At 38.6% G+C, this 139,630-nt stretch overlaps 2 protein-coding genes across 3 annotated transcripts; one reads left to right on the top strand and one right to left on the bottom strand.

Moving 5' to 3' along the window:
* Nucleotides 1-14,663: 14,663 nt before the first annotated feature.
* GJB7 (gap junction protein beta 7) lies at nt 14,664-15,334 on the top strand (the record flags this gene model as incomplete). The annotated part of the gene is given in 2 exon segments (XM_082669123.1): nt 14,664-15,312; nt 15,315-15,334. Coding segments are annotated over 2 exon segments (669 nt in total).
* Nucleotides 15,335-33,615: 18,281 nt separating this feature from the next.
* Nucleotides 33,616-121,300, bottom strand: ZNF292 (zinc finger protein 292). 2 transcript variants are annotated; one of them, XM_082668617.1, is made up of 8 exons: nt 121,118-121,300; nt 76,779-76,933; nt 76,506-76,584; nt 74,088-74,223; nt 58,981-59,183; nt 52,400-52,536; nt 50,003-50,144; nt 33,616-43,054 (listed from the first exon to the last, which is right to left on the bottom strand). In XM_082668617.1, the coding sequence occupies exons 1-8, from the start codon at nt 121,283-121,285 to the stop codon at nt 35,909-35,911; spliced, it is 8,166 nt and encodes a 2,721-aa protein (XP_082524743.1). In that variant the 5' UTR covers nt 121,286-121,300; the 3' UTR covers nt 33,616-35,908. The 2 variants fall into 2 exon arrangements, with proteins under 2 accessions (XP_082524743.1, XP_082524742.1); XM_082668616.1 differs by lacking the exons at nt 74,088-74,223; nt 76,779-76,933; nt 121,118-121,300.
* Nucleotides 121,301-139,630: the final 18,330 nt, after the last annotated feature.

The raw sequence follows: 139,630 nt of genomic DNA, 5'->3' as shown, positions 1-139,630 counted from the left end.
GATTTTGTTGCCTATATTTGTGTCTCCAATCTAGAATTTAACTATTAAAATAATATTATTTTTTGGAAGGGTGGGGAGGCATGCAAGTGATTAAATTAGGAACTATTTGGCAAAAATTGATGGAGAAGATACACATTTGTTGTTTATTCTCCAACATCTGCATTAACGATTACATGCACACAAAGCCATTCATATTATTGCTTTTCTTAAAGAAAATTCAAATAATAAGGGAAGAGAGATGAAAACCTAGGCTTATCTGGCATACAAGTGTAATATTTGTTTAGAGGACATGGCTTGATTAACTTAGAGCCCCCTCAAACCCTGAAAGCTTTGAAAACCTGGTGGCTAGACTGATGCTAGGGAATATGTGACTTTCTTTTTCTGAGGAAAAACAAGCTCTCAAACATTTCCTGGACGTGGAAAATGCTTAGAAAATATTTGATGATTTAAGTGCAAATATTGAAAATGCGAGTGCTTTCAGTGACCTGGCGGGAGATGCGGTGCCTAGATGGGGCCGGGAGCTGTGTCTCTGCTGACGGCCGCCTGGTGTGGGACAAGCCCATCGTGCAACTGGGTCCAGAAAGGGCTGATTTAGGAGTGGTTACAATCAGGAAATGATGCTCACATTTTCCTTTGAAAAATGTTGAAAACTCATTTTAGGTATAGAAATGGGACCTTTCTGACGCCTCGGCTATTCTGTACCCACGAAGCATTTTTCCTCAATCCTTCCCTACATCAGTCAGAAGTTAAGATGAAGCACCAGGGTAAGAGGCAGCCACAGAACCCTTCAGCTTATTCTCACCAGAATGTGAAACCTCAGAAGCACTTGATATTGCTCCCATCAACCATTACCGAGAAATATTTAGGGAGGGGACAGATAAATTAGGAGTATGGGATTAACATATACACACTACTATATGTAAAACAGATAAGCAACAAGGACCTACTGTATAGCACAGGGAGCTATACTCAATATTTTGTAGTAACCTATAAGGGAAAAGAATCTGAAAAAATACGTATGTATAGCTGAATCAGTGTGCTGTACACCTGAAACTAACACAATATTGTAAATCAACTATACTCCAATAAATAAATACATAAGAAATATTTATTGTGTTCCTGGAGTTGCTCTAGATGCTAAAAACTCCCATGAGCTCCTGGTATAACTGAGAATTGCCATGTTAGAAAGAGATGAGTAGGGACTTCCCTGGTGGTCCAGTGGTTAAGACTCTGCGCTTCCACTGCAGGGGGCGCAGGTTCAATCCCTGGTCAGGGAACTAACATCCCACATTATAAGAATGAAATTAGAGGTGACTCTCTCCCTGAGTCGGCCCGTGTGTCTCTGTACATGTACTCCTTTTCCTCCTAATAAGCACTTGATTTAAAAAAAGAAAAAAAAAAAAAGAACCAAATTAGAACACTCCCTAACACCATACACAAAAATAAACTCAAAGTGGATTAAAGACCTAAATGTAAGGCCAGATACTATAAAACTCTTAGAGGAAAACATAAGCAGAACACTCTCTGACATAAATCGCAGCAGTATCTTTTTTGACCCACCTCCTAAAGTAATGAAAATAGAAACAAAAATAAACAAATGGGACCTACTTAAACTCAAATGCTTTTACCCAGCAAAGGAAACCATAAACAAAATGAAAAGACAACCGACAGAATGGGAGAAAATATTTACAAACAAAGTGACTGACAAGGGATTAATTTCCAAACTGTACAAACAGCTCATGCAGCTCAACAACAAAAAAACAAACAACCCAATCAAAAAATGGGCAGAAGATCTAAATAAACATTTCTCCAAAGAAGAAATACAAATGGCCAAAAAGCACATGAAAAGATGCTCAATATTACTAATTATTAGAGAAATGCAAATCAAAACTACCATGAGGTATCACCTCACACCAGTCAGAATGGCCATCATCAAAAAATCTACAAACAATAAATGCTGGAGAGGGTGTGGAGAAAAGGGAACCCTCTTGCATTGTTGGTGGGAATGTAAATTGATACAGTCTGGAGAACAGTATGGAAGTTCCTTAAAAAACTAAAAATAGAACTACCATATGACCCAGCAATCTCACTACTGGGCAAATACCCTGAGAAAACCATAATTCAGAAAGACATATGTACCAGTGTTCATTGCAGCATTATTTACCATAGCCAGGACATGGAAGCAACCCAAATGTCTATCGACAGAGGAATGAATAAAGAAGATGTGGTACCTATATACAATGGGATATTAGCCGTGAAAAAGAACGAAATAATGCCATTTGCAGCAACATGGATGGACCTAGATATTGTCATACTGAGTGAAGTAAGTCAGAGAAGGACAAATATCGTATTATATTGCTTACATGTGGAATCTAAAAAAATGGTACAAATGAACTTATTTACAAAACAGAAATAGAGTTACAGATGTAGAAAACAATCTTATGGTTACCAGTGGGGGAAGAGGGGAGGGATAAATTGGGAATTGGGACTGACATGTACCCACCATTATATATAAAATAGATAACTAATAAGGACCTACTGTATAGCACAAGGAACTCTACTCATTACTTCGTAATGACCTATATGGGAAAAGAATCTAAAAAAGGCTGGATATACGTATGTGTATAACTGATTCACTTTGCTGTACAGCAGAAACTAACACAACATTGTAAGTCAACTATACTCCAATAAAAATTTTAAAAAATAAAAAAAAAGGGATGGGTACTACTTCTTCATGTAAGTGTCTTGTGTTCACAAATTGTACTGGAAAGCAATTGTTCGGAGATGCAGAGGCAGTTCTCCCCATATGTGCTTTGCTGCCCAGTGCAAAAGGTAATTTTTTTGTTTTTCGAGTCTATGCATACTTCTCTCATTTCTGGTCCCATTTTGTTTTTACAGGAGATCTCACAACCCAAAGTCAGCATTGCTTTCAGTGGACACAGATAACAACAACTACTATTTATTGAGCAGTTATTATTTCATTTAAGCATTATAAGGAAACCAATAAAGGGAATGCCTTTCCCATTTTGCAGACAAGGAAATTGAGGCTTAGAAAACGCAAGCACCTTGAGCAAGTTCATGAAGTTAAGTAAAAAACAGGTCCGGATTCCAACCCTGGTTTGTCTGAACTCCGGTCTGTGGGATCTGTACTGTTGCAAAAAAACATTTTAATAGAGAATTGACACAAATTCTGATAAGTAACTCCCTTGAACCTTGCCTCTCCAGGCTAAATACCTCCAATCCATATTTTCAAGACTTATTTAGAGACACCCTCTCCACTCTGGTCACTGTCTTCTAGACCTACTTGAGCTTGTCAAAGGTCTTACGGAGGCCAGAAAAAACGCGGTGCTCCAGCTCTGTCTAAAGTGAGGAGAAAAGACTCCTGACCTCCCTCGGAAGAGACATTATGGTAAGAAACAATAAAAGTCAAGTTCAGAGCACAGTACTCTGTGCGTGAGGGTTCCCAATGCACAGGAGTGCTTACACGTCCATCACTGCCGCCAGCTGTGATGTTAACGCTTAGACCTTGGTCGTGTTCTTCTCATATGGCTCTGCATTCGACACACCTCTGTTGTCTTTATTAACACAGCGATCCTCAAGCAGGTTTTCCTGCAGCGTCCACCCCTGTGTGGTTCATCCAGGGGGCCACGCTGGACATTTGAAGGCTCTGACTTATACTCCCTCCATGTTCTGGGCTCTGCTCACGCTGACGTCCTGCAGGGACACATTCTCACAGTGAAGAGAAAGCAGAGGAGAACAAGGTGAACAAACAGCATTCATTCCATTCTCTTTCCAGCTCTGGCTTCTCTTACCTCTCCCCACCCTTAGCGTTCTGACTTCAAGATGGTGTTATTTCTACTACAACACGTCACTCCTTTTGCAGTCCTTATTATGTTTGCTTCTTCCAAACAAAAAATGGAGCGGGGAGAATGAAATCTCTTTGTCAAAAACACTGAAAGCATCGTGAGCATAACTGAGAAGGTGTCAGGTTCATCGGAGGCACTGTGTCCAGGACACACCCATGTAAGAACAAGCCTCTTGCTCCACAAAGATACAGCCCATATCCTCTTCTTCTATAGAACCTCTCCTGATAGCCCCCTCAGCCCAGCAATTTCTCCCTCCACTAGCTGGTGTGCAAGATGCTACATGATCCTTGAGGACAGGGACCTTCGTCTAGAAAACTACACCTCTGCCATACTGGGTCATCGTATGCTACCTTTGTTTGGGTTAGTGCTAATGTTACTGGAAGGCTGGGATCTTCTGAATCATTAGTGCTTGGGGATTCAGTAAGGCCACCCTGAAGGTTGCCCTAACAACAAACCACCTCAGACCAATTATTCCTGGCAGAAGTTGTCTCAGTACAATCAGGTAACGTTTTTAAGGTCATGGATGAAGTTTGATAAGTGCTAAACAAAGGAATGGGAACTAAAAGGGATGATCAATTCCAGAGATAAGGCTTTGGGATCTTATCGTGATATCAACTCTTTGGAAACTGGGTCAGTATTCTAGGATCCTGGGATCTCTCTGTTAAAACAAAACCAAATCAAACAAGATTTGCTTTATTGGGTATGGAAGAGGTTTATCCAGTAATTATCCAGTAATATAATTAATAATGTAGATCAATGTTTTTTCAAAATAAACTGTAGTCCTCTTTGAATTTTGGATTAAATATATGAATATATGGAATAATTATAAAGGTCACGAATGTTAAGAGCAGTAAGAGAGAACCGAAATCCACCTGGTCTGTGGAGGTGGCTATGACAGTGCAAAAGTCTGGGACTTGGGTTTCCTGCCCAGCTCTTTTCTACACTTCATATACTGGCTCTGGGATCTGCAACAGGCTGCTCTCAGTGGTTCTGTTTTCTCATCTCTAAAATGAAGGCATTCAATTTCATGACATCTAATATCATTTCCAACTGTAAAATTCTGTTTCTAAGCTATTCTTATTCCAAGAGGAAAAGGATTTCATTTTCATTTCTGCACGTCTTTAATTTTAGCTAAACTCATGCCTAGAAATGGCTCCATAAAAAGATAAAAGTACTTTTTCTTTCTCTCTGTTTGTTATATACATAGAAAATGTCTGTTATCAATGCTTCCTGGGTTTAGAAAAGTGATTCTTACTATGCCTTTTACTTTCTGGATTTCTAAGATTATGACCCATGAAGTGAAGCTAAAATAAGCTCATCAAAGATAGATTGACTTAAATTGTTCTTTTGCCTATTTTTTCCCCGTAGATGGCTTTTGATAAATAACCTTGGGAAATCATTTAAAGAGATGAAACATCCTCCCTCATTGTCCCAGCTTCTTTGTTTAGATGATGACAAAGTTTTATAAAAAGGCATGTTCAATGAACTGCGTGTACGTCAGTGGCTTTGAATTGGTTTTTCAGTTTCACTTCTCTTTTAACATATATTTTAAACAGCAGAGACATAAGAATTCACATCAAAGTTATGAGCCAAAACAAATGATCAGGTTACACCTGTTCTGCTTACACTACCTTGGAAACCACTGGACTCCATTTTCCTCAGCTTAAAACACCAGTTCCTTCTCAGGGAAATGACATAATCAACTCATGTTTTTTTAAATGGAATGAGCAGCGGACTGGATTTCTTTTTAATCTTCACATCTGTGTCAAGAGGTAAGTTAAGCTTATTTCTCTTATGATAGGATTTGTTCATTTAATGGGAAAATGCCATTTCTTGTAATTGGGTAGTTATTACCTCTTTCCCAAAAGTTTCCCTCAGGGAAGGAATCCTAATTATGACAGACTTAGACATACTGCTTTTCAGTTTTGTGCCGCATCACAGATGCCCTTTCTGGATGAGCTGCCGCTAAGTAAAGTTGCCCATTTGGAACGTGTGGATGACAAGGGCTTCGGGAGCCTGTGACCAGGACAGAAGCTTGGCCTGAGCACAGGGTGTGGACTGATTTAAGTGAGGTGATGGGAGCACAGAGGCACAGCCTAGGACGCTTCAGTGGCCTTTTCTGTGTGGCCTGAGGACAACCTTTGCACTGTTCCTAAGAGGGGGTCCTCTGAAAATGGCAATGCCTTTATTCACACAGGAAAATGAAATACCAGGCACGTGGTACATATGGACACGTGTCAGCCTGGGTGGGTACTGTTCTACTCAGCACTGCTTATGGACCCTCAGTATCGACAATTCAAGTTTTAGTATAGTTATTGATATGTACAAAACATAAAATTAGGCGTAAAATAATTTTACATCTACAGGCTAATCTTTAGACTTATGGCTTTTATGGGGCTATATTTACAAAAGAAAAACCAAACGTTGCGAAACCAATAAATTAAATTTAAACTAATTAAAGTTTAGCAGACAAAAGATGTCGTTTTGCTGAAATGAAATCGCTACTCATGGCGAGAATGAGATTCTGACTGCGGAGCCCTCGTGATGGGCCAGCTTGACGTGCCGGGCTGGTCCTGGCTGCTTCATCCACCACCCGTCCCCGTTCCAGCCACCAGCACCTTGGCTCCCGCGGCTCTCCCTGTGGCTTCATGTGGCTTTTTCCTGAGCACAACCCATCCTGTGCTGCTGCTCACAGGCCTAGGTGATTAAAGTTCTGCAACTTGGTTGCAAGATGCTTTTAAACATGATTTATGTATCAGAGGCCAATAAACATTTTCTGCAGAAGGCCTGATAGTTAATATTTTAGGCTTTGAGAGCAGCTTTATCTCTATTGCAACTACTCAACTCTGCTGTTTGGGCATAAAAGCCGCCCAAAGACAATCGTAAATGAATGGGCATGGCTGTGTCCCAAAAAACTTTATTTACAAAACAGGTGGTGGGCTGGATTTGGCCTGAAGGCTGTGTAGTTTGCCAAACACGTAAATAGGAGTGCTGAAATCCTGAGGCTGCCCTTGTTATGAGCTGGTCATTCAGCGGTGCTTCTGTTGGCTTGTTTGAAGATCCTAGACCAAAAGCACACACACGTACTCTTCTCATAGACCCTTGAGAATCTAACAACAGCCCTTCAGGAGCCACAGGTCCTGGGTTGAGAAAATTTCTGCTTTGGGCATTTCCCAAATAGGCCATCTCTAAAAATGAAAATGCCTTAAAATCGAACAAGGGGTTAAAGTGTTCACACGTGTCAGAATGTTCTATGGGCCTCAGAGATGGAAAGAGGTCCCCGAGAGGAAACTGTTTACTTTGGGGGTTAAATGATTTGTGTGCAAGGTTGGACAGAAATTAGCTCCAGGGGGAGCTGGAGACCCATCCTGCAGGACCTGGCTTCTGCTGCTGGATTTTCTACTGATTACTGCGTGTTGTGGACAAGCCACGTCCCTGAGTTTTGGTTTCTTCGTCAGTGCATTAAGGGTCCTACCGCTCACTGCCTACTACAGAAGATGGGGTGGGGGTCAGATGAGAGGCTGTGAGATGTTTTGAAAACGGTCAAGCACTATCCAGGGATAATAATATCCAAGGTATTATTATTACTGAGAAGCAAAAGAAGCTGGGTATGGAGGCTGATGGCTTTTTCAGGGCTTGTCACCAGTGGTGTGTGTGGCATTCGATATCTGGTGCCCCTCTAATGCAAGCTTCAAAACAGCACTCCTTGGTCACAACAGAGCAGGTCCCCTGCTCCTGGCAGTGCCAGGGTTTCTTGGACAGTGTTTGTGCCCATTCAGAGCCCAGAGAGGGCACTTGCTTCCTGATGCCTGAACCACACAAGAAGTGCAGCCTCCTGTGTGGCGAGAAGTTGCTGGCATGGCAAAGGCTCATCCTGCAATAAGAAAAGAATGGGCGGGCTGGTGCTCAGGTCCAAAGGCTCAGAAGCTCAGGTTTATAGTTAGTACACCCTGAGTGGAGTCATCCCTAAGGGACCCATCCACATGAGCCAAGCCCCAGGAAGCCTGATTTATAAAGCACCTCTCCAGGGACTGGAAGTCTTGCATCTAATCTCAAGAGGATTTCATTGCACAGCTTAAGGAATCTCAGCAAGAAAACAATTCCTCAGAAGGTTGCTTGGTCACTTGGAGTCATGAGAATCAAATGATTGTAATGGACATTTAATCCAGGATGTATAGGAGCCAGATGCATTAGCTATCCTTGTCCTACCAGATGGTTACCGGGACTCAATTTTTTAAACCTAAGACTTGCGCATATTCTCACTAGCTCTGACAATAGCTCAGCATGTTTGCAATAGGGGTTGTCCCAGAAAACCCAGGATCCTCAGTTGCAGAAGAGAGAGTGGTGTCTGCACATTACTGTGTTCTCCCTACCCGGAGAACTGTGTAGACTCTTAGCAGGTCCATGCCATTTTAGGTCGTTTCTGTTCACCTATCTTTCACGCAGACCTCTACTTTTTTGTGAACCTTTGCTGCCACGTCTTGATGCCGCTCACAGGACCACATGGTTGGTTGTCTTCTCTCTGTTTCTTCATTTACTACCCACTTTACTCAGGTACCTTCTGGTTGCTATGATTGGAAAAACCTTTCCAATTCTCTTCCTTTTTTTAAAAAAAAATTTATTTATTTATTTTTGGCTGCATTAGGTCTTCGATGCTGCGCACAGGCTTTCTCTAGTTGCAGCAAGCAGGAGCTACTCTTCATTGCAGCTCGCAGGCTTCTCATTGCGGTGGCTTGTCTTTGTTGTGGAGCACAGGCTCTAGGACCATGGGCTTCAGTAGTTGTGACATGTGGGCTCAGTAGTTGTGGCTCACAGGCTCTAGAGCACAGGCTCAGTAGTTGTGGCGCACGGGCTTAGTTGCTCTGCGGCATGTGGGATCTTCCCGGACCAGGCCTCGAACCCGTGTCCCCTGCATTGGCAGGTGGATTCTTAACCGCTGTGCCACCAGGGAAGCCCTCCAATTCTCTTCTTGATGTTCGAAGTCTTGCATAATCTTACACCCTTAAATCTACATACCTACCAACTTTCTAGTATTTTCCCAGGTTATCCCAGGAATACAGGACAGATGATCTCTCTGGAGTGGGTTTCTTCTATAAATAACATCCCATGATGTTTTTTACTCATTTCACACTCAAAGGAGGTATTTGTCTCCAAATTCTGAGTTACTTAATTTAGCCTGACAGTGCTCTCACTCCAGGACGTCATGTTTTAGGGAGGCCTGTGATACTATTCTTAATTTCTCTTAATCAGTTAGTAGAACCTTAGAATAGCTGGTGGAGGATTTTGAGTTTTAAGGGTTTTGCTCTTATATTTTTGTCATTGATCCATTTTGAGTTAAATTTTTTTAATGGCGTGAGGAAGGGATCCAACTTCATTCTTTTGCATGTGGAAATCTGATCGTCCCGGCACCTTCTTCTCACTCCCATTTTTTTTTCACAGAACAAAGAATAAACTTCTTTAAGATGTGTTCAACGTCACCAATCATTAGAGAAATGCAAATCAGGGCTACAATGAGGTATCACCTCACACCAGTCAGAATGGCCATCATCAAAAAATCTACAAAAAAAAAAAAATCTACAAACAATAAAGGGCTGGAGAGGGTGTGGAGAAAAGGGAACCCTCTTGCACTGTTGGTAGGAATGTAATTTGAAGCAGCCACTATGGAGAACACTATGGAGGTTCCTTAAAAAGCTAAAAATAGAACTACCATACGACCCAGCAATCCCGCTACTGGGCATATACCCTGAGAAAACTATAATTCAAAAAGTGTCATGTACCACAATGATCATTGTAGCGCTATTTACAATAGTCAGGTCATGGAAGCAACCTAAGTGTCCATCAACAGGTGAATGGATAAAGAAGATGTGGCACATATATACAATGGAACATTACTCAGCCATAAAAAGAAACGAAATTGAGTTATTTGTAGTGAGGTGGATGGACCTAGAGTCTGTCATACAGAGTGAAGTAAGTCAGAAAGAGCAAAACAAATACCGTATGCTAACACATATATATGGAACCTAAAAAAAAAAAAAAAGTGGTTCTGAAGAACCTAGGGGCAGGATAGGAATAAAGATGCAGATGTAGAGAATGGACTTGAGGACACAGGGAGGGAGAAGGGTAAGCTGGGGCAAAGTGAGAGAGTGGCATGGACATACACGCACTACCAAATGTAAAATAGATAGCTAGTGGGAAGCAGCCACATAGCACAGGAAGATCAGCTCCATGCTTTGTGACCACCTAGAGGGGTGGGATAGGGAGGGAGGGAGGGAGACGCAAGAGGGAGGAGATATGGGGAGATATGTACATGTATAGCTGATTCACTTTGTTACAAAGCAGAAACTAACACCCCATTGTAAAGCAATTATACTCCAATAAAGATGTTAAAAAAAAAATGTGTTCAAAGCCCTCCAGAATATAAGTTCCAACCTTTCTCCCCAACCTCTTTAAATCCACTCCCCCTAGAGAAATGTACACATGCACATTATTTCCCAATACACATTTCACTTATATTCCACAGAACTCTGTTCAACTTATTTTGTCTGTAATCCATAACAGACAAAATTAATTTAGATCAAATGTTTGGGGGAAATTTCCAATTTCCAAAATTATTCCTCATATTGGAATATTGAATATTTTACTTTCTGAAAATATTTGTTTTCCAAACTAAATTCCTATGCAGTTAACTGCTGCTTTTTAAGAGAAAATAGAGAGTCATAGGATAATTTGTACATTAGAAATAGTAAACGGAAACTCTAAAAATTGGGAGTAATCCTTAGTAATTTAATAAAAGGGATAAATTAAAGACCCTTTTTTAAAATAAGGAGACAATCTACATTATTAAGAGATAAAAATGTTGAGCTGATGACTTCACCGCTTTCAAATGCTTAAAGGGCTATTACTGGGAGATTCCTAACTATTATCCTTCATAGGAACAGAGCTAGAGAAAAAAGAAAAAGAAAAAAAAACATATATACTTACCTTGCAATTGGAAAGACTTCACTTTGACACCAAGAAAAGGTTTTTAATGGAAAAACTAAAAATTATAATGATAATGCTTACTGAGCACCTACCGTGTGTCAGTCTCTGTTTTGAGCCCCATGAGGTAGGTACTATTATTATCACAGATGAACTTGGACTTGAACCCAAGGAGTCCAACACTGTGTTCAGGCTCTTATCCGCTATGGTAAACCACCCCTGTTAAAAGTGGACTCATATTAGAACACCCCTCCCTCCTGAGGAAAGCCATTGCCTTTCCATCAGCAGAGAACTTCAAAATAGGATGGACATTAGTCAGGTGAAATTCATAGTCCTGACACATTTGATGGCGTCTTCTGATCCTATTCAAACACCAGTCACTTTCTTACTACTTTTCTTTTTGAAAAAAAGAAAATCTCTTACCTTTATCCATTCTCTGAAATGTCCAACAGGGTACTTTTAAATATTTTGCAACATTACATAAATATCCTCCTGAATAATACAGACAAATGCCCAATGACACATGTCATAGGGAAACATAAGACCCTTTTGTCCCCTTTTTAATCTTTGGGGCTTTGTTTTAATAATTCATGGAGATGTTAACCTTTCAGGTGGATTTGAGAATCCTTTTTATTTAATACAATTTTGTTTGTGTTCTGAAAACCAAGGACATTGAAGTATTTATTCCCTGCTGAATAGGGCATTGTGTACGTGTGTCTTTGTTGTCTCTGAAAATACCTCTTAACCTTCATACATGTCAGGGTTCTAGCATGTGAGCTTGTTACATAATGTTCCCTCTGGAGGAGATCATGTGACGAGCTCTGGCAGGAACGCTACTATCACAATATCCCCATTTTCTTTACCTTCTGGTTCCCCTCACATCATCATTTCCATGATGCTCCTCTGGCGGAGTCTATAGAGAAGGCAAGATGTAATCCATCTTTGTAATAGGAGATAGGACCTGAAATGGCAAGGTTTTCACCTGAGAAATCATGAAGTATCTTAGGGGCAGACCTGGAGCTCCAGTCCACATCTTCTGATTGTACTAGAGACGCAATGGTTTCAACTGGAGAGATTTTGCTACATCTCCCCAGTGTACATTTGGAATTGTCCGGAGACATTTCTGGTTGTCACAAATAGGGTGGGAGGTGGTGCTACTGACATCTAGCTGGGAGAAGCCAGGGACGCTGCTAAACAGCCTACAATGCACAGGACAGCTGCTGGAACAAAGAATTATCCAGCCCAAAATGTCAATGGTGCCACTGTTGAGAAACTCTGTTTTAGAGTAACGAAAATTGGATTTGAACCCTGCTTTGCCTCTTATTTTGTGACCCTGGGAAGTGGCTTTATTTTTCAGAGTCTGCTTTCTCATCTGAAAGAACAACACAACCGCCACCATAAACAAACCAACAAAAACCCCACTTTCCAGGCTGGTTGTGAGAGACCAACTCAAAAGAGCACTAAACAGAGAAGGCTGAGCACACTGTAGGCTCAAGAAACAAAAATCAGGGGCTTCCCTGGTGGCGCAGTGGTTGAGAGTCCGCCTGCCGATGTAGGGGATACGGGTTCGTGCCCCGGTCCGGGAAGATCCCACATGCCGTGGAGCGGCTGGGCCCGTGAGCCATGGCCGCTGAGCCTGCGCGTCCGGAGCTTGTGCTCCACAACGGGAGAGGCCACGGCAGTGAGAGGCCCGCGTACCGCAAAAAAAAAAAAAAAGAAAGAAAAAGAAAAATCACTGCCCAGCCCATGGAGTTCAGTTACATGACAAGATGGAAGCCAAGAGTGCAAGAAAGACAGTGTCGCTGAGTTGGAAAAGAAGGCTCTCTAGCTTCCTATCCACTTTTGTAGGGTAACGAGCAAAAGAGACGGAGAGGGGCGCAAGAGAACTGAGCAGCATTGAGGGTGTACTAGGAGGGGAACAGAGGAGATGCTGAGACCGGACGTAGAAAGCAGTGGCAGGGCTGTATGGGTGAGAGAGAGCTCAGCAGTGACTTGGAAGTGAATTTGAGAGATATTTAGGAGGAATCAGAAGAACTTGGTGAGCAATTTTAAAAGGGTCGTGAGAGAGGCATCTAGGATGAATATGAGATTTCTGACCTGGGTGCTTGGGCGTTAGTGATGCTGTTTAACCACATAAGGAAATCAAAGAGCAGAGCAGATAATACATTGAACTACAGACATATCAAGTTTGAGATGCCTGTAGGATATTTAGATAATAGCCAGGAGGCAGTGAGATCTGGAAGTCTGGGGAGGAGCCTAAGATTTGAGAAACGAGAACCTGAAAGCAGTAGTTGAATCTGTAGGAATGCATGAGGTTTTGCAGGGAGGGCATATGGAGGGAGAAAAGAGCAGAGGACAGAGCTGTTCAGGGCTGGGCAGAGACAACTACAATCAAGAGGATCAGAATAACAGAAAGAGCGGGGAGAGTGGTATGGAAATCAAGGCTGAAAGAGTTTCAAAAACACAAGTGCAGGCAACAGTATCAAACACCACAGGAAAATTAAAGGAGATTTGAAGTGTCCAGAACACTTGGTAATTGAGAGGTAGTTGAAGTTAAGTGCAATGCTGAGAAGAAAAACTAGACTCAGTGAGTTGATGAGTAAATAACAGTTGAGGAAGTAGAAATAAGGGATAAAGATAGAGGTTGTCAGAAAGAGAAGCCGTGAAGATTCCCCCACTGAAAATGGACAACACTTCAGCGCGTTTATACACTGCGAGGGGAGCAGTGGGGGGTGAAGACACAGAACTCAGAGCAGGGGAAATGGGTAGATCAAGAATGGGATTAGAGCTGGAATGATCATGATCATTTTGAGGTGAGAAGAGACCAACCCTCTCCCTCCAAACTGGGTAAAGAAGGTAAGTTGGGCACCGATGTAAGTAGATCTGGAGGGATGAGGGAGCATGAGTTTGAGGGAGTTCATAGTGGAGAGCCTCACTTCTCACTATCAAATTGTAGGCAAGCAGCTGGGATGAGATACGGGACACAGGAGGCAGTAGGGACAGGGAATAACCTTTAGGGATTAGGGACGGGCACTGACAAATTAGAGAAAGTGAGTAGAGACTACAACTTCAGTGTGTGGAATCCAAAAATTAATACACAGAAATAGACTCACAGACATAGAAAACAAACGTATGGTTACCAAAAAGGAAAAAGGTGGGAAGGGATAAATTAAGGGTTTGAGATTAACAGACACACACGACCATATATAAAATAGATTAGCAACAAGGATTTACTGTAGAACACAGGGAACTATAGTCAGTATCTTATAATAACCTATAATGGAAAATAACCTGAAATAAACATATATAGGAATCACTTTGCTGTACACCTGAAACTAACACAATATTGTAAATCTACTATACTTCAATAAAAAAAGAACATTAAAAAAAAAGAGAAGCTGGCATGTGAGGGATATCTCAAGGTACCAAGGTCACCTTGGGATTCATATCTAATTCTTTCTAGATCAGCCATAGAACCCAACCATCCTTAGAGAGAAGCCAAAAAGTAGAAGGATTTGTCTGGGAATGGGCTAGTGTGTGTGGGATGACAAACCAAATTCCAAGTTAAACTGGGCATGGGCTCATTTACGTCCTGTGGACCAGCTGTGTCACCTCCTTGTATGAAAGCAAGCATATCCTATGGGATTCTTAGAGAGCCCTGAACATCCAGGGTTGTAATAATGCAAAAAGTCAAGTTTATCTTCCATAATTCCATAATCTACAAGTAAGACAGTAGAAATGATCAATGGAATAGAAGTAAATGAATCATGATGAAACTGTTTTCTTTTGCAGAATATTGCCTTCTTTGGAATCTAAGTCATGAGTTGGACGTTCCTCAGAGACCTCCTGAGTGGAGTAAATAAATACTCCACTGGGATCGGGCGGATCTGGCTGGCGGTCACATTCATCTTCCGTTTGCTGGTCTACATGGTGGCGGCAGAGCATGTATGGAAAGATGAGCAGAAAGAGTTTGAGTGCAACGTTAGACAGCCTGGTTGTGAAAATGTGTGTTTTGACTACTTCTTCCCCATCTCCCAGGTCAGACTTTGGGCCTTACAACTGATCGTGGTCTCCACGCCTTCACTTCTGGTGGTTCTACATGTAGCCTATCGTGAGGGTAGAGAGAAAAGGCACAGGAAGAAACTCTATGTCAGCCCAGGCACCATGGATGGGGGCCTGTGGTACACTTACCTGATCAGCCTCATTGTTAAAACTGGTTTTGAAATTGGCTTCCTGGTTTTATTTTACAAGCTCTATGGTGGCTTTAGTGTTCCCTACTTTATGAAGTGTGATTTGAAGCCTTGTCCCAACACTGTGGACTGCTTCGTCTCCAAACCCACGGAGAAAACCATCTTCATCCTCTTCTTGGTCATTACCTCATGCCTGTGCGTTGTGTTGAATTTCACTGAACTGAGTTTTTTGGTCCTCAAGTGTTTTATTAAGTGCTGTCTCCAAAAATACTCTAAAAAACTCAAGTCCTCAGTGTGTGAGTGCCACAACCTCAGATATGTTAAATATGGTGAGATGGGGGCCCCTCCCTTGCTCCAGAAGCACCATTTAGACTCAGCCATGAGCACAGCCCAGGGAGGGGAAACAAAGGTACTCTGTGGCACACAAGAGGCTTAAAGCAAACCTGCATCCCTCTGAAGTAGACATAGGCTTCCTTGGAAAACGAAGGGTGTCAGCCTTAATGTCAATTGAGAGGAATTTTTAAATTTTTCAATATGTGCTAGACAGAGGTCTCATTGTTTGGTGGTAGCGTTCATCCACGTGAACCCTACATGAGTTGTGTTTGAATGGTTAATTGCAACTTAGTCTGAAGAAAGCCAACTAACAGCATTCTTCTAAGTGCTTAGATCTATCAACTGGAAAATATAAAAAGTGACACTTCTTTCGAATGTGATGGCGTCCAAACAACAATTGAGGCACTGGCAATCGTTCCAAGTGGCAGCCAACACTCCACTCACTCAGCCCTACTCAAACTTTGTAGAGAAAGCCTGTGATGAGGGTGGGGTAGCAGCTAACCAGGGGCACACAGAAGCACATTCAGTGAGGGGGTTCAGCCTGGGGAAAACTCCACAGAGCCCAGGACGCTTTGCAGTTTAGGTGTCCCTGGATATAAGTGGACTAGGGGAAAGGGAAGAAAGCCATCATTTACTGGCCTCCAGCTTAAATACAAATGTTACTGGGAGATAATTCCACTTAAGCCTGAACTAGCAGACATTTGCAAGGGTCATTCTAGAGTCATGAGGGAAGGCAGGTCCCACAGAGAGAAGCACATTGGTAGGGAGCAAGGGGAAGACCCAGATAAAGAATATGCCTACCTGATAGTTACTGAACACTTATCTTTAACCACAGAACAATGAAATACTTTGTAAATTTCCATATGTTGGACATTTATACAATCAGGAATTCACAATGTACTATACAATATGTCATAGTTTGCCTACGATTTGCTAGTACATCTCCTTCTAGAATAGATAGTAAAATGTGTACTATGCTGTTACATTGGTTCAAAAAATGTAAAAAGAAGAAAAAGATATGTTTATTATCACTTGATTTGAAAACTATGGCTTTCTTTTACTTTCCTATTTAAAAAAAAATCACAGATACATTCTCCTTGGATTTAATACTCTAACATATGTGCATTTCTCCAGAATAAAAATGAAGTGTTTTTGCGGTGTTACTCGACTGTCATCGATATCGTTACTTGGCTGCCCTGGGCATGATTGTTCTGTGAAATAAAACTTGTTCTGACAATTTTAGAATAGGATTTGCAACCCTGCCTGGTAAAGATAGCTCAGAAATCATTCTTCTCCGCTGGGATTTTTTAAACAAAATGTAAGTTCATAAAAATGTAATTTTAACTAAAATTATGTCATGTCTTCCACAGCCTGCCCTCTTTAACATAAAATGTCTCACTACAGTTCGTGCATAACAAAGGTTATTTGTGTCATCATGTAGCCTCCAGACCATGCCGCCAACAGTGGTCATAATCTGTTTTAAAGACTGTCTGGACAGCAGAGAGGATGTGAACTCTGTGGTCCCCCTCCTCCAGTTTACACCACATGTCACTGCTGGACTCAGGTACTTGTATCCATTGTACTTCACCTTGTGACATGAAAACATGTTTGTGTTTTCACAAAAGCTAGCCTTCACAAATTCAGGTAACCAGGAAGGACTTAAAGGAACATATATTTTTTTCTACAGTAATAGGTGGTTAGAGAGGTTTAAGGTTTTGGAGGCCCTGATCATGGCATGGAATCTAGAACATAGGGTTTTAGTGCACAGAACTGGAATGGACATCAGGGAATTTTTCAGTCTGAGGATGAATTTGCTGCCGAAACGCCTTAGGGGACCTCAGCCTCTTCACCTCAGTTATGACAACAAGCCCTGCTCAAGCTAAGAGGATTGGATGCATATGTACATTCTTGCCTTTCCACTTTGCGTACAGAGGAGACTTAAAGGTAATGGAGGTAAAGGCCATGCATGAAGTTGTTTAGATAGGAAGGGGAATAATTTTTTTCTTTTTAAAGCTTAATTAATTTACAAAATGAGTTTCCTATATGAACATTCTGGAGGTTGTCTTGGTGTCAGTGAAGACCCAAAGCATTTGATTGAGAGAAACTGGCAGTTAAATTTTGCCATCTTTATTCTTTCTCTTATCAATAAATATTCATGGAGTAATGATTAATAGAAGCAAGACACTGTGTTGTGGATCTTTAGATATAATTCCCACCTCCAGAAAATTTCCACTTCCATTAAGGAGCATGGAGGTGAAGATGGGGTTGGGTATCTCACACCTGTATCCTGTATTTACATCACCTCACTTGACCCCCCTACAAGCTTCTGGTGCTCAGACAGTAACCTTAGAGATGAAGAAAGTGAGACCCGCAAAGGCAGTTACTTCTTTCAGGGACACACAGCTAGTAAAAGCAGAGTTAACAATCACCATAGGTCTGCCTTAAACTACCTGCTCACCACATCAGGCTTCCCAGATCACTAAACAGATGTCTTTCTAATTTCATTCAAGCCATTCCTGACTTGCAATTCTTTTGTTTCCCTTGCCCTCTTCCCCAGAATCTTTCTGGTTACAACTTTGCCCCTGGCCACAGGGTTTTCTCTAATTGGAGCTGGAGGGAATTTTTTTTTCAAGTACTTGGATAGAAGAATGCCAAGCATGCAAGTGGCTATGGTTCCAGTCTTCCCAAGGAAATTAAGCCAACTTTCTTCAGAGAGACAAACTGCAAAGACTAGAGGGGAGGGGAAAAAAGGCAAAGACCTGAGGATGTTTGAATTCTTTGATCCTGCTATCTCTGACACTGGCTCCATCCCTACCCTTTCTGCAGTTTAGTCACATCGAAGATAAATTCCCCATTTTTGTTTAAACTGGTTTAAATTGGGTTTCTGGGCCTTGCAACTAAAAGAGTCCTAATAAAATCATGTTCTTCATTAATTTCTTTCCTGTATAATAGAAAAAAGAGGTATGACTCTTCTCCTGTATTAGCCTTTCCTTTTTAGGCTTCAAGCATCCTAACTTTTACATGTGTGTATGTGTAGAATGCTTGTGTCAATAGGAGGAAAGACGGGAAAGGATGTCAACACTGGTTACAATAAGAGAAGGAGAGATGAACTTTTTCTTTATAAATCTTTTCATTGTTTCACATGTACTTTTGTTTTTAATTACAAAAAAAAATCTCTATATTTCCCAAAGATGCCTTAAACATTTTTTATTTTTTGGCTGCATGGCATGCGGGTTCTTCCCCGGCCACGGATCGAACCCGCGACCCCTGCAGTGGAAGCGCAGAGTCTTAACCACTGGACCGCCAGGGAAGTCCTTAAATTTTTAATAAATAAAATAAAGCAATTGAAAACCCCAGAGTGCCCCATCTCTTTCTAGCTCGCATCTCATCACATGCATGTAACACTTGCCTTAAACATTGATGCCAGTGTATTCCTAGTTTACATTTTATTTAGTCTGTATATTTAGTATGACACAGCACAAACGAGAGGGCATTTTGCAGCTCTGTGAAAAACTGGTGAGGAAGGAAAGCAGTGATGGGGCACGTGGAGGTAAAAAATGTCAGCGTTCAATTGAATTTTAATGACAAAAGCCCAAGGGAGAGACCTGCCAGCAGCTCTTTCTTTAATATAAAATTGGGTCTTTTCTCACAAAGCAAATCTTCTTTCAGCTGTAAAAGACATCGGTGATTGTGGCGAGTTCTGAGAATTTTCCAGAGACCTATCTTGTTTCCACTGTGCCAGAGAGTTTAACAAACAGCCTTCCTATTCTGAGAAGATGTAGATGATCTTTTAAAATTCTATAATTGTACCCATAAATTCTGTCCGAAAGCAATGGGAAATGAGCTCTGGATGTTACCCAAATAAGCCACCATCCCGTCTACTTACAGGTGAAGTATCGGATCCTTCGCCAGCTACGGAGATTTAATTTTCTATTAAAAGAAAAAAGAAAAAATGTTGTCCAGACAAAAGTGATATATGTAGTTTTTTAAATCTTGTTTTAGCTTTTTTATCTTTAATTTATTTTTATCTTAAAGTTTCTCTCAGACATTAATGTCTCCTGTCAGAGTGGAGATAGGCAGAATCGTTGTGGTATAGAACTGCGGCAGGCTCTGCTTGTCTGTGCAGAGCAACAGGAAGGTGAAGAAGTGGACTCCAGAGTCCTAGCCCTCAGGGAAAGGACTGGGGCAGAGGAGACAAATATTAAGCAGTACAATTTCCACATTCTTGTTATAAAAATGTCATTAACTAAATTGATGATCATCAATCCCCTGTTACTAAAAGTATGACTCACTAGGTTAGCCAAGTGCCTTCAATTAAAAAGCACTGATCTCAAAGGAGAGTAAGTACAGTAACTTGAGACCTTTCTGTAGAAGATTAGCAAACCTGATAAGCCAATCTTCTTAGAGAAGATTGCTCCTAATCACATTAATTTCATGATGATATTAAATCTACTGACTGTGACCAAGGTCGAGAATCTTGTCTCATTCATCTCTTCACATCCTTGTATTGCCACAGTTTAGGTCCCTGGTACCGAGGAGTACGGTGTTTCTGGGGGAAAAAATCTTTGTGTTCCTCTTGCCTCTTCCATCTTTCATCTACCCAATATTTATTCCTCTCCACCTAAAAGAATTCTGATTTTGTTGGGGGTGGCAATGTGCCCAGCTTTAAAAAAAAAAAAAAGCACATTTCCAAGTCTCCTCTGCATGTAGTTAGCAGTGTGTGACAACCTTCTTGTCAAAACAAGATTTTGTGACTGATGCTTTGGGGAGAGTTAAAAAGTGGAGCCGATCTACCTTGCACGCTTTTTGCTCCCCCCGTCTCTTCCTGACTGAGACATCATAGCTGGAGCTGCAGTGAACATCTTCTACCATGAGGTGACTCTGAGGATGGAAGCAAGACCTTATGGATGAAGGAGCAGAAAGAAAGCTCCTGGGACATTGACACCATTATGGAATTTCCATTAGCTCCGCACCGCCTGTCTCCATGCTTTTGTTTTTGTTGTTATGTGAAAGAGAACTTAACTCCCACCTGATGTAAGTCATTGATTTGTTAGTCTCTTTCAGTTATAGACAAAAACAGTTCCTGACTACATTCATATTACTAATTAGGATGAAGACACAGAAGGCACGCTTCTATCTACTGAAGACAAGAGAAATGACCAGGATATTGAAAGGCAGAAATGAGACGTGTTTAAAGATCTCAATAGACTTTTGTTCAGAACAAGTCAGGTGAGGAACTTCCCTGGTGCTCCAGTGGGTAAGACTCCGCACTCCCAATGCAGATGGCCCAGGTTTGATCCCTGGTCAGGGATCTAGCTCCCACATGCATGCCGAAACTAGGAAGCCCGCATGCTGCAACGAAGAGCCCGCTGCGGCGCAGCCAAAATAAATAAATAAATAAAATACATAAAAAAAGAACAAGTCAGGTGAAATGCAACAAGTAATCATTCTGCATCAAGATTTAAATTTTAATATGAGACCAGGATTGATATTGGTTCATGAGGTAAAGTCCGTGGAGCTTTAGCTATCCATCACCTTAACATGAACACAGTGTAATATGACGCTAATGAAAGAAAGTTCACTTAATTCTGTTGTACTAGAAGTTCGTGTTCAGACTACAGGGAATGACTTTCCCAATGCTTGGAAAACAAATAACTTATTTCATGTTCCAAGATTTGAGAACCAGGACCAATGGGTGAACATCAAAGAAATAAAGATTTTTACCTAATATAGAAATGTTCTATTAATTTGAACTGCATCACAATTAAATGATTGCCTGATAAAACAGTGAGACTTTATATTGGCTGTATCACTATATAAACCTGATACCACAGAAAGATCTCTGATTAATAGAGAATTGCCTTAAAAAAAAACAAATTTCATGTATTATACAATAACAAGACTCCTCATTACAACAAACAAGTTAGGCAGTTCCATAGAAATGGTTATAAGATTTACCTTCTTTAAGATCATGGCATTATAGTGACATGTAAGATAATCAATGTTTTGTATGTTTTCATTCATCTTTTCTTCAGCTTGAGAAATTCTAATTTCATTTCAAAGTCTGGATCAAATATTTCTATCAGAGAGCAAATTTTTGATATAAAATGGGGATAAATAATACCTATCTTATAGGGTTGTTGAGTGAATTAAATGAGATGATCCACGCAAAGCACTGGCACATAGAGGTTATTTTTTTTAATGTTAGATATTAATACATGGCTGTATTATATCACTTCTCCCTCCATTATTTGCTTGGTTTTTTTTAATCCCCCTCTAAATATGAGCCTATTGAATGCAGGCAGAGCCAAGGCCTTCATCATCATACCTTAAGGGCTTAACCCACACTAGTTGCTGACAGTAATTAATGTATTCATGAAATTTACAGCATAACTATGTTGTATAAGCTAAAAAATCATAGTATTCTGGAATGGGAAGAAACCTTAAAAATACTTCCAAATGAGAAGACTACAACTCAGAATGATAAAGTGACTTTGCCTAACGTTAGAGGAAATGACAGAGCAAGAATTCGGTTATTTAAAACTCCAAATCTAGCCTTCCAGAAGCTTCCTGTACAAATAGCTTCAAAGATCTCTGGAATATTGGTATTCCATGTAATGGCCGACTGTGTTGCATCCAGTTTTTGTTTGTTTGTTTGTTTGACTTTATTAGGCAACTAATTCTGCTTTAGCTGACTCTGATTTTGTTGGGAGTGGCAACGTGCCCAGCTTAAAAGGCACATTTCCAAGCCTCCTTTGCATGTGGAGGTGGCACTGACTACCTTCTAATCAGAACAAGATTTTTCGACTGGTGCTTTGGGAAAAGTTAAAAATATGTATAATCCATGCAAGGTGACTCTAGTCTGTTTCCATTGTAAACGGTGGCCTATTTTTCCTAAAATGAATCAACAGCTAATATATCATAGTCATCTCCCAATTTTTAAAACTGTTCCAATATCTATTCAAACTATCATAAGTAGTCAAAAATATAAATGACCACCACATATTAGCCCATGCCCTTTATAAAGATAATTTATAAAACAATGAAAACGTAATTCCTGGTTCAGTTTCTGGACCTTAGCTACACACACACTTCCCAGTCTTAGCTTGCCACCTTGTGGGCTCTTACTCCTGTGCAGCTCAGCGTTTGACCAGCACATACAGCAAAGCCTCTGGAACTGAGGAGTTTACACACACATATCCACTTTAAACTTATTTTATACGCAGGTAAATGAGCTGCACCTCAAATTTCACTTCCAGACCAACTTCATTCCAGCAAAGGCTTACAAACCTTAAGTCAGAGAGACAGATGCTGCCAGCTACAAGTGAAGTGAATTAAAGAACGTGCACTGAGAGACAAGTGCACAAAAACCATCTAAATATTTATGGAATAGGACGTGCATACACGACTGCTGAAAAGGAGTGTATGTAACTTTTCCTGTGAAGCCAATATGAACATCGCCTCTAATAGAGATGGGAAAGCAAGGTAATAACAGGATTTAAATATAGATTTTATCAAATCCAAATGGTGGCAGGGTCTCTCTTCCCACTCTGACAGGGTTATAAAATCTACTACAATGTCTGCTTTCTCTGCTGAAGGCATACGTACATATGTGTGTGTACATGTACATATATACGATTATAACTATTATATAAATTTCCCTTCAAAGCAGTATTCTAGGATTGGTAACCTCAGTAAGAACACATGGGTCTCCTGGAATAGATGAGTCCGGTGGTGACAGCCAGCTACCTCCTATGGTTGTGATTAAATCAGTGGACATATCAGGAGCAGTGTCTGACACAATTATTAAATATTACCCATTGTCCTACTAGATAGAGCCAGACTTCAGTCTTGGGTTCCCAAGCCTCCCTTCCAGGATCTTTGAGCTCAGTGCTCAAACTGCAGCTCCACTGAGTGCCTGATTCAATGGATCAGACTTGAAAGCTCTGCTGGAACATGTCTGCCCTTTGCTTCCCTGTTGTACTTCTGAAAAAAGCTGCCTACACGTTATAGTTTGGTTAGTGAAAAGGAAACAAAACATAGCCAGGCTGTAGGAAGGCTGGGTTCCAGCCTATAGTTTTAAAATCGAAATGTAGATTTTCTCTCATTGTCAGGGTTGTAAGCTTAGAAACAGAGAGAGAGAGTGCGAGCGAGCACAGGAGCACAATAATACAAGTTAAAAGCTCAATGATTACACACAACCAATCACTATTTTGTGTTGGAAAGTGCACACCACTATCACACAGAACATTCTGGATGTTTCTGGTTGCTTCACTTCTAGCAGAGGTGCTGTTGCCTTTCATACTTCTGGCTCATCTACTTCGGCTGGGGAACTGGTGTGGGATCAAGGTTTTGTTGGAAGAAACTAGAGTTGCTTCAGTTTCTCGTTTTATATTGGTAACATGTAGACTGCATTTTTTTTTAGAAAAACTATTTTTAAAGTGTAAGACACCAACATATGCCATGACATGTGACAACTTATAATTTTGCCTTATTACTAAAATAAGTATATGGCACTGCTTCCCATATTTCCAATGAGAACTTTCCCTGTATAACCTTGCCACTCTCCACCTTCATCCTCCTGCTTTGAAATGGCAACACCTTCAACCAGCAGGACAGAGAGAACGCGTTCTGAACCAGGGGTCAAGAGACCTGTTTTGTAGGTTTACTGTCACAAGTCATTTAATTTCCCCGTATGTCACTGTCTTTATAAAACAGGGTTGCTAAGTTTCCTATTCTTCTCATGGAGCAGGGGTTGAGAATTACACTTCAAGCTGTATAAATCAGGTTAGAACACCACCCAACTGCCACCATGGATTAGAAAATTTCCTTTGAGGACAGATATACTTGAGAAAAAAACTTTGTAATGCTCCAGTTTTAAGTAGCTGTAAGCAGGTTTAGCAAATACATTAAGGATGCTTTTGAAATTTTCAAATAAGTAAATGTAATGAGTTTACCAGCTAACTAAGTGGTTTTGTAGGGTTGGAGGTAACAAGCAAGAATTACCAAAAGGTTCCAGTTGTTTGAACATCTGGGTTGTACTGATTGCAGAAGTGTTGTAGAAATATGTAAGAGATTGATGCTCTGTATAATCCCATCCCCCTTCCCATCCCTACGTGTCTAGGTGTTGCTTTACACTGTGAAGCCTCCGTATAAAAGGGCGGACTTTGACTTGGCAAGGGCGGGGGCAGTCTCCTGGTGAGGATGACTCCTAGGTACCTGATTTCTAAGAATTTCCTGGTGTGATCTGCTCCTGAATAGTTTGAAACCCACCGTGTCCTCAAAAGCCCTGTGACTTCAACACCTCACTGCTTGGCAGGGACCTTGGCACATGAGGGCTACTATTACCACCCCGGTGCCCCGTTCCTCTTCTCCAACCTCCCCTGTGGGATAGCGGCACTTAGGGGGTCCAGGACTGGTAGCACTAAAGTCTGTGCAAGTGCAGCTTGCAGAATGAACATTCTTTTGCCACACCCATAGCTATTCTGGGGAACACGAGAACCTGGTGGCTAAGTGGGCAGCAAACAAAACCCGTATTATTAGTCTCAGTTATAGGGCTCCCCATACACACTGACTAGAGTGAGTAGAGAGCTAGGCAGAATCCACTCTAGCCCTCCACAGCGGCTTCTCATTTCCTTCTGTCTCTCAGCTCCTTTGCTTTCTGAGTGAACATCGCCAGTAGGGGCCCTTTGCTCCTCTATGTTCCCTACCTTCACGGCTCTAGATTGGCTTCCAGAAGTGGTTTTCCCTCCTTTGGAATCAATATTAAACTATAGACGAAAAAATTTCATAAATGTGGGTCTTAAAAAAGGAGTATCATTTACAAATCATCTCCTAATACTGTTTCCTAATCACTTGGGGAAAATGCCCTCCAGCTACCAGGACAATCTTCACAACATCATTCCAGCTAAAGACACTGAGCAACCTCTTAGCTCATGTGGCTGCCTGTGTTCTCCATACCAAGGGATGTACAAACTCTGGAGTCAGTCTGCCTGGTTTCAGCTCTCAGCTCCGCCACATACTAGCTGTGCAATCTTCAGGCAAGACACCTACACTGTCCTCATCTTAAAATGAGGATGAGCACCGAACTCTTAGAGTTGGTGAAAGAAGAAATGGAAGTACAAGGAAAGCTCCTAGCACGGTGCCTGGCACGTAGTAAAAGTCAAATAATATTAACTGTTTTACTATTACTAGCAGATCTGACACACGGGACTTAGGCCTGGGAAAGCTAGATAGAGCAGGTTCCTGCTAGACTGTACACTTGGTCTTGAAGAAAGAATTCAAAGCTCATCTTTATATTCTGCAACTTTATCTTAACTTAACCTGGATCTCCCAAGACTTTTGGGCCAAGAGGATACCATGAAGAAGCTACTTTCCAAAACTCCTTACATGTACCATGTAGTCTGGAAGCACGCTCTCCACTGAATCTCTTAATTTAGGACTTCAGCACTGGACTCAGTCTTCTTACACCACTTCCTACTAACGGCATCTTCGTTGTACAGTCCATCCAATAAATTAGACCAAAAGCTGTTTCAATTTCTCAACTCTATCAGCCTTCATCTACATTCTAATTCAGAAATATAGTTCTCTGGCCATTTCCAGACACTGTGTTACATTACTCCTAAAATCTTAAATTGCAATGCTCCAGTCTTTCATACCTAATTCTTGGCCTTATGCCTACTATACCCTCTCTTTGGCACCATTAAGACCTCCTGTGGAATCTGAAAAAAAATGATACAAATGAACTTATTTACAAAACAAAAACAGACTCACAGACTTAGAGAATTTATGGTTACCAGGGGGAAGGGTCGGGGGGAGGGATAGATTGGGAGTTTGGGATTGACATGTACACTCTGCTACATTTAAAGTAGATAACAAGGACCTACTGTACAGCACAGGGAACTCTGCTCAATATCTGTAATAATTGGGAGATGAATTTGAAAAATAGATACATGTATAACTGAATCACTTTGCTGTACACCTGAAACTGGTAATCAACTATACACCAAAATTTAAAAATTGTATAAAAATAAATAATACTGAATCTCCTAACCCCCCTCAAAAAAAAAAAAAAAAAAAAAAAAGACCTCCAGTCCCTTGACCACTCCATTTTCCTTTTTTCTTTTTTCAAAAATTTATTCTTATTTTTGGCTGCGTTGAGTCTTTGTTGCTGTGCATGGACTTTTCTCTAGTTGTGGCGAGCGGAGGCTACTCTTTATTGTGGTGGGTGGGTTTCTCACTGGGTGGCTTCTCTTGTTGTGAAGCACGGGCTCTAGGCGCACGGGCTCAGTAGTTGTGGCTCGCGGGCTCTACCGCGCAGGCTCAGTAGCTGTGGCGCACGGACTTAGTTGCTCTGTGGCATGTGGGATCTCCCCGGGCCAGGGCTCGAACCCTTGTCCCCTGCAATGGCAGGCGGATTCTTAACCACTGCGCCACCAGGGAAGCCAGACCACTCCATTTTCTTCTGTCCTCTTGGCTTTGATTCCTACCCTAATCAGGCTCAATTCATTGATGTAATAATACTCCTCCTGGGACTATGCAACCTCTTCCTTCTTCCTCCACTGTTCAAGCTGAGGAACACTACTGGAAATATTACATAACCATGCAGACAGTGCTACTACAAGATTATGCTCTCCTAACTCAGCTGGGCCTTGAACGCTGATCAATAATCCTTTTATACTTGGCCCCTTCTCTCATTCTTCACTTCAAACTTTAACATTTAAATGTTGATTTCCTACTTTTCCAAGGCTTCCTCTGGAGCAGGAATGTTCTGTTTCCTAGGAACTCAACACTCCTACTTAACAGACAGTCTAAGAGATGTCCTTTCTATTTGGTAATGCTAATACCTCCACCTGTTCTTGAGACCAAGTTCCATCTACTACTCTATGTCAGCTTCTGCTTCTTTAATGGGTACCTCCGCAGAATTCATAAATAGTCGACTTTACCTTAAAGGCCTTTCAATAAGGTCAGCTCCTGACTAGTTTCCTTCCCCATTTTCTCTCTTCTGGCTTCCATAATTCTCCATACCCTACCTCCTTTCCTGGCTGTCACCTAACACTTCCTTCCCAAGTCTTCTCTGCTACTTTTTCTTCTGTCCACTGAGTGTCCACTAAGTACTGGTGTTCCTCAGGGTTCTCTCTGTGGTGACGTATTTTTTCCCCTACGTGCTTGCTGCTTCTTTCAATTCCAGCAAAATGTATCAGGTGCTTGCTATACCTCAGATTATGGGCTAAATGCTCAGGAGATACAAGACAAAGACAGGATGCTTGTCCTCAAGGGACAGAGCTGTTTCAGACCCCTATAAAGAAGTGATCACTATACCTCTCTGCCTTAATGACCTACAAGAACCTCAAACTCAATATTAGCCTTTCCTTCAATGCTATGTTCCTTCTACAGACATACCTGTTTTATTGTTCTTTGCTTCACTGAACTTCACAAATACTGTATTTTTTACAAACTGAAGGTTTGTCGCAACCCTGTGTCAAGCAAGTCTATCGGGGCCATTTTTCCAATAGCATTTGCTCACTTCACGTCTTTGCCACATTTGTAATTCTTGCAGTATCTCAAACTTATTATTATTCTATTTGTTATGGTGGTCTGTGATCAGTGATCTTTGATGTTATTCCTGCCAAAAGATTACAACTAGCTGAAGGCTCAGATGATGGTTAGCGTTTTTTAACAATAAAGCATCTTTTTAAATTAATTTTTTTGAGTATAGCTGTTTTTGAGTAATGTGTTAATTTCTGCTGTGTAGAGCAAAGTGAATCAGTTATACGCATACACATATCCCCTTTTTTGGATTCCCTTCCCGTTTAGGTCACCACAGAGCACCGAGTTCCCTGTGCTCTACGGCAGGTTCTCACTGGCTGTCTGTTTTATACACAGCAGTGTATGTTTGTCAGTCATTCCCCCAATTCATCCCACTGCCCCCGCAACAAAGCATTTTTAAAGTGTGCACATTGTTTTTCAGATGTGATGCTACTGCATACTTAACGGATTACAGTAGAGTGTAGACATAACTTTTATACACACTGGGAAACCAAAAAGTTTGTGTGACTCAATTTATTGCGATATTTGCTTTATTGCGGTGGTCTGGAACTTAACCCATAGTATCTGAGGTACGCCTGTATGTTGTCTTGGTAAACAGCATCATCATTCACAATTACCCAAGCCAGAAAGTAAAGAATTTTATGATAATCTATTTCTCACATCTGAACCCCTCTCTACCAAATCCTCCTCACTGGCACTTAAAATATGCTCCATTTGTAAAAACTAGTTGGAATCCATAACACTCTCCAGCTACCATTCTATCTTCTCTTTCACAACCATCTTTCCAAAAATAGGTGTGTACACTTGCTCTCTACATCCCTCAAAACTGGCTTCCATTCAAACTACGTAATTGCCAAGGTCACTAATTACTTTCTTACGACTAAAGCCAGAGGATGCTTTCCATCCTATGTCCCATGATTTTTCCTATCACTTAATCTACTTTTATTTTAATTTTTATTTTTTTGCAGTATGCAGGCCTCTCACTGTTGTGGCCTCTCCCGTTGTGGAGCACAGGCACCGGACGCACAGCCTCAGTGGCCATGGCTCACGGACCCAGCCGCTCCGCGGCATGTGGGATCCTCCCGGACCAGGGCACGAACCCGTGTCCCCTGCATCGGCAGGCGGACTCTCAACCACTGCGCCACCAGGGAAGCCCCCGAATCTACTTTTAAATACTGAGTCCCTCAGAGTTCAGCCCTGAGCCCTTTCTATGCACTTTTTCCTATAGCCATTCACCCATTCACAAAACGGCTCCTCTTCCCATCTCACCTACCTGAACATATGGTATTTCTTCAACTACTTATTCAAGGCAAAACCCTGGAAATCTTCTCTACTTCTCCCCTCCTCTTCCTTTCCCATAACTCATAATGATCAAGTCCTCTCAAATATTTTTGGTCTCTCCAGTCCATCCACCTTTCTCCTTCAGCCATCACCACTCCACACCGACAGTATCCTCTCTCCCCTGGATGACTTGGACAGCCTTCTTAACTGGTCTACTTGAATTCCCCACTGGAATGCTCTCACCAGAGTGAACTTTTAAAACTGAAAATGTGGGGCTTCCCTGGTGGCACAGTGGTTAAGAACCCGCCTGCCAATGCAGGGGACATGGGTTCGATCCCTGGTCCGGGAGGATCCCACGTGCCGCGGAGCAACTAAGCCCGTGCACCACAACTACTGAGCCTGTGCTCTGGAGACCGCACGCCACAACTACTGAGCTCGTATGCCACAGCTACTGAAGCCCGCACGCCCTAGAGCCCACACACAACTACTAATGCCTGCGTGCCTAGAACCTATGCTCTGCAACGAGAAGTCACCACAATGAGAAGCCCACACACCACAACGAAGAGTAGCCTCTGCCCAAAAATAGATTTTAAAAAACACACAAAACTGCAGATGTAAGAATCTTATTCTTTTGCTTGAAACCCAAATGTGAACCCAGGATAAAGTCCAATACAATTAGGTCTAAGACACAGTGTGATGTGGTCCTTGCTTACTTCAAACGCTATCAGTTTTTTTTTTTTTTTTTTTAACCATTTCCTTAAAAGTTATTCCTACCAGTTTTTCAGTTTCCCTTTAGCCTGGAGCTTCCTCCGCCTTGCTTCCTCCAATACCTCCTTCTTTAGTGAAGTCTTCATTAACTGCTTCCCCTCACTACAGACCATGCAGTATCATATTCTCACGCTATTATATATTCTTACAGTACCCCTAGAACTAGTAATGATAGTAATTGTGTACTTCTGAGCTCCATGAGAGTTTGAGTCAAGTTTTCTTCAACTTCCATTTAAGCATTCAATAAAATTTTACTACTGCTAAGTACATATTATGTTTAAGGTACTGGACTAGGTGCTTGGCATAAAGCAGTAGGCGATCTAACTAGAAAGATTTCTGCCCTTGTGCAACCTATAGGTTGGTTTTGCGGCAGTGGTGGTGGCGGCATGAGATTTAAGCACGGCAGAAAAAAAGCCATTACAACTCAAGATGAATGCTATCAAGAAGTTGAGTGCTGTAATGGAGTAAGTAACTGGCCATGGGGCTAGAAAACCTAACTTGAGAAACCTAGGTAGTGACTTCAGACAGAGTACTGAGAAAGGAACAGGTTGAAGGCGGGGTGGGGAAAATGACTTTGATATGACGTGATATGCCTAACTATGAGGTAGGCAGCTGAACATGAAAGCCTGGAACTATAAACAGTTTGGTCCTAGGGTTATGTGTTTACGTGTGACAGGTACACTGATAATACTAAGCTCCACAGAATGGACACCATCCAAAGAGAGTGTAGAGTCACACAAGGAGCCAAAGGTCCAGGTCCTGGAAGAGGAACTAGGATTGGAGTCAGTGATGGAGCAGCCAGAAACCGCTGCTGTAAGGATAAGGAGAAAGCGAAGAGAAGATGCCAAGAAAACCAAGGGAGAATACTTCAAAGGGGAAGTCCTCAACCCTACTGAATGCTCCTGAGGCAGTAAATGAGGGCAGAAAAAGAACCTACAGGTATGACAGCATGGAAGAGACTGGTGATCCTGATGAAAGCACTTTCAGCAAAGCTGTAGGGACACACAAAGTGGTAGTAAATGAAAAATGGAGGCAACTCAGATTAGTTATGATGGGAACTAAATAAAAGGGGTTATAGTTGGATGGGATCAAATGACCACTCTCCCCCTTTTCTTTCAAGAACAGTAGCTATTAGGGACTAATATGAGCTGTTGGAAAGGATCTAGGAAAAGAAAGATTGATGAAACAAGAGTAGTTAATTCAAGGTTTCTGAGAAGGTGAGGAGGGCTTTTGACAAGTAGAAGAGAGTGCAGATATAGATGGGTTTGTAAACTTAGTGATGGAATTTGAGAAAGTTCCTGTCAAATTTTTGTATTTTCTCAGCAGAAAAAAGAAAAAAAAAAAAGAGTACATAAATCATTTAAGTTTGTGGAAACAAGTTGTTACAATAAAACTGCAGAAAAATTGCCAGTTTTGAGCCTATTTAAGTTTTGAGATTATAAACCTGCCTGTTGTAACAATTTTCTCCTATTTAACTGCTCAAGAGTAGACAGAAAACTGCGATTTTTCCAGATCACGACATAAAGGGAGGTGCAGGGGTATGGTCTGAGGATATTTGCAAAGTGGGATCTAGTCTCTAAGCCAGACAAGTTGAGGGCAGGGAGTGAACTGATGAATAGTGAGCAAGTGGTAGCATTAACTGTTATTCGTGATGAGGTAGAAATATTTTTTAATGGAGATATCTCGAGCAGATGAGTTGGAGAAAGATTGTGGTTGGAGCAAGGGAATCTGAATTCCAGATTTGGAAGTGATACAGGTTTCGATTATGTCAAAGCGTAGGGCCCCCATTTATGGAGCGATCACTGAAATGAGAGGCACATCTAATGAGCAAGTTCATCAGGAAATAAAACAAATTTTGTTCACTGAGTGGTAGTGTTGGGCGGCATAGACAGTAAGTGACAAATATAAAAATTAAAAACACTGGTATGGAGAATGAACATGTGACACTTCATTACAGAGTGACCCGGGTGGCTCTCTGATGAGGTGACATTTAAGCTTTACTATACAAACAGAGGAATAAGCATTCCAGACACAGGAGTAAATATGTGTAAAGCCCTTGAAGTGGTGGTGGTTTGGGGGAAGCTTAGTATGTGCTCCAGGAGATGGAAGCATCTGGAAAAGGGACGTAGCATAAGAATGTCTGGAGAGGTTGGCAGGGACTTTGAGTAAAGAGACTTTGAGTAAAGATTTTAATCAAAGTGTACTTAATGTTCAATAAATATTATTTGGATGTAGGGTGATGAAACATTAACCACCAATACAGCAAGGGAATCAATCCAATTGGAATGGATAAACTGACCAATCAGAATAATCACCACGTGTAAACAGCTGGTACAGGTGCACTGGTGCACACCTGCTGATTACGAGCCCTGGCTGAATGAATGACATCTTAGATGGCTGTTTCCCAAAACATGTTCCTTAAATCACTAACTTAGTGGGATATACCTAAGTATTAACATTAAAAAATTTTTTTTTAATGTTCACGGTCATTTAAGTCTGAAAAATTCCCATTTTAACAGTTAACATCTTTTCTGTACAGCAGAACCTCTCAGTCTTCAATACGCGGATGTACACTGGATTCGTTAAGGGAAGCTACAGCACGCAGTTTAGAAAACGGCTTTCATCACTGCCATCACCTTCCCACTCACTGCTAGCACACTACACTAAACATCTTGAAAAAGGCTGCCTTACCGCTCCACTTCTTGACACCTCTCACATTCATCAGTCTCTTTCTCAACTCCAGTAACATTCTTTTTTCTGGCGCCCATCAATTTTTTCACGGACTACTTCAAGTCTCCCTGCTCTTAACCTCCAACTTATCCAACCAATCCTCTATACAGTGCCAATTATCTTTCTAAAATCGGTACCTGATCAAACGGTTCAACTGAAATGCATTCAGTAACCACTTGAAGAACAAAACACGATAAAGACTAAATGTGGCAAATAAGAACCTTCACGACCTGGCCCATCAGCCTCCTCAGCTTCAGCTTCTCCAACTCCCTATCTTTCCACACAGACCACCTGCAATACTGCAAACGCACTATGCCACTTCTTATCTCCTGCCTAGAATTCCCCTTTCCCCTCTGAGCAGCCGCCGACCACTCATTGATCTTTCAAGACCCATCTTTCTAGAAACACTCATAACCACCTACCTCTTTTTCCCTGAAAAACAGAGCATTCTCTCGATGTCTCTAGCTTTCATGTACTTTTATCTTAATAACTATAGCAACTGTTTGCTTACCTGATGATCAAAATTTGCCTTTGTAAAACTCTGTCCAGCCATTTAAAATAATTAATTATGCTGAATTTAACATTGCTGAAAATTTCTCAAACTGTTACATTTCACTTAATGATGTATTCTGAATAACATGTTCTGATCTGTAAGATTCAAATTCTCTGAATTTAGAAGAGAGAAAAAAATCCATTTTTCAAATGATGAAAACTTAGGCAACTTTACACTGTTGGAAGAAAATATCTCAAAGACAAGAGATTGAGGAAAATTATACCATGAAAAATATATACTTTTTGATACTTTTTTAATACTTAGGCATTACATTCTGTATCAAATTTTACCAACATGCTGTTGTTCTATAAATTCATTATTTTATACCATAATTTGATTTTTCTGTTCCATGCTAAAAAGCCCACTATTCCATAATTACTTTTAGCATACAGTACCTGGAATATAAAAAAAATTAACTCAATGTTGGCAAACTGCCCGCCCCACCCCACCCCCAACATGTAGGAGAACAATTACAGAAGTTCTAGTGGTTAATTTTCTTAAGCTAATGAGCAAAAGAAAAGCCCCAGTACACTGGCATTTTCCCTTAACAGGCTCATCACTACATTCATCAGAAATAAACCTACTTACTGCTGTACTATACAGGGCAGTTTGCCAAATGCCTACCTTTTAAGATCTAGGTCAACTTCTAAGAAAACTGTACGGAAACATTCAGTTGTTAACAAAAATTTAATATTAAAACGACTCAAAGTTATTATTAATTTAGAAAAAAACATGTATTAATCACCCATAAGAACAACTTTTATTTTAATAAATAACAGTGGGCTTACCAAAGGATAGGGATTTTAATGTGTCAAGTTTTATGCATATTGGTAATAAACCTTAAGGAGGTGAAACCAACTATTCAATATAACCCATTCGGCCCTAAAAATAAAACTATAATACTTTAATAATAAAACTTAAAAAAATATTTTCCAAAAGAAAATAATTCACTCCTTGACCATGCTTATTTATTCAGAGAACCAGCAATTTCAGTTAATGTTAAGTGCTTCATTTTTCCTGCAAGTCTGATGTTGCACAGGGAATATACACAATTTCATATCACAATATCATCAATATCTCAGGCTAATAATATTGTGAACGCAACTGGTTTATAACAAAGTCAAAAATCAATGCTACTATTTATGGCAAACAGAAACAAAAGTAAATTTGAAAGGATGTTTTCTTTTGTTTCCAGTACTGATTTTAATTGGAATTCAAAGGAAGGTAATAAACTCTCCTGAAATAACCTCTATCTCTGGCCGTAAATCCACAGTATAAATATGGTGAATAAAGCTAATCTATAAGAGCTAACTATATACTGAATAACCAAAATAATCAATTGTAACAACTAATACTGCTCTGGAAGACCAACCTAATGAAAAAAGTATCATTAGATATGGTGGGAAAATACAGACAAATCTGTACAATCTAACATCTATAAACAGTAAAATCAAAACATCCAACTTCCTTATAGAAAGTGTTTCATCTATGTAATTATAAATGTTTAAGGACTCTTGCATTTTATAAACACAAGATGGGCTCACTTTGATGATACCAATTTTTAGATTTATAAAAATGTTTAAAAAAATCTTTCCACAAAAGTTTATACAGTTTAAAGCTATACACCAATCTATAAATCTCAGAAAATGGGGGAAAAAAACCGAACAAATAAAACCCAAAAACCTTTATAAGATCACATGTATAAAACAAGAAATGAAATGTGATTTTATTTAAGGCAATACTGGGCTACTTCACAAATCACCACCTCAAATATTTACACTGCTCCACACTACTAGTTTCTATCACATTCACAAAGGATTTTTTTTTTAAATACCAAATGTTTAAAATCTTTGATGTAGTAAATTCTTTATTCACATTTCCATTATATTTCATGGAATCATAGTAACTATATCCAATTAGAAGCACTGAAAAGAAAACTGCAGCTATAGGAAATTGCTAAAGAATCTGCTTTAATTTCACATGAGTACCACCCAAAAAATCCTGGAGGGTAAATTTACAAAGCAGAGCAAGGTGTTGATATAACGTGCCTACTTTGTGAAAAGTAATTTTTTGAGATAGTCTTGTAAATAAATGTTTTATGTAAAAATCAATGAACTATGGCAGAGTTTCTAGTTTTAGTTAAAAAAATTCTTAATTTAAAACAATAAAAGAACAGTTTTAAAAACTTGATCACTTAGTTAAAAATTAAAATTCCAAATATAAATGTGTCATTTAATAGTTTAGACTTACACACTGCTGGTGGCAGCAAATGATTTACAATAATAAATATATACAAAAAAGGTATCTACAGAGTACTGTTACACATGAGCAGTGACCCGGTGAAACATATCAATCACACAGATAATTCAGTTTAGTTCATGGAAAGGGCAACTGGCTGATAGAAATTTGAGGTTTAGCTCGACTATTTACAGTAACTGAAATATTGATTCTGTTCCTCAAGTCCCATAGGGATAAAAAAAAGTTTTACATGACAAATGTCATGTTCATTTTTTTTCCTTTTCTTTTTTTTCTCTTTTGGCCAGGTTAATTCATGTCAGCAACAACAAAAGAAAAAGAAAAAGGTTACACAATTCTAGCATGCTTGATGGCTTCCTATTTAAAATAAAACTGTAAATAATGTATTAATAGCACATGAGTTATCAGTTCTGCCCTCTCCCCGTGGCTTTGCCCATACTGATTTCTTTCATAACAGACACATCTGGATCATTTGAATGCACTTCAAGTTTTTTCAGACTGACGGTAGGTTTCATTTCCTGAAGTTGCTTTAAGACAAGCTCAGTGCAATTTTTAAGAGTCTTGTCTAAAACAATTTTTACATTATCACTGCACTGAAGCTGTGATGGATTGGCAAACTGTACAAAGGTTTCACTTTCTTTACAAGAACATATATGATTTCCACTAGTCACAGCAGTCTTGTCAACATTTTTTCTTGCATTTGAATGGGATCCTTTTTTATTCCCACTATTTGGATGGTCTTTGTCAGTATTTTTCTTCTGCTTCACTGCAGACTCCTCAAGAAACTTCAGAAATGATACTTCGAATCCCATTGGTTTAAATGAGCTCCAGTCAAAAGAGGCAGGATGCTCCTCAGTGGTTTGTATTGCAACAGCGGTTTCTTCTTCCTTGTGCATACTACTGAACTCAACTGCCGGTGCTGGTTCGGCTTTTTCAACTTTCCTCTTTTTATTTTGGGAGACATTTTTTTCTTTATTAACTCTCTTCAAATTACTTGCTTTTTGTTTTTCTGACTGGCAGGGGTTATCTTCCTGAAAGTCTTTACTAACATTTGAAGAGGTCTGAGCTTGGGTCTCCACACTTGTGTTGTCTTCATTTATTAATTTGGTAATAAATAATTCTGTTAGCTCATCCACTTCATCTTTTTCATTTTTTTCAACTTCCTTCTGTGGAACTACAGTTGTTCTTGAGTTATCACTGCTCTCTGATATACCCGTGTCAGAATCTTTCACATCACTCTTTTCAACTTCTTGCTCAGAAGTTTCCTTCAATTGTGAGTTGCAACACCGTTTGAAGACAATGAGGAGATTGCGGTGTTGTGATGTAAATGCCTTAGATAATTTATGGCATTTATAATGTCTAATTATATTGCTTTCGCTTGTAACAACTGACGTACACCCCTTTATCATACATGGATACTGGGTGACAAATCTGCTCGTACACTCAGATAAGGCATCATTTCTAGCCTTTATAGAATATACATGCTTCCCACGTTTCAGAGAATAAGGCTTATTTTCTTCAATCTGCACAATCTTTGCAGTCTTGTTTTCCAAATTATTTTTTTTCTTTCGTTTGGTCTTAGGCATTTTGGTTCCTTCCCTTCCAGATCTGTATTTTGTCCCCCGGTGTTTAGACTTTGTCTTTTCTTGGTTTGCCTTGCTTGATATGTTTTCCTGACCAGGTGTTAATCTTCTTGGCCGAATCAGATGAGCTTTATGTTTGTCATTATGCTTATTAAAAATGTGTCGGAGGAGATTGGACCGGGTTGCATATATTCGGTCACAGCCTTCACAGTCACACTTGTATATGCCATCTTCCTCAGTTTTACTTCCCCTTGCCCCAATTCCATGATCTGCCTCAAGATGAACAACATAGTTCAAATATGTGGTAAATGAAGATTTACACTCTGACTGATCACATGGAAATTTCCCAACATCCACCGAAGCAGTCATACTTTCAATTTCCTCAGGAGACATCTCGTGAAGTTTCATGTAGTGTTGTATTAGGCCAGTAATTGCTTGGAAAATTCGAGAGCAGTCACTCACCTGACATCGAAATTCTTTCACAGTCTGTTTAGTTTCAATTTCTTCACTGTCTTTACCAGCTTCGCTTTCCTCTTCAACCTCTGCAGAAAATGCAGGTAGATCTGATTTGTGTACAGCCTGGTAATGCAGAATTAAGTTTTGCTGTATTGTAAAGGCAGCAAAGCAACCCTGATGAACACATCGATAAGGTCTGTAGGGACTGTATCTTGTGGGAAACTCAAGAGATTGAGAAACTGGCTTCTTGCGTTTTCTCTCCTCCTTTTCTTTTTTATGTCTCCTAACTTTCCGTCCTTTGGTTTGTACATTTGTGAGAGAATTTGTATTACATTGTTCTGAAGTAACGGTCATCACTTGTGAAGAACTTTCTGTTTTATCAGGACTTTTTTTTTCTAGAAGTTGTTTTTCTGGGATCACTGCTATATTACTGAGGGTATTTTCCTTCATTGTACCCAATTCTAAAGCAGGCTGGAATTCCCTTTTATTTTCCTCTGTCATAGCTAGCTGTCTTTTTACTTGTGTAATTCGTGGGGCTGACGAATTTTCACTCTGAGATTTTCTTCCATAAGGCCTTTTTATTTTTAACTTTACCATTTCTTCTGTTGTAAAATGATGTACCAACTGACAGTGTGCCCGGAGATTCGAATTTCTCGTAAATGTCTTTGTACATGTAGGTACTACACATTTAAATGGAGCAAATTTCAACTGATTCTTCTTAATTTCAAGAATCATCTCTGGAGTGTACTGATGAATTTTACCGTAGTGCTTAAACAGTGCATCTTTTGTCATAGCACTGTAATTACAGCCTTGGTTTTGACACACAAAGGGTTTATTAACTCTGTCATTAAACTGAATGTTGCTTATCATTTCAGAAACTGGCTGAACAAGTGTGACATTTGGAATTGGTTTAACAGGAGTGGGAGTCAGTGTCACTGACGTATTTATCAGTACACACTGGGGTGCTGGAGAGGACAGGTCGTTTTCTAATTTTAATTTCTGTAAGCCTTCTAAAATCTCCTGTACTTGATCCTCCTTATGTAATATTTCAGGCTGAGGAATGTTACTTTTTGTCGGCATGACACCTATGAAGGAAGAAAACTGAGAAGAATCGGATAATTTGTTATTTTGTACAGTGTTTACTGAAGGAAGCTGAATGTTATAATTTATTTGAGCATTCTGTGATGTTTCACCAATACCCTGAGATCCACTTTTTACCTCAAGTATTTGAGAATTCATAGCACTTTTAATAATTTCAAGAGTTTTTTCAAAGTTTTGTATAACATTGTCTTCAGAAATCTGCAAATCAGAATTTATTGAAGGTGCGCATGAATTCAAAGCCATCATTTGGGAATCACCATTTTCAGTTTTTAATGTTAAGGGAGCTAACACTGTATGGGACTCAAGACTGGTTTTAAAGTTTTCTTTCACATCAGTTATAAACAACTGATTGTCAACATTATTTAACTTCTGTGTTAGATTTTCCACCAAACCCTGAGGTTCACAATTAGGAATTACAGTTGAATGAAGGTTAGTAGTGGGTATCTCAATCCTCTTTGCTATAAGTCCCATTGCCGTTAGGTCACTTGTTACCAAGTTTTGGGGAGCATTAGGGGCAATTAGTGGAGGAGCAACTTTCTTTCTTCTCTTAGAAGCACTGTTTCCCTTTTTATTTAAATGACTAGACCTTGTGTTCTGAGGACCACTTATAACGGAAACTCGTGAACTGTTACTGATAAAATTTTGTGATGGCCCACTAGAATTAGGGAATGAACTAGAGCACAGACCATTTCCAACAGTCTTCAGTAGTAAGTCATTTGCTGGAAAAACAGGCAAACTGTTGCATTCCTCAATGGAGGAAGTTTTGGAGTTTGGTGTCCTAGTCTGGTCTGTCAGCAGGGGGTTTGCATGGCATACAGTCTGCAGCAGGGGTGGCACAGGTGGATTTGGCATCACTGTTGCATTTACTGGTGCTGGGTCTGAGACACAACCTGGGGGGACATGAGAGAGCACATCGGCACCCTCAAATGTACTGGGAATGCCGGCAGTTTCCAAAGCCTGTTTAATAATTTCGCTTCCCTCTTGACTAACACTTGTATTAAAGTTAGTCACACCACTCCGAGGAAATGTATTTGGTAAAAATGCTGAGGAGCGATTTTCAGCAGCAAGAAGTTGCAGGAATGATGGATCTTTAAAACATGCTCCTGGACTGAAGGTAGACTGCTGCGGCTGCTGCGAGTTTACTGCATTTGTGGAGAGAATCATGCTGGCAAGAAGAGAAGGCTGCCCGTTACTCTGCAGAAGTTCTTGAGCAATTTCTGCCCCATCCAGTGGTTTACAGTAAGATCGCTTAGACAAGTGTCCACCCAGAGATCTGGGGTTAGTGAAAGCCCTGTAACACCTGCTGCAGATAAATTTCCCGTCTCTGATAATTGCCGGCCACTTAGCCCTTTTGTTGTGCTTGGGTTTTCTTTCCTTCCCATTTGGGCCCTGCCCACGGTCTTTTTTCACTTTTTCCAGTGCAGACTGTTGGGCACTGGTGCCACTGAAGTCATTTCCAACATTGACTTGTGAAGGAAAAATTGCATTCTCACCATTACCTCCCTTTAGAAAAGAGGAATTAGTGTTCCCTTCGATCTGTGAGGAAAAATGGTTTGTATTATTTTCCAGCTGGGAAAAAACAGAATTAGTCCCACTATCTGCTGGTGAAGGGAAGAGAGACATTGAACTACTTTCTGCAGGTAACGGAAGGAAAGGATCTGAGCCACTGTCGATATTCAAAGGCAGAACTGTTTTGGTTAGATCTTCCATTTGTGCTGGCAAGGTAGTACTAGATAAATTTTCCATTTGGGAACATAACATACCACCACCTTGTTCATTTTTATCCTGAGAAGGTATATTTGGATTTATGACACTTTCCACTGAGGGCAAGAGTGGAGCTGACACATTTGCTAAATGAGCTGGGAAAATGGAAGGTGAGACATGCTGCAACTGATTAGAACAAGTAGGATTCCCATTGGCTTTGGTCTGTGGTGTAAAAAATGCATTATTAGAGCTGCTCACCTGTGATGGCAAAAAATAAACAAACTTTCCATTATTTGGTGTATTTAAGTTGTTAGCTTTCTGACCCCTTTTGCTTTTGCGTTGCATTTTGAATGCTGCATACTGGTCGGGGTGTGCTGTCTTCATGTGTTTCCCAATACTCTGTGAAGAGTTATAGGTTCGAGTACATCCCTCAACCTGGCAACTGAATTTCTGAACTGGTGCTTTTGGAGGCACTGATGGAGTTCCTAAAGAATTACTGAGGTTGGGCTGTGGTGGAACAAATGTGATACTTTCTAATGTCTTCAGAGGTAAATTATAAAGATTGGACGATGTTTTAACATTACCTCCACATTCAAACTTGGCAGTTGGTAAATTGTTTTGAAATCCTGCCTGATTTTGCACAGAAAAGGTCATCAGGTTGTTCACTTGTCTTTCTAAGTTTTGTGGAGTAAGGTCATCTATTTTGAGGGCTTCCGAATCTACTAAAGAATTCTGAGTAATCTGGGCTTCATTAAAACAAGCCTGTTCTTTTCTCTCTTGGAAACCTGTATGACACAAATCATTACAAGGGTCTTCAACTGGTGTATGTAAGTTTGTGACCAGTGATTCACCAGTGCCTTGCACAGCTGAGTTTTCTTGCTTTCCAAAGTTATCCTCGATCCCCTGATTGAGGGATACCTTAATAGACACAGCTACCTCACTGGCCTGAAGCAGAGGAACAGGGGCAGGGTTTTCCAAACCATTTGGCAATGGTCCATCAGCTTGCTTGAGCTCTGAAGCAGAAATCTGGTCTTGTTTGGTCACAGGTGATTCTGCCTTGCTTTTATCCCAAGCACCACTTCTATCTGCTGGGAAGGTGTTTTCCATGTTATTTTCTGAAGGAAGCACAGATCCTTCTTTCTTAGTGTTCCCTTCTGCGTTCTGATTCACTCTGGAAGGCTGAACAGAATCTCCACAAGAATTAAGTTGGTCTTCAGGAGGCAGCACTTTTTCAGGAGTACTGTGATCATCCAGATGCTTTTCTAGTTCACTCTGAGAACGATAAACTTTACCACAACCTGTGAACTTACAAGTATAGGTATTATAATGTTGTGCTTCATGATCATATAGTAAATAAGCTTCTGAAAAAATTCTGCCACATTTAGGAAACATGCACTTTGCTCTAAAGACTTGATGTTCCTTTCGGTGGGTTAAGAGCTCTGCGTAACTATTAAAACCGGCCTTACATTTCATTTGTATACAGATATATGGTTTACTGCCACAGTGCATTTGTAAGTGATCATTGAGATGAGTAACACTTACAAAATGCCGTCTACAGTACTGGCAAATAACTTTTTTGCTTTGCATTTCAAGAAAGCGCTTGGCATCTTCATTATCCTTATGTCCCTTTACATGAGCAATTAAATTTTTAAAGTACTTAAAGCCCTTTTTACAAAAAGTTACAGGGCAATTGAATTCATTAACAGGTACTGGTTTCTGGACTGGGATCACCTCTGGCTCATAAGATTTGTCTTTGTCATCAGTTTCATCATCTGAACCATCATTATCATTAAACACTATGAAGTCTGTTGAGTAGAGACTATTCTTCTTGATAGGCCGCTGTTCCTGCTTGGCCACAGCATTAGTCTTCTGATTCTCGTTGGTAGTTGTGATCTTAGGAGGCCTTCCCAACCTCCTTAATGGTTTCATAGCTGCTAGTCTCTCTTTACTAGATTGTTTAACATGCAATGTGACATGAGGGACGAAAGTTTCTTTAGAATTAAAGTTCTTTGCACATATGGGGCAACTGTAAATCCCATCTTTGTAATGTTTTTGAGCATGTCGTACTATTCGATGACCAAGGAATTCTTTGTCACATAGCACACAATACTGCATGTAGGCTTGCCAGTTCCTGAACCTAGCAGATATAAATCCCCTCTCTCTTAATTGTTTTATCTCTCTCTTTTTCTGCTTTTCATCACAAATGTCTCTAAGAAGGCCAGAATTAGCACCAATTCCACCATTCATGGAAGTTTCTTTACTCTCTTCCTGATAGTCTGCTACTTTCTCATAAACCTCACTGTCATTTAGTTCATCTATTGAAGACACAATGGATGCTTCTTCTCCCATTAATGCAAGACATTGTCGTTTTAAGGTTTTCCAATCCCAGAATTCTGGATCAAAGGGCCACTGAGTTTTCAATACAAGTAAGAGCTCACAGCGTAGAGAATTTGGTATTGGAAGATTCTCTTCATCATATTTCTGGTCTGGTTGGTTATACAACATTTCCACAGCATAATATGCATCTACCGTAGGCTCAATAAGAAATTCACTCAGTTGACAAGCACGTTTAACTTCCAGATCATCAGGCAACAAGCATGAAATGGTCTTGCAAATAGATATTTTCACTTCAGTATTTTCTGTAGGTTCCAGGCGAAGAGCTTTTACACATAGTTCTATACAAGTGGCAAGTCCAGCCCCTTCAGTCTGTGAAAAAGCAAGTAAGAAATGTTATCTTAATTTACACTCATCAACAGATTTGTGAATTTAGTAATTTTAAAACTGATGTTTGCTTTTCTCAAATTTTGCAATAGCCAATATATGCAGATACCCCCTTCCAAAGCATTGTAGCTGTGTGTGTGTGTCTATGTGTGTAATGAGCTGTAGAGAATAGCAGAAAAAGCATAAACGTTGGGAGCTAAGACATGAGTATAAAATCATCTAACGGCTAGGCAAACTTGGACATTATTTAACTTCTCTGACCTTTCATATCACAATATAAAAGAGAGATGAAAACAACACAAACTTCATGAAACTGCTGTGAGCATTAATAGATATTGTGTATCTGAAGTAGTTGGTATAGTTTAGTATTATGTCTGGCACACATTAAGTGATCAATAAATGTCATTAACTTTATCACAAATTTCATTTCCTAAGTTTATATTTACAATCCTTCTGAAACAAAACCCTTAGTCCAATTGCAAAACTGAGAATGTCCCCATAATTCCTAACTCGTTAGTAATGAAAGGAGATTTTCACATTTAAGAGAATAAAGTTATCTGTTCCTTAATATTGGGAATTCTAGTTCTATCATAAATTTGAATGCCAAATCAGCTACCTCATGGTTGGACCATCTTTTTTTTTTTTTTTTAAGATTATTTTTGATGTGGACCATTTTTAAAGTCTTTATTGAATTTGTTACAATATTTCTTCTGTTTTGTGTTTTGGTTTTTTGGCTGTGAGGCATGTGGGATCTTAGCTCCCTGACCAGGGATCGAACCCACGCCCCCTGCACTGGAAGGCGAAGTCTTAACCACTGGACCACCAGGGAAGTTCCTGGACCATCTTAAGAATTAGGAGTAGCAGGAGACACAATAAACTTTTTTCCTTTTGAATTAGCATCTTGAACTATTATTATAATATAGCAGTAATAAAGGTAAGACTCATGTGAAAGATACATGTAATGAAGAGATAAAAATGGGTTTTACAAGGCTAAAAGAGAACAAATATATGAAAAATAAGCCAGTCACAAGATGTGGTCACATTCATGGGAATGAAATATGTGTGACATAAGATCAAAGGGCAAGAAAGTCAAAAAAGGTCCAAGAAAGCTGAGAGGATCTGTATTTTTACAGGTTAAGAAGGAAATAAAATATTTTACTAAAACAGAAGCTTAGATTTGTGGGCCAAAAGGAAAGTGAGTGAAAGAGGCTGAGATGCTAACGGCCATCTTAATGTTATAAATACATTTGAAACCTTAAGAAACAAGGCTAACAAAACAAACTATGTCAAAATTTTTATTCTTCTGAGTTTTCATCTTTGTGTGTGTCTGATTGAAAATTAAGTTTATAGGTAATATTCAGATCATAAACTGGTTATGTAACAACTGTTTTTTTTAAGAGTTGAGTTTGAATTCACAATTTCCCATAAGTACAATGTGATTAAACAAGTAATTAGCCCATAAAAACCTACTTAATAGTATCAGTTAATAAAAGTACTGATAGCACCAGCTTGAATTTATGAGTCACAGGAGCAGAAACCTAAGTGAGATCCATTCAGAGAAGGAATAGAGACTCATCCCCCTCTCTAGCACTGGCACACAGCAGGCAATCTTCTGAAAAATGCAAGGTTTTATCTTTGGTGTCTCCCTTTTCTATTCCTTTCCTCTGGCTGCCCAGTATCCTTGACCCAAAGCTACCCAAGGCTTACATGCTGATATTCCTTCCCCATTAACATCCCATTCAGCCCTTCCCTATCCACCCACAGCATCATGGCTTACCCTGCTTTAAAATTCTTAAATGGTTATTACCCATGTCTTTCAGAATTAAATATAAACTGCTTAGCATGGAATGAATACAAAAGGGCCCTCACAGTCTGACCTATGCCTCATCTGGTCTAGCCTCATGTTTTATCTTTTCCCTATCCAAACAGCCTACACTCCAGGCAATGTGAACTGTAGTTCCCCAACTACGCCATTCTCTCATGTCTTGATACAACTTGTGATATTGTAATATACTGCTAAGAAATATATATTTTGGTCTTCCCCCCCCCCAGTTCCCACATGGCTCCTAAAACCTTTGTAATTTCCTAAGTAATAACAGCTATTGGGGCATCTTTTGTTCCCAGCTTTTGAAATAGGTGAAATGAGTGTTTTTTGGTTATTTATAATAAGGCTTTTTCGATCACACTGGAGTTTATTAATGAGATGATTTCTGAAAGCCCCTAGATAACCACAGGCTGGGGGCTGTCAGGGGAACCAACCTGTGATCAGAGGGTTGAAACTTTCAGTCCCCCTCCCCTCCCTCCAAGGAGGAGAGAGAGGATGGAGGCTGAATCTATTACCAATGGCCAAAGAAGCCTCCATAAAAGCCCATAAAGAAGTCGGTGCAGAGGCTACCCTGGTGGCGCAGTGGTTGAGAGTCCGCCTGCCGATGCAGGGGATGCGGGTTCGTGCCCCGGTCCGGGAAGATCCCACATGCCGCGGAGCAGCTGGGCCCGTGAGCCATGGCTGCTGAGCCTGCGCGTCTGGAGCCTGTGCTCCGCAACAGGAAAGGCCACAACAGTGACAGGCCCGCGTACCGCAAAAAACAAAACAACAAAACAAAAACAAACAAACAAAAAAGAACTCGGTTCAGGGAGCTTCTGGGTTTGTGAACAAGTAGAGGTGGGGGAGAGTAGCTCACTCTCTCCCCCATACCTTGCCCTGTACATCTCTACCATCTGGCTTTTCCTGAGTTGAATCCTTTCAAAATACACCAGTAATCTAGCTGGTAAACTGTCTTCCTGAGTTCTTGTGAGCCACTCTAGTAAATTAATGAAATCTGACCAGAAAGTTGTGGAAACCTCTGATTTATAGCCAGTTGGTCAGAAGCACAGGTGACACCCTGGATTCAAGACTGGTAGCCGATGTTGGGGGAGGAGGGCAGTCTTATAAGACTGAGCCCTTAACCTACGGATTCTATGCTATCTCTAGGTGAACAGTGTCAGAATTGAGTTAAATTGTACGACACCCAGCTGGGGTCTGGAGAATCAGAGGATTACCTGGTATGGAAAAAATCTCCACACACTTGGTCATCAGGAAGTATTCAGTGAGTAGTGAATAGAGGAGAAAACAGTATTTTCTTTACACTACCTTTCATTCTTTTTCTGTTACTAGGAACACTCTCCCTCTCCAGCTTTGTTTGGCCATCACTATCTGAGAGTCTAAACAGACCAGTGGGTTAGAGGGCCCTCTTCTTTTATTCAATCAGCACCTACTTTACACCAGGCACTATGCTCAGCAATGTGCTCTCCCTCTCAGGAGTCTTGATATCCCTCTATATTTGAAAGACCCATATTACACTGCAACTGTTAGTGTGTCTCCATCAACAGATATGAGATCCTTAAGGGCAGGGCTATATTTTTCAACACTCGGACTTCAGGGGTCTAGGAAAAAGCATAAATAAAATGATGAACCAAGCTATCTGCTCCATTTCCTTTGCAAATCTCAAATAGAGTTTAAGAAGGAAACAATTATTTTAGGTAATATGTGAGCAGCTGGGCAATAATTTTCAACAACTCCTGGAGTTTTGGGGAGAAAAGGGGGGGCACCAGTTAACCCAAATCATCAACCTTGAGGCTAAATTTCATCATGTAAAAAAATGAGGAGTTACACTAGAACGCAGTCACTACAACATAACTTTAAGGTCTCTTTCATAGTCCTAAAACAATAATCATCTATGATTCTACTTTTAAGATAAAACCTCTGTTTGGTCAGATTTCAGAAAATAAAAACAAAGGGAGACATTTTATGCAATGGGAAGCAAGATTTTGGGGCAGAGCAATTACCACACTGCACATTATCCTGCTCCCCTGGACAACTTTCCCAAGCTATTCACACTTTAAGTGCTTTTTTATGTGCTTTACTTCTGAGCCCAAAGTCTCTCTAGAAAAGCACTACTCAACAGAACTGTCTGCAGTGATGGACATGTTCTTTATCTGTGCTGTTCAGTATGGTAGCCACTAGTCACATGGAGCTACTGAGCACCTACAATGTGGCTACTGTAACTGAAGAACGGAATTTTATATTTTACTTAGATTAACTAGCCATAAGTGTCTGATGGCTACCATAATGGACAGTGTAGCTCTTGTCCAAGATTTTTCCTCCCTCTCCAACAAGGTGTCCTTGTGAGCAGGATGTAAGGTTGAGGGAGGAGAGTCCCTGTTACCTAATCTCCTCAATTCCACGGATTGAGAAATGAAATCCAAAGTGGTTAAGGTTACCAGGTGGTCAACAAGTCAAGATTTATACCCAGTTTGTCTGGCTTCTAGTTTCAAGTTCCATCTACTTTGCCATGCTGCTCTTTAAGTTAGATATAAAGTAGTGGCACAACCTATATTTTAAAATTACATAGAAACTTATTGTTAAGTTTATTTTTTAACTGCAGCGCTACGACATATAAAATGAAAAAGTAGGATGAGGTAAGGTTGATAAAAACTGGAAAGCAGAAGGACTCAGTCCTGTTCTTTACTCCTGAAAATGAAGAGAAATTATTTCAGGAGAAGAATAGTGAAGATACATATAAGATTTACTGACCAGCTATAGATCTTAAAAGATATTTTTTTAAAAAGAATAAGAATGTCTTTTGGTTTCTACTTTCAAAACCAAAATTATACATTAATTAAAAATACTTCTTATCATATTACATCCCGGTTTTCAAGGATTCCTAAGACCTGTCTGGCAAACCATTCCATGCAGTGCTAGCAACTTTGGAAAGCGACTTCCGTGTACATTTAAAGGGGAAACCAAATGCATCCTACAAGGGTTACTATAAGAAAAATTAATTTTGTAAAAGTTGGATTCTGATTTTTGCTAATAGATAAATGGAAACACTTACGCAATCTCTGCTCATCACTTCCCTTTTGAATTGTGTCTAATCTACTGTTTAATCCAACTATTAAGTGTTTTCATTTCTACGACTATGTTTTTGTATTTCTAAAAGTTCTTTTGACTCTTTTTAAAATCTGCTTGGTCATTTTTATAGGACCTCTCATACTTCAATCCCTTATTTTATATCTTTAAATATATGTATTTTATAATTTATCCGATAACTGTATTATTTAAAGTATTAGGCAAATAATTCTATCATTCTTTCTGTCTACTGAAATTCATTCATGTCAGACTGTTTCATATGTTTAATAGAGCTTGATGGTTAACTTATTTATGTCTTTAAATATATGTAATTTATCGTTTTTATCCTTGTATGTTTAACGCTATTGTTAGTTCTCTCTGCTAAAATTCCCTCATGGCAGACTGTTCTCTGTTTTGTAAATCTTGATGGTGAACCCATCTTAAGAAGGGTTTTATCTAAGAATCCTGTACTGAAGGTATGTCCCTCCAAAGCAGTTCTTCATTTGCTTCTGCCAGGGATCCCAGGCATTACCAGCCCAGGACTCCATCCTTACCTTCTTAAATACTACTTATGTAAGGGAGCAAAATCTGTCACCACCAAATGTGTCTCTTTGACCTGAGGATTATGTTAGGCTGATTACTTTTAAGAAACAGAAGACTAAGGAAGTTCTTCCTGTTACCCGCCACCCCTACTTGTTACTGCCTAAAAGAATTTAGACAGAGGGCCTGTTCTGGAATAGAGCTGTCACCAGAGATCTCTGCAAAGAATATGGGCTAGGGGTGGTGGGGAGAAACTCTGCAGGGCCTGGAGATCGGAGTCCACCGTGTCTGATAGTCTCTGCATGGCCCGGCACACCATTGGTTTACCAAACACTGCTTTTCCATCTTCATGTGAATTGCCTTCCTCCCCTCTGAAGCCCTAAACCACTACACCCAACATCCTCTTGTCTTTAGCTGAAGATGGTATTTAAGGTGAGAGTTTCGGCCATTTTGACGAGTTACTCAGTTTTCCTGGGTCTCTCCCATGTATACATGTTATTAAACTTCTGCCTGATCTTCTCTTGTTAATCTGTCCTCTGTCAGTTTAATTCTTAGACCAGCCAACATAACTAAGAAGAAAAGAGAGAGGAAAAGGTCTTCCTCCCTGACACTCACCTGGTGTGGGGATTCCTGGTTATACGGCAGGGTAAATGTGGACCCCAAATCGTGTGAGGGCAGACCTATGGTTACAATTTATTAGGGAAAACATTTCCCTCCTCTGACCCACAGTCCAGTCGGACATGCACATGGTTCCCTATCATCACCTGTGTTACACAGTATAATATTTTTCTAGTCCACTTTTCAATGAAATCATAGTATTTCAAAAGTTGGTGGAGGGAAGGAGGGGAACACAGAATTCAGTTCTAAATCCCCAACTTGAAAGGGCCCAAGCTCCCATCTCTTGTCTTATCCCTGTGTGGATATAAAAACTCAAACCCCTTAGTAACATACCCCAATCCTCACCAGGGTAGGAGAACCCTAGCATCAGCTCAAATTTCTACTCCAGTTTTTAGGTTTCTCTTCTTTTTGAGCCTAGGGATTTCCCCAATATTCTTGCAATCTCAGCTGCTATACATTAAGAACAATGTTTGTTTTATTTTATCAAGTATTTTTGGGTCTTTTGTAGAAGAAGGATTTTTAGATACCGTAATCTGCCAGACTGCTAGCAAAGGAAGCTATCTCTGTATTTCTCTTTACACTTTCTAAATTTCTATAGAGCCAATTATCAAAATAGTATAACACCTAGCAGTAAAAATTGTGGAATGATAAAATGCAAGTATTATGTATATTGCTTTTCTCCAGGCTAAGAGCAAGCCCCTGGCTCTCATTTGCATTTTTAAGTTTCTCTGTATCAAGTATCATCAAGGACTAATAAGAAAATCAATGTTCAAAGCACTAAATGAAATAAACAAAAATCACTGGAAGAGGTGCCAAAATAATAAAGTCTTTTATTAAAGGTAATTTATATATTTGAAATTAAGATAAGATACCTTGATCGTTCTTACCTCTGAATTAATAACTTTAATCAGGAAGAAAATGTGATATACCGTCTTGGTTAACAAAGAAAGTTGACGACATCTTTCTAGGTACACTTGTATAGATGGTTCTACTCTTTGCTGTAATTTACTCCAAAAGAGAGTGAGTTCCCTTAAAAAAAAAAAAAGTAAAAAAGTAAGCTGGAGCTATCACGTAAAATCATGAACATGTCAGGCTCGTAATTACATGTGAAATTAAAACTGGTTACAGATTCCAATTCTATATGTGGAATGAGGTTTAAAAGAAAAAAATCTCAATTTCTAAAGACTTATTATAAATAAAAATCAAGATATGACTTATTTTACTGATTAAGATTTCTGAATCTCAGAGAAGCACTCACTACCTTTTACTAGGAAAGCATCTGACATTTAAACAAGTTATACAAATGGTAACTTTGGGCCACATCTGAACTTTAAAGTAATAAAGTGCAAAATGTGTGTGTATATATAAAAAGCTTCAATGGCATAATGATTTTTAAAAAGCATTTAATTTTTATCTTCTAACTTAAATTTAAATTATTAGATAATGTTAAGAATCAAGGATGACACAGAACCCAGAAGAAAATAACTAATCTGTGCCACAGCAGCGAAAAAATAAAAGAAACTTCAAAAAATAAACTTTGAAATTTATTTCAAATGCAATTACACTGTATTTTCTTAGAAAGTAATCCTACTGAACTGATGAATTTTCCTCCCTTTTACCTATTGTCCTATTTCTCTTCTGTCCTCCATAGTTAACTTCCACAAAAATCTTCTTCCTGGCTTCAACTTCCCCTCTCAAGTATTCTCCTCCATACAGGCCTTTCCTATTAGTTCCTCAGATTCCACTCCTAGCAACTGTGCCCTTTTCACCATCCACCTGAATAACTTGCTCATTTACTGGATTTTAACCTTCATATTGAGGACTTCAAAAATCTGTCTCTCCAGTCTTGACCACTTTCACCTTTCTAGTTCTTTATAAGACCTCTCCACTTTGATCTCTTTTGAAACCTGAAACTCAATACATGAAAAAGATGATTAACATTCTTTCCAGTTCACCCTTCTTCTAATTTAATGCATCATTATCACTGATCCTATCTATCAGCCTCTGCTTTTTACTATCCTCAAGACTGTTATCTTCAACATTTCTCTCACCCCACCCCACATCCACAGGAACACGTCATAACTTCCCAGCTGGACTATTTACTGGCTTTCTAGTTGATTTTCCTATCTCAGCTCAATTCCCTGTATGGCCACTTCCTACCCCCAACTCGCCCTCATTGTTCAGGCTCCAATCCATTCTCAACTGTTAGTCTTAAACAGTGTTTCTTGAACATAAACTTCTATTTTGCCCCCTTCTACTAAGGGCTTTTAATAGACTGCTTTTGCTTTTCATATAAAACCCAGACTTTGATGCCTTTTGTAAACCAATATAACACATTAATTTCTTAGTCATCATTAATATTTGTTATATAGAAAACCTACTTGTCCTCAATAAATACATGTTATTTATTCTCCCTTCAGAATCCTTCTACCAGCCTTTTATATCAATCTTCTCTGTATTGCATATACAATTTTTCCTTCATAACTGAGCTCAACTGTTCAGAAAACCTTTACAATTATAAACTTTAGTCTTTTTCATTATACAACCATTTATTTAGCTTGCCTGTTCTATATTCACTTATATGACGTGTGTCACTTGGTAAATATCCTTAAATATCAGAACGTTGTAAACTAAATTTTCTTTTGTTTTTCCACAATACCAACACAACACTGAAGACTAATAATGCTGTCGACTGACCAGATAAATTGTCAGTTTTAGCTAACACTAACTTAAGACAGTTGATCTTAAGTTTTTTGAGTTAACTGAAGTCATCATCTCTGTTAGCTGTATCCTCCCAAAGGATTATATATAACAGGTTTGCCCACTAGGAAATGTACCATGAAGTTAGTGAAGTAGAATGATACCTCACAGAAATGAACTATATTTCTATACATAAATGACTAGCAGCTAGTTATGTAGTAAAAAAGTCTGCAATATGCAGAGCAAAAACATACACATTAAATCAGAGGTTGATTACATATCTGAAAAAATTTTTATTGTGGCATTAGACATAAGCCCTTCTTTCATCTTCCAACATTTAAAAATTAATCATAATTGATCATTGCTGGTATACTAAGGAGTTGTGTGGTCCTTAATATAAAGTTTTTAAAGTTATAATATGAACTACTTGATAATCAGTTTGCACAGCATATAATATCTGAAAATAAGCTTTTTGTCTTTGTAACACTAAAAAGATTTTAAAAAATATGTTCTTAAGCTATCTGCACAACCTATCCTGTAATCTTATTGAACAAACTTCTCCTTTCAAAATAAAATCAACTCACCAAGCACAGTACATATCTCCTTGTTGAAGCTGACGTGATAAAAATGCAGTACATAAGACAAGAGCATTTTTTTCATCACCCTCAGATTCTAAGTTACAGATCATTTCTAGGGCATCTTTGCAATCAACTTCTGAAATCTACAGGGAAAGGATATAGAAATATGCCATAAAATGGTTTTATGTTAGAATATACAGTAATATACTTTATAATTTTTATTAGATATTTACAGATCATTTTCATCAGTAAAACCTCATTAACTCATACACTATCAATTCACAGTTTGTCATGACTAGCCTGCTGTTTAAAGAAATAATCTTTCTTCAAGTCAGAGAACCAATGATTTTCAAGACCTTTATAAGCATTCATTTACATGTAAATAACTAATGCTAATTATAAGCAACCTCTACCCATTAAATCAGGTCTATAATACTGAAAAAGAAAAGCTGCTACTTGTATTTCTTCCCCTTTATCCAGTAATTTAAAAAGCATTAGAATCAGCAAAAAGAAATGTCTACTGGATATAGACTAGAAAAACAAAGTGTCTATTTATTGGAGGGAAACAAGTATAGTATGAAACATTTTATGTAGCTATACCACTTTTAAATGAAGCTCACCTCAGTTTTCTATAAATCTCCATTATTTTTCTTTTCACATAAATTCATTCCATCTCAAAGCTTGTCAACAGTCATGCATGCATAAGTATAACCTAGATGAAGGCAACTTGCTTCATTTAATTATGCACTTACATCTAATGCTTATTTTTTAAAAATTAAAATTTATAACCTCATTACAATGATTTACTACATAAAACAGAATTTACCTATGATCTCTACAAGTATTTGCTGTAAGATAAGGATTTGACAAACAGCATACAGTCACAAATCACTGGTGTTCCACAGAATTAGAAAGATTAATTCCAACATGGTACAACTGACAAATGGCAAAAATAATTGAAGATTAATACAGACCACTAGCACCCATGTACCACAGAGGTAACTATACACCTCCCTGTTGACCTTCTATGTCTCATTACTTTTTGAGTACGGGAAAAGTGTGTGTGTGTATGTGTAAAATGTAACATGTTTAGGATTAAACAAGTGTCTGAATGGGAATGAGGGTAATCTTGAGGTTGATCTTTGGTAATGAGGATAACGATTGCATGGGGATAGATTCAGAGGTTCCATTTTATACATTACACTGAGCTAGAAAACACTAAGATAAGAAAAGACCCAACTCCAAGTCTATGTGTTTAACAACAATGATTTCTTAAAGGAAGTATGAAGTTAGTGTCAGAGTTATGACTGAAACCTAAGTCCTGGAACTCCCTGGCACAGTACTCTTTCCACTACTCCTCTGTCTGCCTCTTTCTTACAAATCTTTATCTCTAAGTGACCCTATGTAAACAAACACAAAAAGGGCTGAACAATATATATTTATATAATTAATATTTTCAAATATCTACAATAAGTTAAATGCATTGTTAGACATTTTATATATGTATGTTATTATTTAATCATAACTTTTCTACTAGGTAGGTATCATTAACATTTTATACATAAGATGTCAATAAACACAGTGAACAGCAGCTACTATTATTATTCATTTATTTGTGCCAGCTTCTTCAGAAATAGCATTGTTAATCAACATGATAGCTTGCCTGGTAAATACTATTTCTTTATAGAGATAAGGCTCAGAGAGGTTAAGTTACTTGCTCAAAGTTACCTGCTTAATTAGCAGAGTCAAGATTTCACCCCAGGTCTCGCTTCAAAGTCTGTGCTCTTTCTAGAATTCTACATGCACAAGCATACTGAGGGTCTTTCTTACTAAATATTGATTCTACATGTTCAGGTTTAACAAAAATTCTTACATCTTGAAAGTCTGATTTATTTTGAATCAAATATTTTTTTGTTGTTCTTCTAAAACCTAAGCCATTCTTATTGAATTTTCATATAATGCAAAATGTGTACATTATATATAAGGAAAGAAATTAATTTTCCCAATGATATTACTTATATTAGCTTATACTTAATAATTAAAAATATAGGGCTTCTCTGGTGGCACAGTGGTTGAGAGTCCGCCTGCCGATGCAGGGGACACGGGTTCGTGCCCCGGTACGGGAGGATCCCACATGCTGCAGAGCGGCTGGGCCCGTGAGCCATGGCCGCTGAGCCTGCGCGTCTGGAGCCTGTGCTCCGCAACGGGAGAGGCCACAACAGTGAGAGGCCCGCATAACGCAAAAAAATAATAATAATAAAAAAAATATATATATATATATTTATATATATTTGTATCTATGTAAGGTAGCCTCTATAAATTTATCCACATATATACAACATACCAACTGAAACATCTGCTATATTCAATAATACAGAAAACCTCACTTTTTATAGGTATACTAAGGAAACAATTTTACTATGTGCTATTTGATAGCCTTCATTCCCGATTTGCCACTAGGTGGCCCACTTGAAAAAAATAGGACACTAAAGAGAAAATGAAACCTAAACTAATAAATGGCTTAATTAAAATTGTGCAAGTGAAATACAGGTCAAATTTAGCCATCAATGAGCAAGAATTATTTTTTATAATCCAAGGCAGCATAAAGTAAGGATTACCAATATAAGAACTATTTATACATTACAGATAGCTATTTTGTATTGCTCTGAAAAATGAGTAAAAATCTAATACCAGAAAATTTAGAAATATGAATAAAAATTTTAAAGCCAATTAAAATGATCTGTTTGTTAAAGATATACTATGCTAAATCCCTTTGTAAAGCATAAAAATCATTTCAAAAATGTGAATGACTTCCATGTTTTAATATAGCTCTTTCTATAAGATATTCAAAAAATATACAACACTTCATCAATATTTTACATACATTTACCAAGTATACTTTTAAAATGTATTAGCTTTAACATATTTTAGGAATAGTCTTTTGCTTATCAAAATGAAATTGCTTTCCATCTAGAAAGGGACTTAAATGGTAAACCTGTCACATTAAAATAATTAGCTACTGTTTGTTTTTGTTTTATACTCTCAGGGTAGCAAAATCTTAGGTTAGGGGCTTCTCTGGTGGCGCCGTGGTTGAGAGTCCGCCTGCTGATGCAGGGGACACGGGTTCGTGCCCTGGTCTGGGAAGATTGCACATGCCGCGGAGCGGCTGGGCCCGTGAGCCATGGCCGCTGAGCCTGTGTGTCCGGAGCCTGTGCTGTGCAACGGGAGAGGCCACAACAGTGAGAGGCCCGCGTACGGCAAAAAAAAAAAAATCTTAGGCTAGATTTAAAAGACGAATAATCTATAGTGTTAGGAAAGGAAAAAACTTCATATACTGTTTATGGGAGTATACACTGGCATAATCTTTTTTTGGATGGTAGTATGGCCCTATTTATTAATTTAAGATGTGTAGGTTCTTTGATCCAGCAATTCCACTTACAGAAATTTACCCTACCAGTATACCCCCAAGAAGAATGAAAGGATGTATGGACAAGGCAACAATTTAAATGTCCCCTAGTTTGGCTAAGATATTATAAATCTATACTATGGAATTATGCAGCCATGAGAAAGAATGAGGTTGATCTATAAGAAATAATATGGAGGGGCTTCCCTGGTGGCACAGTGGTTGAGAGTCCACCTCCCGATGCAGGGGACACGGGTTCGTGCCCCGGTCCGGGAGGATCCCACATGCCGCGGAGCGGCTGGGCCCGTGAGCCATGGCCGCTGAGTCTGCGCATCTGGAGCCTGTGCTCCGCAACGAGAGATGCCACAACAGTGAGAAGCCCGCGTACCGCAAAAAAAAAAAAAAAAAAAAAGAAATGATATGGAAAGATGTCCAAACTAAGAGGAGGAAAAGTGACCAGCAGCCAGGGTATGTTTAAGTATGTTTAAAGTGTGTGTGTGTGTGTGTATGTAAAAGTATCAGAAATATCAAATTTCACACTTAATGATTAGTCAGAGGAGTATTAAATGTGGAAATAATGGTTAGAGAGACACAAGGTAGATTTTACTTTTTTAACACTATGTTTATTTTGACGACAAAACCAATAAATACTGGATATAAAATAAACAACGCTAACTTCATTTTTACACCTACACCAAGAATTCAGGCCAAAATCCCTTCTAGAGAAGCCAGATAAACATTCATCTCAGTCCCATTCCTCTGCTACCTCTATCACACTGAAAGCGTCCTGAGAAATAGTCAATCCCTTGTCTACTGGCTCACTTGGACAAGGATTTCCTCAAAAGGACTATAGATCAGACCATGGCTGACTCTTTCCAATATCTATTCCTGCCTACTCTAAGGAATGGGTAAAGACCTCAAATGTTTACAAGAACCAGACAGGTAAAGTGAATGTTTGAAGCGGGTCATGTAGCATACCTCTTCTGAAGGGGGCAATGTCTGGGCAATTGTTCCAAAGTGATTACCTTTCCTTGGGGCAGAAATAATAACTTACTCCACTTGGAACAATGAAGAACCAGTTTCTATATGTTTGTAATAGAAACATAAAAGAGTAATCAAACAATCTCTAAGCAAAAAGGGATTTTTAACAAGGAATGTGTACACTTACACATATCCCATCCCGTTCTACACTATGTGATCTAGTTTTATTCCTGGGGTGGGAAAGAGACTTGAGCGAACTCTGCTTAAAGAACATGAAATATCTTAATTCCACCTGCTTAACAAGAGAAGGAAAAAATAATTTCGTATGACATCAGAGATACCCAGGGTCTTCAGAGAGAATTTTTCTGAGGCTCTCCCAGAGTAGGCTGGGCTGCTGGTACTTAACTCTGGATAATTAGACCAAAAGGGAATTTAAGTTCAGTATTGCAAGATTTTTTGATTATTCAAGACAGCTAGAAATAGAGATTTTTCCTGGAGATTACAAATTCATAGTCTTCAACTTCAAACAGGACTTTCAAAGTTAACCTAACCACCCTGTCTTTAGATAGATTCCTACTAGAAGTTATGCTTCTTTAGGGTAGGACCTATGCCTTACTTTTAAATTCCCTCAGTGTTTAGACAGCACACATCTCTTACTTAATAAAATCTGCTGAAGGAAGGATGGACGGATGGACAGATTGACTTAAGGGCTGGGACTGAACTGATAATGAAAACTTTAGTGGAGCTGAAAAATATCTAAAATGCAGCATCACAATAACTAATTTATTTAAAGACTAAAAAACAATGTTACACACATTTCAAAGGCTGTTATCCCAAGAAACTTGATACAGCTGCCAATGAACTTGTCTACAAAGTTATCCTGAACTAATAAGAAATTTTCTATCTTCTATTTAGCTCCTGTTATACAGCGATTAAAAAGCCATTACCTGAGACAAAAGAGAAATTATTGAAGAAAATAACAGCTAAGGTCTAAACTAATGATATCTCCCCTAACTAAGCTAGAGCCCTTGGCTCTACTCCACCCGGCCTAGAAATTACCTGGCATCACTCTCCCAGTATCCTCATTATCCTCAACATACACAACAGGCTTATTTCTAATCTCAGTCCAAGGCTATCATCTTCCTCTTTATTTTCTATTCTCAAGAAAAGTCAATCACCATTATAATTACAGCCTCTAACCTCATGTGGGCATTTAGCTTTCTGTCCGAGGTTATCCTTCTTCTGGACTCTGATTACAATCTCTCTCTGACTACTCAGGGGATCATGCATGCTCTGTTAACTGTCTTCTCTGTTGTTTATCTCAGCTTCTCTCTTTGTATATCCTAAAATCTGTCCCACAATCCCTTTGTTCTCCATTCTCTATCGCTCTGGAGTCGAAAGATATGTATATTAGAGATATAAGACACATATACATTAAATGTTCACACAACACTGTCCAATGTATTATAGTTTTATCTATACTCTTTATATACATATTCCCTGCTTTTTGATCAACAACTTTCAATTCTCCTACCCTGTCTCCAACTTCATTTTGGAATTATGAGTCCTCCAATTGCAAAATTCCCATTTGGATCATGATTCTACTTTTTGAATTCTGTAGTATAAAATACACAAATACATGAATACTATGCTTTATGCCAACTAGAAGTAAAAAAACACAAAACAGAATCACCTGTCTTACAAAGAAGAAGTTTTACATTAAATATGCAAATAAAGTATTCACATATATAGACAGATAAAGAGAGAAAGATATATAGGGAGAAAGAGAGAAAGAGAGAGAGAGAAAGTATTCCTAGCAGGAAGTCATATAAATTTTTTAAGTTACTTAAATTAGCCAGTTAGAAAAAAATCTGCAAGTATCTTGAAGTCAGGTAAAACTGAAATTAAGGCCCAAACACTAACTAATATAAACATCCTAACTAAATTAAGCTACCGCCATCTTTCCCATAATTTAGCCAAAGCAGTTAAAAGAGCCAAATTATTTAAAATAGAAGCCAGGTGAAATGTTTACGTATAACTCTGAAAGCTGCTTAGAATCACTATCTAAGAGCACACCCCAGATCTAAGACTGACAACAATGGCTCTTCACTAAGAGAAATGGAAGTCAAAGACATTCTAATCGAATTAAAAATTATTTTCTTCACTTTAAAAAATAATTACTAACAAAAGAAAACATACTCACCTCTTCGATTAACTTTTCATTTGGTGATGATGTACAAAGACAGACAAGGTAAGTTTGCTTAAAACTACCTTTTGTACCAATCTCTGGATGGTCAGAACACAGCTTTGCTAGAGCAGTTGCTTGACTTAACTGATCTGTTTTGATTAGATGTTTAATTCTCATATCCAACAAGATGGGACCCTCAAAAGCTAAAAATTCATTCACTTTAAAAAACAAGACATAATAGATTATTAACATTTGGTAATAGTTCATTTGCAATACAAATACTTACAAGGAATATTTTTTTAAAGCACAGAAACGAAAACTCTTTTTTGTTGTTGTTGCAGTTTCCTATTACTCTCAGGCTATCACAAAATACTCGATCTTATAAGCAGAAGGAGTTATGCTGCTAACTTTTTAGAGCTGCATTAAATATTTTTGCCCCTGAAAGTACCATTTACAATGAGGTGAGTTAAATTCCTGATTATAAAAATAATTTTACATTGAATTCTGAAACTCATTGTTTTTAAAAAAATACTAAATTCTTTTCCCCACAGCCTTTATTCTTGATTACCAGGCGTTACCATTTCTAGAAATTTGCAGTTAGGACATTACACACTTACATGGGAAACCACAAAAGGATGTTTGGATATTCAAGAAGATGAAATTCAGCTAATATTGTGTTCAATACTGTTAATGTATTTTTCATTTTACAAAGGTGAAGTCTACCTTGCCTTAATGAGTGTCGTAGAACAAATTTAAATATCTATGGAAAAATAAATAAGGGGGTGGGGGTAGTCTGCTGAAAGTTCTGTGGGTTTTTAAAATATCAATCAACAAACCTCAACACTTGCTTAAGACCCACTAATGCATAATAAATTTCTGTTCTGTTGAAATTTTAAATTTCCTAGTGCTTGTTTGATCAACTACAAATAAAAATTTAACTTTTTTTTTTTGGTGAAGGAGATTTTAAATTTTAACAAATGCAAATTTAAACTTTTCCCTAAGTTTTCTTTACCAGGATGAAAATCGTGTTTAAAAATTTACTTGGTGATGGCTAGCTGGAAACCTTTGGAAGGCTTTCAGTAATAAAATTTTAAATGCCCTATAAACACTATAAAATACACAATTTCTCACTTGTGAACAGACTGGAAGACATGTCTAGTGAGTAAGTTTGGGGTTAGAAGATGGAAAATAAGAGATGTTTTTCTCTTCTTTAAATATCCTTTCCTACCCTCTAGTACCTTTATTTTTTTAGATCTAACTGTACTCCACTATGAAAATACTCTTCTATAAAATAGTATGATTATGGCTCCTCAGTATTAAAACCATGAGCATGTAAGCAATTTAACATAGGATCACAAATTTCATCCTTTTCTTGAAGTCTAGACCTTTGTATCTGCGACTCTCTATTCTTTACATATTAAACTAAACCAAAAAGTATAAAGACTGAACACAGATAAATAACACTATCTGCATAACCCTCTGGTGCCTCTGATGATATGTCTGACATATACAGGGCATTACTTTTCTTTTTTTTAATATGACACGATCCTGGTTAAGACAGTTATATGGCAAATATCTTTTCACAGTTTAGTTCAATGGCCAAAGTAAAATCTGTAAAGATTTTCAATGACAAATTTAAGGAAAGAGAGTTAAAATAAAGTTATTCCAGCTATAAGTCACAGACTTTAAAATATAGCTTGAGTTTCCAGGAAACTAGCAATAAAAAGTCTGGGAATTATTTCAAATACTCCCACAAAAATTCATAATCAACAAACTCTGAAGATCATGGCAAAGACATTATTTAAAGGTGGCAAGTTTTTTAACAAAACTAATGACAATCTTAATAGAAGGAATTTTAAATAGTCCCTAAAATCTCAAAGAGCAGCATGTATAGTCAGAACGACAATTACACAAAATAATTTCTGTACTAACAAGTATAGCAGAATATATGCTATTATTATACATTCCAAAACATACTTGTGTGTGTGTGTGTGTGTGTGTTTTTAAACAATGGGAAACCTTTGCCACACTTAGGGCAAAATTGATTTCGAAGAAATACAGAATATTAGAGCAGAAGGAACTTTATAGATCATTTTGTCCAGCTCCATCATTTGGCAGATGAGTAAACTGAGGCTCACAGAAGGCAAGTGACTTTCTAGGGTCATAAAGCCAGTTAATGACAGAACCAGGACCAGAATAATGGGGTCTTGCAACTTCCACCTTAACACAGTGGTGTGATGAGAAAAAAATAAAAATTCTTATTTAACTAGTGTGTCTACTAGTTATCAGAACATCACTACATAGCAGTAAAGAGCTGTGAAGTAGCATTAGCTTTTAAAGGAAAATAATAATGTATCCTGAAGCTCATGTTTCAAACAGATCAAAATTAGATTACATTCAACAATACTCAATTCAGAACTTCCCCCTCAGGGGAGGGTAACTCACTCCCCTCACTTTTCTCCATTTTTCTTTTACGCTTTCCTTGTCCCAATTCCTCTGTACCTTTCTCTATTTCTCTCTACTCCAGGACATGTTTTCCTTACAGAGTTATAATAGCACATCAAAGACTACCAGACTTATGAAAAAAGTTTTGCTATCTTTATCCTTGACTACCTAGTCACATCAAATTTCACTCCCTAACCTGCTTTACCCATCCCCATCCCAGAAAATGAAAAAATACCTTGAATTTTACTTGTGTAGCCTTTTTATCTATTTTGTCTGTATTTATGTACTTGGGGAAAAATGCAGGTTTACTACATTCAAGCCTATTGAGAGCTGGATGACATAAAATGGCAATGTAAATGAATGATATTCAGCCAGTTCAATTAAAAAAGTAATAATGGCCTTCTTCCCATAAAATGCTACTTACATAATAGTAAAAAAGAAAAACATGGAAGATAATTTTAAATATATTACAATATATAAGTTGAATATTTGCGATAAATCTTTACCCAAATATTAACTGATCATGTACCATGCACCAAAACTTAGGACTAGGTCCTGGATTCCCCCGCAAAGTGGAGTCAACCTGTTTACTGGGTGTATATCTCCACACTTAGATTTGCTCACAATTCCCCTTACAGTATCTCTAGGCAGCTGTTTCACAAGCATCTCAAACTCTGCATACAAACATCTCTACACCACAGTATGTGGTACCTCAGCCCAGAACTAAGAGTTGGCATTAAAGTTCTTCTCTTCTGCCTCCTCCTCATCCTAACCTACAATCCACCATATAATCCTGTCACTTCTAACTCCTAAGTACTCAATTCTATTCATTTTTCTCAATCCCTACACCAACCACTTACTCACCCCCACCTCCCAGCCCAAATCATTTATCTATCAGACCACTTTGTTGCACTCTACTAGTCTTCTGCAGCCACTCTTACTCTTTCCATCACATCTCCACTAGGATGCAGGGCGCCTTTTCTTTTTCCTAAAGCACACGCTGGACTGTCTTCTAGTTAAAACCCCCAAGTGGTGTCCCTTTGACTTCAAAGGGTAAATTCCAAAATTACCATCATGGCCTACATGAATCTGCATCATCTATTCCTTTTTAAAAATACAATTTATATTTTCTCTTAAAATTTATTCAGCAAGATCGATTAGGCAAGAAATAAAAGGCATCCAAACTGGAAAGGAAGAAATAAAATCATCTGATTGCAGATGGCAAAATCTTATAGGTAGAAAACCCTAAAGATTCTACCCAAAAACCAAAAAACTATTAGAACTAATAAACGAATTTAGCAAAGTTGTAGGATATAAAAATCAAAACACAAAAATAAGTTGCATTTCTATTCACTAACAATGAACAATCTGAAAAGGAAATTCAGAAAACAATTCCCTTTATAATAGCAACAAAAAGAATAAAGTACTTAGGAATACACCTAACCAAGAGAGTGAAAGAGTCGTACACTAAAACCTACAAAACACTGCTGAAAGAAATTAAAGAAGACACAAGTAAATGGAAAGATCCCCATATTCATGGACTGGAAGACTTAATACTGTTAAGATGTCCAACTACCCAAAGCAATCTACAGATTCTGTGTAATCCCAACAAAACTGCAATGGCTATTTTGTAGAGATAGAAAAAGTTATCCTAAAATTCATATGGAATCTTAAGGGACCCCAAACAGCCAAAACAATTTTGAAAAAGAACAAAGTTGGAGGTCTCACACTTCCTCACTTCAAATATACTACAAAGCTAATCAAAACTGGCACATAGATAGGCATATAGGTGATGCAACAGAATAGAAAAAACTCAGAAATAAACCCTCACCGTATGGTCAAATAATCTTCAACGAGGTGCCAAGACCACTCAATAGGAAAATGATAGTCTTTTCAACAAATGGTGTTGGGAAAACTGGATATCCACATGCAGGAGAATGAAGCTGGACCCTTATCTTACACCATATAAAAAAACAAACCTGGCCTTCCCTGGTGGTCCAGTGGTTAAGACTCCGTGCTTCCACTGCAGGGGGTGCAAGTTCGATCCCTGGTTGGGGAACTAAGATCCCACATGCCACAAGGTGTGGCCAAAAAAGTAATAAAATTAAAAAACAAAAAACAAAAAAAACCTGAAATGAATTAAAGACCTAAATGTAAGACCCAAAACTATAAAATTCCTAGAAGAAAACAATAGGGAAAAGCATCAAGATACTGGATTTGACAATGACTTATTGGATGTGATAAGAAGGTATAAACAACAACAACAAAAAAAACAAATGAGACTACATCAAAGTTAACTTTTACATATCAAAGGACAGAAGCAACAGAGTGAAAAGGCAATCTACAGAATGGGAGAAAATATATGCAAATCATATCTGATAAGGGGTTAATGTCCAGAATATATAAAGAACTCCTACAACTCAACAACAAAAACCAAATAATCCAATTGAAAATGGGCAAAGGATCTGAACAGACATTTCTCTGAAGATGATATACAAATGGCCAACAAGCATATGAAAAAATGCTCAACGTCACTAATCACCAGAGAAATACAAACCAAAGCTACAATGAGGTATCACTTCACAGCCAAAAGAATGTCTATTATCAAAAACAAAACAAAACAAAAAAACAGAAAATAAGTGTTGGTGAGGATGTGGAGGAATTAGAACCTTTGTGCACTATTGACAGGACTATAAAATGATGCAACCTCTAAGGGAAACGGTCTATAAGTTCCTCAGAAAATTAGAAATAGAACTACCATGTGGTCCAGCTATCCCACTTATGGTTATGTACACAAAAGAATTGAAAGGAGGGTCTCAGAGAGATATCTGCACTCCCATGTTCATAGCAGCACTACTCACAAGGGCCAAGAGGCAGAAGCAATCCAATGTCCATCAATAGATAAATGGATAAACAAATGTGGTATATACATATGATGCAGTATTATTCACCTTTAAAAAAGAAGGAAATCCTGACACATGCTACAACACAGTTGAATCTTGAGGACATTATGCTAAGTGAAATAAGCCACTCATAAAAAGGTAAATACAGTATGATTCCACTTATATGACGTATCTAAAGTAGTCAAAGTCATAGAAACAAAAAGTAGAATGTTGATTAACCAGGGGCTGGAAGTGAAGGATGGGGAAAGGGGGGAGTTGTTGTTTAAAACAGGGCTTAATTTTGCAAGATGAAAAAGTTTTGGAGATCTGTTTCAAAACATTATGAACATACTTAACACTACTGAACTGTACACTTCGAAATGATTAAATGGTACATTTTATGTTGTTTTTTTACCACAAGAAAAAAATGCATTAAAAATCAATTCAGCATTGTTAGACAAAAAAATTCAAATTCAGAAATTTAATAAAAACTTAACACTTTAAGCTCTACATCAGTGATTCTTAACCCTGGCTGTACAATTATCTTGACTTCTAAAAAGTACTAATGCCTGGGGCTCAAACCCAGAGACTCTAATTTAATTGGTCTGTGGTAGGCCTCCAGCACTGGTATGTCTAAAAAACTCTCCAGGCGATTTAAGCACTGCCAGGATTAAGAACCACTGCTCTAAGGTAACTATATTTCAGTGTTCAAATTACCAGTTAGGGATAGTCTTAATCTTCACCTGACCTCTCACCTTTTCCTGGAAGAACAAGTTACATATACAATAAACAGAATTTTCACTTGAAGATTTCAGAATTTCTTAAATCATGTTGCTTGCTTTGTCATTAAGTCATTAAGTTATGATCATAACTGATTCTTTGACATGACTGATATAAATCAGAATTTTTAAATATTAAAAAAATGTTCCATGATATAGATGAACCTAGTAAATATGTAACCCTAAAATTTGTGTGAAATAAGATTTAATTATTACTATTATATTTAACTAAATTCTGACAACTTTATCCACGTAACATCATTATGAAATATACTCATCACAACAGAAATAATGAATTTTTCTAGGATGTTTAGAAAAGCCAATGAGTGTATGTTTTAAAATCATTTTTAGTAAAAATAAAATCTTGGTGGTCACCATATTATATCTCATTATGTCACAGTAGAATATTATTAAGGTTAACAAAATGCAAAATAAAGCATCAGCCTGAAATGGGAGATTGAACACTTTCACAATTTTACTGCAGTTAAGTTTTATCAGCTTAATTCTATCCAGAGTCACTGATCCTCAATGATCTAAGGGTTATACACAAGTAAAACCTGAACACAAGGCAATCTAATTTAGCAGTGATTTTTAAAAATAAAATCTAAAATGCTCCACTGATTTATTTTTTATAACAAGGTCAGTTAAGAGCAAAAGGGAGAGACAAAGCAAAAAAAACCCAAAAAAGACAACCAAATAGAAACAAGTTAAGAAAACTGTATTTCTAAGAGTACTAAATGTATATAGTCTATAAGGTGTTCTTTTTAGTGACTTTCTATAAGAAATGTCCTAACACACACAAAAAAACCGTCAACAGATATAAGTCTAGGTCTCAGAATCACCCCTTTTGGTATTCTCTACATAGACAGGTAAAGATATAAACACACACATGAAAAATATAGGAAAAGTATCAATGAGCAAAAGAACTGGAGATTTACTATTAGAAAACAAATTCAGCTGCATGTAATCAGATCTGGCCTCACACTATTTACCTGGAAATTATTAGTTACCATTTGTTCTCTCCTCCCATCTCCTCTCCCTTTAAAATATAATTACATTTTACATATGTTAATATCGGGTAAACCTAGCAGCACTTTTTCCCTGCTCATTTTAAAAGGCAAAGTTTATTACTGAAAAAAAGACTTATTTTCTCACAAAGCTCTGGAGGATTTATAAGTACTGTGGAAAAGCTGAAGCTTTAGAAATTTCCTTTGAAAACCAAGGGGTTCAAAAAAAAGAGAGAGAACCATAGGGCTTAGGATTCAAGAAAGAACAGGCAAGCTAATAAAAATACAATTTATGCCATTGCAAATTATTCCAAAATAGAAGTGGAAGGGAAAGGGCTGAAGGAATTCAGTGTGACTGTTAATAGGGAGCTCTTTCAGAGTTTAGATTTTACAATAATGACATATACAGAAGAAGGAAAAGCAGCAGGCTCAGGACCAAGGACTGTTATTAAAGCTAAAACTCAAGATGACCCCTAGCTCACCAAAAAAGCTGAATGTAATCAAAGTGGTGGAGATGGGTAACTTCTTCAGAAGGACCTGCTCCTTGGGTTTGATTATGTATTATTTATGATGACAGAGAAAAAGAGGATTCCTTTATTCTTATGGTGCTTCTGATAATAAGCTTTAAATTGAAAAGGCAGAACAAACAATGGAGAAAATGGAAATAGATGGGAAGATGTAATTTTCAAAATGGGGCTTAAGGTACATTTTGCAAACTGTAGACTAGAGGAATAGATATATTCCTAAGAGTCTCAAAATTAATATATTAAAAACACGGCTTGTGGGCCTCCCTGGTGGCGCAGTGGTTGAGAGTCTGCCTGCCGATGCAGGGGACACGGGTTCATGCCCCGGTCCGGGAAGATCCCACATGCCGCAGAGCGGCTAGGCCCGTGAGCCATGGCCGCTGAGCCTGCGCATCCGGAGCCTGTGCTCCGCAACGGGAGAGGCCACAACAGTGAGAGGCCCGCGTACCGCAAAAAAAAAAAAAAAAAAAAAACATGGCTTGTGAGTGGTCAGGAAAAAAAGCATGACTGTTACGAGCAAAGACAGATTCATCAAACATAAATTAGGTTACACTTTCATAAAAGTTAATTCAAAATGTATCACAGACCCAAATATAAAATGCAAAACTATAAAACTTCTAGGAGAAAACAGGAGAAAAATCTATATGACCTTGGGTTTGGTAATTATTTTTAGATAAAACACCAAAAGCACAATCCATGAAAGAAAAAAATGATAAGTTGGACTTCATTAAAATTTAAAACTTCTGCTCTCTGAAAGGCACTGTAGAGAAAAAGGACAAGACACAGAGTAAACCGACTATATCTGCAAAACTCCTATCTGCTAAAGGACTTGTATCAAAATATAACAAAGAACTGTGACTCAACAAAAAGAAAACAATGGATGGACCTAGAGATTATCATACTGAGTGAAGTAAGTCAGAGAAAGACAAATATCGAATGGATACACTTATATGTGGAATCTAAAAAAATGGTACAAATGAACCTATTTACAAAACAGAAACAGAGTGATACATGTAGAAAACAAACTTATGGTTACCAAGGGGGAAAGGGAGAGCAGGGATAAATTGGGAGATTGGGATTGACATGTACACACTACTATATATAAAACAGATAACTAATAAGAACCTACTGTATAGCACAGGGAACTGTATTCAATACTCTGTAATGACCTATATGGGAAAAGAATCTAAAAAAGAGTAGATATATGTATATGTATAACTGATTCACTTTGCTGTACAGCAGAAACTAACACAACATTGTAAATCAACTATACTCCAATAAAAATTAAAAAGAAAATACAACACAATTAAAAAGTAGGCAGAAGATATAAATGGATGCCTCTCCCAAGAAGATATACAGATGGCGAATATTCATGTGAAAAGATGTGCAGTATCACTTGTCAGTACAGAAACACAAATTAAAACAACAATGGGATATCACTACACACCCATTAAAATGGCTAAAATTCCCAAAATAGACAACACCAATTGCCAGTGAGAATGTAGAGCAACATGCAGAATAGTACAGTTTGGCAGTTTCTTACAAAGCAAAACATAGTCTTACCATATGACCTAGCAATCTTACTCCTAGGTATTTACCCAACTGATGTGAAAATTTATGTTCACACAAGAACTTGCATCCAATGTTTATAGCAGTTTTATTCATAAATGCCCCAAACTGGCAGCAAACAAAATGTCCTTCAATAGGTGAATGGATAAACAAACTACAGTACATTCACACAATGGAATACTATTCAGCAATAAAAAGGAATGACCTATTAAGCCACACAAAGACATAGATGAATGTTACATGTATACTGCTAAGTGAAAGAAGCTAGACTGAAAAGTCTATAATTATACGACAATCTCGAAAAGGCAATACTACAGAGATAGTAAGTGGATCAGTAGTTGTCAGGTGTTCTGGAGAGGGTTGAATCAGTGAAGCACAGTTAATTTTTTTTAGGGCAGTGAAACTATTCTGTATGATACTGTAATGGTGAATACATGATACTATGCATTGGTCAAAACCCACAGAACTTTACAGCATGAAGAAGGACTCAAGGTATGCAAATTAAAAAAAATATCTAGACGGTTGGGAAGTCCAGGATAGAACATAGAATATGGCAAAAGAATCTGTCTTACAAATGTAATGAAAGAACTTCACTGAAAGAGGTGGGAAAATGGGGTGCTCACCTAACTTTGGATGAGTGGAGTCAGCAAGAATGGAAAGAGGAACTGTACCCACAGGGGTAGAGGTTATCAATTTTGAAACCACTATACATGTATACTAGAATTGATTAAGTATATGGATGGCCAATGGTAAGAGAAGTAATTCTGAAAAGGCTACATACTGTATGATTCCAATTATATGACATTCTATTGAAGTGAGAGGTTACAGGTAAGCGAGAAGGCTAGAATAATCCATGTGATATAGATTAGAGTTGGAGACATCAGTATAAACTCTCACATTTAGTTTAATATAGATACAGCTGGTTACATACAGAAACATTTATAGATATGTGTACACACACAGATTAGTTATACTTACATATATTTTCTTACTTTGTCTGTTGAGAGGTCCTAGAGGCAATGACACCTCAGTAGCAATGAGCAGACCCAATTACCAGGTCTTGGTTTCTAATATCAATACTATTCTCCAATAAAAGGAACTAGGGTTCCTTGGAGAAATAGCTGATTCTAGGATTAGGGCAGGAAATATGCACGATAAGCCTGGAGCATCTTGTAGTGCCAGAAAACAAGGAAGTATTCAAATAAAAAACATAACTCACAATGATGGGGTATGTCAAAGGGACACAGAAGTTAACTCAAAGAGTTCTTGGGAGCCAAAGCTGAACTATTTGAGCAACAAAATAAAGTAGTACTGGATTATCACCAAAGTATAAAAAAAAAATTCATGAGTCCATATTGACTAAACAGATAGACAGATAAGGAAGAAAAGACAAATCTCCTGTGGAGAACTCCAAATAATCTGTGCAGATACTGCCTCCTCGAGGAGGTGGAGCTTAACTCTCCACCTCTTAAGTGTGGGCTGTACAAGGTAACTTCTTTCCCAAGAGTACAGCATGGAAAGGGGGGGGGGGGAGTAATTCCACAGTGGAGAAACCTGACAAACACACTGCCTCAGCCAGGTGACCAAGGTTAACACCAACAGTGAGAAATCATGTTGATTATATGTACCTTTGGTATGATGTGATGACAATGGCACTGTACCTCTGTGATCTTTCTCCCCCAGACCCATAAGCCCAGGTCTAATCATGAGAGCAACATCGGACAAATCCCAACTGAGGGGATACAAAATACCTGACCAGTACTCCTCAAAACTGCTAAGGTCATCAAAAACAAGGGAAGTCTGAAAAACTGTCACAGCCAAGAGGGGCCTAAGGAGATATGACAACTAAATGTAATATGGTATCTTGGGTGGGATCCTGGAACAGAAGGACATTAGGTAAAAACTAAGGAAATGTGAATAAGGTATGGACTTTACTCAGTAACAAAGTATCGATATTGATTTATTAATTGTAACAAATGTATCATGCTAATGTAAGATATTAACAGTTGGGAAAAATGGTTGTGGATTATTTGGAAACTCTTCACAATTTTTCTGTAAATCTAAAACTATTCTGAAATAAAAAGTTCATTTAAAAATTAATTAGATCAGACTAACCTCAATATTAAACAATCTTACTTAATACAACTCTAGCCAAGTACCTCTTGTGGTCTTTCATCAAATCCTGATAGACAAAAAGGAGAGCCATGGACCAGACATAAGGAAATAGGTGAATTTGATGAAACAACCATAATCAAACGGCATTGGCTAAAAGACTGAAGGGCAAGCAAGAAGATTTCTGTAAGTATCCCATAGGGTAGGTTTTTGGATATGACCTTTTTAATGGTTATTATCGAGAACCTGGATGCCGGGCTTCCCTGGTGGCGCACAGTCGTTAAGAATCCACCCACCAATGCAGGGGACACAGGTTTGAGCCCTGGCCCAGGAAGATCCCACATGCCATGGAGCAACTAAGCCCGTGAATCACAACTACTGAGCCTGCACTCTAGAGCCCACGTGCCACAACTACTGAAGCCCGCGCTCCACAATGAGAGAAGCCACTGCAACGAGAAGCCCGTGCACCGCAACGAAGAGACAACGCAGCCAAAAATAAAAATAAATAAAATAAATAAATTAAAAAAAAAAAAGAACGTGGATGCCAACAGAGTGTATCCTAATAAGATCTGCTTAAACAGGGAAGGACAAAAATCTTGAATTAACAAAATCAAGATTTTAAATGATACTGACAAGTTGCAGAGGCAGAATGGATCTAACACAGTGAAATTAAAAAGAAAAAAAAAGACTACTTTGTGTGCCAAAACACAACATATAAAAATGTAAATAATTTAAGAGTAGTTTTCTTTTTTCTTAATTTTTGTGATTTTAGTAACCTCGCTGAGTTGTGAGAATAAGGCCACCCAAAAAGGTAACGTCATCTTAAGTAACACTAAAATGAAGGGGATGAGAGTACCAATGACTTCAGAGCCTGCCAGATAGCATTTGGGGTACACGTAAGTTTTGAGAATTACACATGAATAAGAACAACAAACAAAATGCACTAAAAGGTCAGGAATCATGACTGTAGATTTAAAATAATGCCACACCAGGACGGCTTTTAGTCTTTAGAATAAAAGAAGACTAAGTGTGGACATGATGACGATCCTTAAGCATCTCAATTGCTATGGCACGAAAGAGGGATTTGTACTTTGTTAGGTATGGCTTTAGGGGTAGCACTAGATCCAAAGGATGGCAACTCTAAGAATGTAGTTTTTCACAATTTACACAATGAAGATTATCTAATAGCAGGCTATGAATGGACTGAATTACACAGTTACCATTCTCTAGAAGTCTTCAAGCAAAGGCCCATTTATTTATCAGTGATGTTTTAGAAGGGAGTTAAAATTGGGTAAAAAATAAATGGGCATTCAGTGCCTTTCCAATTCTGAGATGATAACTAAAGAAAAGCAAAAGTAATATGTAAGCCTAAAGATCCTGTGATATTCAATGGACATCTACTTGAATTATGCTGATTTAGTTATTAGAGTTATCTTATTCTAGGATACTAAAACCTTAAGGTGAAACCAGCATTTTTAATTTAGTCCCACACACCCTCAGTCCCTAAATCAAAGAGCATTTCTTGGTTTATCTGGGCTTTAGTAGTTCTAAAATTAGTCAATAAAAATTAATTATTTAAAACAAGATTAAGTAGATCATCTACTGTTCAAATAGTACATCAAACCTTCAAAGGCTTTGCTATAAACAAACTAATGAGCACAGCTTATTATGGTGTTCTGATTACTGTCTGAGCTCTAGCTCTTCTCATCAAACTTGCTATAGGCTAGTGTAGGTTAAACCAAGGGGCTGGATATATCATATAAAACGCTAAAAGTTCCACAGCTGTAGCAGCATCCAATTTGAAAATATAAATAAATTAGTATGTATGTGTAAAATGTTAATTCCTTCAAGTTTTTCAAAGGAGGAAATAAACATACACTTCTAGTCTATGTGATTACCCACAGAATAACTCCCACCAAAGAAGTATTCTAAATAATGGAGAACCAAGTAAAGATTACGGCTGCAGAGTCTCTCAGTCATGTAACATCTCTCTGGTTGCTTCACGAGTTGTAATGAAATCTGGCTACCTACAATCCATCTGTTATTGTAGAAACTCCTTTTGCCTGCACAGTCCAAATTATTCCAGTAGCTACGCCATGTGAAGACCATGGAATAAAGCAGCACAGAGATAGGCAAAGACATTTGTTAACAGAAACAATGTTAGGCACATTTAAACAAATAAGGAAACTGAGCACATATTCTTTTAAGGTAAATTTTAAATCTCTGCTAAGGTAAAGGTTCCATTTTCCTGCGTTAGCATAATGTGTGAGTTTGGCAAAGACAGTCTTCAGAAACCAACAACAGAAAAAAGGAGTTAATTATTTAAGCTAGGTGCAATTTTATTTTATTAGGCTGGGTGCAACATGGCATAATATAAAAAGGAGAGAAGCTGGGGACCTCACTTCAATTCCTGGCTCTGCCTCACATCACTGACAATGTGATGTAGAAAAGAACTAATCTTTCTGAGCCTCCATTTTCTCACCTGTAAAATAGGGACAATAAAGATCCCACTTTTTCCCCAGGATCATTGTGAAGGCTAAATGAAAGCAGGCACATAAAAGCACATTTCAAACTGTAAGGAACTATACAATGTAATCTGATATTATTATTAATATATCATATGTCCAATATTTCCAAAGCTGAGAAGACTAAAAAGTATAATTTGGTTACAGGAATAAAAACATGGTGGTGGTAATATATTGCGAATAAAAAACTAATATGACAAAGGCAAAAACAACTCCAAGATTCTCAACTTTTAAATGTTGTTGTTGTTCTTCCTATTTTAAATAATGAGGGTCTGAGAACAATGTAGCTAATCTGTGGATATACACAAAGGAAGGGAGGTAATAAAAATAAACTTTTGGTGAAAACTAAGAAACAGATAACACTGCTAAAACTATCCAGAAATGGGGAGAAATCTTAAGAGGGGAGTCAGGTAGGAACAACCAGCTTGAAGAGAAGTTTCCAGATTAGCTGAGAAGCCTTTTGATAAATATCTAAGTACCAGAAGAGTTAACAAATAATGAACTCCTTTCTCAGAGCCTTCAGAAATTGCTATCACATAGCAAAATACCTAGAGTTTGCCATCAGTTAACAAGAAAACATCAATAAACAATGGAAGAAGCTTATTTACTTCTCTAGTTAAATACCTTGGGAAAACTTGGGGTAGAATCTGGGCACTTTCCTAAATAATCTCAAGAAAAGTACCAATGACAATAATTGTGCTCTTCTTCGTAGCACATACAATTTTTGAATTCTGAACATTAAGTGTTATACATATTAGTGATTTAGCCATCTAATTCTGATAGGCTACCTGCCAGTTTGAGTTTGACTGGGATCTTTGTTGCCTAAGCTCATACAATAATAACAAGGCAGGATAAAGTAAGTCTGAGAAAAAAAGCTGTTTGAGAAAGAGTACTAATCTCAGAGACAGAAGATTTGAGAGTTCCTGCATTAATTTCTTATTCTGAGGAAAATCATTTCACTACCCTGTTTCTGCTTCTCCATCTGTCAAATAAGTTAGTTATCAAATATAAGCTAGATTGCCACCTGTCAGGATGTTACAGAGGGAATTCCTCTGATCAAATAATGTTGAGAAAAAAACTGTTACTCTAAGATTATATAATCCTATAAACACATCTTCCCCCAATTAAAAAAAGGTGAAGGGCCTCAAGCACCTCATATAAAATTTAATTAAATGGTCCTTCTTGGGATATCTTGAGATGAATTATATCAAAACAATTTTAAGTACTTATTTCTAGTCTAATGATTCTTTTTTTTCTCTCTGCTCTCTAGAAAATTTACCTTTATCCTTATCCAATGGTTCCTGGGAAAGAATAGTGCACAGTACCGGGTTTTTCCACACCCCAGTCTCTTGAGCTAGAGTAGCTAAAAAATGCAATTCACAGCTGCCATTCTCCATCAGCTTTTCATGAGCTACCTATAAATATTAAATAAACATCCAAAGAATTACAACAGATTTTCAAAAGCAAGCTTATCAGGCTTTAAATATAATACTAAACTTTTGAAAAATAAGACTTTTATCTTAAAATTTTCATGTCACATTACAAAGTGCTGAATCCTTTACTTCTGATTTTTAAAGATGAATCTCAAGGACAAGAATTATATTAATTATAAATTTTAAATAAATAAAATGTATTTCTAGAAATAAGTTCATATTATTTTTTCCCCAAAATCTAAACCGAGAGCAAAGTTATTTCTCAAGGAAGCTATTAGAGTATCCACAGCATGAAAGACCTTACACGTTTTATATCCTCTGTGTTAGTAAAAAAATTTCCAAAAAAACTTCTATCATTAATAAATGACAAATCTGCATCAAGGTCTAAGTCACAACTTGTATACACATATTTCAATAAAAGGGACTTATGAAAAGAAAACAACTAAATGTATGATTTTTCATTTATTCATGACATAGCCTTACAATATCCTATTAAAGCTGACACTGAACCTTGCTTACTTGTTGTTTGCAAGTGTTCATGCAATTAGCATATTCTTCAGGTCACAAAAGACCAATAGTTTTAACTCAATTCAGAAAATGTTTATTGAGAATTTCTATGGGCAAAGTACCAAGGAAGAGAGCAACTAGTCCCTGCGTTTATGGGGCGTATTATCCTCTAGTGGAGTAAAGAGATGCTTAAAAACAGTTAAAACACAGGCAAAATAAAACAAATGCTGTTAAGCAGGTATAAAATAAGCCCAAGGAAGCTCTGAAATGAAAGCAAAGTGTCATGGAAACTCTTAAAGCTGCACGCTGTGTTTGTATAAAAAGTTTATTCCTCAAAACCATAAAAATCTCACTGAACAAGTTCAAGTGCTTTAAGAAATTTTCTTTGAGCAACTGCTGAGAGCTCCATACCGGGATTTAAAGAGTTATTTCCTCCTCATTAAACCATAAGAAAAAGTATCAAGTAGCGCTATTGTTTCAAAAAAGGAAGTTGAAAAGGCTTACCTTATGTTGACAAACAAAATTAATATGAGGAATTCAGTATTATATTTGTATATAAACTACTTATATAATTAATTCTGTGGTAGAGTGTATCTGAGTGCCAAACAATCAAAAAAAGTTCTGAGATAATCATTTACCTAAAAATAACCACTTGCTGGGAAAAAAAACCTGAGACAAAAGTTACTGATATGCTGAAGTACAAATTGCATGATCAAAAAGTTAGCTGCAATGTGACAAACACGACAAGACACTTTCAACAGTTATTAAGTATCTACCTACTATGTGTAAAACTCTATGTTGAATCCTTTGGAATAAAGGTATGAATCCTATCTTCAAGAATTTTGCACTTGATGTAATTTTAATATTTAATATTAAAATAGGAAAGTTGATTTCTCTAACTATAGTTTATTTCACATGCTTCTAAAATTTGAGACTAACCCTCTTTTAATATCTCTTCTATGGAAAAACATAAGGCCAAAAGATATTTTAAGAACTCTGGCTACAGGAAGAGAGAGACAACTAAACTTTTTGAGACTAGCTGGCAGGAACATTCTTCTTAACTAACCAATTAATCAAACTTTACTTGAAGCTATAAAATATCCAGCACAATCTAGTGCTTAGCAAAATTTAACATTCTTGAAATACTGCAAAACAACTAAGTGCTAAACTATGTAGTACTTTTATAAGTAGAATAACAGCCCTAAGTAACAGAGATAAGCATGTATTTTCAGATATAGGAGAAAAAGTATGGACTACGGAGTAAAGAATCTTGGTTCAAATAACTACTCTGATATTAGCTATACAAGTTTGGGCAGATAAATATTTTAGAGTTGAGCCTCAGTTTCCTCACCTTTAAAATGGGAAAAATATACCTACCCCCACAAAGTTTTCATAAGGATTAAATGAGATATGTTAAATTCTTATAAAGCATATTGCAATTTTCAACAATTAGTTAAACTGTTTCTAAATACAAATGAGGGCATTTTCTTTTGTGTTCCCTTACTGCTCTGGCAAAGTTCTAATTATCTGATCTTAAAGAACAGTGCAATATTCAACCAATCTACTTAAATGTATATATTCATTTAGCAAACATCTACTGAGCACTGACTATATGCAAGACATTAATGTTAATAAGAACAGCAATTAATGTTTGTCATTACTTAAATCATTTAAAGTTTAACCAAGTAATTTATTAAGAATAAAGAAAATTGCCATAAAATATACCTATATTAAATCTAGTAGGTAAATATTCTCACCTGCACCAGTGTCTGAAATTGTTCCCACTGTTTATCAGATAACTCAACAGGCAGACACAGTAAAAGGTCAACACAGCTTCTAAAAAACAAAAGGTTGGTAAGGATACAAATAATTACTAAAATTCGAAGTAAAATAAGATGAATAATTCTAATATCATCAGTAGACTGTCCATAACTAATCTATTTAAAATTAAACTATCATAAAATTTGAGATACAGAGTTAAAAACAAAAAAGCTAAATCTAATTTTTTATTTACTCAAAGGTCTACTCACAATGCCAAGCGTTCCAGAACCAATGCTACATTTTCACATTCAGAGGTAAGATAAGGTCGGGCTTTAACATAACTTTGGATAGCCACTGTGTATACCTCCAATAAAGGTAAAGGATCTTCTGAAGTTTTCCATTTCTCTGCATATTCAAGGAGTGTCTGTTTGGAAGGGATAATAAAAAGTATTCAACGTAAATAAAAATACATATTGATTAATCAACTGTTTTTCCTTCCTAAGAAATTTTGAGAAATAACTTTTATTTATAAAAACAAAAAGCAGTTTACACTGATTAAAATATTGAAAGTAATAAAGCCGTAATCTTACTTCCAGCAGCTCTTTGTAGGAGACAAGATTAGTGTTAATTCATCCAACAATAGCATCTTTTCATGAAGTTTGGTTTTAAATAGTGAAAGCATTATCTCCTCTCTTTCCAAGTCAAAATCCACCCTTTCACCCACAAATTTCTAAGATTTAAAAGTTATTTTAAAAAGAAGACACCTGGGCAAGTAATACTTGGCCAGGCATGCAGTGAAGAATTTCAAATATTTATGTGTTCTATTTTTCATGCAAGGAACATAAAATTCAACACCTAACAAATAAATTAACCACATATGGTCAGAAAAGACATGAAATGTTTTCAGTTAATAAAAAATAGTACATAGTATATTACTGGTTTTTATGATGAGTTATCACTAAAAATATCTAAAGATGTTCAACACACATAAAATCACTATTAAAGATATTAAAGAATGATTATAAGAATGATTTTTGTAATAATCATTACAAAGAATGATTGATTATTTTTGTAATAAAGTGCTTGGTTTTTTGGGGGGTTTTTATTTTTGTAATAATCATTACAAAGAAAGAATGATTATTTTTGTAATAAAGTGCTTGGTTTTTTTGGGGTTTTTTATTTTATTTATTTTATTTATTTTCATTTTTGGCTGCGTTGGGTCTTTGTTGCTGCGCACGGACTTTCTATAGTTGCGGCGAGCAGGGGCTACTCTTTGTTGCTGTGTGCGGGCTTCCCACTGTGGTGGCTTCTCTTGTTGCCAAGCACAGGTTCTATGTGTGCGGGCTTCAGTAGCTGTGGAGTGCAGGCTTCAGTAGTTTTGGCTCGCGGGCTCAGTAGTTGTGGTTCGCGGGCTCTAGAGTGCAGGCTCAGTAGTTGTGGCGCATGGGCGTAGCTGCCCCGCGACACGTGGGATCTTCCCAGACCGGGCCTGGAAACTGTGTTCCCTGCACTGGCAGGCGGATTCTTAACCACTGCACCACCAGGGCAGTGAAGCCCCTAAAGTGCTTGTTTTTTTTTGCGGTACACAGGTCTCTCACTGTTGTGGCCTCTCCCGTTGCGGAGCACAGGCTCCGGACGTGCAGGCTCAGCGGCCATGGCTCACGGGCCCAGCCGCTCGGCAGCATGTGGGACCTTCCCGGACCAGGGCATAAACCCGTATCCCCTGCATCGGCAGGCAGACTCTCAACCACTGCATCACCAGGGAAGCCCAAGTGCTTGTGTTTTACAATAAAAAACTCTTCATCAGAAAAACAAAATGCTGTTTATCCTACAGAATGAAGAGATGGAAGAAACTGGCAACAGTAAACAGACACCTATGCGTTCTACAACTACTAACATTGTGAGTTACTGAAAACTATCTAAAAGGTTCTACTATTATGCTAAATGAAGTAGAACTTTAATTAAATGTTTTTAGAATATAGAAGACTGCCACAATTAGTCTTTCTCACACTTCAAGGTTTAAGACTCATCAACATGTGGCAAATTCAGGTGTTATTTCGTAGAAAAGAGGTATCTTGAAGGAAAACTCCATAAGGCCTTGCTTGTATCCTCTGGCATACAGAAGCAGCTTTCTACAAACGTGCAGGTAGGAAAGTAGGAAGGGAGGAAGGGAGGAAGGAAAGAATTATATTCTACTATCAGACACTCAAAAGAAAACACTTAATACCTTCTCCTCTCTACAACCCTCTAACTACTAGAAGTAGTAAGTGATCAAAGAGAATATGGAAGAAAAGAAGGATAGAAAAGGTAATCTGGTAAATTAAAGAGCAACATAATAACCACTTACTTTCTGAGTAGTCATATTATTCATAAACCCTGACTCTCTCCAAGTTGGACAGAAGTGCAGGTTACTTGAAGGCCCAGTACTTGCAACTGGCATCTGAAGTAAGGGCAGTCTTGCGGGACTGAGCCCTTTAACCTGTGGAGTCTGAGCTAACTGAACTGTGGGACACCTATTTGGTGTTGGAGAGCTTGAGAAGAGGTATTGGAAAAAACACCATGTGTTTGGTGTCAGCAGTGCAAATCTCTCTCAACAGGACTTAGAAAAATCGAAACAAAACCTACCAACTGAAGGGAAAAGTCTACATTCTGGAATTGTTTTGTGATGATCCCTCTACTTCTAGGAATAAAACTGGTGATATGATGGAGGATGACCTCACTCACATCGTCAAGGTTTTTGGAATTAACACCAACTATGCATACAATTCTTACTTTAGCTAGCACCTGTCTTTCTACATAAAGTCATTAAATATTATTTTCCTTTTTCTGGAAAAAGAAGTTTAGGCGTCTGGGGAATTTCATGCCTGGCCAATGTACCCAATCTCACATGGGTTCAACTGAAAGCTTAGGTTTCCCCTATTAGTCCTCTTGCAGTAATGAATCAATTTCCCATAATAGTTTTAATTTTTCCTGAAAAAGAAAATATACTGTACTGATTTCCAAAAAGCTTTGAAATTATAAGCTTCTTCCTTTCTTGTCTCCCAACACCCCCAAGAAAAACCCTAGGAAAAAAAATCACATATATCTACATGTATGTACATATATCTACATTTTACCCAAGCTCTACATTTCTTGATATGTCTAGCTCTGCAAAGGATACTTATACATTACTTCTTTCCTTTATATACTTGAGTTCTACTATCCTCAGGTGAAAAAGTTCTTTTGTTTTTTCTACTAAATTTATTTATTTATTTAATTTTGGCTGCATTGGGTCTTCGTTGCTGCACACAGGCTTTCTCTAGTTATGGTGAGCAGGGGCTACTCTTCGTTGTGGTGTGTGGCTTCTCTTCTTGTGGAGCATGGGCTTTAGGCATGCAGGCTTCAGTAGTTGTGGTGCGAGGGCTCAGTAGTTGTGGCTCACGAGCTCTAGAGTACAGGCTCAGTAGTTGTGGCACATGGGCTTAGTTGCTCCGCGGCATGTGGGGTCTTCCTGGACCAGGGCTCGAACCCGTATCCCCTGCATTGGCAGATGGATTCTTAACCACTGCGCCACCAGGGAAGTCCGAAAAAGTTTTTAAAGTTACCTTTAATTATAATCAAAGATGAGTTCTTTTGGGTATAACAGAGTCTGAATTGATGAGAAAAATAATTGACAAGTCACAGAATGTGAGAACCATAAAGCACCTTAAAAATGATATACTTTCACCTCATTTTATAGATGGGGAAAGAGGAAGAGAAAGCAGATTCTGGTGAAAAGTAGACCTTTTAGGTGGCTTTTTAACAATCTGGGAATAATGTAACTAGGGAAAGGGTAGAGGAAAAGGATCACAGCAGATTTAATAAGAGATGGTAGGAAAAAGAAAACTAATGGCATGCTCATACTGATTACATATAGGAGAATAAGTTTAAAAGTTGGGTTAAATATCTATTTTTATAAAGGTATGAGTTGATATTCATAACCAGTAAGTGTACTGATAGTAGAGCTTCCCTTGTTTCTCAAAACACTAAGATTAGTAGAACCATTGTGAAACTGGAAGCATTCCCAACATGACTAGTTCACAAATTATGCTTTCTTCAACTAAAAAAGTTACTTATTTATATCTACTACCTTAATCTATACAAAGGCTTTCAGGCAGGAATTCCAGAACAATCAGACTCATATTTTTTACACAGAATCAGAACAGACCTTCAAGATCACTTAATTCTGTTTTACGAAGTCCAGTGACCTGCAATTCGAATATTAACTGAATTGGCAATCAGCAAAGCCAGACAGCCTCCTCACTCTCTGTGAAACATTCTGTCCACTACAAACTGTTTGTGGTTATGTCACAACTATAAATCTGTAGATTACTTTATTACTTCAATTATTCCTCATAACTCTATGAGGTTATGTACTATTTATCTAGTTTGCCAGCCATAGTAGAATTAAATAACTTGACCTCTTTATTGGTTAAGCTTATTTCAGCTGAAAGTAAGAAAATCCAACTCAAAGCAGCAGAAACAATAATAAAGGTTTCCCACATAATAAGAGATTAAGAGGAAGGGCAAGTTCTGGGATTGGTTAGTTTAGCGGCTCAACAACGTCTTCAAGGACCACCTCTGCTTTCACTCTGCCATCCTCAGGTGGTGCCCCACCCAGTCCCTAGGTCTCAGCAATAACCAGAAGAAAAGATGAGACCACCACTTCATGTGCATCTTTTCAAGCAACAAAGAAACCCTTCCCAGAAACCATAAACCCAATTTCTATCAGTAAATTTTTCCTCAGGTCCCAACAGCCAGAATTTCATCAGACACCTACGTCAAAAATCACACAGCCATAAAGGAACTCCATGGTTGCCCACTCTCCAAGGTTTCTCCGAAGCACAAAGCCATGCTGAAGAAGGAAAATGTGTGAATAAAATCAGGGTTCTATTAGGAAGGTGGGGGAGGGGCCTAAGCCTCACACTTTGGTTGCCTCTCCAATGGTTTTTACTCCCACATGTGATCAAGAATGAGCAAGTCCACATGTGTATGTGGTGTTTTTATATTTAAATACACATACACAAATGACCAAAAATAAAAGTTGTGATCTGGTTTGGAGAGGGATATGAGAGGGGTATAGAGGATAAGAGATAGGAAAAGAAATCTGTAAGTCTTCCTACGAGGCACCAGATTGCTTCCATTAATGAGTAAACTGTAAACTAAGTATAGTAAGAAAAGTTAAAACTGTGTTCTATAAAGAATGATTAATGGAACTAAGGACGGGATGCTTAATCTGGGCAATAAATAACATTTACTGAATATTTACTATATGCTAGGCACTGTTCTGCAAGCTTTACAATACCTATTAGCAATTAGATAAATTACAGTAATATGCTTATATTAAAATGGACAAAGGCATAAAATAGTTAAAGAAACAAATAAGCCCCAAGAGCACAGAACTAGAAGCATAGAGGAGATTCAAACCTTAACAGTCTGACTTCAGAGCCTGAGTTCTTAAATACTATGCTCTACATTTCTAGAGAAATAAAACTTTGATTCACAGCCAAATTAACAAATCTGAAGACCTGTCACATAAAACAAGAGTTAGTCTTACTCTATGTGCTCTCACAGGACAAACCAGCACCACTAAGTTAAAGTTTTAAGGAGATAAATTTCTGCTTCCTATGAGACTGACGATCAAACAATTACAGTTAACCAAAAATTGAACAGGTTGGGCTTCCCTGGTGGCGCAGTGGTTGAGAGTCCACCTGCCGATGCAGGGGACACGGGTTCATGCCCCGGTCTGGGAAGATCCCACGTGCCGCGGAGTGGCTAGGCCCGTGAGCCATGGCCGCTGAGCCTGCGCATCCGGAGCCTGTGCTCTGCAACGGGAGAGGCCACAACAGTAAGAGGCCCACGTACAGCAAAAAAAAAAAAAAAAAATTGAACAGGTTGGTCTCCATCACTGAAGTTACTCAAGCAGCAGCAAAACAGCTCTGAGTTCAGAATGCAGTAAAGCAGTCCTATTTGGGAGACACATTCCATCACAACAGAAGAGACTACACTCTAGTGGGGCTCAGAGAGGTTTTGATTGGTGGGCATATTGGTTAAAAATTATTTTAATTAGTTTCTAACACTTAAAAATCATAAGTTTACATAGAACTTGGATTTCTGACTTTTTTTTTTTTTTTTCATTTGGAAACCTTGGGTCCATATTCCGGCACTGAAATAACTGGCAGGAGCTGAGGCATGGGCTCTCTGCTTGCTGGAAGCCTTACCCAGCTGCCTCCCTCTTTAAGGGACCTATTGTCTTCCTGCAAGTTATTTGTCATCACCACCTTTCCTATAGCGTGTATTAGGATCAGAGGAAGAAATACAAGCAAAAGAAAGGTTAAAGGATCATATTCCAGCAGGATCTCTAAAACTAAGTGTTTCTCAACCTCTTTTTCATTTTCATCCGCTCCTAAGGAAACTTCTGACTTTTTTCCCTAACTGTCCCCCAACCGCAATGAAATTTTAATACCACAGATGTACTGTCTGTTTATGGGTCACAAGCTATTGTAATATCTAAGATTCTTTTTGCTCCTTAAGAACCAATTTTCACCCCCTTGGGAACAAAAATGCACATTTAATATTCTGGCTGTTAAGTTGATTTCTCATTATCTACATCAGCAGAGACTAGGACATATATACTCTAGGGAGGAAGACAGTATAGATTAACTTCCAGAAGCTTCCTTTAGTTCCTCTAAGGATTATTAGGAGAGAAAAACGAAAGAAGAATAAAAGGGGAATAAAACCACAGGGGTGTTAAATTTAATAAGCAAGAGGATTAAATTACATTATTGTCCTACATAAAGGTAAGAACGGAGTGTTGGATATGTTTATACTCTTACACTCATGGTCCAATTCCAATTTATAGCTATGATTCTCTAGAGTGGAAGTTCTCAAAAGTTTTGATCTCATGACCCTTTCTTAAAAATTACTGAGAATCCCAAAGCATTTGTTTATGGGGATTATAACTACTGATTTTCACCATGTGAGAATTAGAAATGAAAACTGAGATATTTAATTATATACTTATAAATGGATTTAAAATAACAACAAACCCATCACGTTACTATAAATAGGGTATTTTTAATGAAAAAAATTGTTTTCAAAAAAATTAGTGAGAAGAGTGGCATTTCTTACATTTTTCAAATCTCTTCAATGTTTGGCTTAATACAAAAGAGCAGGATTCTCATATCCCTGCATTTAATCTGCTGCAATATCACAGATCATGTAACCTCCAGAAAAACTCCACTGTACAGGAATGAAAGAAGGCAAATAACAGAGTTTTGACTTTTATGTACCCACTGAGCCTTTGGTGAGTGATACTCTTATAATTTCAAAGTTACTAAAATTTATTTTAAGGTTTTGCGTGAAAATGGTGGATTGGACACATATATTTCGCACCTTGTTCTCTCCAAACCTCACTAAACCAACAGTAATTTTTTTTTTAAACTGGCATAAACCCACAAGGACTAAGAAAATAGGAACAGAGGAAAGAGAAACAAAATTTTAAACACTGGAAAGCATACGGAAGATGGGCACTCTATGAAAAATAACTCCAAAGTAGTCTTTAGGTAAAGACCTAATTCTGAAGAATCATGGAAGGGCTCAAGAACTGGGAGCACCAGGTGCCTCTGGAAATGGGGGCAAAGGTGAGACTGAGAATGAGAGGATTGGCTGAAAGTCTATTTAAGCAGTTGGCCTCTCTGATTTCTGCATCCCTCTCCACAGCTAGGTGACCAAAGCTAGGCACTACTCCTCTCTATCCCCAGCAGTTTATTCTGGAGAGAAGTATAGAAAAAAAGGTGTCTGCACAGAGATAAGGGGAGCATTAAGTCAGCTTTACATACTGACTATAGAGACAGCTCCCTTCTCATGTCCTTTTCCCTCCAAAATTGCCAGAACCTCCTTAGCTGAGTCCTTCTCAGGAAATTCAAGAGAAAAGACCCAAAGATTCTGACACCAGGCCTTCCCCCATGAAAAGGAAACAGCTAGGTCCCCCTACAGTGAAAACCACAACAAATCCCACTCATGGGCCTGGAGCTCTCAATCCATTTTTCAGTGGTAAACCTTTAAATATGGACAGCCAAGGACCACGCAGGAGGTTGAAACAAATTAGTTAAAAAAAAAGAAAAGAAACTTGGAGCAAGCAGAGACTATACAAGGAGAAGACAAAATTCCAAGAAACTATCATTAATATTCTAGTGTGTGCAGTCAGAATGGCCATCATCAAAAAATCTAGAAACAATAAATGCTGGAGAGGGTGTGGAGAAAAGGGAACGCTCTTGCACTGCTGGTGGGAATGTGAATTGGTACAGCCACTATGGAGAACAGTATGGAGGTTCCTTAAAAAACTACAAATAGAACTACCATATGACCCAGTAATCCCACTACTGGGCATATACCCTGAGAAAACCATAATTCAAAAAGAGTCATGTACCAAAATGTTCATTGCAGCTCTATTTACAATAGCCCGGAGATGGAAACGACCTAAGTGTCCATCATCGCATGAATGGATAAAGAAGATGTGGCACATATATACAATGGAATATTACTCAGCCATAAAAAGAAACGAAATTGAGCTATTTGTAATGAGGTGGATAGACCTAGAGTCTGTCATACAGAGTGAAGTAAGTCAGAAAGAGAAAGACAAATACCATATGCTAACACATATATATGGAATTTAAGGGAAAAAAATGTCATGAAGAACCTAGGGGTAAGACAGGAATAAAGACACAGACCTACTGGAGAACGGACTTGAGGATATGGGGAGGGGGAAGGGTGAGCTGTGACAAAGCGAGAGAGGCATGGACATATATACACTACCAAACGTAAGGTAGATAGCTAGTGGGAAGCAGCCGCATAGCACAGGGAGATCAGCTCCGTGCTTTGTGACCGCCTGGAGAGGTGGGATAGGGAGGGTGGGAGGGAGGGGGACGCAAGAGGGAAGAGATATGGGAACATATGTATATGTATAACTGATTCACTTTGTTATAAAGCAGAAACTAACACACCATTGTAAAGCAATTATACCCCAATAAAGATGTTAAAAAATTTTTTTAAAAATATTCTAGGGGGTGTGTGTGTGTGAGAGAGAGTCTATTAGACCTATGAATAGAAACACCATATCATAAAGGAATATTTATTTTAAAATAATTCAAATTAAAAATGTAATAGCAGAAATAAAAACCTCAATTAAAGAGCTGGAAGATAAACTGAGGAAATTTCCCCAGAAAGTAGAGTAAAAGGGAAGGAAAGAAAAGATAAGAAACTTTGGAGAATAGTGCTAGAGGTCTCATAATCAACAAGAGGAATTCCAGGAAGTTAGAGAAATGGAAGGGAACAAATCAAAGAACTAATTCAAGTTAATTTCCTAGAATCTAAGGACACGAATTTTAGAATTGAAAGACCCACTAAGTGCCCAACTCAATTACTCAAACTAGACCTATACCAAGGTACTATTTCATAAAATTTCAGAGCTCAAGGACAAAGAGAAGACCAAAACAAGCTTGGAGGGGGACCAGGGAGCAGACTTCTCAACAGCAACACTGGAGCCAAAGGAAAATGAAGCACTGCATTAAAAACTGAGGGGCGATTATTTCCATCCAATTATCATAAGTATTAAGACAGAAAAGTCATTTTCAGACATGCAAATTCTCAAAACTTTCAACTTCTAGGCATATTTTTTCAGGATGCTACTGAAGAGGGAATTTCACCAAAATGAGGGAATAAACCAGGGAAGGAGTGAAAATGATATCTAGGAAAAAGGGAATCTAACACCAGAGACAGGAAATGAAGAAAGATTCCAAGAAGACAGCTGTGCAATGGGCCTGAAAAATAACTACAGCATATCAGATGGCTCTAGGACAAATTTATTCAAGATGAAATTGACAAGACTACCTAATGTGCCTGAATAAGTTTAGAGGAGATTTATACAACTGAGGGAGAGTTTGGATTGAATTAGTGACATATACATAGAATATTCAGCTAAGGAAATAAAATAATTTAAGTACATTAACCTGCCCTCAACAATTAGAGAATGCACATTCTTTAAAACCACAAAACATTTACAAAAACTAGGTCACATAGTCACAAAAAATAACAAAGAATTAATATCATACATTTCACATTCTTTGAACATGATGCAATAAAGTCAGAAATTATTAACAAAATACCCTTACAAAGAAAAGTACAAATTTGAAAATTTTTAAGCGTATTTTAAAAAATTTTTTATTTTATATTGGAATATAGTTGATTAACAATGTGTTAGTTTCAGGTGTACAGCAAAGTGATTCAGTTATACATATACATGCACCTATTCTTTTTCAAATTCTTTTCCCATTTAGGTTATTACAGAATATTGAGCAGAGTTCCCTGTGCATACAGTAGGTCCTTGTTGGTTATCTATTTTAAATATAGTAGTGTGGGACTTCCCTGGTGGCACAGTGGTTAAGAATCCACCTGCCAACGCAGGGGACACGGGTTTGATCCCTGGTCCAGGAAGATCCCACATGCCGTGGAGCAACTAAGCCCGTCAGCCACAACTACTGAGCCCGCGTGCCACAACTACTGAAGCCCGTGTGCCTAGAACCCGTGCTCCGCGACAAAGACAAGTCACCGCAATGACAAGCCCACACACCAAAACGAAGAGTAGTCCCCACTTGCTGCAACTAGAGAAAGCATGCATGCAGCAACAAAGACCCAATGCAGCCAAAAGTAAATAAATAAATAAATATACATACATACAATAGTGTGTACATGTCAATCCCAAACTCCCAATCTATCCCTCTCCCCCCTTAAGTCTATTTCTAAATCACGGGTGGAAGAAATCATAATAGAAATCGGAGAATACTTAGACTTGAACTATAGCAAAAGCACATCAAAATTTGTAGGATGCAGCTAGAACAAGCTTAAGAGGGAAATTTATAGATGCAAATGTTTATACTGTAAGTTACGCTATAGCTTTAAAAAAACATGCAAATATGTTGCAACACAGTATGAGCAAAACATTAATTTCCCATTTGCCTATGTGTGATTTTTCTGGTGAGAAACATTAGGTGAAAGCAGAAAACTATACCCAGCTGAACCAAGCTTGCAGGAAAACACAAAATGCACACACCTCAAAAACATGTATCACCTTCATCAGTTCACCAGGCGTGTGATGAGCCACACCCATCCACACATGGTTTTACAACTTTCTGTCCAATTTCAGAGAACTCTCCTTCCACCACCTCACAATAACTCACAAACTGCATCCCTTCTGACACCCACTCCTACAAACAAAGTACAGGTCTTTTCCAAGGTAAAGCACCACATTTATTTTAAGTTATGTACGTCTTAACCACTAAAGGGGTATAAAATTGTACTACAGTTTTTATAAGGTTCTGTGTGTGACACTGATGAAGTTTTCGAGTGTTGTGCCTCTAACCCCATTTTCCCCATAAGCCTTGTGATTTTTGTTGTGCAATCTTGCATAGCAAGGTTTTTTGCTAGGGATACTTATGCTGTGATAAAGCAAAACTGGCTGCATTAGAAAAAGACAAAATGAAAAAGTCATAGAGAATATTACTGGGACAAACAGAGAAATCTGAACATATATTGTAATTAGATAATATTATTGTGTCAATGTTAAAATTTCCTGTGTGATGACTGTATTTTTGGACTTAAGAGATAAATACAAGTCCAATTTTTGGACTTACGCAATGTCATGATGCCTAGCTCTGAAGGATTCAGGGAGAAAAAGAGAATTAAAGCATGAGACAAAGCAAATATAGCAAAATGTTAACACCGGTGAATCTTGTAAAAGGTATATGAGTATTCAGTGTACTATTCTTGTACTTTTTCTATAATAAAAAGTTTGGAAGAGCAAAATATTGGGGATGGCAAGTGTGGTAGACTGAATTCCTCACTCCTCCTTGTATCCACGCCGTTTTTCACATGACTTTGGAATACTTCTCATAGTGGTAGAGAATATTTTCCTACCCCATGTGACTTGTTTTGACCAAAAGAACGTGTCAGAAGTGATGGTAGGTCATCTATAAGTTTAAGAATCTTGCTCCTTCGCATGCTTCTACCATCAAAAGGAGAAGATATGTCCAGATTAGCCTGCTGTTCCCAGGAAGATGAGAAGATGCCACCCCTGTTGCTCTAGTTGAGGCCACCCTATACCAGGCAACATCCAGCCAACCTTAAACCTGTATGACTCCAACCAAGACCAGCAGATTGCCTAGTCAACCATGCCCTGACTTCAGATGAATGAGCAATACATACTTACTATTAGATGTCACTAGGGTTTTGCGGTTGTTACACACAATTTTGTGAAAACAGCTGAGTTAAGCAGCTAACTTAAGTTAGACAAAGAGAATAAATTCAAAGTTTAAAAATTTTAAAGTAGTAAAAACAAGAGCAGATATATTTATATATAAAATAGAAAATGAAGATACAACAGAGAGGATCAACAAAACCAAACACTGGTCATTTGAAAGACTTAAAAAAAAAAAAACAACCTTTGGCAAAAATAATCAAAAAAAAAAAAAAAGAGAAGGCACAAATAAATAGAATTAGGAATGAGAAATGGACCAAAACTACAGAAGCAATACATATTTTTTAAAAATCTTAAGATATACACTGAATAACCTTATTCCTTATTTGAAATAGCTTTAAAATCTTTTTTTAACTATTTACTTGTTTTTTAATGAAACAGCTTAAAAATCTGAATGAAATGGGTAGAAGTTATTAAAACTATCTCAAGAACAGAAAAAGTCCTTTACCCACTAAAGAAACTGAATCCAATTTAAAAAAAAAAAAGAATCTAGTTGGTTTTCTACAGGAAAATTCAGCAAACGATCTTTTAGGAAACAGACTATTATAGAAACTTTTGGAAGAAAGGAAGAGAAAAAGGGAGGGAGGGAAAGTTCCCCCAATTCATTGTTTGAGGCTATTATAAACTTAAAAACTGGGTAAATGTGATACGAGACAGGAAAAATCACAGGCCAATCTCACTTAATAAACAGATTTTAAAATCCCCAGTATTACCAAACCAAATCCTGCAATAAACTTTAAAAAATTTTAAAAAATATTTTGAAACAATCACAAAGTTACAGAACGTTGGAAATACAGTATAGAGAAAATTTTTTCCTGAACCATTTGGGAGTTAGTTGCCAACCTGGTGCTCTACTGCCTTCAAATATTTTAATGTGTATTTCCTACAAACAAGGACCTCCTGCGTGGTCAGAGAGTATGACCACGAGAATCAAGAAAAAACTACTGGGCTTCCCTGGTGGCGCAGTGGTTGAGAGTCCGCCTGCCGATGCAGGGGACACGGGTTCGTGCCCCGGTCCAGGAAGATCCCACATGCCGCGGAGCGGCTGGGCCCGTGAGCCATGGCCACTGAGCCTGCGCGTCCGGAGCCTGTGCTCTGCAACGGGAGAGGCCACAACAGTGAGAGGCCCATGTACCGCAAAAAGAAAAAAAAAAAGAAAAAGCTACTGGTACATACGCTACTACCATTTAATCCTCAGACACCACTCAAGTGTGCCAATTATCCCAATGATGTGTTTCACAGAAAAGGATACAGTTCAGAACCATGCCTTGCATTTAGTTGTGATGTCCCTTCAGTCTCTAAGTCCTAAGCGAAACTTTAAAGACTCATTTAGGACCCTTACACTACCAAATATTACAGGCCAGTTATTTTGTAGCATAACCCTCAATTTGGGTTTGGTGTTTTCTCATAATTATATCCATGTTATGCATTTTGGCAGAAGCAATGATGATTTCTGCTCACTGTATGCTATCAAGCAGTACATGATTTCAATTTGTATCATTATGGATGATGTTCATTTTGATCACTTGATTAAGTTAGGGCCTGCCCTCCTCACTCCGCTTGGGCCCAGCATGCCGGAACCGGCTGTCTCTCCAGGTAGTTCCCCCTTCTCCCTCTGCTTCGGCGCTGACATCCTCTGCCAGGCTGCCCCTCTGTGGAAATGCCCCCCTTCTGAAGCCCCACACCAGGCTGCTCTCCCCTCCCCCACCCCATGGGCAACCTACTCATCTCACTTGGGCTCTAAATCCCCACATGCAGCCACCCCTGCCAACTCCCTACAGAGCCCTCCTCACCCTAACTGGGCTCTGACTCCTGCACCACAGAGCTGCTACTCATCCAACCTGGGCTTCGACACTCACTCTGGGCCTATGCAACACCCCTGCTCCCACCACAGACACCTACTTTGTCCCCTCTACATAAGGAATCAAGGACTCAATTATTCAGGAAGGGAAGAGGAAGGGCTGCAATGTATTTTTTTAAATGTATTTCGGACCCAGAAGGATTTATCTTGGCAATATGAAGATAGTAAACAGATGTCTCTAATTTTAAACTAATTTATCATAGTAATAGATTTAAAGGGGAAGCTGTATGATTACCTTAATAATTACCAAAAAAAGGACACGATCAAAATACAAACCCATTCAACGTAAAGAGGAAAAAAAAAAACCTTTTTGCAACAATGAATAGAAGGAAAGCTCCTTAACTTGACGAAATGTATTCAGTAAAACCCACGGCAAACCTCATACTTAATGGTGAAAGGTTAAAAGCATTTCCCTTTAAAGTCAGAAACAAAACAAAAATGTCTGCTATCACTGCTTCTACTCAACACTGTAGGCCTAATCAGCACAATGAGAAAAAGAAATGAACACAATAAAGGCTGCAAAGGAAAAATAAAAACGTCATTACTGCAGAAAATGCATACGTAAGTCCAAGAGAATTCAAATTAGTTGCAGGATATAATCAGGATATAAATCAATTCTATTCACAAGCAAGCAGAAAATATAACTGTTAAAAAGATACCACTCACAATAACTAAACCCATGAGGTACCTAAGAATATATCTAACGAAATATATATAAAATCTTCAGAAAAGAAGATTTTTTTTAAAGACATAAAAGAAGCCCTGTATAAATGGAGGTACTGCATTCATGGATGTTAGAAGACAAATTTTTTAAATGGCAATATGACCCAAATTTGATATATAAAGTCAAAGCAATGCCAAAGAAATTCCCCATAAGGATTTTTCATATAACCTGACAAGCTGACTCTAAAATTCACGCAAAAAGCCAAACCAATTTTGAAAGAGCCAGGTGGGAGTATCTGCCCTAATCAGATAGCAAGACTTAAAGAGATGGAAATTAAAAGAGCATGATATTGGTACAGGCATAGATGACAGAAAAGAATTAGAGAGAGCTTTAAAACAAAGCTAAGTATATATGGGAACTTGGGTATATAACAGATGTGCCGTTAGTAATTAGTGAGAAAAGTACAGACCATTTCATAAATAATGCTTAAACAACCAGTTCTTCAGGAGAAAAAAACTACAGCTATTCCCAGCATACAACAAAATTACATTCCATATGGATTAAATACCTAAATATCTAAATGTGAAAAGCAATACTTGAAAACTTTAAGAACACAAGAGGAGAAGATCTCAAGATCTTGAGAATATTTCAAGGGACAATGAAGGATTTCTTAAACAAGACAAAACACACAACCATAAAGGAAGACACTGACAACCAAGGCTACATTAGAACTTAATATTTGGTTCACCAAAACCCCACATTAAAACCAAACGAAAAGCTACAAACTGGGAAGAAGTATTTGCAACCCATATTCCCAGGAATACATATTAACATGTCCATAATAAAAGTTTCCTCTGACTAGAATTGGTGAAGGAGGTTATTCCCAACTACCAAGCTAGTCAGAAGCCTGACTCAGCATCTCAGGTTTGAGCTTGTCCCTTACTGTACTTTCTTCTGGGGCTGCTGCTTTTGTATCATCTTTCTCCTGAACAGTAAGAATTCAATGAGTCTCTCTCACTTGTGATGAAATCCAACATTATTTCATAATCTTACTTCCACATTATTCCAGATACTTTGTTTCCCCATACCTTAGTCTATTGTCCTTGGCAAATGGCCCACTGTTGTAGTTATTTCAGTGGCACTTTAACATTTTCAAAGAAAATCAATTATGAATTTGACATAATTCACACTCCCATACCTTCATTCTAGGATGTGAAGTAATCATTCAGAAACTGAGCTTCTGACAGCTTAAAATCCTAAATAATCTCCAATATGGATGCTGTAATTCTCCAGAATTTCTCAGAATCCAAGGCCTACTTTCTTTGCAGCATTTTGGTGGCATGAACATCATGAGCCCAACATTTCCTATTCCCTACCTTGACGTGGTGTGGCCCATTAATTCCTCTAGTTCTTATAATATATCCTTTCCTATAAACAAGTTTTACAAAAGCAACCAAATGAGTTCCTTAGTGTAGAGCAGGGGTCCCCAACCCCCGGGTACCCCTGGTACCAGTCTGTGGTCTGTTAGGAACTGGACCACAGAGCAGGAGGTGAGCGGCAGGCGAGCAAGCAAAGGTTCATCTGCCGCTCCCCATTGCTCGCATTACCGCCTGAACCACCCCCCAACCACCGTCCCCCCACTGCCCCCCCTCACCCCGCCATCCATGGAAAAACTGTCTTCCACAAAACCAGTCCCTGGTGCCAAAAAGGTTGGGGACCGCTTGTGTAGAGGGTCTCAATCTTGGACTAATATGAACATGTTTGACACTAACCTGTTCACAATGCCCACAGGTATTCCTAAGAAACCTGATGTAACAGAGATAAAAAGTAACAATGTCTAGTACACTGTAACCTAGAGAGGAAGTGTTTTTAGATCCCATCCATTGAACTAATTCTCATAACACTATATAACTGTTTCTGCATACAGGACACCCTAAAAATGACAATTTTGACTTCAGTTTAGTCTCCACAGTATTTCTAACTTTGTACGTATACTCCAAGAACCATGACAGCATGTGTCTGGTTGACCTGTACCTTTATATTGTGACTCCAAGAGTGAAGCAGTCATAGTGAAGGTAAACACATGGTTCAAGTCTAGAGTGATAATTTTATTCCAACATACAGCTGAATATCACATGGGAGGTCCAAAATCCTAGAGAGGAAAACCTCCACAAAGACCGTAACCTTAATATCTCCAGGGACCCACAAGCACAGTATATATACATAATCATACTCAAAGAAGCACAGTCAAAATCCCAGAAATAATAACAGCATGAGTCTCAATCTCAACCTGCTAGGGTTCAGCAGAAAAGGGTACCACAGTCTACTTGGTCTGTCTCTCTATCATGGGCCAACTGCCACATATATGATATTCCTACTGATATGGACTAAATATGTGTGTGCCCCTCAAAATTCATATGTTGAAATAATAACCCCGAGGTGATGGTATTAGAAGGTGGAGCCTTTGAGAAGTGATTAGGTCGTGAGGGCAGAATCCTCATAAATGGAGTTAGTGCCCTTACAGAAGAGGTCCAAGAAAGCTCCCTTGCCTCTTCTATCATGTGAGACATGGTGAAAAGGTGCTGTCTATGAACCAGAAAGTGGGCTCTCAACAGACGAGATTCTGCTAGTGCCTTGATCTTGGACTTGCCAACCTCCAGAACTGTGAGAAATGAATTTCTGTTGTTTATAAACCATCCCGTTTATGTTATTTATGTTATAGCAGCTCAAACGAACAAATACACCTACTTTAGAATGTGAAATATGACAGCAGGAAGCCCAGCTTAAAAGGTGATCAATTCCCTTTGGTTCTATAATTTACAACTATCTTGGGTGCTAATAAAATTCAACAGAAACTAGTTTTTCCTTGGTCACTTATATTATATCCACTGATCCACAAAAACTTTGATTAAAAGCAAATGAAAAAAAATTACTTCTTTTCCTAAGAAAAATGTTAATACATGCTGAACTATAAGGGGATGTGATCCATTCTCAACATAACAAATGGTATTGGGACAACTGGATATCCACATGCATAAAAATGAAATAAGACATTTACCTTACTTCACATGCAAAAATTAACTCAAAATGGACCATATTTAAATAAAGTGCTAAACCTATAAAACTTCTAGAAAAAAAACATAGGAAGAAATCTTAGTGACCCTGGGTTAGGGAAAGAGTTCTTAGATACAACACTACAAGTACAATCTATAAAAAGAAATTGGACTTCGTCAAAATTTAAAACTTTTGCACTTCGTAAGACTTCACTTAGAAAATGAAAAAATACAAATCCAGTAAAGTTGCAAGATACAAAATCAACATAGGAAAATCAGTTGCATTTTTATACAATAACAACAAACTATAAGAGAACTGTAAGAGAAATTTAGAAACTATGAGAGAACAAACTATGTGTCTATAAGAGAACAAGCTGTAACAGGAATTAAGGAAACAGTTCCAGCTTTTAAGAAAAGCTTCAAAACCCGTAAAAACAAACAAACAAACAAAAAACACTGGAGTAAATTTAACCAAGGATGTGGAGAACTGTACACTGAAAACTATAATATTGAAAGAAACTGCAGAAATCACAAATGGAAAGATGTTTCATGTTCATGGATCAGAAAAATTATTATTGTTAAAATGTCCGTAACTACCAAAGCGATCTACAGATTCAATGGAATACCTATCAAAATTCCAATGACATTTTTCACAGAAATTAAAACAAAAATTTGTACAAAACCACAAAATATCCCAGTAGCCAAAGTAATCTTGAGAAAAAACAAAGCTGGATTCCTGATTTCAAACTATATTACAAAGCTACAGTAATCAAAACAGTATAGTACTAGCATAAAAACCGACATATAGACTAACAGAACAGAACAGAGAACCCAGAAATGAATCCATGCGTACATAGTCAACTAATCTCTAACAAGGGTGCCAAGAACACACAATGGGGAAAGATGGTCTCTTCAGTAAATGGTGTTGGGAAAACTGAATATCCACACACAAAAGAATGAAACTAAACTCCTATCTTAAACCACACATAAACATTAACTCAAAACAGATTGAAGACTTAAATGTAAGAAGACTTGAAACTGTAAATCTCCTAGATGAAAACATAGGAAAAAGAGGAAAAAACCTCCTTGACACTGGTCTTGGCAATGATTTTTTGGCTATAATACCAAAAGCACAGACAAGAAAAGTAAAAATAGACAAGGAGGACTACATCAACCTGAAAAGCTTCTATACAGCAAAGGAAATAATTAACAAAATTAAAAGGCAGCCTATAAAATGGGAGAACACACTTGCAAACCATCTATCTAATAAGGGGTTAATATCTGAAATATATAAGGAACATAAAACAAGTCTATGGGAAAAAAAAATTTTTAAATGGGCGAAGAACCTGGATAGATATATTTCCAAAGACAACATACAAATGGCCAACAGGTACATGAAAAGGTGCTCACCATCACTAATCATCAGGGAAATACAAATCAAAACCATAACAATGTATCACCTCAGACCTCTTAGGATAGCTATTATCAAAGAGACCAAATAAGTGTTGGTGAGGGTGGGGAGAAAAGGGAACCTTTGTGCACTGTTAGGAGTGTAAAGTGTACAGCCATTACAGAAAACAGTATGGAGGATCCTCAAAAAATTAAAAATGGAATGTATGATTCAGCAACTCTACTTCTTGGACATATACCAAAAGGAAATGAAATCAGTATCTTGAAAAGATATCTGGACTCCCATGTTCATGCAGCATTTTTCACAACAGCCGAAATATCGAAACAGCCTAATTGACTATTAACAAATGAATGGATAATGAAAATGTTGTGTATATACACAACAGAATATTATTCAGCCGTAACAAAGAAAAAAATCCTGTTATTTGCTGCAACTTGGATGAACCTGGAGGACATTATGCTAAGTGAAATAAGCCAGACAGAGAAAGACACTGTATGATCTCACTCGTATGTACAAAAAGTCAAAATCATAGAAGCAGAGAGTAGAATGGTGGTTGCCAGGGACTGGGGGGTGGGGGAAAGAGAACTGTTGGCCGAAGTGTACAAACATTCAGTTATAAGATAAATAGGTTCTAGGGATCTAATGTACAGTATGGTGACTACAATTAATACTGTATTGTATATTTCTAATTTGCTAAGGAAGTAAATCCTAAGTGTTCTCAATACACGTACTCTTTCACACACACACATACACACACACACACGGTAAATATGTGAAGTGATGGATATGTTAAATTAACTTGATTGTTGTCTTTTCATAATGTATATGTATATAAAATCATCATCTGGCACACCTGAAATATATATAATTTTATTTATCAATTCTCCTCAACAGATGTGGAAAAAACTAAGCATTCGTTTAAAAAAAAAGAAAGAAAAAAGAAAATGAAAAGACAAGGCTTAGGCTAGGAGAAAATGTTTGGAAATAATATATCTGATACAGGACTTGTATCCGGAATACATAAAAAACTATTACAACTCTATAATAAAAACACAAGTAACGACCTTCTCCCAAAAATGGACTAAAGTTTTATATGGACAGTTCACCGAAGATAACAAATGGCTTAAAAAGCACATGAAAAGATGCTCAATATCATTAGTCATTAGGGAAATGCAAATTAAACCACAAGATACCACTATACATCCACTAGAATGGCTGTAATTAAAGACAGACAATACCAAGTTTGGTGAGAATATAGAGAAACTAGAACCCTCAGGCATTGCTGGGAAGAATGCAAAATGGTACATACAGAATGTAAAATGGTACATACAGTCACTTTGGAAAAATAATCTGACAGTTTCATAAAGTTAAACATAAATTTACTATCCAATTCTATTAGCAAAGCACCCCAACAAATATAAACATGTTGACAAAAAGAAATGTATATGAATGTTCATAGCAACACTAACTGGCAACAAGCCGAATGTCCATTAAATGGAGTGGATGGATAAATAAAATGTATTATATCCATATGACTGAATATAATCCAATAAAAATAATAAAAAGGAATGAAATACTTCATAGCTTTTACTCCACTTAGAGAGAATACTCATGTATCTTGCTATGTGTTTATGGGATGCGACCCAAAGCCCCTCTGAAGGTATTGTGTAAAATACAGTACATGCACCATACAGCTTTTCAGAAAGCCATAAAATTCTGAATTCTGAATCACATCTGGCTTCAATGGTTTCACATAAGGACTATGGAATTCACAGAGGATTAATAACTTTCCCAAGCCCTCCTAATACATTCAAGTATTTTATACCTTATAATAACCTATATTAAGCAACATCCATTTCCCAACTACAAATTAGTTCTTGTTTTAATGTTTTTTAAATGACTGAACATGAAGCACACAGTTAATGTGTACTATGTAATAGTGACTTATTTTAGAATTTAAATTTTAAGCAAATTAGTGTCATTTAAGACACAGATCTCTAGCTGTCCGAGTTTCCTCTGATTTAACCCATCAAATTCACAGAATCAATTTGAAACTAATGAAAAAGAAAATACTGATGAATATATATTAAACATTGCTTAAAACATTAATGGCTCAAAATCATATTACTTTTCCCAGAAAATATTAGCTACAATTCAGAGGTACCTGATATAAAGGTTTAAAAAATACTTCTAAAATACAAACTAACCCAGAATCAGAGATGGAAAACAAAATCTTCTGAAAGCCTTTTCCATGGCAAAGCATAGTCTATGAAAAAGAAACTTTCAAACCTCCCCAGCTGTCAGGAATATAAGATTAAAAGCAGCAAGGAGCCGCTAATTCACTCTGCAAGATGGCAGAAATTCCAAAACCTTAAAAACAACCAGTGTTGTAGAATGTTTAGTACTGTCTTTTGGAGGTCAATTTGGCAATACAAACATTTTACATGGGTATACCACTAAATTAAAGATTCTGGTTCCACAAAACAATCCTAACCAAATGCTGCCGCACACATACAAAGACATTGATACAAGGGTTTTCTGACACTTTCTGTAATCCAAAATATTGGAAACAACCCAAATGTCACTAGCAGAAGATTGTTTAATAAATTGCCGTATGTGCACACTATAAAATGTTTTATTTAAAAAGAATTAAGTTGGGCTTCCCTGGTGGCACAGTGGTTAAGAATCTGCCGGCCAAAGCAGGGGACATGGGTTCGAGCCCTGGTCCAGGAAGATCCCACATGCCACGGAGCAAAAAAGCCCATGCGCCACAACTACTGAGCCTGCGCTCTAGAGCCGGCGAGCCACAAATACCGAGCCCAAGTGTCACACCTACTGAAGCCTGCATGCCTAGAACCTGTGCTCCGCAACAAGAGAAGCTACTGCAATGAGAAGCCCGCGCACCACAACAAAGAGTAGCCCCCGCTCGCCGCAACTAAAGAAAGCCTGCACGCAGCAATGAAGACCCAACACAGGCAAAAATAAACAAATAAATAAAATGAAAAAAAAATTTTGTTAATAAAAAAATAAAAAGAATGAAGTAGTTTTGAATTTACTGACATTGAATGATGATCAGGATATATTATCAGGTGAAAACAATGTACAGCACAGAACAATACGTATTACGTGATTCTGCTATTTAAACTTGAACATATAAATGAATTACATTTATTTGAATGCACAGGAAAATGTCTAGAAAGATACTCAATTTTTGTAACTAGTTACACCTCTGGAGTGAAGAGTAGAACAGGATAGGGAGGATGACACCTTTGTATTGCTTGTATTTTTAAATAAAAAGAATGCCATTTTTATAACTTAAAAAAGAAAGTAGTTAAAAAATGGAAAGAGACTATTAATACTATGTACTGGGGAGTTAAAAAAACTAATCACATAGAAGTGTTTTTATCTATCTGACTCAAAGAATGTTTCTACTACATAGAAAACTGTGTTAGAACTGACTTTCAGGGTATGCCAAGGACGATTACATTTCTATGGATAATTAACACCAGTGACCCCACCCCAAACAATGACTTCACTGGCTCCTAGTAAATCAAACTCTACAGAGAGATTATATATTAGAGTCCAATTTCTAGAAATGAGTTTTATATCATCAAAAAATACTAAAGTTGATCAAAAATAAAACATGTTTCAAAGATGTTTACTGGCTATTTAAATATTCCTTTGAAGGAATTTTTCCGCAGTCTTCTTAAAAATATATATCCACTGGCCTAAGAGACCTCCATTTTCTGGTAAATTTTCCTATAGTAAGCACAGGCATTTTTCACTGCTTCAAGAACTTTAAAATCTTCTAGGATCTTTTATCTTGACAATGTTTATTTTACTTCCAAGATAATGTTCACCAATGCCTCTGAAAGTACCTGAAAAAAGAATGCTGAGAGTAGGGCATAACCATAATAGTGGAATTTTGTTAGTTATGGAGTTTTAGGGTTAGCAAGAGAGTAAAAATGGAAAGATTATCTGTATATAAAACTTAACCTCGGGCTTCCCTGGTGGCGCAGTGGTTGAGGGTCCGCCTGCTAATGCAGGGGACACGGGTTTGAGCCCTGGTCCAGGAGGGTCCCACATGCTGTGGAGCAACAAAGCCTGTGTGCCACAGCTGCTGAGCCTGCGCTCTGGAGCCCGCGAGCCACAGCTGCTGGGCCTGCGTGCCCAGCAACAGGAGAGGCCACCGCGGTGAGAAGCCCACGCACCGCAGCGGGAAGTGGCCCCCGCTCGCCACAACTAGAGAGGGCCTGCACGCAGCAACGAAGACCCAACACAGCCAAAAACAAATAAATTTAAAAAGAAACTTAACCTCTATTTAAAAATTTTTCTTCTAGATAGACTTACTGTGCTAACACACACACACTCACACACACACACACACACACACACACACAGAGAAATGGGGGGGGGGTAGTAATCCAAAGGAACCCATCAACTGAAAGAGCTCCCAACAGCCAAAACAAGAACAATTTGAGCAACAAAATACAATAGTGTTAAATTATAACACAAAGTATAAAACAAATATCCATGAGTCCATACTGATGTAAATAAATGAATAAATAAATAAATGTGGGAAAAGAGACAAACTTCCCATGTAAAAGAATCATGAATAATTTATCTAGACACCACGCTCAAGGAGATAAGAGCATAACTTCCCACCTCTTAAGTGTAGTGACTTCCTTCCAAAGAGTACATAATGGAAAGGGTGAACAAAGAGTACCTTTACAGTGGAGAAACCTACAAACACTACTACTGAGCCAGGTGATCAAGGTCAACATCAAGTGTTAGGTCATATTGTTAACAGGTACCCTTAATATGACTGTGATGACAACGGCACTTTACCTGTGAGGTCTTCCTGCCAAAAAACCTTAACCCCAGTCTAATCAAGAAAAAAATCATTAGACAAATTCCAGTTGAGGCATTTTCACAATACCTGACCAGTACTCAAAACTTAAGGTCACCAAAAACAAGAAAAGTCTGAGAAATCATTACAGCACAAAGGACACTAAGCAGATATGACAACTAAGTGTAATGTGTATTCTGGATAGGATTCTGGAACAGGAAAAAACTACGATAAAAAACTGAGAGGGTTCCCTTAGTGGTGCAGTGGCTGAGAGTCCGCCTGCCGATGCAGGGGACACGGGTTCGTGCCCCGGTCCGGGAAGATCCCACATGCCGCGGAGCGGCTGGGCCCGTTAGCCATGGCCACTGAGCCTGCGCGTCCGGAGCCTGTGCTCCGCAACGGGAGAGGCTACAACAGTGAGAGGCCCGCGTACCGCAAAAAAAAAAAAAAAAAAAAAAAACCGAGAAAATATGAATACAGTATGGACTTTAATGATACTATATCAATAAAGGTTCATTAACTGTGACAAATGTAACACACGAATGCAAGATGTGACTAATGTGGGAAACTGGCCCTGGGGTATATGGGAATTCACTGTACTGTCTTCACAATGTTTCTGTAAATCTAAAACTATTCTAATAAGAAATTTGTTCTAAAAAACATTTTTATTTGTTAAAATTTTTCATTAATATGTTCATTTTCAAGCTTGATATTTGGCTATTTTTAACAAGTGAACTAAACTTTCTAAAATAAACAAAAGATAATACAGTTGGCCATGTATTAATCTAAACTTTAGAATTTTTCTTAGATAATGCAAAAAATTAAGCAAGAATACTGACATTCTAAAACCTAGTTTAACATAATTATATTTTTAACTCTTTAATCACCCAAGTTTCAAATAAACATGGTTGCAAGCTAATATTATCTGATTTGTTCTCCTCTGTCTTTCCACTGATACACTGATATATAACCACCCTTGGATATATACAATGTTTAAACGGTTCTGGAAACTTAGAATACTGGTTAAAAATCTGTCCGGCCTCAGGATAAATTAAACAATGCATAGAGCCCTATAGCAGAAATACAAGACTAGGAGGATGGTAAGAGATTTCTTAGGTATCTGCCAATAGGAATCTTCACCTCGGAGAGCTCTCTCTTCTAAAGAAGGTGCGAAAGTAACCTGAGTTGTTTCCCCCCTCTTACCATATTAGCCATCTGTACATACCTCTTTCCAGATGCATTCAGGAGACTACAATTTCCAGAGATGCAAATGAAGAAGGAAAACACATGGACAGTGATGGAATCATAACCAAATCTCACTCTGGGGGAGGAGTTTTTCCATGTACTGTTTCTGGCAAACTATAGACCGCTCAAAATATCCAGGAATAAATTTAAATTCCCTGGACATGTTTTGCTTGGCTCACACAGTGTTTTTCGGGTTTCCCCACCTCCCCCCCCCCAGACGTTTTGAATTAGATGCCAATATTTCAAAATTGGGACAATGCACATAAAAATCTGGATTTCTAGTTCTTCTTGGAAGACTCAGAAGATCTAGTAATACTGGGTCAAGAATCCCACGTAGCAGTGAAAAGCAGGAAGGTAGCAACTGGGAAATCAGGGAGGAGCTCTCTGGTTCTTCACTGCTCCTTCCCTACCCAAGTGCTCCATTTATTTGACATTCCTGGGGTTTATAGGCATCTAGTGTTGTCACTGCTAGCACAGACAAACAGTTAAGTAGTGAAAGCAGTTTTTAACGCAGGAGCACTAAACTACATTAGGTCATCAGTAAATATCAAACATTTGTCCACAAAATAGGTTCATACAGCCCTTCAGCTGAAGACCTGGCTATGGACATGTATATTTTCCAGTACTAAGTGTCCACGCCTCGGAATCCAGAGATGTAGTCAAGAGAGTTATTGGACAAAATGATTTTTTCTTTAAATTTCACTGGTATTTATCATGATTTATCTGGACCCATAATTATCTGTATATTTTATGTATGTAAGTCAGAGGACTGACAACTTACATTTTTGTAGTTAATTTTTCCCTTAAAATTTGGACTATTATTTGTATTAGGATTAGGGGAAAAAAAGTAATTTATTTGCTCACATAATAACTGGAAAAGATCAGAGTGATGATGACACAACTGGAATCCTGAATTTACAAAACCATACATACCAAAGGCTCCCATCTTACCCTATTCATCTACCCCATGAACCCTTGTTGTACTGTAAAAGTAGTTAGGAAAAAATTTTTGAGTTCAAATTTTCAGAGAAACTATGAGTTCAGGAGTACAGAAACAACTCTTAAAAAGAACAAACACTGAACTCAGATAACAGCAACAGTGTCGTCTGTCTCTTTGAAGACCCTTCTTTTCCAAATTATCCTTCCCCAAATTACCCGTATTTCCCCATTTTTATTTATCTGCTCAAAACCTTATCTACTTAAGATATACCCACATATTAGTCTAGATGTTCCTTAACAGGTAGTTGCATTTTCCCACACTGATGAAATAGGGGGTTTGAGTGAGGATGCAAAGTGGGGCTCACAGAAATATGAGAACAGTGGTTACTTGGGAAAGAGGGCAGGGAAGGGAGAAGGAATGAAAATGAAGTGTTAAGGAGCCCTCCTCCCCTGCCAAAAAAAAAAAAAAACTGCTCACAACTATTATTTCTAAATCGGACAGCAAGCTTGCCTACTACTCAGAAAAATAGTAGGAAACCCTTCTTTCCTCCATGGCAGCCTGTTCCTAGAATACAAACACTAAAGCATACTCTGCTAATAAAAAGACTGTTGTGATTAGCTGGGAATTTACGTCCACTAACAACACAGAAAAGTATGCTTAAAGTTCTAAAAGAATACCAAGGGTACACCAACAAAATTAAAACGATTACTGTGTTAATTAAATTGCCATACTGTGTCACCTGAAGGGAGCTTTTAAAAAAAGTAACTTGTTAGTAAGTTACAATATATACAATATACTTGAATTTCATTTAGTAAGATACAACATATACTACATATTTCAATTTCATGTTATATTTTCTTTCAGGAGCCAACCAGCAAGAAACAAAAATGTACTTGATAGTAATACATATTATAAATTATTTTCCTATTATTTTTACTGTTGCAAAGAATTCTATTTTCCTTTAAGATGAGGAGACTCACCTCTTTGTAATTATAATCTTTCTCTAGTACATCACACCTTTAATGAATGTCACGTCAAAGACTTAAATAATGTACCATTCTTTCCACTGCAGGGGGAAAAAACTCCTATTTGTAACTTTATTAAAAAGCACATTTTTTTCTTTTCAAAAGCACTCACTGTATACATAGTAATTATAAGCTAGGGTTTTTTTAAAAAAATCAGCTCCTCTACAGGAAATATAATTTGCTTTTAAAATTTTATTTAAAATACTAACTGGATAAATGCTCCACTGGGAAAATCATCATCTACAGAGTCAGGGCCATCAGTTTTATCTTCAATAATATCTCTACCCAAAGCTGTCACAAATAGTGAAGTTAAAGCAGTAGGACCAGGAGGTAAGAAACCCCTCAAATAGGATTCTGGTGTTCTACTGTTTTATTAACTTTTAAAAAATAATGTAATTTATTTAATACACTATGCAGATTCATTACTTCCATACCAGTGTAAAGGTTACTGGATATAGCAAAATTATTTCCTATAGAACCAATAATCTGATCATTAATTTACTTCTATTCTTTTCTCCTTCAACTTCTGGAAACATTATCATCATCCATTTTAAGTATATATCACTGCTTCAAAGAAAAAGCTAGAACTAGGGTTCACAAAAACCAAAGTGGAAGTCAGAAATCCAGTAACTGGAAAATTGAGAAAACTTCCTGGGAATGAATGTAGTATTAATAGAACACTTTAGTCAACTGTACAGCAATAGCTGCAGACATGTGGTAAATGTTATTAAAGACATGAGAGAAATCTTAAAATCAGCAAAGCTACTGATTTTAAATATCCACAAGAAAATTCAAATATGAAAATATTAAACAGAATCAAATTCAGATGTCTACAAATAAACCATTTAACAAGTGAGCACAGCGAAGAAATTAGTCAAAACAGCACTTCTTTGTCTCCTTGCCTCAACAGCTCCAGTCCTCTGGGAGTGTGGGTGTGTTTTTCTTTTAACCCAACCTCCCACTTGGGGAATTTTTTTTTAAAAGATAACTCATGCCTGCCATTTGCTAATTTACCAAAAAAAAAAGACCAGGTGGAAATTTTTTCAGCAATAAATATGCCAATAACTTAACAGGATTGAAAAGTTATCACTTGATGTTTCCTGACTGTTTAAAGTATGAGAGAGATTTAACTATGAAACACAATGACTCCATTCCCTTACCTCAACAATTTTTGGGACCAGTGACTTTTAAGGACCACTACAACATAATTATAATCCCACTAGAATGAAAACCTGAATTTACAACCATGGTATTTTTTTAAATACCAAAGCTAGTTTCCATGGACTAGCAAGCACGTGAACCAAACAGGCAATGTGTATAAGGCAGAAAGTACTGGTATTAATCTACATACAGTTTTTACGCTCAGTATGCACTTTATCTCATTTTAGCCCACTGCATCAGATAGGGTCAAACCAAAAATCTGGGAACCACACAGTAATTTGAACAGGGAAAGTTTCACATAAAGAATTATTAATTTTAACAGAGGAGTAACACATATAAACAAGTAAACAGTGCTCTAAAGCAGGGATCACCAACCTCCAGGCCACAGACCAGTACCGGCCGCACAGCAGGAGGGGAGCGGCAGGCGGGCGAATGAAGCTCCATCTGTATTCACAGCTGCTCCCCATCGCTCGCATAAACGCCTGAGCTCCACCTCCTGTCAGGTCAGCGGCAGCTTTAGATTCTCATAGGAGCTCGGACCCTACTGTGAACTGCGCATGTGAGGGATCTAGGTTGCGTGCTCCTTATGAGAATCTAGTGCCTGATGATCTGCGGTGGAGCTGAGGCGGTGATGCTAGCGCTGGGGAGCGGCTGCAAATATAGATCATCATTAGCAGAGAGGTCTGACTGCACAGAGACCATAATAAATCAACTGCTTGCAGACTCATGTCAAAACCCTACCAGTGAGTGGCAGGTGAAAACAAGCTCAGGGCTCCCACTGATTCTGCATTATGGTGAGTTGTATAACTATTTCATTATATACTACAATGTAATAATAACAGAAATAAAGTGCACAATAAATGTAATGTGCTTGAATCACCCCTCCCCACCCCCATCCGTGGAAAAACTCTCTCCACGAAACCGGTCCCTGGTGCCAAAAAGGTTGGGGACCGCTGCTCTAAAGAATCGCCAAGAACTGAGAGAGTACCAGAAGGAAAAAAACAAACCTGAAGGAGGGCTCTTCCCCAAAGCTAGGGTTTGAACCTTGTTGGAGAAGGTATGGTTACAGCCTACTGGAATCGCAAAGAAGTTTGCCAGGTTAGGTTGCCTGGGCCTAAGTGGCCGGTAGGTGAGTCTGCAAAGAGAGCTGAGGACCTGCTTGCAAGCAGTACCTGCGTGGGGAGGGCCACGGAAACAACCTTGTACAGCTCAAGCAGCCGCGCAGGGAAAGTGGGGTGCTGGTGGCCGGGGTGTGCCATGTCCGTGGCAGGAGAACTGTGGTGAGGCAAGTCACAAAGTCGGGGCTGGGGCTGTGAGCTCACGAAGAACCTGTCCACTCGGGGCACTCATCTGGGGCAGAGGACCACTGAATGTCCTCCTATCTGTGTCACTAGCAGTCATGCAGCAGCAGCAAGAAACACAAACAGAAGCCCCTTCTTTGTGTAATGGCCCTTCAGCATCCTCTACTGACACAGCTTAACATCGATCACAGAGAAATGCTTAAAGGGCCAAGCTCCAATACCACAGAGCAAGTAACAGAGTTGATTCAGAGCTAAGAGAGAATCTGGTAACAGGCACACTCAATACTCAGGGACGTTCATAAAGGGTAAAGCATGACAGAAACAATAAACTGGAAATACACATTACATTAAATTTGCCTAAAAGACAATATGAAAAAAATTCTGATTGGGTCACTGCTGTCATTTCTCCAGTACACTATGAAAATGGGGAAAATAAATCAGCACTCATTTAATAACATATCTCAGAAACTTCAGCTACTCACAGCACTATAAACCAGAGGTTTCCAAACAGAGTATAAAATGCGGTACGGAGGGGGGAAAAACTGTTCCTATGAAATCTATCTAAAACAAACTTTATAATTTAACAAACAGACTCAAATAACTATATAAGCTGAAATAATGCGCGCGTGCACACGGGTGTGAAATTTATGAGACATTCCCATACTAAGGGTTCCTATTCAAATGTTTACGGGTAGGATACCCAATTAAAAGCAGCTTAAAGACCGCTGATGACCTACTTTTCCCCATGGATTTTAGGCACCTCTTTGCACCATATAAAAAGACCAAACATGGGCTTCCCTGGTGGCGCAGTGGTTGAGAGTCCGCCTGCCGATGCAGGGGACACGGGTTCGTGCCCCGGTCCGGGAAGATCCCATATGCCGCGGAGCGGCTGGGCCTGTGAGCCATGGCCGGTGAGCCTGCGCATCCAGAGCCTGTGCTCCGCAACGGGAGAGGCCACGTACCACAAAAAAAAAAAAAAAAGGCCAAACACAACACAAATGCAGTTTTTTCCTTAATCCAGTGAAATAAAGAATTGATCTTAGTTATATTTGGAGATTAGTAACAGATTTCTTCAACAAGTTGCCCTCACTGTAATTTATAAATATGTATTGATTACCCTTAAAAGACCTATACATTACTCAAAGAAATTCAAAACTAGTAAGATTCCCACTACTACTAAACAAATAACTTTACTTAACACATTATTAAATAAAACTATTACTCAAACTCCACTACAATAACTGCTTATATTCATTGCTCTGCTTTCCTGAGGTTTAGTTTCAAATGATTAAATTTTACTATTGTAAATTATCTTTGTGCCCTAAAACAAATTTCAACAATTAACACTTACATATTCCTCCCAAAAAGAAAAAAAAAAAGTTTTACTTAGTTTGGGTTTTGCTTTTGTTTGTTTTTTCAAAATTAAGTCTGAGTTAATTGACTGGGGCTAGTTACTTTACTTCTCCATGCCTCAGCAGTCTCTCATACATAGGGAGAGTAACCACCTACTTCAGAGGGTTGTTGAGGATTACAATGAGTTCATCTCTCTCAATCTCTCTCCCTCTCAAACACACACACTTACACTTAACAGTTCCTGGCACACAATCAGCATTTAATGAACGCAAGCTATTAAGAGAGCTACTACTTATCATTCATTCATGTTTGCTTTATAAAAACTATACATATTTGATCCAACTGAATCCTTGCCTTGAACACAGAAACCCAATGTCAGAATTGAGATGAAACAACTGTGGTCAGAAGAAACCTAATTACAGGAAGTAATGGCCTCTTATGAGCACAAAATTCACCCCACATTTAAAACCAGCCTATTCAAGCAAAAAAAGAGGAGACAACCATTTAACAGATTTAATCACTTATTAAGCCATGGCCCCTGCTTTTAAGAAGCTCCAATTTGGGGAGAGGGCGAGGAGACAATCTTAATATAGAAAAAATATGATAAAAGCCAGAAAAAATACAGTTCAATAAGAAGGATGGGGAATATGCCATTAAATCCATTTAGGAGTATAGGAAAGCCTCAGGAAAAAGATAGTAACACCTCATAATCTCATCACAGATTGAAGGAAATAAATATGGAGAAATGGGGTTGATAAAACAAGGAAATCCTAAAGGGGAAAGCTGGAGCCAAAGCACAGAGGTGAGGGAAGTTATGTAAACTGTAGTATAAGAACAGACTACAAACCCCTAAGGCTCTATATAAAAAAGAAATGAAGAGATATGGCTGCCAATCAGCCAGGCTGGCATGCTAGGTGTCATGTCATGAAAGGCCCTGAATGTAAGGCTAGTGAGCTTGAATTTTATTTTTCATGGAATAGCATTTTATGCAGTGCTTACTAATGTGGGGGGTGCTGTGCTGATGCCTCATTTACCTCACAATACTACGATCCTCATCTAATAGGTTAAGAAACTGAGCCCATAGTCAGTAAATGGTAGAGCTGGGATTTCAACTCATGGTGTCTGAGCTCTTCCACATTGTGCTACCTTCTAAAAGTCTTTAAAAATATGATATCCATGCTTTAAAAAGATAACATAATCTTAGCGACAATGTAGAAGACAGATTAGTGGAGAGAATGGAGAACAGAAAAGTACCTTCATGAAAAAGATGTTTGTTGAATTTTTTGTTGCAAGAAACTAAGTAGCCACTAATAGCATATCAGATCTAACCAGAGAAGGATACAGGAAACAGTGCATGAATAAAATTGACAGAACTCAGTGACTGGGCTGTGGAGGTGAAAGGCGGCGCTAAAAATGACTCAAGATTTCAAAACCTAAGTTTGAGGGGGAAGGGAGGAATGTCACCAATACCAACAGGCTTTCTTTTTGGTGGGGAGTGGGGAGTGGGGAGGAGAGTAGATGAGTTCAATTTCAGTCTTGTTTAATTAGAAGTACCTACTGAACCTCACGAGGAAGAGTTCCACAGGTGGCTGGAAGCAGGAGTCAAGAGCTAAGAAGAGTGGCAAGGTCCAAGAGAATGGACCCCTGGAAATCCTATCCAGAGTGAGTGACAGGAGATGCTGTCAGAGTGGATGCCTGCTGAAGATTAGTATGTGAAGCACAACTGTCAACCAGGGCTCAGGAGCCACCTTCTGATTAGAGTCCTGTCTCAGATATGTTGATGAGATGGGGAAAATGGTTGAGGGTCATTAATGAAGAGTGAAAGGAAGAAAAGAACACTGAGGAAATGCCACAAAAAAATTCAGAAATGTTGTATCTACTCCGTCTAAATATATTAATACTAGCTAATAATTACCATGCATTTCCAGCGGTGAAAGGAAGAGTCAGTGAAGACGACTAAGGAGCAGTCACAAAGGTAAGAGAATCAGGAGAGCAGTATAAATAAACTGAAGGGAGATGAACTTAAGATGGGGTCACAAACACTTTTAAATGCCAACAAAGGCTGAGCAGGCAGCCACTTCAGCCTGTAGCCACGCATGAGTCCAATATTGCCCTATCTTCTGATTTTCCAGGAAAAGCCAAACACTCTCATTTCAACATGAAAGCTTATGATTTTTAAAATGCTAACAATTAAATTTTATTAAACATAATATGCAGGTATATGAAATAGTCTGAGCTGCTGGATTGCTACTTGGGTCTAAATTTAATGAAGTATTACAAATATGCCAAGCAGTGACCTTCAAAAGAGTGTCTTCTCCAGTGTGGTGAGGGGTAGAATCCAAACTGCAACAGAAGGTAAGAAATGAAGGCAATGTACAGAGTACTTTTCCAAAGACGTCTGGCAAGAAAGACTAGAAAACAAGAGTTAGAGAAAGACATTTTTAGGATAGGAGACATCTCATATGTGGAGAGAAGGGGTCAGAGAAAAGAGAGAAATCTGAAGACATGATCAACATAGCAAAAAGATGAGAAAGACACACACACCCGTCTCTGTAGGCTAAAGGACAGAAGCGATGGAAAGAAAAATGTGAAGAAACAGGAAAGTGGAAAGGTTCTTTGAGAAGGTGCACAGACGAAAAGATCCACTTGCCAGGAAACAGCCACTTCTTTGGAAACCCAAGGAAGAAAATAAAAGATCTAGAGAAAACATGAGATGAAGATTTGAGGGAATATATAAGATGGTCGAATTAAACGTAAGCACTAAGTATATCTGTGGGACTGTTTCATGCATAAGTTTCACTATTATTTAATATTTATTGTTTCTCTGATAAGGTGCAGTTCCTCTATTTAGACATTCACATCAGTGTCACGCTTCCAGAGAAGCAAATTTATTTTAAATCTTAGGTACCAAAAAATGAGTTTATTTAGTGTGCCTTGGTATGTAAAACAAAAATAAGCAGCACAATTAAAAGTCTTTAAAGATAAAATATATTAAAGTCTTCAGTGATGGCTTTATTATGCCTCTAAGACAAGAACATTCATTATATTTTGGGAGAGTGCAGAAAAGCAGTAGAATGAGGGAAAATAAGAAAAAAGAACCATTTGAGAAGAAAATAACAGCAGAAGAGAACTCTGCTTGAACTCCCTTTACAACCCCTGGCAATAGCATTGTTATTTTCTGGATTAGTACTGTACTTGTCAAACTGTTCTGCAGCAGTAACTTTTCTGTTTTATACATAAGATTTCAGGTAAGACTTTGGGGGGGAAGGAAAAGGGAGTTCCCCTCATTTTGTTTTAAGTTTGATAAACTAAAGAGTATTTTACTAAGATTAATATTCGTTTATGAGAGAAAGTTTCAGACCTAGTCCTTGTAAATGTATTAATAGCTAACATTTGCTGTGTGCTTCCAGCATCATAATATGCAAAGTGCTCAACAAACATTATATCTTAATCACACCAGCTTTAAGGCAGATATTATTCTTACCTCCAGTCTAGATAGAGATGAGCACAGAACCAAGCCTGAAATCCCACAGAAGTAAGGGAGCTAGAATTCTAATCATAGTTCAAAATCTATACTTTTAGTTACTAGGTAAATACTAGCTTTTCTCATCCCAGCCTCTCAAATCCCAGGTTTAAAATTTTGGACAAAGGAAAGATTTTAATTGCAAAGCCAATAATCTTCTCCTGGCACATTCACACACATTGAGTAATCTGCATGCCCCCCATGACAAAAAGACCTTTCATAAATTATTATAAAATCTAATCCTGCCTTCTCTAAAATGTAGGCTTTAAACAAGCTGGTTAATCAGTAATCTAATGCTATTTTCAAAATGACAATAATAGATGACTTCAAAATGATAGAATTATTAATGTAATAACATTCTAGGTCACTATCACGTATAAAACATCAAAGGTGTTTCCAAAGTAGTCTCTAAATGTAAATGAAAATGTTACTTTATACGACAACAATCGTTTTAAATAATCATGCCTTTGATCCATTCTTATACCAACAACCAGCAAAAGTCTGTAGCATCTCCATGTCAAGGATAAAAAACAAACAAACAAAAAAACCCCAGAAAAGTCTTAAGTAGCATGCCAAAGGTCACAATAAACAATTTCATGAAAATTAAAATTGGTGTCCTTAGAATTCCAACACTTTTAATCTACAGTATCTAATGAGCTGTCAAGCAAAGTATATATGAAAGAATCTGGAGGGTAGGTTTTCTTCATCAAGTAAAACAAGATTTATAAAAGATAATTCGGTGAGGAGGGGCACCAAACACCACAAATATTTTCATTCAAGATACGTAAATCCTCAAAGGTCTTCTGGTGTTAAAAATAATTTCTCTTTAGGCAGCATTTGCAACATCAGATTGCCTTTTCAGAAACACTAAATAGGTCACAATATTAAATATACTAGGTCTGACTCGTTCTTGCCAACGTATTCAGTTTTACATACTAGAGTTCATTCTGAATTACTAAGGAGCAATAGTTATGACAAGCACTCAGAAACCCTTCCTAGAAAATACCTTCATGCAGGGAATTTCCTGGTGCTTTCACTGCAGGGGAGTGGGGCGGGGGAGGTTCAATCCAAAAAAACAAACAAAAAAAATGACTGGGATGGGGATCAAGTCAATTACTTACTACTTCTGAATTTAGATTACCTCTTTCTAAGTGTAAAATCTGTAAACTTAAAACATAACATTGCCTATACGTCAGGCATCAATAAGGATGCCAAATGTTCCACACGAATATATTATCCATATATTTTTTAAAGAACTGCTTCATTTTAGCCATTTAACCATATATCTCAGTCTTCCTAAACAAATGCCTAATAAAACTGAACATTTTCTGATAAATCAATGTCATACTGAACAAGTATTATATAGCAATGATGAGGCCCTAAGAGGCAATTTGGGTAAACAGACATTAAAACGGACTAAACGCTTTTTAATCCGATGATCTCACAAGTCTTCAGATTAAACAATTCATTGTTAGTAAAGCGTAACAGTGCCTGTTTTGAACATTAATTCTCTTCCTCTTCAATCTGTTTGGTCTAGACTCTAACTCCAAGGTTCACCCTCACCCCAAACAAAGCATGAGCAAAAATCTTGCCTTGATAGTTGGGGACCTCCTATTTGAACCCAAAGCCATTTGACTTTTCACTGCATAACATTGCTCCTCTGAACAAAGTCACAAAGGCAGTAAAATGAGGAATGAACAATTTAGATGGAGCAGAAAGTTCCTGCTGAACAGTGAAAATATAAAAAAAAAGTAAACAATAGAGCACGGAGACCACTGGGCTCAAGCTTAAATTTGGATTTGATCCTATGTACCAGTATTTCTCAAATTGATTCCATGGACATATGCTGGGTTTTTAGCAGTCATTTAAATTTAAAATTGTATTTTAATTTTGATGCTCCTCATAAATAAAACTATGACTTTTGTGAATCAACTAGACTAGAAGGCCACCTTACAACTTAGGAGTACCTATGTTGGTGCTTATTACTGAATTGAGCCCATCGACTTCCTATAAGCAGGGTTTTCCAATTTCTTGGTTATGACGTATGAACGGATCATAAAATCAAGAGCAGCTTTTAAAAACAATAATAGTAAATGAAAATAGAATGCATCACACACAGTAAAGATAAGTATTTTTTTGTGATAATTTTGTTTCAGTGGACAACTAAGTGGCAACGTAAAAAAAAAGTTACATCTTACTCTGAGCTGAGTAACTCTAAAATCTACAGACTCTCTTGGGTTTCTGCAAACACAAATTTGAGAAACATTGTCATGAGTACTGGACTGCCACTGAGGTAGAAGGATAAAAGCAGGATGTTGGGGGAATTTCACAAACTGAATGGAAGGTTAAAAGCAAGTTCATCAGTTAAAAGGAAAAAGAAGTTCAAATATTAGGACAAGAACTAGGATGTTATTACTAAACTATACAAGGTAGAGACAAAACAAAACACCACATACAGACCAGGTTTAATATTAAGGTAAAGAACCACGGCAAATAAGAAGTTGTTCCACAAACTTTCCAAAGTTACAGTGATGGAGTGGGATGCCCTTCTTCTATTTGGAAATTTAAATTAGAAAGCAGGAATAGAAATGCCTTTTGCCAATCAAGGAGAAAAGGAGTAATTGGATGTGCTTTGATGACAGAATATGTATGACAAGAAAGAAAGCAGAGGTGGGGCTATAGAAACAAAAAATTAAAATCTCACCCAAAAAAGTGCCCGGAATTGCAGTGGAGAATAAACAGAAGTGGGATATGTCATAGACTGTTATAAAATTGCTCCCTGAAGCGTCACATCTCCCTGTACCCACGAAGAGGCTGGGTATGACTACTAGTTGACGCAATGGGACAATGGCGAACATGACACAAGCAGAGGCTTGAAAAGCAGTTGTGCTACAGAACTGGCTTTCCTGCTGCAAAGTAAAGAAATTCAGGCTACGTTACTAGAGGGTAAGAGTGGAGCAGAGATGAGCCAACTTAACTGGGGCCCCTCAACCAACCCACCAACCACAAGACATATGAGTGAGACCATCTGGGATCATTCAGCCCCAGACAACCTACCAGCTGACTGCAGAATGACCCAAAAGACCCATAGACTTGAGAACAGTAATAAAAACGGCTGTTCTTTTAAAGCCACTGTGTTTTTGAGTAGTTTGTTACATGGCAGTAACTGACACAGGATACTTCAAGAAAAACCAAAGGCTCTAACATTCTGAACTTTTTAAAATTTCAATGCCTCAACCTTGGAAGGGTAAGTCTTTAAGAAATGTAACCATATATTATCTACGCTTACAGGATCAGTTAAAATTCCTTGGTTTGGATCTTAAACCCTAAGTCTGGTTCTAATCTACCTTTTCTATCCTATTTTTCATCCCAACCCATGACATTTTTCTCCAAGATGCCAGTTTGGAAAGTTTTTCCAGTTCTCTGAGGTTTATTCCCATCCTTCCCACTTTAGTTATCCACATTCAAGACCCAATGTAAATAGTGTTTTCCTTTCCTTTCCTTTCAATTTTTAGCTAGTGTAAGTAATTTTAAAATGCTCTAGTTTTCTTAATTCACACTCTACTTATTGTATTAATCACTAGATACTTTACTATCTAATAGTATTACTTGCTTAACTATTAATATATGTACCAGATTTTGTAAGCTCTATCCACGCCATAATTCTCCACAGCTCCCTTAGTGCTCCCATATAAGAGGAATTTCAATATGTTTAAAATAAATTAAGATGTAACTGACTGAACTTTAACAAATCTTCTTGGCTAAATATATGTAAGGTGGGAAAAGGTAACATTTTTTCCTATGAGGTGCACTGTGCAACTCTAAATGATAAGAGAAACAATCAAGAGGCTCTCCTGGAAAACAATAAATAGCTAAAAGTTACACAGCATATCTGACAAACACATTAATAAAAAGTAAACTTTCCATTTTATAAGCAAGGCTACTCACACATTGAATGATTTTATGAACTGAATTTACGTGTGCACGTTGGGAAAAATAAGGTAATTTCTCAACTTTGACAGAATCTCCAGGAAAATAAGTACAGCAGCAGTTTCATACAGTTAAGACCATACATTTTCAAAAATCCTTGGTTTTGGAGATTAGTCATATAAAATATCATGAATGGCAATTGCAAAATACCTCTTCCCTTCCCCCATTTTAATTTAGGATCAAGAATGTTAAGAAGGAGGCAAGAAAAATTGGTAAAGTTTTCCTTTGCTAAAACTGGTATAAGTATATTCTGGAAAGCAGAATTTAATATCTCCAGCATGCAATCATACTAATTATGAACACTTAACAAATTATTTCCCCTGAGCATTACCTAAACTTTTAAAGTTTAAATGACTTATTACTCCCTCAATACCTAAAGTAATTATCACTAATTAACAAGCAAGCTATCTTATCTTCTGATTTGAAGTGACCTACAAATTAACTTAAGATAGTCTCTAATAATCAAAAGAAAGTCGAGTTTCTCAAGGAAAATATTTAAGTATTTTCAAAATTTTTGCCTCTACCATTAAAGCTAAGCAAAACATGCAGACAAACAAAAGAATCAACTTGTATCAAATAGATGAAAGAAATATATACAAAGATATACTGTAACTGCACAATTTAAACAGTAGTTCTCAACGGTTTTAATTTCATTTGTTTCTTATACCAACAAGGCACTAAACACAGTTAATAAAGGCATTAAGGTCTATGTCAAATCCTACCTTTTTAGTAAAGCCTTCTGTCTGATAACCCAGCCTGATGTGCTTACTACCTATTCTGAACTCTACTGAAATTACTACACACAAAATTAACTTACTCTTCCAAATAACCACCAACAATTAACTGATTAATTAGACACAGCTGCAGACTAGAATTATTACACAGTTTAAAACAGAAAGCCATAGATTTACGTGGGCAGCTACAGAATGATCTCAAAGATACCTTTTTTTGGTGAAGAAAAAGATGCAGTATAGGGCTTCCCTGGTGGTGCAGTGGTTGAGAGTCGGCCTGCCAATGCAGGGGACACGGGTTCGTGCCCCGGTCCGGGAAGATCCCACGTGCCGCCGAGCGGCTGGGCCCGTGAACCATGGCTGCTGAGCCTGCGCGTCCGAAGCCTGTGCTCCGCAACGGGAGAGGCCACAACAGTGAGAGGCCCGCGTACCGAAAAAAAAAAAAAAAAAAAAGATGCAGTATACAGTATGTCCTGATTTTTTAATTAAAAAAAAAAAGAGAGTAGCGCTTCCCTGGTGGCGCAGTGGTTGAAAGTCGGCCTGCCGATGTAGGGGACGCAGGTTCGTGCCCCGGTCCGGGAAGATCCCACATGCCGCGGAGCGGCTGGGCCCGTGAGCCATGGCCGCTGAGTCTGCGCGTCCGAAGCCTGTGCTCCGCAACGGGAGAGGCCACAACAGTGAGGGGCCCGCGTGCCGGAAAAAAAAAAAAGAGTAAACAGCATTTCTGGGAAGACACATAAAATACTATTAGGGGACTGTCTTTGTGGAAGGTGACTGGAGGCCTAGGGTGGGAAGGAGAGCAAGTTTTCAGTGTATGCCCTTTCTTGGTCTTTGAATTTTTAAAAACCATTTTAATGTACATTTTCAATTTAAAAAAGGGGAATAAAAAATAAAGCAAATATGTTAATGATACACAGCCTTTTGACATGTCTTCAGTTGTCTTGAAGTGATATTTAAATCTTATTAGTTTATATCCTACTACAGTCTCCTGTATCTTATATTCCCTAACATTTAAACCTAGTCCTTGCATTAAATGCTTTCTTAAAAGCACATAATTTCAATTTTATCAAAAGGTCAAATCTCTGCTTTAATCAGGATAACTAAGTATGCTGACTTTGCTACCCTCCTTAACCTAGTAAAAGTGAATTGTTTTAGTAATTGTTTAAGTAATTGCTCATAATTTCTGCTAAGAAAGTAGAAATTTTCAAGTTCAATGTGCCCTGAAGCTCAGTGTGTGCATTTATATATGGTTGAAAAGCACTGACCTGGATCTGCTCCAGGTTAACTGCATTTCTTAATATAACTATATTAACATGAAAAAGCATAAGGACAAAAAAAATCTTAATATATTCTTCTTTCTGGTCACTGTTTCTCAAAAGGGCACTTGTGGGTATTTAGGCAGAGGGATAAATTTTAATGGAGTGGGACTGTCCTGGTCACTTCAGAAAATGTAATATCCATGGCCCATGGGCACTAAATGCCAGTTATCACATCCCCAGTCACTGCAGTAACCGAACAACTGACCCCACGTGTTTCTAAATGTCCTTAAGAGAGAAATGTAGTGGGAAACAGTACCATGCCCAGTTGAGAAGCTGCTTATATGAATTAAGGTATGAACAAAGGTAAGAAGCGTGCGTGTGTGTATGATACAAAACCATATTTCCACAACTGCAATTCTACCTTTTAAAATAATTGTCACCAGAAGGTAAACAACCATAAACAGTCACAACTCATGTATTAATCAACGAGTCATCCAGTCCAGTATGTAATGCTGTCAACAAACACCATGCTCCAACAAATCATTCTTCAACTATTACGATGGCTTAACTTTTTAAATGAATCATTTTAAAATCCTTTTAGAACAATTAGAACAATTCTCCTATTGGAATGCTTCTGTTCAAACTCCCAAATAAATAACCTTCCATATAAAAGATATAAATCACAGTTTACTACAATTACTTGTCTACCTTCCTCCAGACACTGTAAGATCCTTGAAGCCAGGGACCATGCTCATGGTTGCCTGGCCCTCGGTGTAGGTATTCAATAACAATGCTGAATGAGTGAGTGAATCCTGGCCTAGTCTAATACAATGGAACAGTTCCAACTACAATCTGTTTTTATATAATGATACTGAAACAAATAAATGCAATAAATTATTTCTGGTTATCCTATATTCTAATTCTAAGCTGCTTTTAGGAAAATTAAACATTATCCAGATTACAGCTAGCTTGTAAAGATATAAGGAAATCTAAAATTTTCTGACAAATACTCCCATATGCCCATCCTCTACCACCTTCCCTTCCTCCTACTCTTAAGCTTTAAGCAAACGTTCATATAAAAGTGGGACATGCTTCCAGGAAGCAACCTAATATAAACAGCAAAACAATACAGTTAACAATAAGAAAAACTTAAATGTTTTTCATTTCTATTTTACTTCTCAGAACTCAAGAAATCTGTTACTATCCTACACTTCATTCAAAAAGAAAGAAAAATCTATAAACTAGAAAGAGTAAGCAACTTTATTTCTGTAGGTTTCACTACATTCTCCAGAAACTCACCTTTTGTTGAGTTAAAAATTCAGGATATAAACTAATTCACATTTAAAAGCACTAAGCATCAACACTTGCAGAATATTAACTCTGAAGCTCACTAACTCTGACAAATATTATTCATCTTTGCCTTCTTGAAGCATGTGAATATCCCAGTTTTACAGGAAAACCTTAGATAGAAAAAGTTAAATGATAATCTCCAGGTTAGAAACGTAGATATAATTTCGAGCTCCTAGTATTTCTAGCACTGTTCTTAAACTGCTCCAATAAATTCTGTAATTGTTAACCACTGCTCGGCTCTGTTCAACCCATAGCAAAATGTTAATAATAATGGCTATGATACAATTTTAAAGAAACAACTGTTTCAAGTTACCTTCCATCTGGCAAGACCAAATTGGAAACTTATCATATATATATAAATTATATATATATAAAATGTTCCACAGGGGATTTTAAACATCAGATACACTCTACTATTTGAATAATAGAGATCACTTTTAAATGCATTTACATTATTGCGGGATTTTAGTGCATGCAATATGTCATTTTTGAAATCCACAAACCCAGCCTTTGTTTTATTACTATTTCATGTAGCACTGGTCAATAAAAGCAATTTACATGTTGTAAGACTAATCACTTAAAACTAATACAGGAAATTACCTTCATGCTGACAAAAAGGAATACTGTTTCATATATTAAAAATAATTTTAAAGTGACAAATATCTGATGTTGCACACACTCCAAATTAAGTCCAACTTGTATGAGATTCCACTTTCCCAGAATTATTAATCCTGATTATACATATTGCTGGTCAAGACTATTTACAGCAATAAGCCTTAAATCCATCAATGGAAACTGTTACCTGAAAAATGTCTTTCAGCAAAGCTAGACTTTAATACTTTTCACTGACTGAAAAGCTAACTTTACTTACAAATGAAAGAGTTCCTTTCATGGGCATCTTATTAAAGTTTTTTTTTAATCTAAGATAAATTTTTAAATCTGAAAGACCAATTAAGAATGAGTGTTTACGGTCAGGATAGTGAAATTAGTAAATTTCAACAATTCTTTAAAACTAGGATTCAAAGGAATTAGAGACAGAATCTCTAATTATGCCATAGGTATTCACCAGACCTATATTACCTTAAGTGGGTGGCTTTCACATTGCATTTATTCCCAGACAAGTCACCATGCAATCTCACAAAGTTTTTTTGTTGTTTTGCTTTTTAAGATAACCGCCATCAAATAATTTGCGACAATAAGGTGCATAGAACGATGGAGAATTTCTGGGTATGGGATCAAGTACCCCTGATCTTATAAAGAAAGATTTCAGAACTTGGAGGCCAAAACTGAAAACGTGATCTACTCTGACATGCTAAAACGGTCCACCATTGTTCGACCTTAAGTTCAGTATCTTAACGAAACAACTTCTGTATAATGACATGTTCACAAGCTAACTCTAAATGTGACCCGTATAAATTCTTTTTCTTCCTCAAGAAGATAATCTAACCAAAATCTTGACCACAGCCAGCAGTAGCACCTTGAAATTTCAAACGTAACTGGAGGGTAGGTAATCAAGTCCAAATGTAGACACAAACTCCCCGATTTCTATCAAGCAAACAGTGCTATTAACATTCCAAATCCTGGTTAGAACGCAGTTACTGGAAAGCAGTGTCCTTGTGCAAGAAAAGGAAGGAAAGGCCTGAAACTGACCTGAGCACGGGTCCACATGAACCTCAGTCTTCTCCGTTCCACCGGGAGGCCAAACAGGGAAGGCTCCAAGTAATAGGGGGGTGGGGAGACGGCAGAGGAAGGGCAGAGAGGAAACTACACTCCTCCAAGGGTGAAGGCAAAAGAGAAGCGGACTCTGGAAAAGCCGCTGCACAGCGACATCCGACCCTAGGATACACATACAGGGACAGCTTCTCTCCACCGAGGAGAGCAACCTTCACCATGGAAGCGGTGCTCCTAACAAGTAAAGGCAGGAAGGGACAACCTCCGCGCCGCCTACCCCCGAACGTCTCGCCCAGCTAGAAGGGGTCGGCGGGGACTGCTCCTCGGAACATCAACAAAGGCCCCTTCAGTCCTAAGGCGAAACTCGAACAACAAAGGCCCGGAGACAGCGAGAACGGGGCCGGGGGCGGGACGGATGAAAGCAAAAGGAGGCAAAGGAATCAAACCAGTGGGGGCGGAGGCCCGTTGGAGTGGGACGCGGGGGCGCAGAGGCGGGGGGCGCGGTAATCCCCAGTGCACAATAAGAGAAGGAGGAAGGGACCTGGCCTCCATTCCCCCCTTACCCTCTCCTACGGCGGAGAGGGCTCCAGTCCTCGCAGTCTGCATCTCTCGGCCGCGGGGACCGCGCAGTCCCGAGTTCGGGGAAGGGAAGGGGAGGGGGGATTTTCCGCCCTGACCACAACTCCCTTCCCCCAGCCGGGAGCCGCCGACAACAACCGCCACAACGGCAGCCACACAAAGGCGCCTTCCTCGTACTCCCCCGCTCCCGCCCGGGCGGCGGCGCAGACGGTGCCAAGGCAGCGAGGACCACCGCACGGCCGCCAAGCGCTCGCTCGCCCTCTTCCCCCTCTAGCAGGGGGAAAGGGGGAGGGGACCCCAGGCGCCCTCACCTGGCACAGCTGCTGACAGTACTCCGTGGCCGCCTCCACGGCCGGCACCCGGCTCTCCCGCAGCTGTCGCTCCAGCTCCTGGAGCCGCTCACCCAGGCGCTGCAGCTCCGCGGCGCAGCCGCCTCCGCCGCGACTCAACCTCTCCTGCTCGGCCTCTTCGTCCGCCATCTTCACACCCCGCTCCGTCGCGTACGCACCTGGGTCACGTGATAACACAATGCCACGTTCGGCGGGGTCACGTGCCGGGCGCGCTCGCACGCCGCCGAGCACGTACAAAGGGCCCGGTGGGGAGGATGGGGGGCGGGGAGAGTGGCGCGAGGGAACCCGAGGGAGGTGAAGGGAAGGGGAAAGGAGGAGGGCGGGGTTGGGCGGTACGGAAAACCGCGGTTTACTTACCCCCAGCGGGAAGTGGGCAGCAGCGGACGAAATGGGCGGACCGGTGGAGGCCTGTTCTCGGTCACGTGAGGGCCGCGACGCGGGGAAAAGCCTGGGGAGGGGCTCTCTTCTCGACCGTCCGGATCCCGGCGTGGCTTTCCCCAGTCTCCGAAGCCTTCTACGGACATATGCCCCAGTTCCCCAAGAGGACGGGTGAGGGAGAGCTCTGGGTGGGCTGGGGCAAGGGCTGCATTTGCGATTGGCCCGAAGGCAGGCCAGAGGCAGGGGAAGTGGAAGCAGGTAAAACCCACCCATGGACCAAGAGCGTGAGAGCCAAAGCGGGACTATGAACTGTCAAAATTGTCTCCGACTTCTCACCAGGAGAGGGAGGAGGGATCTAGTGCCTGAGGTACCAGATCTCGTCCCACTCCCCTCCTCGTCAGTCCCAAGAACGCCTCTCCCTTGGAAACACAATCTCTAGGGGGTTGAGGCAACAAAGAAAAATAACAATTGGGTCAGAGCAGAATGAGGTCCAATCCTCAGTCTGGAGAACGGAGCAAACTCATGAAAAGCATAGCTTAAAAGATTTCAGACTGTGAAATTGTGGACGTTGGAACCAGGTGATTTTTAAACCACGAAAACATTTCTGGAATAAGTGATAGCCAACTAATCTGTTCCGCCGCGATTTAAGACTCTCCTGCACACTACAGAAATCACCGCCACATAAAACACGCTCTATATGGAAGCTCTTGAAAAGAAAGTAGGTCAAGAAAAAAAAAAAAAAGACAGCAATAAGTACTCTATTAAAAATCACAACGGAGGGGAAGTCGCTAAAATAAAAGAACAAGGTTATAAAGAGTTATTACAGATTCAACAGCATTTTTTCCTGGTGCTGCAAATAGAGATGGCATTCTGAACCATATTTTATTTACAACCTGGAAAGAATGAACACTTGGCACTTGAACAGAACAGTAGAAGTAGTACAAAAATTCAAGTGCTTAAGCCTAAAGTTCAGAATAAAACAAATATTTTGTTAGTAGTCGAAAATTAGACAAAAGGCTAATCTTTCTTACAACTTGTCTACAGAAATTCAGAAAGAATGATAGTGATGAGGCATCTGGAGATTTCTAGTATTAATAGAAAATGTTCTAGACAGTATGTTGTACAGAATGAATGTTTGTAATGCATAAGTGATGGTGATGTTTAAGTGCCATTATATAAGATGAGTGGGCACAAATGAACCCCTTATAAAAGCCATTATCAGCTAAAATAATAGTACAGCATATGTGTGCTGATATTACATATTAACAATACAGGTTCTTCAAATAGTTACAAATGGAAGAGGCTGGGGAGTACACTCAAGGGCTAAGGAACGAAGATGTAAAAGTATCACTGAGAGCTTAAAAAGCAACAATTAAGGCAGCTAATGGATTTTAATATTTGCAGCTCACTCTCCCAAGTGAAGTATTTTAGACGTCCAAACAAGATTTCTCCAATGTATGTTACCTTAGGATAACCGTTAAAATATAAAAAATGAGAAATATGAGATTAGCCACATATACCAGTAAATTCAAGGACATCTAAGGCATTAAAGGCTAGCAAGACACATTTTCACTTCAAGCATTATGGTTTACACCACACCTAATCTATAGAAAGAAAGAAAAAAAAAAGAAGAAAGGAAAATATATCCAAAGAGAAATGTATCCACTTATTGATTAAAAACAAAAAGCCCAAGGATGTAGGTCATTTCCACTTCCTGCCCATGATAGCCCTAAAACCAAAAAGATTTGATTAGCAAATTGATTCTGAGCATTATCACTGACTTGCAAATGTCCCTCAGCTTGGAAGACTAAGTCCTTCACTTTTATTTGGTATCTTTCCCCCCACCTTCCCCTTCCTGCATTCCTCCGTATTAGAATCTACAGAAAGTGTAAGGACTAGGGGTGAGTGGTGTAATTAATGACCATTTATTGAGTACTTATGCGCAGGCACTGCTTGATATGGGGAAAATCAAAGGTGAATGAAAACTATCCCTGCCTTGAGGAAGCTTACAGTTTTGAGGAAGAGTGACCTGCAATGGCAGTTCGTACGACAAGTGTTCTATTATGAGAATGCATGCAGATTCAATTCTGATCACCAAAATCGTCTAAGGAGCTAGCTGGAATGTCCATCGAATCTCTACAGAAGTGCAGGTTTTTTTAATTAAATGAGGGCTGGAAATACTTCCCCTTGACAAGTCGACCTTGTCTTCGAGACCTCATAAATTTCATTCTTATCCATTAAAAAAGTGTATCAACAAGTACACATGACGTATTGTACTTACGTCCATTTGTTCTTGTAATAACACTGTCAGTTCACGGGAATCATTGCACACACGCGCACACACACCCCTACTTACTGAGACGTTCCTGGGGGAATTCGGAGGCCCGTTCCATGGAGAAAACAAGCATAAGCCCCGGGGCCAAGAGACTTGGCGTCTCTGGGGACCTCAGTGTCTGCGCCGCGAGTGCCCTTGCCCATTTTGGACACAGCGCGACTGCTATGGACGTGATACAATTATATGGACCTTCAGTCCCAAGAGACTCGATTTCAGAGTAAATCTGGGAGACAGAAAAAGCCCCCCACCCCACCCCTGCGATCAATAAAGCCGGGGAGACCCTTAGGAGACAGAGGTCGCTGCATCCAGGCCGCGCCTGCCTGCCTGCTTCACGAGTTTCCCGGGCTGCCCCGGCCCCCAACTCGCTAGTGCACTTTTTTTTCCCCCTAAAATTCTTGAAATAGCAGGGCCTGGTGGCAGGAAGGGCGCTGGGTTGTGCCTGCTAACAGAGCCAGAGGGCCGCGCCAGGGATGCGGCGGGCGCGGCGGACGGCTCAGGGCTAAGGCTGGGCACGTCCTTCCGACCGGGGCGCTGAGCAACCCCAGCACGCTGGGAGAGAGCGCTGGCCTCAGGGGGCGGAGAGCGCCCCGCCCTCCCGCGCCGTTTCTCCCTTCCCCGGCTGTCTCCCGGGGCCCCGGCCACCGGGAAGGTGCGCAGGGCTGGAGCCGGGCTGAGGCCGCCTCCGATCTGCTCGGCTAACCGTGTCCTCGGGTCCCCACTCGGCCGAGGCGGGACGGGACTCCCCTGGCGCGGCACGGCGCTCGATCGCTTGGCAGCTGCGCGGTTGCTCGCGCTCTTCGTCCAGGGGCCGGCGCTCAGCAGCCCCAGCCCCGGCATCTGCCGGCGCGGCTCTTCCACCCGGTGCTGTGGATCGAGACCGCAGGGCGGCTGTGGCTCGTGGTTCGGTAGCCGCGGGCGCCCGGGGCCTCCAGGCCGAGGGATGCTGGAGCCTCTCCAGGGCGCGGCGGGGCTCCGGGGCTCCGGAAACCGAAAGGGCGGGGATGCTAGAGTCTGTGCTGCGCAGGCCGCGACGCGGGCACGGCTGCTGGGTCTCGGGCGGGTTCTACCTGCTCTCATCCGAGGGGCTGGGCCGCGAGGCCCCAGACAGGCCGCCTGCTGGGTCTCAGAGGTGAGGGCCGGAGTCTGTCTGGGGATCGGTCCAGCAGAAAGTCCCCCCGGAGTCTGGAACCACTTCTGTGTCCGCAGACACAAAGAGAGAGCACGGGTTGAAGGTCTATTGGAATCGGTTAAAAACACACCACACTTTCCCGAGGAAAACATTTTTCATGAGAGGAGCAGCGAATGGAGTCCAATCAAAGTTGAAAACACGAGGCAGGTGCTGTGCCACATATTGAAATGATTCCAAAGGCACCGGAAACGCTGGGCCCGCATTTAAAACGGTTAATTCTAGTCCTTGCGTTCTTCCCAGAAAGAAGATAGCATGTATATTTAAATATACATAGGTAGTTAAATGAGGAGAGATATTTGTATTGCCTATTCGGATTTTTTTTTTCTTTCCATGAGGAAAAGCCAGGTGCAAATGAGAAAGAGTAATACCATTCTAAGGAAAATGCTTTTAAGAGAGCCTCAATTATTCAAACGTAAATTAACCGCGAAATAAAGCAAAATAAATCTTGGAAGCATAAATGTGGCATACGTTATCTCTGTAGAGAACCCCTGAGTTGATTCACAGCATCTCTCCCAAGAAGAAATATAGAAATTGCCTTTAGAAAGGCAATATAAAAGTGCCTTTTTCTTATATTTCTAAGTTTTCATCATTGTATCTCATTTACCTCATTGGAAACCCATCAGAGAGTATCACTTTTGTGGTCTCTGGATTTTAAAAAATAGGGCTGTCAAAGTGTGATGAACTTGGAAATGCACAGGTCTCTCTTCCCATTTTAGGACATCAACTTCTTAGGAGTTTTGCTGATTTCTGTGATTCTTACAGACGTATTCTTCAATATAACAACAGTGGCAGTAATAATAATTCAATTAACATCAATTTGAGTGTTTAGTGTTCTGTTCATATACTGGACCAGGATCAGTGCCACCGAGTGCTTACCCTCTATCGTACCTTTACAAAAATGTTCACTTGCTCACTATTCCTCTCTCTACATCCTCACCCTCTTGACTTCCTCTCTAATCAGGGCTCCTCTGTGAAGTCTTCCTTTGTCTTCCTGGTGGAGTGAAGTCTGGATACATCTGTCACCAGAGTAGAGTTGACTGATTTGTTCTGCTTTCCCTTAGCCCACCACACCCCGTCCCATGCAGAAATAACCACCCTTTAAAACTCCTGTAGTTTGATCTACTACTTACTGCATTTTATTTTTTTTAATGTCATACCATTTTTTTTATTGGAGTATAGTTGCTTTACACTGCTGTGTCAGTTTCTGCTGTACAGCAAAGTGAATCAGCCAAACATATACATATATCCCCTCTTTTCTGGATTTCCTTCCCATTTAGGTCACTGAGTAGAGTTCCCTGTGCTATACAGTAGGTTCTCATTAGTTATCTATTTTATACATAGTGTATATATGTCAATCCCAGTCTCCCAATTCATCCCACGCCCCCTACTGCATTTTAATTTGAAATCCCTCATCTTGCCTTTTATTATAGTCTATAGATGAGCCTTGCTCATGAGCCTGTAAGCCCTTTGAGGGTAGACACTGTGTCTTATATCCAGGCTTCCTTCTCTAATATTCCTTGGCACATTTCAAGGTAAAATTAAGTAGTCAATAAATGCCCATTGAACTAAATTCAATTCTGTTTATTTTTGACCATCATAGATATAGATTTACACTTATCCTCATATTATCTAAAATATCCTAGACTCTACAGGATGAGCAATGATGCTCTCTAAACTTTAGGAACTTATTTACAACTGCCTTTCAAATATTTTGGGGACTCTACTTTTTATCAACAAAATTATCTATAATCAAAAGTTACAGCAAGTAGACTCAAAAGAAGGCAAGATAGATGCTCAGTTGTTACACTCTATCAGATGAACTGCAAAAACACAGGCTCTAGCTTTCTCTTTCACAAACTTAATCTGTGCTTTAGATCTAGTTTAATTTTGTCTTTTCTCTTACATTTTGTCACAATATTGATTTTTGTATTGTCTTCTCGAGAGAGTCTAAATTTCCAGTCCAATTGTTTTCTTAACATAACTGAATCTTTTCTCAATTTCTTTACCATGAGTTTACCCACTAACATCTAGTGCATGCTTAATATGGGACCTTACTACCATCCTAGAAATCTAAGGAGAAAATAAATGTAAGAAGATTACCTCTCAGTCCAGGTAGGGCTTATCCTTCAGGATCTGAATTATCTTACAGCAGAACCTCTAAAACTTTAGTGTGCATAAAGATCACTTGAATAATTTGACTTAAAGGCAGATTCTCAGGCCACACCTCTAGAAAGTCTGATTAAGTAGACTGGAGTTGGGCCCTAGAAACCTGCTTTCTAACCATCACTTCGGGATCCTTCAGATCATACTGTTCTAGACCTGTAGTTGTCTAATTTCTGCCTTCCCTTCCTTCCCTCTGACTCATGGCCCTTGTACCAATTTTGTAAAAAAAGAAAGAAAGAGGGTTTCCCTGGTGGCGCAGTGGTTGAGAGTCCGCCTGCCGATGCAGGGGACACGGGTTCGTGCCCCGGTCCGGGAAGATCCCACATGCCGCGGAGTGGCTGGGCCCGTGAGCCATGGCCGCTGAGCCTGCGCGTCCGGAGCCTGTGCTCCGCAACGGGAGGGTCCCCAACAGTGAGAGGCCCGCGTACCCCCCCCCAAAAAAAAGAAAGAAAAAAAAAGCCTAAACACCTTCCTTCTTGCTCCACCCACCACCAACGGGCACAAAGCACTTTAAAAAAAAAAGTTATAGCTAACTCTTCATAATTTGTTCTAATCATCCTGTTATCCAAAGCCTTTGTTTTGTGAATCATTTGACTCCTAAGCCCCTAGTTCAATGTGCAGCACATGGGAGGTGTGTTCTCAATAAACGTGCATTTTTCAACCTGTTCCTCATGCATTCCCTAGCAAGGCTATTTGTTGAGGAGAAGAATATTACTTCTTAACAGCTCTATCAGAAGTGGTATGAAGGAGTAGGGGAAGAGAGCTCAAAGTTTTGTCTGTATTGGACTTCCCTGGTGGTCCAGTGGTTAAGACTCTGCACTCCCAATGCAGGGGGCACGGGTTCAATCCCTGGTCAGGGGATTAAGATTCCACATGCCTGGTAAAGGAACATGCCAAGCAGCCAAAAAAAAAAAAAAAAATTCTCCCTGTATTTATAAGTCTTAATGACATGTATTTTTTTATACATATTAGGGTAAGTGGACAGGGAAGAAAGACAATGTAAAATTTGATTTGTAAATTCCAAATATCCATGGTTCTGAGACTTCCTAAAATTGCTAATTAGGTGCCATTAATTTTAAAATTACATAAAATTTTCAAACAGCAAAGAAAGACAGAAAATAAACATCTTCCTCCATTCCTAACCTCCAGGATCAAGTCCCACCCTGTTACTTGACTTAACAATGGTTTATTTATTCTTAAGAATTTTCTTCTTTTCCCTGGTGGTCCAGTGGTTAGGACTCTGTGATCTCACTGCCAAGGTCCCAGGTTCAATCCCTGGTGGGGGAACTAAGATCCCACGAGCCCCACGGTGGCAAAAAAAAAAAAAAATTTCTTCTGCATATATAAGCAATATGTGCTTATCACCACTGCTTTCTTAACAAATCTACTCATACCACTCAGCTGGACAGTCTCCCACTTTACTTTTTTCTCTTAAAAATTAATTTACAAATTTTCTATATCATCATTCTTTGTAATGACCCTATGATATTCCATGGTATAAATGAAGGTAATTTAATTAATTATTTCATGGAGGAACAAGTTGGTTCTTTTCTCTCTTTTTTTTTTAAACTATAAAAATGCTGCAGTGGCCTTCCTTGTGCATATATTTGATTATCTGAGCAAGTAAGTATGTATGCGATAAATTCCCCAATGAAGATTTGTTGAATCAAAGCAATTTGTGATTTTAATTTAGTCAGATGTTGCTAAATTGTCCTTCCAAAATGTTGGACCAGCTTATAGTCCCATCAACAGTGTAGAAAAGGACCGGTTTCCCAGGAATTCTTAGTAGAACTATGTTTTGTCAAGCTTTTAAAACAATTTCATAATTTAAAATTAATAGCTCATTTTGATGAGCATTTCTTTTTTTTTTTTTTTTTTTTTTTTGCTGTACCTGGGCCTCTCACTGTTGTGGCCTCTCCCGTTGTGGAGCACAGGCTCCGGACGCACAGGCTCAGCTGCCATGGCTCACAGGCCCAGCCGCTCCACGGCACGTGGGATCTTCCCGGACCGGGGCACGAACCTGTGTCCCCTGCATCGGCAGGCGGACTCTCAACAACTGTGCCACCAGGAAAGCCCTTGATGAGCATTTCTTAAACTTTGGGACAAACTGAGGATCTCTTTTAAATTGAAGTATAGTTGATTGACAATATTATGTTAGTTTCAGTTATACAGCATAGTGATTCAGTATTTTTGCAGATTATATTCCATTATAGGTTACTACAAGATATTGGATATACCTCCCTGTGTGATACAATAAATCCTTGTTGCTTCTCTGTTTTATGTATGGTAGTTTGTATCTGTTAATCCCGTACCCCTAAATTTCCCCCCCCACACACTTTGGTAACTGTAAGTCTGTGAATCTATTTCTGCTTTGTATATACATTCATTTGTATTATTTTTTAGATTCCACATATAAGGGATATCGTATAGTATTTGTCTTTCTCTGTCTGACTTACTTCACTAAACATAATATTCTCTAGGTCCACCCATGTTGCTGCAACTGGAAATATTTCATTCTTTTTTATGGCTGAATGACATTCCATTGTGTGTGTGTGTGTGTGTGTGTGTGTGTGTGTGTATACCACATCTTAAGCCAATCATCTATTGATGGACATTTGGGTTGCTTCCATGTCTTGGCTATTGTAAATAGTGCTGCTATAAACATAGAGGTGCATGTATCTTTTCAAATTAGTGTTTTCGGTTTTTTTCCAGATGTATATGCAGGAGTGGAATTGTTGGATCATATGGTAGTTCGACTTTTAGTTTTTTGTAGGAAGTTCCATATTGTTTTCCATAGTGGCTGCACAAATTTACATTCCCACCAGCAGTGTAGGAGGGTTCCCTTTTCTCCACACCCTCTCCAGCACTTATTGTTTGTAGATTTTTTGATGATGGCCATTCTGACAAGTGTGAGATGATACCTCATTATGGTTTTGATTTGCATTTCTCTAATAATTGGTGATGTTGAGCCTCTTTTCCTGTGTCCTTCACTTTTTGGCAAAATTTTCCATTGCGTTGTGAGGTCTTGGAGCTTCCAATCAAGTCTATATCATTCTCTGCAGACTAAATAAATTACAAATTTAACCTCACTCAATATCCGTATTGCTTTTTAGCAAACTCACAATAGAAAATTTCAGATCTTTCTATAAACATTTACTGAAGGGGGTCTATACAAGTCACAATTTGCAAGAATGATGAGAAAAATAAAGATGATAAGACACTACTCATGCTCTAATGATCTTATTTTCTGATCTTAACCATGTTTGGAGCATCCTACCCCGAATGGACTTGCTCTGAGAACTGCCTGACACACTGTCCCAGAAATTTGGAATTGGAATGCAGGGTCATTTGATCTGTGTGTGGAACTAAATGGATGGAAATAACAAGGCATACCTCTGGGAAGTGTGTTGCTGCAGGGTTTAAGGAGAAGCAGAGAAAGCCAACTCTGGGGCAGGAAATAAAGTTGACGTGTAGAAAGAAGTAGAGCCCATGTGGTCCCGAAATGCTTGTGATCCAGGGAGTGGCTTCCGTGAAACCTGACAGCCTTGCAGTCTCCACCTGGCCCACACGTGTGAGTTAATAATTTCCCTCTTTTTTACTTAACTTTACTGTGAAAAGAGTATAGGTCAGTTGTAATTAACAGAATGTTGACTCACACAGGGAAATTAAATAAATAGCTATAAGACGAACGAGAAAGTAAGAAGCATCTTAGGTAAATGAAATGTGTAGAGAACGGTTCAGCATGCATGACTGAAAAGAGCTTGTGAAGGTCAGTAAGTGGGATCCAGCACTGGAAAGGTAGGTGAGAGCTGCACCGTTTGGTGGACATTATGGCACCACTGACTTTTTCTCTTTTTGGCTGCACTGCGAGGCTTGCGGGATCTTAGCTCCCCAACCAGGGATCCAACCCGGGCCCCGGCAGTGAAAGCGACAAGTCCTAACCACTGGACCGCCAGGGAATTCCCACCATAGACAATTTCGAGCAGCAAAGTGACATGGTAATAATAACTGTTACCATCTATTGAGTGCTAATAAAGTGCCAGGGAAAAATATTTTATGCGCATATTTTCATGCAATTGCAACAATTATTGTTTGTAGAAATTATTAGTATCCACAATACAGATAAGAAATAGGGAATGAAAGATAAAGTGGCTTAAATAATCCTCCACCCTTAGCTCACTGCAGATTTGGGGGCTCAACCCTTCTAGATTACGTTGCCTTAAAGTCAGTGTTGTCCTTTAGAAGAGCAGCTCTAGCTGGAAATCCTTAGCACAAAATAGAAGAAGAGGCAGAAGGTAAAGAGGCTAATTAAGAAAACTTTCTTTCGTGAAATGTCTATTTAGGTCTTCCGCCCATTTTTTTATTGTTTTGTTTTGTTTTTATTGAGCTGCATGTGTTGTTAGTATATTTTGGAGATTGATCCTTTGTCCGTTGCTTCATTTGCAAATATTTTCTCCCATTCCGAGGGTTGTCTTTTCATCTTGTTTATGGTTTCCTTTGCTGTGCAAAAGCTTTTCAGTTTAATTAGGTCCCTTTTGCTTATTTTTGTTTTTATTTTCATGACTCTAGGAAGTGGGTCATAAAAGATCTTGCTGTGATTTATGTTAAAGAGTGTTTTTCCTATGTTTTACTCTAAGAGTTTTATAGTGTCCGGTCTTACATTTAGGTGTTTAATCCATAGGGAGCTCAGCTCGGTGCTCTGTGATGACCTAGATGGGTGGGAAGGGGATGGGGAGGGAGGTCCAACAGAGAGGGGTTATATGTATACCTATAGCTGATTCACTTCATTGTACAGCAGAAACTAACACAACATGATAAAGCAATTATAAAATAATTATAATTATTTTATAAAAAATTTATAAAAAACCAATAAAAAATAAAAAAAGAAACCTTTCTCTAGGAGAGATTTATGAGAGCTGCTGGGGGATAACATTGGGAAGATAGAAGCTATACAAAGATTTCTTTGGCCAGTCTAAACAGCTGATGGCACGTAAAGAAAAGGGGAAGCCGAAAGTCAAAGCTGAACTCAAGGTTTGGAACCTAAAACTTGGAAGGGCAGTAATGCCCTGAACAGAAATAGGAAAGTAAGAGAAAGCTTAGCCTGGGACTTCCCTGGCGGTCCAGTGGTTAAGACTCTGTGCTTCCGCTTCGTGGGGCATGGGTTCCATCCCTGGTCGGGGAACAAAGATCCCACATGCCGCACAGCGCAGCCAGAAAAAAACAAAACAAAACAAACACACAAGACAAAGCTTAGCCTGGGTGAGAGCAAGGGTGGGAAGGGACCTTGATGAATTCATTTTGGGGTGGAGATACCAGCAAAACATCTAGGTGACGCTGTCCGTCAAGCAGGTCGATGTGTGAAGGGAAAAGTGCAGATTGGAGATATTGATTTGGGAGTCACGTTCATAAAAATAAAACGTAAAAGTAAAGCCATGAAAATGGATGAGATTGCCAAAGTAGAGGATATAATGAGAAGGTTGATGGCAGAAACTTAGAAGAATATTTAGCGTCCGAAGGGATTTCTAAAGAGGTCAAAGATCCTATATAACAGAACCACATTATGTCACTGGAGGCAAAACAAAGAAAATAATTATCACTCAATATCAAGAGCAATTAAGACACAAGTTCAGGTCTTAAGGATCTGAGAATATATACCCCCCACCCACGAAGTAGAAATTTAACAGTGACAAAAGTGGCAAAGGAAGTTATTTTCCAAAATAATTGTGCAGAAAATGGCTTTATGAGATCAGAGGTGGAAATGAAGAGCTTAGGCTGCAATTCATGAAGGTCATCACTGCAGATATTAGGGCATCCTGCACGACACACTGCAAGGCACATGTATTACACTGCAGTCATCTTTAACAGAACAAGGGAACTTAGTTCCCCGACCAGGGATGGAATCCGTGCCCCCTGCAGCGGAAGCATGGAGTCTTAATGACTGGACTGCCAGGGAATTCCTGGGCCTTTAGTTTTATTACTGTGTTTTGAAGGGAAAGTATTTGGAGTAACTGAAACTTCTTAGTGCAAAAACCTTCTACAGAAAAGTATGGTGATCGGTTACCCTTTTAAAGTAGCCTTTTGCGTCCTATATATATAATTCAAGTATATGAAAAATACAAAATACTCCACAAGCTTGTTTGTCATAAAACTAGTTTTCATAGTTATAGCCCTACAACCTCAAATAAATCTGTACGGAGTAGTTTCTAATAATTCTGTGAGGAACGATACATATTGATCATTTGGAAGTTAAAAAATAATGTTTTGACTGCAACCTTGAAAGTTTATTTAAAGCACATTTGATTCATTTTTAAGTCCTGCTTTTACTCGTTTGACAGGAAACGCAAGCAAAAAGAAACGTAAATTTCTCATGGTTTCTCTTTTCAGCTTTACTCCCCTGCTGTGTTGTGCCAGTCAGCACTCACTAAGAAATGATTCTTACTTTCTAAATGATGCACCAAAGCTGCAGACAGTTGAGTGCTTGTAAGTGTTCAGTTACTTTCTACACTTGACACAGGGCAGAGCACCAAAGAAGGAAATCCTAGAGGAATGGAAATGACAGCAAGACCCTGGCATCTTGAGGGAAAGGTAAAAGAAGTTGCCTCCTTGGTTCACTGAATATTTCATATAAAACATGTAACTATTACTAGAAATCAAGCCACTTATCATTTGTCACTAATACAAAAGGGGAATAATATACCAGAAAGCCATTCTATCAACAGAAATATTAAATAAGAAGGAAACATTAGCTCAGTCTTAATATTCCTTTTTTTTTTTTTTTTGCGGTACGCGGGCCTCTCACTGTTGTGGCCTCTCCCGTTGCGGAGCACAGGCTCCGGACGCGCAGGCTCAGCGGCCATGGCTCACAGGCCCAGCCGCTCCGCGGCATGTGGGATCTTCCCGGACCGGGGCACGAACCCGTGTCCCCTGCATTGGCAGGTGGACTCTCAACCACTGCGCCACCAGGGAAGTCCTTAATATTCCTTTATTGATGTAAGAGAATAAGTTTTCCCCTTAAGGGTATCTTTTAACGTCTAAATTAATAAACAATTTCAAACATAGTATATTCATGGAATTTCATATTAATATTATACAGAGTTAACAATTGTTTAAAACTGTGTCTGATTTAATTGAATAAACAAAATAAGAATGAAAGAGGAGAAATAAAAACCAATACCGCAGAGATACAAAAAATCATAAGAGGAACAGTTACCTGCCAATAAATTGGACAACCTAGAAGAAATAGACAAATTTCTACAAACATACAGCCTGCCAAGATTGAGTCAAGACAAAACAGACAATGATATCACTCATATGTGGAATCTAATTTTAAAAAATGATACAAATGAACTTATTCACAAAACAGAAACAGACTCACAGACTTAGAAAACAAACTTATGGTTACCAAAGGGGTAGCATGGGGAGGAGGGATAAATTAGGAGCTTGGGATTAACATACACACACTACTATATTTAAAATAGATAACCAACAAGGACCTACTGTATAGCACAGGGAACTCCACTCAATATTCTGTGATAATCTATATTGGTAACAGAATTTGAAAAAGAATGAATACATTTATATGTATAACCAAATCACTTTGCTGTACATCTGAAACTAACACAACATTGTCAATCAACTCTACTCCAATTAAAAAAAAAGAAGAAACAGACCAGTTGCTAGAAATGAAATAGAATCTGTGATTTTAAAAAGTCCTTGCAAACAAAAGTCCAGGAGTAGATGGCTTCACTGAGGAATTCTACCAAATATATAAAGAACTTATACCTATCCTTCTCAAACTATTCCAAAATATTGAAGATAATAATAAATAATAAATGCTGGAGAGGGTGTGGATAAAAGGGACCCCTCCTACACTGTTGGTGGGAATGTAAATTGGTACAGCCACTACTGAGAACAGAATGGAGGTTCCTTAAAAAATTAAAAATAGACTTATCGTATGATCCTACAATCCCACTCCTGGGCATAAATCCAGAAACAATGAAAACTCTAATTCGAAAAGATGCACGCACCCCAATGTTCATAGCAGCACTATCTATAATAGCCAAGACATAAAAGCAACCTAAATGTCCATTGACAGATGAATCGATAAAGAAGATGTGATATATATATATATTTGAATATTACTCAGCCATAAAAAAGAAATTACAGCAACATGGACCTAGAGATTATCATACTAAGTGACATAAGTCAGACAAAGACAAATATCATATGATATCACATGAATGTGGAATCTAAAGTAATGATACACATGAATATGAAGATTGATTCTATGTAAGAAAGACTTGATTAGCCATTGCTGGCTTTGCAGATGATAGGGAGCTACCAGCCAAGGAAATCAGGGCCCTCTAGAAACTGGAAAAACAAGAAGATGGATTCTCTCCTAGAGCCTCCAGAAGGAATGCAGCCCTGCCCAAACCTTGATTTTAGCACAGTAAGACCCTTTAGGACTTCTGACCTCCCGAACTGTAAGGTAACAAATCTGTATTATTCTAAGCTACTAAGTTTTGATAATATATTACAGTAGTCATAGGAAACTAACACAAGTGCTAATGTCATGGAAGGAAAATAGTTTTTAAACTGATCAATTTTAGTATAATTAGGACCAACAACTTGAAATTTTAAAATAGACATATTTAAGATAGATATTAGAAAAAATAACAGTAATTTGACTTAGATACAATGTATCAAAGCCAACTGCTAATGTGTTAGCAGTTGGAGGGAGGTCTATTTAATGTAAAGGACGTTATATTAAATAGACCCCAGATTCTTGATGCAGAGGGCGTTTCCGTGCTTGTTCGGTGGCATGATACTCAGAAGCCGAGTAAGCCTTTCAATCATGTTATTTGTGCTTTGTTCCCCTTTACTAAAATAAAGCATACTAAGAGGGGGCATATGCCCATCAGAGTGTGTTGAATTCAATCAACATAGCTGGATTTGGAACTTTAATTTCACTAGCAGTATCAGAAGGTTCACCTGTACCCATCTCTCTCTGGGGAAGATTGCCTTCCTGTGTAGTCTGATTTCCATAGTTACATAGAATGAGAACCTGGCCCCTTGAAAACAAGGTATTGATCTGGCCAGAGTCTACCTTGTTCTTATTCATAAAAGCTATTTTCAGTTATAAGCATTTAAGTCTCTGAAAAATCACCCTGTTCTAAAGGAATATTAACTAAAGCTTGGAGTGATGGTTATTGCTCTCATTTTTCTTCTCATATTTTATAGATTACCACATACTCAAGTATCATATTCTGCAAAAATAATATTAGCCTTAGAGAACTTGAGAAGACTTGGACCTGACCAGAGGCCCTGACTTTTCATAAACTGCAAATTTTAAATGGGCCTTATCCCCTTTTTGTTTTTTTTAATTTATTTAATTTATTTTTATTTTTGGCTGTGTTGGGTCTTCGTTGCTGTGCGCGGGCTTTTCTCTAGTTGCAGCGAGCAGGGGTTACTCTTCATTGCGGTGCGCGGGCTTCTCACTGCGGTGGCTTCTCTTGTTGTGAGCACGGGCTCTAGGTACGCGGGCTTCAGTAGTTGTGGCTCACGGGCTCTGGAGTGCAGGCTCAGTAGTTGTGGCGCATGGGCTTAGTTGCTCCACTGCACGTGGGTTCTTCCCGGACCAGGGTTTGAACCCGTGTCCCCTGCATTGGCAGTTAGATTCTTAACCACTGCGCCACCAGGGAAGCCCTCCCCTTTTGGTTTGCTGGTCCTTTTCAACAAAATACCCCTGACTCCAATTTATAAACCAAAAGGTGGGAGAAAGGGGAGAAGTAGCCCTCTGAGAGCTTCTATGCAGAGGACAGATTGACTACAGAAGGGCCCAGAGATTTTATGGTTAGTCTTACAATATCCCCAGTTTCTTGCAGAGATTTATTTCTAATTGCTAAATTTTATTCTCTACAAAATGTTTACTCCTTTCCTCCTTTCCTTTCTTTTCCTTTTCTCAACTATCAAAACATTCCCCTGTTAGGGGTGGGATGAATTGGGAGATTGGGATTGACATATATACACTACTATGAATAAAATAACTAATGAGAACCTACTGTAGAGCACAGGGAACTCTACTCAATGCTCTGTGGTGACCTAAATGGGAAGGAAATCTAAGAAAGAGGGGATACATGTATACATAGAGCTGATTCACTTTGCCGTACAGCAGAAACTAACACAACATTGTAAAGCAACTATACTCCAATAAAAATTAATAATAAAAAAAGAAAAAACAAAACATTCCCTAAGAAGTTTCCTTTACAACCATATACATGCATATACATACAGCATTGCCGTTTCAAACAATACTGAGTTCAATTTAGTGAGGACAACGTGTAAAAATAATGGCTACAGGTTTCTCTAGGTGGAGGGAGAGTGTTCCTATAGCCCTGTTGATGCTGTGCCATGTTAATATAAGTGAGCATTATTCTTTGGTAAACACTCAGCCATCAAATTCCTCCTGACAGGTGGCAGAAACCCGCAGGTGGGTTCCAGAACCCAAAGAAGTACTGCAGGTTGGACTGTGATAGGCTACAATAAAGGAAGAGGTAACCAGATGATGGAGGATTATACAAGGAAACTGATGTACAAAAAGTTTGAGGTCCTGGCATGACAGCTCATTTCTGTCATCTCTGGATCTTTATACCTAAGGAATGATTTTTACCATGAGGCTGAAATCAATAGACATTTAACAAGTACTATACACAGGTTTATCATCAATCAAAAACCCCAAGGACCTAACACAGCACTTACTAAAATTGACTTTGAATCAACCTACAGATCAAAAGAATCTAGCAGTACCTAGATTCTTTTGATCTGTAGGTCCATCCGTACACATATTTTCAACTTTCCTTAATGTTAACTATATATTTTCCCTTCTAGTAGTATTTAGTGCTATATTCTAATTCTAAAGTGCTACAATCATTTTAATAACTTGATCCTTATGTTTTTGACTTGTTTTCGTTTCATGACTTGGCGGTAGGTAGGTATAATCAGATAACCAAAGGCAACTTCGTGGGTTTTTTTGCAGCTTTTCCTCAAATATATTAGTTTGGTTTTCCCTTCCTGGAAAGCAAACACTCTATCTTCAATCTCCTTTTGAGTGAAGGTTTGCTATGTAAAAATTACATAAAACCAAATTAGTCACAAAATATCCTTCTCTACTGTATTACCAAGGCAGAATGAGTGTCGAAGAAAAGGGTTCCAAATTTTCATGTTTCAGCTATGTGCAGTAAATGATTTTTTTTCTGAATTACATTTCCTTAAATCTTTTGTCAATTATTATTGAGGAGTACATCATTTTCTCAGTAAAATAAACCAGAGCCTCTAAAAGAAGTTTCACAAAATACAATACAGCAAGGATGAATTCAAAGTCAATTTTAGTAAGTGCTGTGTTAGGTCCTTGGGGTTTTTGATTGATGATAAACCTGTGTATAGTACTTGTTCAATGTCTATTGATTTCAGCCTCATGGTAAAAATCATTGCTTAGTGGAAAAACAATAGTAGTGAAATAAAATGAAAAGCAATATAATATTTTTTTAAAGATTAATGGGAATACAATGAATGTAATAAATTCCTCTTGTAACATAGTTGAGTAGTAGTACTAAGAATGTGGAAAATATTGGGAGAAGAATGTAATATTAACCACTTAATAAAAAGCTTTATAACATATATATCTTCAGCAGCTAAATTTACTTTCCTGCAGCTGTTTGTATATAGATAATTTTCACTCATACAAACCCTTTGCAATCAATTCAAAGTATTATGGTGATATAGAATTTAGCAAGAAAATATTAACTTCCTCCTCTAAATCTCCCCTGGGATCAACAGCTTGCAAACACATTCTTTGTTAGGGATGCACAGTCTCCATTTTTTTAGCACCAAGATAACAGCTCCTCACACAGCTATTCTCTTACTTGATTAGGGGCAAAATGTCACCTTTGCTGAAAGCAAACCACTGCTTTTCACAGCAGTCAAATGATCAAAATTGCTCTTTACAGATATAAATTGTTAATGGATTTCTGTAGAAAAAAAAAGTTGTTGATAGGGTAAGTTGTGGCTTGAGCTAAGAAATGGAGAAAACTGCAGGAATCTAGGACAAACATAAATTTATGATCCATTTTAAAATAATTATTTAAATTTATTACTAAATCCTGTTTCTCAAATGTATTCTTTTAATAAGTCCTTCAATTATTATTAGACTACCTTGGATAGTGAACCAAATTACCATCATCTGAACCCCAAAGATGTTCCAAAATAGTAATGGATGTGGTCCCCTCTGTGTTCTTTTGTTTCCCTAGCCCATCCCCAATAGTGCAGTGGGATGGAAGTTAGGCCACTGACATCCCAAAGATAATGGAACTAGAGAACCAAGGCAGCCACTTCCTTTTCTTTTTGGCCACGC

This window comes from Grampus griseus (genome assembly GCF_964374135.1).
Source record: "Grampus griseus genome assembly, chromosome: 13".
NCBI lineage: Eukaryota > Metazoa > Chordata > Mammalia > Artiodactyla > Delphinidae > Grampus > Grampus griseus.
This window is presented reverse-complemented; position numbering and strand designations above follow the sequence as displayed.

Bases quoted from the DNA above. Each gene is read 5' to 3' on its own strand.
- ZNF292 (XM_082668617.1), bottom strand. From the start codon at position 121,285: ATGGCGGACGAAGAGGCCGAGCAGGAGAGGTTGAGTCGCGGCGGAGGC. The intron at 76,585-76,778 runs GTGAGTAGACCT...TTTGTTTTTTAG, and splicing joins GTTCTGGAACGCTTGGCATT to AAGCTGTGTTGACCTTTTAC. The intron at 74,224-76,505 runs GTGAGAATATTT...TAATATTTATAG, and splicing joins AATTTCAGACACTGGTGCAG to GTAGCTCATGAAAAGCTGAT.